This window comes from Arvicola amphibius, chromosome 5 (assembly GCF_903992535.2).
Source record: "Arvicola amphibius chromosome 5, mArvAmp1.2, whole genome shotgun sequence".
Taxonomy (NCBI): domain Eukaryota; kingdom Metazoa; phylum Chordata; class Mammalia; order Rodentia; family Cricetidae; genus Arvicola; species Arvicola amphibius.
Genome location: NC_052051.1, coordinates 19,513,144 through 19,629,626, shown reverse-complemented (window position 1 = coordinate 19,629,626; position 116,483 = coordinate 19,513,144). Strand labels below are relative to the sequence as shown.

Here is a 116,483-nt window from a genome sequence, read left to right as displayed (position 1 = left end):
GAAAACACCAACCTGGGAACTAGGAAACCTGAGATCAAGTTCTCATCTGTCACCCCAGTACATAGGAGGTTGAGGGAGGATTGCTATCCTGGACCATGTGGTTCAAGACCATCCTGGGCAACATAGTGAGTTCCAGCTAGGGCTTCACAGTGATACTTGGTCTCAAACACAACACACACACACACACACACACACACACACATGCACAGTCCCTCATTGATTCTGACCCAGTCTTTTTAACTTCCATGAACCTATATTACAATATTAGGTTAGATGTTGATTAAAATTTCCAGCTTCAAGAGTGTGATGTAACAGTTTGGGCACTCCCAATCTGTTGTCTCTTTTTAAATAGGAAGGTTTCTTTGAAAGTCATAATAAAACATAGACAAGGAAATAAAGCTGACCTTGGTGGCGCACACCTTGGTCCTAGCTACTTCAGACGGCTGGGGCAGGAGGCTTGCTTGAGTTCCAAACTTGAAAAGCAGTATTTTTTTTTAAAATATTTTAAGTTTATGAAATACTTTATTCAATTTTATTGTGTTATGTGACTTGTGTATGCACACATGTACCACATGTAGGTATATGTGTATATAGATCAGAAGACAGGTTTGTGGAGTCAGCCAACTTCTTTCACCTTGACGTGGGTTCTGGGGATCAAATTTAGGTTGTTAGGAATACATGGCAAGAATCTTCAATTCCCAAAGATAGTTCATCCTCCCAGCCTTTTAAAAAAAAAAGAAACAGCCCCCCCCCCAGGCAGGGGATAGGAAAAACATTTACAGATTGGCATTTTTCATGTATAAATATTATTTTATGTATAATGAAAAGATAAAAAAGAAGAATTGGTGTTGAGATTACAGCTCAATGATATGAAATTCTGGGTTAGATTATAGCTCACTGGTATGAATTTCTGGGTTAGATTGCCAATATTGCTATAATAATTTAGAAACATGGTATTTAAAATATGTACTTGCTCAATAGTTGCATTGAGCAATTGGCAATACAAATATAAAAAGTATGATATAATTCTGTCAGGTGGTGGTGGCACATGCCTTTAATCCCAGCACTCGGGAAGCAGAGGCAGGCAGATCTTTGTGAGTTTGAGGCCAGACTGGCCTACAGAGCTAGTTCCAGGACAGGCTCCAAAGCTGCAGAGAAACCCTGTCTCGAAAAACAAAAACAAAAACAAACAAACAAAAAATCTGTCTCCAAGAAATTCTCAGCATTGGACTGAGGAGTTGGTTCAGCGGTTAAGAGCATTGGCTGCTCTTCCAGAGGATCCAGGTTTGATTCCCAGCACCCAGTTGGTGGCTCACACTCTGTAACTCCAGTTCCAGGGGATTCAACACCCCCTTCTGGCCTCCGTGGGCACAGACACACAGTTGGTACAGAGACAAGCAGCAAAATCCATATACATAAAATAATTTTAAAAATACAGAAGTTCCCAGCATGATAATCGAGGCAGAGTAATTTTAGTACAACAACACAAATCTTATGCTGAAAGTATGGGCTTGTAAGTCCTAAGTCCACAGGGGGAACATTTGGAAGTGAACACACAAGGGTCTTAGTGATGCTCCTTCAAGGATGTGAAGGTCTTAAGCCATAGATGGAGAATTCTCCACTGAAGGATTAGCATGTGTTGAATTTTATTGAGGAAACAAAGCAAATCTGAAAAAATGAGGTAAACTTAGACTTCCTTCACTTGGTGTATTTGCTCATGGAGTTGAGCCAGTGAGAGCTAATATGGACCTGGTGCCTGCAATGCCTTGCATTTTCTTAGATACTCTGTACTTCACCTCATTTAAGACTCCTTTGAAACTCATTTTACAACTGAGATTAAATGTCGGCCAGGAGCCATATGACGGTCAAGGTAAGGATTTTGAATCAGGGCTGCTTGCCTACTCCGGAGCTTTCCATAATTTGCCATTTCCCTCAAACAACAAAGCACATTTTCTTCAAAGCTCTAAAAATGTAGAGATTCTAAAGCCTCTTAATTTGTGGTTCCCTTATAAAATATTTACAGGTCAGCAATAATTAGCTACTCTTTGTTTAAAATGTATAATCTTTCCCAAGCTTGCTGCTGGGCCTGGGAATTTGGGAGCATCCTACAATGCATGTTACTGGGTTATGTCCCTGTAGACTGAGGGTTGGATGAGCAATTATAAACAAGCGTTTGATTCATGAACAGTCGACCTGGAGGGAACACTGGGTGAATGCCCCGGCCTGACTGATCTAATTTCCAGTCTTATCTTCCAACCCAATAAACTCCTCTGTTCCCATTTACCAACAATTCTCTTAGGACCAGAAGACGCCTGTTAACATTTCAGTTTTACTTGCTGATAATAAGCATCATTCTACTGCTTATACAGAGTTAATTCACTTTGAGTTCATCCCTGCTCTACCCCCGCCTGGGAAACAAACCACGGTCCCTGGGAACACAGAAATATGAACTGAGTCATTAGACGAAGGAGGCAGATACCATTATTATCTCTCCGTATGAAAATAGAGACTAAAAGGGACGCAGCTGCGACAGCGTGTAAATATGAGCATCCCTCCGTTCACCAGGGAAGCACTGCCTCCGTGCACACTCGGCTGCGTGAGTTCCCAGAAGTTAGTGCGAGCCCAGAGCACCTAAGCAGGATGGGATAGCCAACCTCCCGGGCAACATGGCCGAGCGGCGTCACGTGGGCCAAGGGGAGGAGCTGAAAGGACCGTCCTAAAGAAGCTGCGACACGTGGTCCAAAGTGGGCGGTGCCACTAGGGGCGTGGCTTTACCTTCCCAGGGACAGTAGTCTGCTCTCTGAGTCCGCTTGCGGGCCACGCCCCTCGAGCCCCGAGGGACTCGCGCGCGTTTAGCGGGGCGGAGTCTTCTTCGTGACCTTTCACCCCAGCATGGCTGCGCCCTTGGGACCTGTAAAGTTCTGGAAACCCGGTAAGGCACGAAAGGAAACCTGGGTAGATTCGGCGACTTGACTTTGGTTCTGGGGAGCGGCCGTGGGCCTGACCGGGGAGGGCTGGGTAGCATCCCCTTCGCGCGTGTGGATGACGCAGCCCACGGTGGTCCCGAGGAATTCAAGGCCTCCCCAACCCGGGCGGGAACTGCGGGTGACCTTGTTCGAGTGACGCGGAATCGCGAAGCGCCCACGCGTGTCTTGCTGCTGCCCTGGGGCTGCATTGGGACTCGGTAGGCGGTGCCGCTCACGGCCTTGGGAGCTCAGGTTGTGAAGTCAGAGTGCCGAGTTTCAAGTCTGCCTCTGCCTTGCAGCAGTAGCTGGAGGACCTTGAGCAAGCCTTCAGTCCCTCCGAGCTTTGGTCCCCTCAGCTGTGAAGTGGGCGGGTACGAGCACCTGTCCTGTGGGCGTGGAGTCAGGAGTACCGATCGGACTTATTGGCTCATTAAAAGGGAAAAAGTGTTCCAGTGTTTTAGCCAAGGTCCTGAATGTTTACCACAAAGTGAACGCCCTCTTTCCTAGTGCCTGTCACCTCTTTTTGTCTTGCAGGCTGCTAAGTTACCATCACAGCATCCTTTGATTTTGCATTTTCTCATGGGCCAGGTTTTTATTGAGTCCACATACCAGACCGTGCTCACGTAGGATACTTCCTTTTGTCCACGCCTCTTATAAAAACAACACACAAACAAACAACAGCGTCTTAACTGGTGTCAGCCCCCACCCTTACTTTTTCTAATATATATTTCTTTTTCTCCTCTACCTGCACCACAGATGGTCCGGAGGTATACACTATATTGTGACGAAAATGATATGAGACAGAAAAGGGAACAGGGAACAGCTCTTAAAGGGTGTCTTGGGTGGTCCCCAGAATTCTGACCTTGTGCTGATTGTCTAATAAGTAAAATACCATTTACTTATTAAAGAGTTTATCATGTGGTGCCAGGGTACCGTTTTGGTTAAAGAACCTGGGATTACTCTTAGAGTCTGTCCCATTGTTAGTTATCGAGGGGTCGAGCGCACACGCATGAGGCCCCGCTCTCAAGAGGTACTCTCACAACTGATTCTGAAGTTGCGTGCCATTTGGAAGAGACTCTAAGCAAGGCAGACGAGGTAAACAAGATGGGCTCAAGCGCTGGGTTGCAGCGCCTTCCCTGCATTTACCTGGTGACCTGCAGAGCCACGTGAGTGCTCCCATCTCAGTTTCCTTGTGGGTAGTGTGACATAGAGGATTGCTGTGAGGATTAAATGATTAAATGAGAGCAGTGCACAGAAAGCCTCTTGGCGCTAGACACACAGCCATCGTAATTGTAGAGAAGGAGAGGGAGGAAGGCCGAGGGTGGGGACTTGGCTGCGGCACGGAGATGGTCGTGTTTCTGGAATGGACTCTGAAGGGTGAGGAAAGCTTGCTGTGGTTTGTGTATGGTGAGGTAGGGAATGGCTCTCCAGGCCGTTGAAAGTAGGATTTGTCCCCAAGCCCCCAGTAATGGAATATCGTGATGGTGTTAATTGTGGCTGTATTTTGGGGAATGGCGGGAGAAGGTGCTGGAAAGGTAGGAAGGTACCTCAACTTGAAATGTCTTTGGTAAGTTAAAGGATTTGGGTTTCTGGGCCAGTGAGGCAGCGGTGCTCGCTGTGAGAGCCTGATGACTCCAGCTTGATCCGCGAAACTTATGCAAGGGTGGCTGGAGAGAACTGACTCCACAAAGTTGTCCTTTGGCTTCCATGCACATACCTTGACGTGCATGTCCTATGTGTGCGTAGACGCGAGTGTGCATGCGCGCAGGCACATAACACACTAAGCATACAAAATAAACAAACAAATGAATAAATAAATATTCAGACTCCTTGCTTCTAAGCAGGGAATTTCCCAGGTTTCCTTTGGAAAGTTGACTCTGGTAGTGGTGAAGAAGACCTCTCTTTAGAGTGCTTGCTACTGAAGTCTGGGATGAATATCAAGCCTCAGTTCTAGCCTGGGAGCTGACAGGAGGGGCCTTAGACATGTTAGAGGTAAAGGGAAGAGAAGGTGAAGACAGTACTAACTTCTTTGCGTTGTGGATGGAGTAATGGCCTAGGGTAAGTGGGTCCCAAATCTTGCTGTATAGTTGAATTATTTGGAGAACTAAAAAGCAAAGCAAACAGAAACAAAACCCCTCAGGTGTCCGTTCACTGTTGTCAAGAAATCAGGAACTGGGCAGCAGTATGTCTTAAACATTTTGGGGGGCTTCTAGCATGTATCAAAGTTGGGGACCCACTGGCCCAGGTATACTATTTTGATTTAGTGATATTTGAGCAGCCTGGTAGGTTCTGAGCTCTGATCCAGCCACTTTGACTTACAGCATCTTATCAACTAGTAACAACATCTCTCTGATGAGTTGATATTCTCACAGATGAGCAAACTCAAGCTCCAGATATAAAATGGATTGTGGAAAAGGCAGGTCAGGGAGGTGGTTGGAGCTGAGTATAAAGCTAGATCATGGAATCATGAGCTTGTCCTGTAGGCTCAGAGTCACAGGTTCAGATAGCTACAGGAGTTTTTTAGACAAACTACATAAGGGAAGAGTGTAATGGAATACTATGTGATGAGATTGGAGGTTTCTCCTGTGCAGTGGAGATGTGTGCACTGCAGTCTGCATATGTGGCACCACACTCCACCACAATCCACCTGATTGTTATATGGACTCAGATTTTCTTTTGTTTAAAGACAGGGTCTTCCTCAGTTGCCCAGCTAGTGTTGAATTCTCTCCTAGCCTAGACAGGCCTTAACCCTGTGATCCTCCTGCTGCAGCCTTCTGAGTAGCGAGGGTTACAGACCTGTGCCTAAGCTTGGCTCCCAAATGGGAAAATAATGGTTGATGTTTTAAGTGAAATATTTTCTGCATGTTTTAATACATGCCTGTAATTCCAGCACTTGGGAACCTGAGGCAGGAGGATTGAGTGCTCAAAGCTAGCTTGGGCTACAGAGTGAGTTTCAGGCTATCCTGAGCTACAGCTCAAGACTCCCATTTAATAAGACTAAACCGACAAGAAAGATTTTCTCCAGATCAGCAGCAACAATAATCATCTGAAACATTTCAGTGGCGGTGCGAGTGGAGCCCTTATATACTGTTTCTTCTCTCTATAGGCGAGTGCTGTACTAGCCTTGTGCGACCTGCCTGAGGTTTCCAGGAGAAAATGCTCACTTTATCTGGTGGCTCACATGTGTGGGTCAGAAGGGCCTGTCCATTTTCGTTTACTTCCTCAACAAGTACTTAATGGTGACTGACTTTGTGCCTTGCAAAAGCTTTATTGAGCTGCTTTGAGGATTTTTTTTTTTTATTACTTGATTCATGGTAAGAATTGTGTTGTAGGGCAGGAGAGATGGCTCAGTGGTTCAGAGATCATTCGCTGTTCTTGTGGAGTACCCAAGTTGTGTGGCTCACAACTGCTTAAGACTTTAGCTCCAACAACCTCTTCTGGCTTCCTAGGTTGAAGGGATTCTTAACTGGGTGCTGTTGTCAGCCTTGCTTTACTGATGGGGAAATGAAAGCATTAATGGCTTGTGAAAATTGCAAAAATGCCACTCCCTGCAGCATGGCACACACTCCCGATTTAAAAACAGTCATAAACAGAGTGGGCTGCAGGGCATGTATGGATGGAGAGCAGCCTTGAACTTCTTCTGCTGAATGAAGTCTTTTGTAGGGAGAAGAAAAGGCAGTGCGGATGACAGCAGCTGTTCTTGTAAAAGTTCCTGCCAGCTGTAAGGTTAGAGACAGAGGGACCAAGCCCCGAGGGGCTGTGAGCCAGCTGTGGTTCAGTGAACAGTGTTCAGATACTGCAGGCATATTGGCATGGTTTAGATGTTTTGGGAAGAGGGGCATTCTGAACAAAAACAGGGCAGAAGAGGATACAGTACTCTCTGCTGTAGTTTTCTTGTCTAAGAGTTCAGAAGTCAGGGCATAGCAATAGTAAGTGGAGGACTGGAAACCTGCTTCCCCAACCCAGGCTTTGGTCCAGGCCCTGCTCTGTCTTTTTTCTCATCAAAAGTACGGTTAGCCTTTTGGCAGAAGATTAGCAGGCAGCTGTGCCCCACTTACCTGCTGTTTGGCAGCTGTGTTCCTGGAAGAACCTGGAACAGGGCTGCAGATGAAGCTGCTGGAGCTCTGAGGTTGGTTCCAGGAATCTGCAGACCTGGAGGTCCTGTTCAGATGTATTGTGTTCTCTCCGGTTTCCTTCAGGAGGGGAGTTCATGGCCTTCATCCCATCTGGAGCCCTTCAGAAATGGAGAATTTAGCTGGGTGTGGTAGCACATGCCTGTTAGCCCCAAAACTTGGTGCTGATGCAGGATTGGGAGGTCAAAGCCAGCCTTGGCCCTGTCTCCAAAAACTAAAGTGTCAGCGTAAATAAAATGGAGTCGCTGCTTTAACCTTACCACAAAGCTCCCATTTTTTCAGTGGCTTTGCAGGTTCTGAGACCAGAAGACTTGGAAGTCGCTGTTTCGGGTGATTATCTTTGAGATGCCCCCAGTAGGGGCTGTGCAACCTTCTGAACTTAGGAAGCTTTTCCTGATTCATAAGGCAGCACACTCTGTGGCTGGACAGCTCTGACATTTAGATTTGTCTTCCTTATGTTGAGCTGAATTTTCTCATTTAATTCATATCTATTTATTTTAAAAAGATATATTTTTATTTTAGATGTTTGAGTGTGTGCGTACGTGTATTTTGTGCACTGGGCACGTTCTAGTTCTCATGGAGCCGGAAGAGACCATTAGAGCTCTGGAACTGGAGTTGATGGATGGTTGATTGTGAGTCACCTGACCCAGGTCCCCTGCAAGAGGAACAACTGCTTTAACCACCGAACCATCTCTCCAGCCCCTTCCTGTTGTTTTATTTAGTTTTATTTTTATGTGTGTGAGTTTTGACTGTATGTATATCTGTGCACCTTGTGCATGCCTGGCGTCAGGTCCTGTGGAACTGGAGTTATGGATGGTTGTGAGCCACTGTGTGTGTGCTAGGAATTGAACCTGGGTCCTCTGCAAGAGCAGCAAGTGCTCTTAACCACTGAGCTGTCTCTCCAGCCTTACTTGTATCTTAACCTACTTCTGCCCTTGGCTCACACAGACAAGTTGGCAATGAAAGCAACAGAAACTGATCATATGAAGCCCATACTTCTCCGTGGGGTCTGCCTTCTCCATTTGTCATGTTCTGAGCTAGATGCTTTGGCTGTCTGCTTTTTAATCTGCCCTGCGGTGTTTCTGGGATGGTCATTTCCATGTAACTACCCTAGGTCATGTGCAGTTGCTCTCGCTGTGGTAGGTGGATCGTGTTAGGCCTTCTTCCTAAGGGGGAAGCGAGTCCTGCATGGTCCAGTATAAAGAACCCCCCTCACTGCCCTATTCATCGTACACTTGGTCCTGGAAGTCCCTTCCCTTTCACTACATGGCACGTCCCTGTCATTCTTGTACTAAGGTACATTCTCCTGGGAGGCAGCATGTGAGAGGCAGTGAGTCCGTGAGGGTCAGCCTGCACCCGTGCTCCCCAGGGCTGGGTTCTAGTGCTTAGAGCAGTGCCCACTGTGAAGCATTAGCACAGGCTGTCTTATGCCTGGGAGCTTGGATAATTGGCAGTCAGCTGTGGGTGGAGCTCTGGGCCATCAGCAGCCTGTGGAGATATCACCCCCAGCTGGAGGGTTGTCAAGAGGTGCAGAGGTGAGGGAGGGGACAGCCATGGCAGCCTGAGCCCCTGGTTCCTATTGTCTCTGAGTCTTGCTGTCTGTCGGGACCAGGCTTTGGCCTTGGCCTTGGCAGATTCCCACTGGGTTCCTTTCTCTTCTGTTCAGAATTTTGCAGGACTGCCATCTTCCTTGTTCTAGACTCTGCACTGAAACTTTCAGGGACTTTTTTGGTGTTCTGACAGGCACCTCTCTAGCTGCTGCTGCTGCTGTTGCTCCTTCTTCCTCCTCCTCTTCTTTTTAACTTTTTGAAACCACAAAGTTTAATACTTTTTAGTAGTTTGAAATCAAAAACATTGTTTCTTTTGTATATCTGTCTTTTACACATCCGTTTTTGTTTACTACATCAGAATCTGAAAAAAAACATTTCTGCTGCAGGTACAGAGGGGCCAGGTGTCAGCATCTCTGAAGAGAGACAAAGTGTCGCTGAGAACTCTGGGACGACCATCATTTACAATCCCTATGCTGCCCTCTCCATAGAGCAGCAACGGCAGAAATTGCCTGTGTTCAAGGTACGGTATGTCTGTGGCCCGTACTGTGAGCTTGTCACTGGAGGAACTGGACTGCCACTGAATGGTTCTATAAGACACAGTGAGGCAGAGGAACCAGTGTGTGTTTGTGCATGTGCATACATGTGTGCAAGCATGGGAATGTTTGTGTGTGTTTGCATTTGGGGGAGTCAGAGGGCGAGAGAACACACACCCTTTAAGACTGGGAAGTCCTTAAGATTTTTCTTTTAGCTCTTGCATATTAGGAAACAGGAAATTGCTTTCAGTTATGAACAACTTTAGATACAGAAAATGACACAGTAACACAGTGAACTTCTGGGAATCCAGAGTCAACCTGTTATTAACATATGGCCAAATTTTTGCTTTCTTTTAAAAGACATATTTAACACAGTTAATTGGTAATTTGAGAGTCTCCCTTTGGGAGAGATCAGCTAGTGCTGGCAGTCCTTAATGAGACAGTGCTGGGATTTTGGTGAGGCTATCAGACACTCAGCTTTATGAGTGCATATGACATGGCGGATACTCAGCTTGCAAGAGACCAAAGTATAAACTTGAGTACACTCAAACCTCCTTGTTTGTGGTGACCGAAGTTCTTTAGTACCATGGACACTGTTGATGGGTCTGTTGGCAGCTCCACGTGGGAAATCCCTTGCAGTCAGAAAGTAGACTCAGAGGTGAGCTGAGTGTCGTTGGTGAATACTGGTCTCAGCCTCCGATGAAGATGCTGAGGTTTGAGTTTTGCCTGCTTCATGTGGTGTCTCTGGAATGGCTTGGATAGGCATGATCAGCAGCGTGCATGCCTGTCTCTCTGCTGGACAGAGCTGGGTGGAAGATGACATGGCTTATTTGTTTTTTGTTTGTTTTTCTTTTTTCTTTTTTTTTTTTTTTTTTGCTGAGTATTTAATCCAAGATGTGCCAGGCAGGTGTTCAACCCCTGAACTGTGTCATATCCCCAACCCTTTTAGTTTTTGTTTTGAGACAGGGTCCTGCTAAATAGCCTAGCCTGGTCTTGGACTCACTCTGTAATCCAGGCTGGCTTTGAATTTGGGATTCTCTTGCCTCAGGCTCCTGAGTTGCTGGGATGACAGGTGTGTGCCACCAGCCCTACTAAGACAGTGAGTTCTTAGACTTAGACACTGCTGTTATTTCCCTTCCATGATGTGTTCTTTCTCCACATGTGGAACAGCAGCCTTTGTAATCTAGCTAAGTTGCCTTGCTTGGCATTTTAGGTGACCTTAAACATTTTAGTCTTTCTGATAGAGTCTGAGCTTTTTCCTCAGTTGACATTATCCATTGTGTATGATTGGGATATGTGGGTGGGACCCTCAGGACGTGAGATAAGCTTACCATTGCTTTCTCACCACTGAAGGGCACCTTATTTATTTATTTATTTATTTATTTATGTTTTTCAAGACAAGGTTTCTCTATGTAACATTCCTGGCCGTCTTGGAACTCACTCTATAGACCAAGCTGGCCTCAAACTCCTGTCTGGAAGGGAACTGTTTTGAGCCATGAGGAAGTGGATTCTGGAGTAGACTTCAGGGTCCCACCCTGTTACACCATTTGCGAGGTCACCTTGCTTCACCATTGTAAGCTTCCATTTCCTTATCTGTGCTATGTGTTAATAGCACCTTCTTGTGGGATTGCTGTCGGGATGTCCGAGGTCACCTGTGGCGTTTATAAGGTACCTGACACAGTAACTGCCCAAGAATAAGGAAGTGGCTGTTTACTGAGTATTTATGTTGACCTTTCTTGACTGCTCATCATTTTCTAATTGTCATATAAGTGAAATGAAACCTTAATAAAAACAAGTTGAGCCGGTTGAGGGATGGAGAGAAGTGTCCTTTGCGATAAAAGGCAGAGCAGAGCCTAAGAGCTGTTGGACTCTGGGAGATGCTGAAGACCCATCTAGGAGGTGAAAAGACGGTGTTGCTTCTTCAGCTTCTCTCCTGTTCAGATCAAACGTAAAGGTAGCTTTATGAAGTTTGTGGTGGAGTCAGGCTGAGCGAGGTGAGCTCCCGGCCTTGATCCCAGCACTGCCACAGCCACAGTGGACAGCTGACCGGAGCAGGCTCCGGTCTCTCCCCAGCCCGTTTCCAAGGCAGCCTCCCCTTGACTTCCCTCTGTAGCTGTCGTTCTCTCTGAGGTATGGGCACTGCTTTGAGAGGTGTCTATGCCTGCCAGCTTCCTTGTCTGAAGTTCACGCCTGTCTTCACTGGCTTCCCAGTTTCACTAAGCCTGACGACAGTACTTCCCTGTCTCTTCCTGTCTCCATAGTAGCCATCTTTTCGTGTCTGTCCACGCTAGGCTAAAGCACACGAAGTTGGAGTCACTGCCCTTGGTTCCTTCCTGCCCAGGGCAGTCCTGTGTGCTGCTGTCTGGTTTTCTACAGATGTAGCCTCCTCCTGTGCCTCCTAGACCAGCCTCTAGCTTTGCATCCAAGGGCACTCACACTGAAGGGCTTGTTTGTCTTTGAACTCAGTGTTAAACCACACCTGGACCAATGGGCCTCCCTCCCAAGTGTTGGGATTACAGGTGTGTGCCATCACACCTGGATGCATGGGGTCTTCATAGGTGTTGTCCAGTAGAGCGTATATTCATTCATTCATCCATTCATTCATCCATTCATTCTTTCTTCCCTCCCTCCCTCCTTTCTTCTATCTATCCCTCTCTCCTTCCCTCCTTCTTTTCTTACTTCCTGTCTCTTTTCTCTCTCTTTCTCTCTTTATTTATTTATTTATTTATTTATTTATTTATTTATTTATTTTTGAGACATTGTTTCTCTGTAGCCTTGGCTATTCTGGAACTTGTTCTGTAGACCAGGCTGGCTTTGAACTTAGAAATCTACCAGGCTCTGCCTCCCTAGTGCTGTGATTAAAGATGTGTACCATCACATGAAGCTCTCTTTTCTTCCTTCTCCTTTTTTTTTAAATTATTGTATTTTCTTTATTTATTTGTGTGTGGGCTTGTGTATAAATGCAGGTTCGTGGGTTCTGCCTGGCTCCACTGTTTAGAAACCTCACGGTAGAACTGGTAATCTTCAATTTTAACATTCTCCCAGAAGACTTTCCCATTAGGGCCTGAGGACTCATATCTACATATTCAGAAGCCCCAGGACCTTGTTTACTAGATGGAACCTGTCAGCACCCCACCTTGTATGCCCACTAAACACCTCAGCCATGTGGCAATAGATGAGCTGAACCCTGATCAGAGTGAGTCCCAGACCGGTTTCCTTCCAAATGAGGCACAGTGGAACTTCTGTAATCAACCATGAGTTCAGAAATGTCTTCTCAAGTTAAGCACACAGGACACTAGGATTTTCTGGTGCTTTTTAGTGGGTAAACCTGCTCCCGCTGAGTGGTCATAGGAGGCTCAGTTACCTGTGGATTGTTTTATTGTGTACTTTGGTTTTGCTATTTTTCTATGCTAATAAATAAAATATAATTTTTAATTAGGTAATGCATAAGTGATGTATAAAACCCAAGTTCTTCACATCCCTTTCCTCACCTTTTTACCCTCTCTGGATGCAGCACTGTTACCTCCTTTCTTTAAAATATAAGTACTCGGGTACCAGGAGATGCTCAGTGGGAAGAAGCTCTTGCTGTGGAAGCATGAGGACTTGAGTTTGGATCCTGGCATCCGCAGAACAAGTTGTGCATGGTCATGGCTGCACTGGTAACTGAAGTGTCATGGGGTATATGGTAGAGACAGGAGGATGGGGCCTTGCTTGTTGCCAGCCTTGTTCTAAGACCAGTGAGAGACCCTGTCTCAAGGGGATAAGGTACAGAGTGACATCCAGTGTCCTTCTGCACATGTGAACTGTTGTGCACAGCCCTACATACATGTGCATACACTGTGCACAGACATGTACACCATTCACACTAGTCTGTTTCATAACTGATTTAACCACACACCTGTTGTGATGAACATTTAGGTTGTTACAAGTTTTGGCTGTAGTAGACAGTTCTGGAGCAAATATGGTTTATATACTTTTTTTGTTGTTGTTGTGATTTTGAGCCAGGGTCTCATATAGCCTTGCTTGGCCTTGAATTTGTGGTGTAGCTGAAAATGATCTTGAACTCCTGATCCTTCTGTCTCTTCTTTGTAAGTTCTGAGATCACAGGTGTGTCCCACCATGCTTGGTTTTACTACCTTGTGTGTGTGTATGTGTGTGTGTGTTCATGTATTCATATACCTGCAGTATTACTTCGTACAGGTGACAGTCTTTAATTGGAGAGTCAAGAGTGTTAGCACGCACTACAAGTGTTACGTCCACACCTTGGCTCATGCTGACACCAGTGGCCTCTGAGAGCTGGAGCCACATTTTGATAGTTCTTAAAATTCATCTTCCTCGGAAACAGTTTATTTCACAGAGTTGAAGTTTGTTTGCTTGGGTCTTTTGAGACAAAGCACGGTTGCTTACAATGTCTTTTTACTCTCTCCCAGCTTAGGAACCACATTTTGTACTTGGTAGAAAATTATCAGACCGTGGTGATTGTTGGAGAAACGGGATGTGGGAAGAGCACCCAGATTCCGCAGGTGAGTACTCATTATTATCCTTCCGTGAAGATTTTAGCTGGGAGTACTCTGTAACTTGGGGATGCTCTTTCCTGTCATTCTACCACACTCATGGTCTGCTTTCAAGAGACACTCTTCTCAGATATTTTGCTAAGCTAAACTTAGGATTTTTAATTTATAATAAAGTTAATAATTGTTTCCAATTTATTATACTCCCAAAATCGTAAGAGTGGCCATTTTCTGAAAGGAACAGTAGGGACTCGTTCTGAGATGTGCAGTATGTAGTTCTGTCCATGGTGAATCCCAGTGGAATACTGCTGTAGCAGTAACGTTGGCCGTTATCACATATCGCTGTGGAAGGAGCTTGTCTTATTGGAAAAATGTCTGCTGTGGCACTCGGGTGGAGAAGAGTGCTATGAGGTAAGAAAGGCCCTTGACTTGACAGGTGAAGAATGACAGTTAAGTGACCAGGATCAGGAGCCTGCAGGCATTTCTTCCCCGTGTACTGAAGTATAAAATGGACACAGGAAAGTGTGTATATCCTGATTGCGTAGTATGCAGCACTTTTACAAGGGGTGGCATTTGTTACTAGCACTCAGTTGAAGACACACAGCAGAACTCCAGAAGCCTCTGTGGCCCATTTAGTCTCTGCTTGCTGCTCACACACAGGCAAGGGTAACTCCATTCCAGCTTCTAACACCAATCATTAGTAATTACATTATTATAATGTGTTTATCATACTATATTTTATAGACCACGTAAGTGAACACTATAAGTATGTATATATTTTTGCTTTTTTGAGACAGGATCTCTGTAGCCTTGCTATCCAGGAGCTTGCTATGTAGACCGTGCCGGCCTTGAACTTGCAGAGATCCTTTTTACCTTGCCTCCATTTGAAATCTAAACCTAAATTGCATAGCTTATTGAGATGACTAGGTTCACGATCAGGTTATTTTCATGGAAACCATGTGTCATTCACATAGCACGGCTGCTGAGAGACACCTTGTGTGTCTGTGCTTTCAGATTGTAGAGTTTCAGATCATGTTCAAGGCTTTGGTTTGCTGGCCTTGAACTCCAGCTCTTGGGTTTTTATCGTTTCCTCAGACAAGTTTCTGACCTCCTTATTCCATCATCTGAATGCTGTTGATGCTGCTGGCTTCCTTGCAGAGTTAGGCATGTGGGAATGTACATAGGCATTCATGGAACTTTAGCTGTGTACTTGTAATTTGTTGTGTACCTGTAATTTAGCTGTGTACCTGTATTTGTTGGTTGGGGTGGTTGACAGTATTTTGTGCTATGTGACTACTATAAGACACTACAGTTTCGACAGTGAAAACCATTTTGTACAGCACTTTGTTCTTCACTGTCATTTTTTTAAATATTTTTTATTTATTATGTACACAATATTCTGTCTGTGTGTATGCCTGCAGGCCAGAAGAGGGCAGCAGACCTCAGTACAGATGGTTGTGAGCCACCATGTGGTTGCTGGGAATTGAACTCAGGACCTTTGGAAGAGCAGGCAGTGCTCTTAACCACTAAGCCATCTCTCCAGCCCCTTCACTGTCATTTTTAAACTTGACTTTTAACTAGCTTTAGATTAGGAGTGAAGTCATCACACTAATGTAGTGCCTTCTGCTCCCCATGCTGCTTGCGGCACAGTCAGATGGCAGGCGTTAGCAGCGGGCAGCAGCGCTAAACCTAAGGCTGTGTTTAACCCTCGTCAGTTCTGTCACAGGTTTCTTTTTCAGTTCCAGGGTCCTACACGCCATTCAGTCGCTGTTTCTGTCTAGTCTCCTCAGCTAGTGGGAGGGCCTCCTTCCCTCATCTCCCGTGTCCGTCACACTTTCCTAGAGTATTTCTCATTTGTGTATTAAACGGCTCTCAGTCTTGGTCTCCTTCTCCTGTTAGAAGAAGCCTGTGCAATTTTTGCAAGAATACATTAGAAATGGTGGTGTGCATCGTATCCGAGCTTTGTGATGTCTTGTCAGTGCCTATTCTGACTTTGGGCTCTCAGTTAAGGTGCCAGATGTCACCTCTAACACTATTTTCTGTGCCTTCTCAACTGATAAATATCTTGGGAGGAGGAATGTCAGGGTGCAAAGCTCCTTCTCTTTAAATTTTGACCTGATTTTAGTCTCTCCTATAGGCCCTGTCTGTAGCTATAACATGTCCCTCTTTCTCTGTACCTCTATCAGAGGGAATCTACTTTGAGAAGCACCGTTCGTCTCTCTCCTATTTACATATTTGATTATTGACATGTAGTTGTATGGTTCATGTATAGCTGTGTTTTCACAGTGTGAAATCCAGTACCATGTTTATTTTACTGCTTAAATGGTTCCACATCTGGCTGTGAGAAGCTCTTTCTTTTGCATCCACCTTCTGTCTAAAAGTTTTCATCGCTTTTGACCAGTACTGAGCCTTCTAGATCCACAAGATGTGGTTCATCTTCTATGGTCTGTGTATGAACTTTGTTTCCTTTCATTAGAGAAGTCAGGATCCCACTGCAAGGGTGCTTGCTGCTGCTGAGGTGTCGTCACTGCCTCACAACAGGATGACTTTGGATATTAACCCTCCCCCCCCCCCCCGAAGCTCTTGTCTCCCTGCATTTATCACTCTTGAATCAAGATCAATCACTATGGGCTTGTTTATGTGTTTGTTGGATTCTAATACACATAACATAGTTAAGGAGTCGCTATCTCCTATCCCCGTCTGGATTAATCATTTCTGAGGATGTTTCTGTCCAGCTCTTTAGCATTGGTGAGGATACCACTCTCTAGTGTCACTCAGTCTGGTCAGTGAGGGTGCCACTCTCTGTCATCACTCAACTTAGTCAGTGAGGGTACCATTCTCCATCATCAGTCAGCCTGCTCAGTGAGGATACCACTCTCCACCTGTGTTTCTGGGTTTGTGTTATCATTTGTGCATAGGGTCATATGTTAGTGTTTGTTTTTCTTTCTGTTTTCTTCCAGTTCTTGACTGGTTTTGGCTGTTGGGTTTTTGAAGAGCACATGTAACACAGTGGGTTCTGTGTCAGAGATGACCCATCCAGAGCTCTTATGCCCTCTCATCCCTGTCTCCCCCTGTGAACTGCTCCTTTCCCCTATCTCTTTGCTACCTAACCCCTATAGACAGCAATTCTCTTTAATTTCTATATTACCTTTTAAACTTTTTGTTTTTCATTTCTTTTTTGAGATAGGGTTTCTTTGTGTTGTCCTGGCTGTCCTAGAACCTGCTCTATAGACCAGGCTGGCCTTGAACTCACAGATTTGTCTGCCTTTGCTTCCTGAGTGCTGGGATTGAAGGTGTGTACCACCACACCCAGCTATTACCTTTATTTTTAGATCAATGAATTTATGAAATTCCAGTTTTAATCTTTTCTGTTATAGAAGTAATGTATCCATTGTTTTATAAAAAGAAAATTAAGTCTGATAACCAATTGTACATGTTGAGCTTTAATTGATTAAAATCAGATATAGACACAGAAAACATATTTAATCAAGTTGTATCTAATATATTCTAATGGCATATTTTATGTATAGCTGTGAACAATTGTTCTTATTTAGCTTCACTAAGATGTGCTGTATAGTTGGTACTTCATGTTTAGCTGTCTCTGTGTACTTTAGAATTCTCTGTTCTGTAGACTGAGTGCTGTTCTCATAACTAATAGTTTCTTTCGCCTGGTGCAGCCAGAACACAGAAACACTGTAGGACCAGGGAGTCTTTATGCTGAATCTGTCTCTTGGTTCTTCTATCAGCTTTGGTGTGAATGGGACTTGCTAACATTAACAAGCCTGAATTCTGTCATCTGTCACACTGCCATGTGGCATTTCTTAGTGACTTAGCACAGAGCAGGGTCACCTGGAGGAAGGGTTGTCTAGGAGATGCTAATCCATCCGTGGTTCTCCTTGCAGTACCTGGCAGAAGCTGGCTGGACAGCCGAAGGACGAGTGGTTGGAGTGACCCAGCCACGAAGAGTGGCCGCTGTGACAGTGAGTTTCTCTCTGCTATGACTGTGCCTTCCCCTTCTGTTTCCCCATCACTTCCTTTCTTACTCTGAAAAAATACAAATGAGTAGAAGTTACTCCTTAAGAATTTAGCTTAAAGAGAGCTTTGATTGGAAATTTTGCAGAATTGATACCTGTATGTTATGAACCAATTAGTAATAAAGAGTTTAGATATAAAAATAAATATTTTTGTTTAAAGCCCGACTTAGCAGGAGAAGCACTGAAAACAGGTGAGTGTTCTCTCCAGGATAAGGAGGGATGGGTGGTTGGGTAAGTGGCTGCAAGCTGGATAGATACACTTTTGTAAGTGTGAGATTTATGTGTATTAAATATAACAAAAGAGGAAACTGAAATAGTAAAATGGGGCAGCTTCGAACTATAGGTAAACATTTTCTCACCGCAAAATAATTTGCTAAAGCTTGAGAACAAAAAAATCACACACACAAAAAAAATCTTGCTTAATGTTTTCATAGTAATTTTTCCCTTTTCTCTTATTTTCTTTTTGAGGCAGAGTCTCATGAAGCTGATGCTAGCCTAGAACTTTAAGCAATCCTTCTGCCTAAGTATCTTGAATACTAGGAGTGGTGTTGTACACCTTTAATCCCAGCACTCAGGAGGCAGAGGCAGGGGGATCTCTATGATTTTAGGGTCTCTAGCAATATGGTCCACTCTGGTTGGTCAGTCAGTTTGTCTGTCTATATACATAGTGATACCTTGTGTCAAAAAACAAAAAACTAACCATCATCTAAACAAATGTGAGATGCTGTACCTGGCCTATTTTTCAAATGTATGTATGAGGGAGGAGGAGATGGACTCTCTCCCTTCCTTCATTGATGCAGCACTGTGATTTTTATTTTAAGATTTACATAACTACTTTATTATCTTTTGTGTATGGGTGTTTCACATTCATATTCATGTACCATATTTATGCAGTGCTCATGAAGACCGGAAGAGGGCATCAGACCCTCTGGGAATAGACTTAAAGATGTTGTGAGCCACCATGTGGGTGCTGGGAATTGAACCCAGGCCCTCTGGTTGAACAGCTAGTGCTCTTGACCACTGAGCCATCTTTCCAGTTCAACATTTAGCAATTTTCTAAAAAACATGTTTGAGAATATGTGATGTGGTCTTAGTATACTTTTCTTTATCCGCGCTGCACCCCTCTCCCCCTTGTTTCTGTGCTGGAGACAGAGCCCAGGACCTGCTAGGCAAGCATTCTGCCACTGAGCTACATACTCAGTATGAAATTCTTGATTTACACTTTTGTTTCCTCAGACTTTGCTCTTCTGTTTTCTGGTGCTGAGGTCCACTAGGTGCCCCTCACCTTCCTGGCTACTTTGTCTCCTTGAATGGGTTCCTTTTCAGAATAGTGTGGGTTGTTTTCCTCCAGGTATGGATAAATGCTTAAACTCCTTGCTCAGCTCTCTATGTTCTATTAGGGTATGTTGTTATGTTCTAATAGTTTTGTGTCTTTTCTAAGGACACAGTGCAAATGTATCTGTCTCTTTGGTCTGTTTTGAGTGTTAATCAATGTCCCCAGAGCCATGTGCTCTTCTCTAGGATTTCCTGTAACCCTGCACAGAGCGGGTAGTTTTGTGTCTCAGTGCTGTTGGTTGAACACAGAGCTTGGTGCTGCGGGCCAGTGCTGTATTACCCCTGGATCCCACCCCCAGCCTGTTGCTGTTTTTAGTCATGTTTATCCCATTTGATTCCTTTTCATCTGTACCTGTATCTTGAGTCTTTTCAGTGCACCAGAGAATATTTACAATGAGAGATTATGCAATGTTACAAATACTAAAAACAGGTAATGCCATAAACATGAAAAACATCCAGAGAAATAGCATGTTTTTATCAGTTAAATCTGCCTGACAGACACATTTGTATAAACTTTCCTCCCTGAGTTTGGCTGCCTTCCACTAATGACCTGTGCACACAGCAGTGATTTTCTGTTATTTCCTGTGGGGAAAGAACAGCATCTGAGTCTTTCTTCTCTGTGGCATATTCACTGTGTGCACATTTAGTGTGTGTGTGCGCGTGCACATGTGTGTGCACATGTACGTTTGTGTGTGTGAGTGAATGTGTGCACATATGTTTGGTGTATGTGTGTGTGTTTGTTTTTTGAGAATGGATTTCTCTATGTAGTCCTGACTGTCCTAGAACTCACTCTGTATACCAGGCTGGCTTCAAACTTTGTTGTTATCTTTTGAGACAGGGCTTTATGTAACTCAGGCTGGCCTCAGTGCTCTTGGTCTTCTTGCTTCTACTTTTGGAGTACCAGGGGTACACGGTGGGGAGAGAATGAGAACGGAGAGAGAGAATAAGAGGGGATTTAAGAGAGAGAATGTGTTGTCTGGAATTTGCAGTGATTTAACTTTTTATGTCACTGAAAGATGACTCAGCTAAAAATTGGAGCAGTTTGCCCTGTGTGTTGTTTGAAATCCCAGCTCTTAATCAGTTTGCATTTTAGCTGCACGTTTGTAGCTACTGATAACATCCTGAGCAACTGCAAGCTTTCTCCTGACAGAACAAAGAACGCTTAAATTAACCGTGAGTGGTGATGGGCCGCCATGTTTAGGATGGCATATCTCAGAGGTGCTGTGTGCACAGACTGAGCCCAAGAACAAACTGCAGAAGTTGTGCTGGATCTCTGTGAGAGGCACTTGGTAAGCAGGGCCACTGGTCTCACGAGTCCAAATTTAGCCTCCAGACCAGAACTTCTTAAGAGGGGAGCCATGGAACATGTATGTTTGCAGGCTTGAGAGAATGCCCTGCTGTATCTTAGCTACTATGCTTCATGAGAACGCAGGTCTAACTTGCTATGTAGCAGTCGTTCAGTGATTGGGATTTGTTGAATCTGATGGAGTTATGGAGAACACAATGTAAACAGTAGAGGTGCAAATCTATTAAAAAGCCAGTAGAGGGTTGGCTCAGCCGCTTGGCGCTTGCTGCCAAGCCTTAGGATCTGGGTTTGGTTGCCACATGGTGGAAGGCGAGAACTGTCCCCCACAAGTTGCCCTCTGACTGCCCTAGGCACACTGTGGCACAGGCACCTACACATCTACACATAAGAAACACATAAATGGGGAGCTGGAGAGATGGCTCAGTGGTTAGGAGCATTGCCTGCTCTTCCAAAGGTCCTGAGTTCAATTCCCAGCAACCACATGGTGGCTCACAACCATCTGTAATGAGGTCTGGTGCCCTCTTCTGGCCTGCAGACATACACACAGACAGAATATTATATGCATAATAAATAAATTAAAAAAAGAAACACATAAATGAAGCCAACAGACTACAATCCTGGGTGATTATAAATGGTAAGTCTTATGTCCATAGCTTATATATCTGTGTATTTATTTGAAGGTGAGGACTTGTGCCCATAGCCTAGCCTGGCTGGAACTGGCAAACCTCCTGCTTCAGCCTCCTGGGAGTTGGTATTATAGATGTATGTCATTACATTTAGTTAAAACACTAAGAAAAAATTTATTATTTTTTATTGTGTATATTTATGTATGCATGTGTGGCTGCTGGTGCCCAAAGAGATCAGAGGCTTTTGTCCCCTTGAAGCTAGAATTAGAGGCAGTTGTGAGTCACTGAACATTGGTGCTTGGAACTGAACTTGGGTCCTCTGCAAGAATAGTACATGCTCTTAACCACCAAGCCATCTCTCCAGCCCAAACACACATGCACACATGCATGCACGCACACTTTTAAAATGTATGTTTATGCAAATAGTGAACTAGTAAGAACAGGAGCGTTGAATTTCACTTTTACACCCACAAAATGACTGTTTTCTGAAGAGGTTGGCTTATTTGTGCTCATTCTTCCTAGCTGTTTCCCCTGCAGCTTCCCAGAATCTCTACACAGCTTGTCTGTGCCTTTTTCTGAGATGTGGATGATTAGCTCGGAACAACCATGATAACTAAGCCTCCTGGGAAACGCGCCCTCCAGAGGCAGCGCCAAACAGGGTGCACCTCTGGTTTCATAAGATGTTTTGAAAGACTGCGTGGTGTGGACCGCCTGCCTGATGATTGATTCGCAGTGGGTCTTATCAGCTCTGTGATTTCAAGTCGCTGGGCGAGGCTGCTTCTGATCTCCATCTGCTTGTCGCTTTCTTGTGCACGTTGATGGCGGGCATGGCTGAGTGCAGGGAGTCTCTGTGGTCTGGAGTCTGGGCTGCCTCAGGACCCTTCCTGGAGCAACTGCACTCCAAGCTCAGACTAGCGATTATGGGGTTTGGGGCTGCCTGGCCTGGAAGGAGGGTGACACACAGCTGCTTTCTCTGGTTGGGTGCGCGAGGCCATGGACCTCATGGCTTAGCTTTGTTCTTTCAGTTGTGTTTAGATAGCAGATGTGAAACTCTCTTTCAAACAACAACTAGAAACTGTGATTGCCACTTTATGCCTGTTCGTTTTTTTGAGATGGTGGGAGAGACTTCCGAAGTTGTCCCTGCTGGGCTTGCGCTTGAGTCTTCTCATCTCCGAGTAGCTGGGTTTACAGGCGTGAGCCACTGCCTGGCTTTCATTTCAGATATTTCCTATTAGTAAACTTCGAATGGTCTTTTTGAGACAGTTAGGGATCTGGCTAGATGGATTTTTTTTTTTTTAAATTTCCTTACATTCACACCTGTGTGTGTGTGTGTGTGTGTGTGTGTGTGTGTGTTTGTGTGTTCACTTGTGCACAGACCCGTGTGTGTGCATATGTGGGTGTAGAGGCTAGAAAACAACCTCAGGTGTCATTCCTCAGGTCCTAACTACCTTGTCTTTTGGAGACAGGGTCCTTCCTTGACCTGGAGTTCAGTGGGAGGCTAGCTTGCTGGCTGCTGAGCCTTAGGAGTCCACCCGCCTCCCCTGCTGGGGTTAGAATACTCCACTCCAGGCTCTGTGTGAGGGTGTTGGGGTAAACTCAGGTCCTGTCCCTATGCTTGCATGGAAAGCCCAGGCTGTCTCCTCGGCACCCCCTCCCCGCTTTTGAGATAGAGCCGTGCTGTGTATGCCAGGCTGACTGAAATTTTTATTCTCTTGCCTCTGCTTCCTAAGGGCTGAGGTTATCGGCATACGCTATAGTCCTTCCTATACTGCCCTTTAATTTGTGCTATATCCAGGGTAGTCCTTGTACTGCAGGTTTTGTTTTCTCATTTTATGTAATGGTCATGTGGATCTTTCATTACTCCTTTCAGACACTAGCCTGTCTGTTTTATCTTCATTGACTTTCAGGAGTGCTGGTAGCTGGAGTAATGTTGAAAATTGTGTTAGGCATCTGACCTTTGGAACACGCTTGCCTCTGAAGAGAAGATGAACTTGGCCCACTCCTGTGTTCAGTCATCCTGCTCCCCTGCTCCCCCTCATCCCCCAAGACCTCAGGCCTTATGCAAGTGTGCCACTGCCAAATAGCTCTTTAGCTTGGATCTCTGGTTTAGATCTTTCGGGTTTTACATGTAATTTCTTTGGTTTTCTTTTTTTCCTTTTCCTTCTTTCCTCTGGTGCTGGTCATTTAACCCTGGGGCCTTCCACACACTGATAGGGGCACCACACCCACAGCTCAGTTTCCTCAATACTGATCTGTAAAATCATTGTGTGATTTTCCTTTTATTTTGTATGCTCTCTGCTTTGTCTTTTGAAACAGGGTCTCACTGTGTACCTCTGACTGGCCTAGGACTGCTGTGTAGATCAGGCTGGGCTCAAATTCACAGAGATCCTCTGCCTCCACTTCCTAGTGGTGGGTTTAAAGGCTGTGCAACCATGCCCAGCCCTTGTATACTGTTTGAAGTTGTCTCAAGGCTGTGACAGACTGAGAGCTCTATCAGCTGATCATCAGTGTTCACTCCTCTCCAGAGACCTGTCCCTTTCTCCTCATTGTTCACTTGCTGTGTGATATGACCTTTACGTTCCCTGTAGCGTGTGCCCTGTGCAGTAATCACCGTGTCTCTATTTTCAGCATGATCTTTCTTCTCAAAGGTTGCAGGGAGAGTAGCTGACGAAAGGGGCGCAGTGCTGGGCCACGAGGTGGGCTACTGCATCCGCTTTGATGACTGCACCGACCCGCTGGCAACCAGAATCAAGGTGAAGTGCTTACAGTGACTTCCGGTGTGAACAGGGAGAGGATTCCCTGGGGAGTTAAAGCTTGTGCAGGCCAGGGCAGCAAGGTCTCCAGGGGATATTCATCTTCTGTGAAGACCAGAGCAGTTTGAAAGAGTCCTTGAATCTTAGCCCAGAAAAGAACACAGGAGTAAGATTTATCCCTGTTCTGTAGCTGACAATGCTGAGGCCTGGAGGCCAGTGCTCATCTGTATGTGTTCGCTGGTGACAGTGTAAGGATGCAGCGTCCCCTTTCCTACACATGCTGGGCTTTTTCTACTGACTCATGCTGAGAAACAAAACTGTACAGACAAACACGGGGTGAACTGGTGTAAACTGGTACAGCTTGGAATTCACAATGGTTGGCTAGTTAGAACTGTCTAATGGACTGTCTCAGTGGTAGCTGACAAAATAATAAAGTAATTAGCATAATGGTAATTGGTGGTAATCAGTTCATCACTGTACTAGAACCAGTGCTGAATAGTCTTGTAGAGCTGTGAGCAAGGTGCTCGATGAAATGAAGCTGGGTCCTTAGACACAGGTGCCTTGCATCCTGGAACACAACTGTTCAGATGAGCCAAGTGAACACTGTAGCCATTTGTAAGAAAACGGATCTTGATTAGTTAGGATTTCTACTGCTGTGATAAAACACCACGGCCAGAAAGCAACTTGGAGAGGAATGGGTTTATTTCAATTTTACAACTTAAGAGTCCACCATCCAGGGAAATCATGGCAGGAGCTAAAGGCAGGAACTAAAGCACAGGCCATGGAGGAGTGCTGATTACTTGTAATTGGAATTTTCTTTGGACCACCAACCAGCTCCCAATAAAGATGCGGAGACTTATTATTAGTTATGAATGCTTGGCTTTAGCTTAGGCTTATCCCACTAGCACTTCTAACCTAGTTTAACCTTTTTCTATTCCTCTACTTTTTGCTTCGGGGCTTTTTACCTTTCTTTCACTCTGCATGTCCTACTTTCCTCATTCCGCTGTGTCTGTCTGTCTGGCCCTGGTGTCTCCCTGGCATCTCTTTATCTTTCTTTCTTCAAGTCTAAATTCCTCCTCCTACTTACTCTCCCAGCCTGGAAGTCCCACCTACACTTCTTCCCTTACCATTGGATGGTCAGCTTTTTATTAGACCAATCAGGTACCTTAGGCAGGCAAGGTAAAATAGCAGCACATCTTTACATAATTAAACAAATGCAGCATATTTTCATATATTTAAACAAATGCAGCACATCTTTGCATAGTTAAACAAATATTCTGCAGCACTTACTGCCTTGCTCCTCCTGGCTTGCTCAGCCTGCTTTCTTATACACCCAGGACTACCAGGGGTGGCACTGCCCAGAGTGACATCAATCTTCAGTCAAGAAAATGTCCACAGACTTGCCCACTGGCCAACGTGGTAAAGGAATTTTCTCAGTTGAGGTTCCTCTTCCTACATGACTCTAACATGTGCCAGACTGACATAAAGCTAGCCAATACAGACTTTGTTTTCCAAATTTTTGATACCCATGTTGTCAGGTAAAGGGAATTTGTGTTGTGCTTATGACTTCAATTATGTGTGAACCAGTTAACATTGGGTGAATGTTGTAATCATGTGACTCTTTTTTTGGGTCCATGAGCAGCTTTGCTAAGACTTAGTGGTAGAACTTTCCACTTGCTTCTGTGTGTGTGTTGGGGGTGGGGGACGGCGGTGACAGCTGGAACCAGGGCCAAGCAAACTGTGTTAGAAACACATCCCATTTTTAAAGTCTGAGTGAAACGAGACTGTAGGAGAGCTTAGCCTTGCTCATCATCAACCTTGTTTGGGGTGAGGTAATGGCACCCACTTGTTACTGCTCATTTCTAAAGCATTTTATTAGTGTTTACTAATCCTACTTAGTCTTCAGTAACTTGGTGAAATTGTTATATTACCTCATTTGACACGGGAGGAAAGAGACTCCGATGCTAAGCACTTGGCCTGGGTATTTACAGCAGGTAAAAGCAGAGCTGGGCTCTGAATTCAGGCAGGTGACTGCGGAGCCCACGCTCTAAACGCGGCTCTGTCAGTGGAGGCCGCGGTTGAGAACATGCTGAGGAGCTATCCCACTTGGTGCATTCACATAGTAAATAATGGCAAGTGGGAGACTCGCTTGATTGTACACGGATTGCTGTTGATGCTAATTGGCATTAGGAACTAGGCCAGGTGAGCAGAGATGGTGTTGAAAGGTCTGCAGCCCAGTGTGGGAACTTTTTTTTTCAAACTTTGCTGAATGAATAAAGCTACTAAGGTGTTGTCTTTACTGTGCTGTGTGGATTGTTCTTGCATGGGAACAGAGCTTATACCTGAACTTAAATCATCACTGTAAATAAATTTCTCTTTCTTTGTATTTTTACTTTTTAGTTCCTTACAGATGGGATGCTGGTCAGGGAAATGATGGTTGATCCATTGTTAACAAAATATAGGTAAATGCGATTTCCTGTGATACCTTCCTAATGTTTCCAAAGCTCATTGTACACTGGGAAGCAGTCAGCTTAGCAGCTAAGATTCAGGTCTGGTCAGCTGCTCTCATCTGTCCTCTTTCCTGATGGTGGCTCTTCCTGCTCTTGCTAGTTTTTCAGATTTGATAGTGGTGCCTCTTACAGGCAGCAACAACGAGTACATAATGCAGACAAACAAAAACATGAGCAAAAGCAGGCCCACGGACATCTGTCACTAGTCTGCCTGTTGGCTTGTTTCTGTTTATCTTCCCTGTGACACACTCCGGGAATTGGGGTAACTACAGAACCATAGCCCAGCAGAGAAGTGACTAGCCAGTTGCTGGGCTGGAACTCAGGGCCTGCACATGGTAGGCAAGCGTTCCACTTCTCCCTCTAGACCGTGTTCTGTTGAATTTGTACACAAAGTGCAGCTGAGGGCTTAGCTCTTTCTCCCTCTCTGAGTATCTTGGGCATCTCTGGGAGCACCAGTGCTGCCCTGCAGCTTTGGTGTGTGAGGGATTCCGTCCCGCTCCCTCCCTGGCACTCGTGTTTCACCGCTGCCGTCCCTCTTTGGCTGCTCTCATGGCTCAGCATCGTTGAGGTAGCTGGGCTTTGTTACTGCATGTGCTCTGTGGGGTTAGAGGTCATGCATACCAGTTAGACCCAGCTATTAAGTTCTGGTGGAATACAGGGTGGGTGACGTTCTTTGCAAATAGTGTGTCATCATTATTTTCACTAAGATTGTTGAAGTCATGTTTCTAGTCTAGGAATGACCTCACTGGCCGAGAATGACGTGGGCTTTCTCTTGATTTGATAGCATTACATGAGTGATGAGTACCCAGAGGTCTCTTTGGTGGGTGGGGTGGGATTTTGTGGCCTTTGTCTCAATGCTTACTGAGAATGCCCCTCTAATTCTTAGTGTCATCATGCTGGACGAAGCCCACGAGAGGACCTTGTATACAGACATTGCCATTGGCTTGCTGAAGAAGGTAGACTCTACTGCCTGTATTTTGCTTTCTGTGTTTTCTTTTTATATTGTTGCCTGGTTAGGAAAGTAATGACAACAATTTGGAAAATCGAACAAATACAAAGGGAAAATTATCCCATCATCCTATCCATTCAGAGAAAAACACTAGCCGAATGTTGATGTGCTTTTCTTTTCTGTCTGTGCCTTCCCGCCTCTGTATATGTTTTGACACAGTGGGATTGGACAATGTGTGTAATTTGTATCTTGCACATTTAGTATTATATCAAGACTATTTGTCTTCATCGTGAAGTAGTCTTTGAAGACATTATTGTTATTATTTTAAAGATTTTGTATTTGTGTTATGAGTATGTGTGCGCCTGTATGTATGTCTGTGTACATATGTGTACAGGTGCCTGCAGAGGTCAGAAGAGGGCACCAGATCCCCAAGAACTGGAGTTACAGGTGATTGTGAGCTGTCTGATGTGCGTGCTGGGAACAGAACCTCTGCAAGAACAGCAGTGCTGTTAACCACTAAGCCACTTCCACGCCCCCGAAGACAGTGTTTTCGATGGCTGCACAAGGCTGCTGGGGTCTGCCACATTCTTCCTGTACTGTTACACACGTGTGATCTGCCACATTCTTCCTGTACTGTTACACACGTGTGTGCTTAAGTATATGGTCTTAATGGTAGTGAGCTCCCTGAAATGAAATTTGAATTATTTGAAAGAGGATTACAATAGCAGTTTAATCTTTCCATCAGGCTAGTGTATTCCAAAGGCTCTTCATAGCCACTTGTGGCTGGTGGCCACTGCCCGGACAAGGGCAGACTAGGAACCGCTTCATAGGGAAGTCTGCTGGGCAGGCCTGCTGGACATCGTGATTGGTCATGAGGCTTAAATAAGACAACACAGTCTTAAGATGACACCATACATTTACCTTTGTGCAAGTAAGAAAAGGATGCCTCTCCATGGCTGTCCACAGTGAGCTGAGGGGAAGGTGGGTTACGGTTAGACGCTTGCCACCTCCTCAGCCTTGTATCTTTGTGTAGCCTGTACCGCATGACTCCATATGTGCCCTGAGGTGACTGGCACACAGCTCGGAATATATACACCACTTTTGTTGTTATTTTATTAGTTTATCTTTTGGCTGATGACCAGACTTTCTGATGTGTATGAGGAATTTTCTCACTAGCTTATTCCCACCTAGGGAGAGTGTAATAGAGGGCAGTTCTATGCAAGCTTTGCCAGTACTGAGGAGCCTCGTGTGGTCGCTCCTGAGTGCGGCAGATGTGCTATATGCCCAGTGACCACATTTCTTTGGATAACTATTAATGTCCAGATTGATATCTTGGTGTCAAGATTTGTTATTTCTTGGTTGTAATGTACTTTTTCATACTTCAGAGTTTGAATATATGTCTTTACACTACCCTAAAACTCACATGTAAGGAAAAGCATTTATTTTTAATAATTTTAAATTCAGTCCTTAAATTTAGGGTTAGAGTTAGACAGTGGGTAGGGCTAAGACCAAAGTTTTAAATTTCCTTTGTATTTTGTATAAAATTTTTACTGGGTCATAATTAGAAAATTTTGTACATTTTCATAATCAGGAAGCGTGGTCTACGTCACAGTGATTTGTGATATCAGCAGCCAGTTGTTTGTAGCATTCTTGTCTCACTGATAAGCCTCCGCTTTGTTTTTGACAGGGTCTTGCTGTCTAGCCCAGGCTGGTCCTAAACTGACCCTCCTGCCCTGGCCTCCTGCTTGCTGGAATTTACAGGCCCGAGTCACCATGTCTGGTTAGGAATTGTACGTTGTTCCACTGTCACCATTATTTCCTGATGCCTTCTTTTCCAGATTCAGAAAAAGCGAGGGGATCTTCGCTTGATTGTGGCCTCAGCCACTCTGGACGCGGAGGTAAGGGCATCTCTCTCCAACCCCCTTCTGTGTAAACACTGGAACTGTCAGACATCGTTGGGAGCAAGCCTCCAGGCAAGGCATGCCTTTGGCAGAGTGACCTGCCTCTTTTGGACCCATCTGGTGCCCTGGATGTCCCATGATGTTCCTTTTCAACTGCGAATAGAAATTAGCCTGTAATTAAGCAAGGGAGTTGATGACCGCCCTCTCGCCTCGTCTCTGTCTCTGCTGTCTTTCTCCTCACATGGGCAGCTTCTTTTTAGTTACTTTTCAGTGTGAGGCCATATTTCTTGAGTTTATTTATGAAAATTGTACACTTATTTTAACGTTTTTGATGCAGTTGAAGCTTTTCCTGAAATGTAGTAGTTTCCACATTGTTTTTTTTCTTTTTTTATTTAAATTTTTTTTTGGTATGTGTGGTGGGGGCACACAGGCCATGGTGGAGATCAGAATAACTTGTTTCAATCAACTCTGTCCTACCGTGTGGGCCCCAGGGATCAAGGTTATCAGGCTCAGCAGTAGGCATCTTTACCAACCGAGCCATCTCTTTGGTCCTATGTTTTTATATGGCTGATTTACTCTCTTGATGACTAATATTTTATTTTAAAACAGTTCAGTTCATCTCTTTCTTTTGACCACTTGCTGTTTATATGGGCTATATGCTAAGGCTCCTGCTAGCTACAGGTGATCCATGCATCCCCCGAGTCCAGGGAAGGCGGTGCATGAATAGGTGTTCAGTGTGTTAAGGTGACTTAGAAGGCTGCTCTTCAGTCCAGCCAGCTGGGAGCGTCAAGAACTTTTCACTAAGAAGGTGGCATTTTAGCAGGGTTTGAGTCCAGGAGACCCTCACCTCCTCAGAGAGGCCTCCCCTGAGGCCTCCCCCCTGCTGCTCTGTCTTCTTGTACTGCTTTGTGTGTGTTTCAGTTGCACTGACTTGAGGTGCTTGTTCAGGAATTGCTTGAATCCTTGAGGATTTGGGGTTCTGTCTTACTCATGATTTTACCCTCTTGCGTTACACTGTAGGACAGTGATTTGCCTGTATTTGGGACTCAGGAAGATGATTCTCGTGTTGTGTAGAGACATAGGGAGTAGTTACAGAGATGTCTTCCAGGTTAAATGTGAGGGTCTGGCCCCTGACTTGTTCCTCTGTGTCCCTGAGAGGAAGAATGCAGACTGACTTGGTGAGAGGAGCCTGCTGGTGTATCCAGGCCAGTTTGTTTACAAGGTGTTGGAGCTCTTGGCTTCAGGCTGCCCGTGATCACCTCTGGGTTTAAACTGTTTATTGTCCTCTTGCATTAGCTGTCATCTCTGTCACCATGATGTATGCTGGAATGTTCTACACAAGTATTTTAATTTCATTTCTGATGCTGTGATAACACACCTTGACAACAAGCAGCCTAGGAATGAAAGTGTTTGCTCTCAGAGAGTAATAAATGCATGCATGCTTACTTCAGCTCACCTTTCACTCTTTGAACCATTTACTAGAAATGGTTACTTTCATGCATATGGGTGTTTTGCCTGCATGTATGTCTGTGCACAATGTGTGTTCAGTACCCATGGAAACCGAGAGAGAGCATTGGATTCCCTGGGACTGGAGTTACAGCTGGCTGTGAGTTGCCATACTGGTGCTGGGAATTGAACCCTGGTCCTCTTAATACAGGTAAATGAGTTCTCTTAATCGGTGAGCCATTTCTCTGGCCCCAGCTTTTTCCCACTTGTAGTACAGTTAGAATGGTGCCCGGGATGGACTTGAGTGCTCTCACATCAGTTAATACAAGCAGGGCACTCCCTGCCCTCCTGACAGACATGTCCACAGGCTGGCCTGATCTAGACGGTCACTCATCGTGTGAATCTTTCTTCCCAGGTGACTGTAGAGTGTGTAAGGTAACCATTGTAGGAGGAGTCTGACTTGCCTCTGGTTCTCTCCCTTGTGGGCCAGTGCACAGATCATCTTTGTTGTCTTTTCCTTCCTTCTTTCTCTCTTAAAAATTATAAACTGAAAAATTGACCTAAACAGGTTTAGTTGTAGTGAAAAGTATAATCCCCCCGCCCGGTACTCCCTGATAACCGGCAGCTGTGAACTGCTCATTGCTACTTTGCATTGTCTTTCGTTTCTTTCTGATATTATAGTATACTTACACCATTCCCACCCCCCTTTCTTTCTCTTAACTCTCCCATTTACTTTCCTTGCTCTCTTCTAAATTCATGACCCTTTTTTCATTGTTATATGCATCTGTGTATATTCACATGTATTCTTTAGTATAATCTGTTTAGTCTGTATTAATTCTTAAAAATTTTTATGTAGTGTTTGAGGGAGTCAGATCCATTGGAGCAGAACTTGAGTTACTGATAGTTGTGAGCTGCCATGTGGTTTCTGGGAATTGAACCAAGGTCCTCTGGAAGAGCAACCAGTGCTTTTAACCACTGAACCATCTCTCCAGCACCCATATGTGTATTCTTAAGTGAGAGGAAGAGGATGTTATTGGGCTAAGGAGGCCTGGTGTGAGGACCACTTTGTGGAGTGAGCAGCATAGGGTGTGGCTTACCTAGCATTTTCATCTGGAGGCCCAAGGATGCCCAAGTTGCTACGTCTATAGGGGACACAACCTTAATGTCAAGCTGTCTAGATGTATAATGCTGCCTACAGGTCACCTGCTCAGGTTTCACTTCGGTGGGTGGCTCAGCCTGTAGATGAGACACTGATGTCTGCAACAGGGAAGTGGCAGGGAGGCTGGAGGCTGATCAGGTAGTTGCCTTGATTGGTTTAGCTGCGCTGTTTGTAGAAGCTTGATTAGGGGAGCTGTTACATCCATAGCGGGTGTGGTTGCAAAGTTTTCCTTTTCCCCTTATCGCATTCTTCTACTTGAGCCCGTCCACACAGCAGTAGCTAGGCTGGCGGACAGTTACCCTGTCTTGTTGTTTCTTCAGAGGTCTGATCACTTGTAGAGAGATTAATTTCTCTCTTCCATCTGTTCTGGTGAGGGATTCTGAGTCCTCTGAGGTCAGATTCCCACATTGGACCAGTTTGCAGAGACTGATCTTGTTAGCTTGGGTGGGGATTGGGGAGGGCATGGATGGATGCTGGGAGCTATCTAGTGTGGGCCAGGTGAGAGCAGCTCGCAGGACAGCAAGCCGAAGTGAGCTGGCAGGTGGCCCAGCAAAGGGCTCCATCATCTCCATTTACTCTCACAGACTGTCCCCTTCCTCTCCATCATGTCGTTGTGACCCCACCTCTTGAACCTCACTCAAGTTTTCCAGGTGAGGGGCTTGCTTTACTTCTGTCTCCTTGATTCTGCCTCAGGGATTCATGTGCTCTTGAGAAATAGGTTATTGGCCTTTTAAGGAGAAAATTTGTTATTACTGTTTGTTTTATGTATATGGGCATTTTATCTGCATTTATATATAATGTTGTGGACCACCATGTGGGTACTGGGAATTGAACCTGGGTCCTCTGGAAGAGCGGCCAGTACTCTTAACCACTGAGCCTTCTCTCTAGCCTGAGTTTTGGGGAGTTATCTGTACATTCCTAGTGAAGGTACCAGATAAAAATCTTAAGGACACACTTTGCGTCTTTCAGTACATGGGATGTGTTTTTTTTTTAAAAGAGTAGCTCCTGGTCACCAATTCCAGTAGCTGGGACCAGCCATCCACACCATCCAGTGAAGTTGTCAGTGCCCTTACCTCTCTCACTGTTCAGTGTGTCCTGGTGGTGTCTGTGTCCAGCAAGCCCTTCTTAAAGTCCCCTCCTATAGTTCTGGGCCCTGCTGCCCCCAGTCTTCCTCACTCACTTCCTCCTTGGGGTATCGAATCTCCCCTCTTTCCTCAAGGCTGTCCACTCCTTCCCTGGCCCCCGGTCAGCTGACACGGGTGTTGGTGATAGTCTTGACTGTGTTGCTTATGTCCACCTTTGCTGTCTCTGAGCTGTCTGGAATGTTTAAACCTGGCCCTAGCGATTCTGTCCAGTACTGTCCCAACTTCTTTCATAGTCATAGTAATTGAGCCCAAGATATCCATTGGTGAAGATGTTTCTTCATTGATTAAGAAGTCAGCATGCATGTGCACACGATTGGAGAAGACACTGTTCATGCTATCAGATGGCCTGGAATCTATTGGGAAGTTATAGTAAATATGTATCAGAGACACACCTATTGTGCAAGAGGGAACCCTTTATGAATTGACAACCTTGTGCCAGCAAATGTGTGCTCTCCAGATTAGGGCTATCCAACAGTCTGGTTTAACCTGTACCAAACTGAGTCATACCTCATTTTTAGCTAAATAAAATACAGAGGGTGAGAATAAAGTAATACCACAGCTACATGGCAGCTTAGGGTCATTAAATTTTAACCCTTATTTTTTTTTTTTTTTTTTTTTTTTTTTTTTTTTTTTTTTTTTGGTTTTTCGAGACAGGGTTTCTCTGCAGCTTTTTTTAGAGCCTGTCCTGGAACTAGCTCTTGTAGACCAGGCTGGCCTCGAACTCACAGAGATCCTCCTGCCTCTGCCTCCCGAGTGCTGGGATTAAAGGCGTGCGCCACCACCGCCCGGCTTTATTTTAATCAGACCTTTAGAATCTCATTGAAATTTTCCCTGCAATTTCAATAAGAGAAAAATAAATTTTAGTGGATGTGATGAAACACACCTGTAATTTCAGCATTCAGGAGCCAGAGGCAAGAGGATCCTGATTTTGAGTCCAGCCTGGTCTGCATAGAGTTTCAGATCTGTCTGAACTGAGTATCAAGACCCTGTCTCCACAAAGCTGGCCTTTGGGAAGATGGCCTGGTGGAGTTGTAAAAGAAAAGAAAGAAAATTGTGACTTCAGAAAACCGCTTTGTGTGATGTGGTGGCACACATATAATCCGCTCAAGAAGTGGAGGCAGGGGGGTCCGGAGTTAAAGGCCAGCCTCAGCTATGTAGTGAGTTTGAGGCTAGCCGAGCTACATGGGGTCCTGTCTCTGAAATAAAATAAGCTGTTCTGCCACATGTAGTCTTCATTCTACTATCCCAGTTTTCTCTGCCAGTTTTATATTTTCTTTCTGTGGATTACTGTGACCAATCTTTGAGATAAATGTCGATAATATTTCTGTATATATTTATTTTTAGAAATTTCGAGATTTCTTTAACCAGAATGAAACCAGTGACCCAGCCAGGGATACCTGTGTGACCCTGACAGTGGAAGGGCGGACATTTCCAGTGGATATCTTTTACCTACAAAGGTCTGGTAATGCTTGATTCTTGGTGATGATGATATGGGACCTTGTCTGTCATGCAGAAGAATAGGGAGTGTCATCAGCCTGCAGCTTGGCAAGGGGTATTGTGCAGTGCCTGTTATCCATAGAATGCTCTGGAAGCTGGACCAGCATTACTGCTGAATTTAGTCTTGACTCTCCTGTGCAAATTTACATGCATCTGTGGCCATTAGCTCAGTTGGAGAGAGTTAAGTAGTAGGCTAAGGGGAGGTGGTTTGGCAGTCTTCTGAGTGGGGAGTTCCCAGGGTGCCATCAGTAAGGGAGGCACTGCTCAGTTGCCTTTTGGTTGTCTTCATCCTTAGCAAGGTCATCTTATTAGCAAGGGGCCATCTTAATTGCTGTGCCTAGTTTCTGGGCCTGGTCCAGTGCCTGATAAATCCAGAGAGTTGTAAACTTCGTCTTTGAGTCCTTCCAGCTGGAGGGAATGTCTGCTATTTCTGTTCACTTAGCCCTTGGGTTCTGGCCAGGGGAAGATGGATGTGCTGTGCTGACTGGTTTATGTCAGCTTGACACAAACTAAGGTCATCAGAGGGGGTTAGCCTCAGTAGAGAAAATGCCTTCCTAAACTTGGGTTGTAGAAAAGCCTCTAGGTGGTTTCTTAATTAGTGATTGATGGGGGAGGGCCCAGGTGAGGCCACCCATGGGTTGGTGGTCCTGGGTTCTCCATAAGGAGAAGTAAGTAAGCTATATTCCTCCATGGCCTCTGCATCAGCTCCTGCCTCCAGATTCCTACCCTGTTTGAGTTCCTGTCCTGATTTCCTTCCTTGATGAACAATGCTGTGGAAGTATAAGCCAGATAAACCCTTTCCTCCCCAACTTGCTTTTTGTCATGTTTCATCATGGCAAGAGAAACCCTAACTTGGACAGGGGCCTGGGCTGGCCCAATTTCCAGAACATTCTTCCAGACTGTTCTTTATTTCTTAGCAAATATAGCTGAAACCATTGTCTGCATGTAATTATGTATAGAAGTGCTGCATTTAATACTCTTTTTTTCTTTCTTGTGCTGGGGATTGAACCTAGGACCTTACATACGTTAGGCAAATGCTGTACTATTGAGATACACCCTCAGTTCTTGATTGCTGCACTTGTTAAAAAAAAAGGAGTGAACATTTATTTTACTTATCCATATGCTAATTACCTGCTGGGATGGCCCAATCTAACCCTGATGAGGTTTGGCTGCCAAGTTATTAGGGTAATTGTAGCTGTGAGTAATGAATGCGCTTGTTCCAGTGATGAGCTTTTTCCTCATCTATTTTTTCCAGTCCTGTTCCAGATTATATCAAGGCAACTGTGGACACGGTGGTGAGAATCCACCAGACAGAGGGAGATGGAGATATACTAGCCTTCCTTACTGGCCAGGTAACTCTACCCAGTCTCTCTGAGTAGACATGTTAAGGCAGTGCCAGAATTAACACGGAACCCTGTTCTTGCTCTCTGCGTAGACATGTTAAGTCAGTATCAGAGTTAACGGAGCCCTCTTCTTAGCCATTTGTTTCTTTTCTTCTCTTTCTTGTTAAATTATTCACAGGTGTTTTGCCTGCATTCTTGGTGCTTGAGGTGGTCAGAAAATGGTGTTAGATACTCTGGAACTGGAGTTACTGATGGTTGTGAGCTGCCCTATGAGTGCTGGGAATTAAGCCTAGGTCCTCTGGAAAAGCAGCCCATGTTTTTAGTTACTAAGCCATCTCTGCAGCTCCTTGTGTCATGTTTAATTGCATTTTGTAGTGGCTAAACTTCATAAAAAATTTGATGTCATTGTCTACCATCTAGATTTGTCAGGAGGTCATTAGCTCCTCTCTATTCTGTTCATATAGGGTTAATTGCATTTTTAAATTTAAATTTTATTTTACGTGTATGTGTGTGAGCCTTTGTGTATGTATATATGTACCATGTGGGTACATGTGCCCATGGAGGACACAAGGGTTCAGATCTATTGGAATTGGAGTTACAGGTGATTGTGTTCTGCCTGTGGTGGTAACTGAACTCAGGTCCTCTAAAAGAGCAGCAAGTGCTCTTAATCTCTGAACCATCTTGCACCGATGTTTTAAATGTATTAGCTGATTTCAGAATAAATCAGGTTTTACATCATAGGGGCTGTTTTGTTTGCCAGTATTGGATGTTGCACTAGGTACATTGTGCATTTTGCAATCCCAACCTGTGGTCAAAAAGTTGGGCACCCTTTCCTAAGTGACCTAACATTAGGAGTGGGTCCTTTAATTTGGACATCTTTCCAGCTCATTCTGCTCTCAGTTAGTGACCACATAGTGGAAAACAGCCGAATAAGCCAGAACACTCTTACGGTTGTAGTTCTGCTCAGAACTAGCTCCAGCCTCAGCCTTCTCCACTGCCAGACATTTCCCATAGTTAGTAATCTTTGCTCAGGAATGCTTACCATGACTTCATAGGCTGCAGCTTGTCCGGCTGCACAGAATGTTCAGCATGTCCGTGCACATGGAATGCTCTGTTTGCCTTAGTCCATAAAAGCTGTGTATGAATAGTCATTTAAGAATTATGTGTATATCTATGTGTAGTGAGTGCAGATGCCTATGTGGAGGCCTGAAGAGGGCATTGGATGCCCTGGAGCTGGAGTCAGAGGCAGAGTGAGCTGCCTCACATGGGTGGGTGATGGGGACCGAAATCCGGTCCTCTGCAAGAGCTGTACAGGCTTTACCACTGAGCCAGCTCTCCAGTTCCTTATTGTTTCTATTTATAGGAACTTGTCTATTAACTACAGAAGGTTTAGTCTTATTAATTGTACAGTTACAGGGTTTCATTCCTTTGATACTGTTATTTGGTAGCATTGGGTTTAATGTCATCCTGAGCGGGCCATGACAGCACAGCAGGTGACAGAGTTAAAGCCTGTATGCCAGCATTTGTTCTTATAGTGTGCTAGCATGACCAGCTTCTTTGGTTTCTGGTTCCATGTTTAGGAAGAAGTAGAATCTGTTGTATCCATGCTGATCGAGCAGGCGCGGGCGCTGGCTCGCACTGGGATGAAGAAACACCTCCGGGTTCTCCCCATGTATGCAGGACTGCCTTCTTTTGAGCAGATGAAGGTGTTCGAAAGGGTGTCACACAGCGTCAGAAAGGTGAGACTCCTGTTGATCAGTGGTGCTTGCAGCCATTTGTAATCACACTGACTCCCCTTTGTCATGTCCTGCTAAGATGCTTTTAGTATATGTATGTATTAGTGTGTGTTCATGTGTGTGAGCATTCATGTGTGTAAGCGTGGACGTGTGCCACAGTGCATATGTTGAGATCAGAGGACAGCCTTGATTGAGACAGGGTCTTTTGCTTGCTGCTATGTCTGCCAGACTAGGTGGCCCACAGATGCTGGGGTTTTCCTCCCTCTACCTCCTCTCACTGTGTTAGTTCTGGGATGACAGGCACATGCTACCCTTCCTGGTTTTGTGTGGGTTCTGGAGACTTAGGGCCTCACGCTGGCACAGCTGGCATTTTACCCTCTGAGCCATCTCCCCAGACCATTTTATTTTTATTTTATTTTATTTTTATAGTTTATTTTTATTTTGTGTGCATTGGTGTTTTGCCTGCATGTGTGGCTGTGGGAGGGTGTCAGATCTTTGAGTTATAGACAGCTGTGAACTGCCATGTGGGTGCTGGAAATTGAACCTGGGTCCTTTGGAAGAGCAGTCAGTGCTCTTAACTGCTGAGCCATCTCTCCAGCTCCCCACCTGTTTTATTTTTTCAGTTGAAGTGAACTTTTCTAGAAAGGACTTGTCTTTCAAATCTGAGGTCCATGTTTCTATACAGTAGGTCTAAAAGTCCATAGTAGGTAGTGTGGTGTGAGGTTTCTAACCCTGCTCAGAGAAGTTTCCGCCCTCTGATGGTAATTACCAGAGCAGCTTACTTCTGGGAGCTTTCCTTTGTCTGTCTCAACACATCATTACCTTAGCCTCAGAGACTGTCATGGTGGATTGTGGTCAGTCAGAACAAGGTAAAGTTACTACAGCAGTTCCTAATCCAGTTTGCCTTTAGAACCAAGTTTAAATCAGTTAAAAGTTCAGCCCTGAAATTAGGTTGAGGATGGGTGAGGTGGCAAGAAGCGTTGGATGGGAGGAACCAGGAGCCTGATTTCTGCCCCTCCTCCTTTCTTTCTCCTTCCCTAGGTGTGGAGGTCATGGCAGGTGGCTCAGAGTGAAGTAGGTGGGGACGGTGTGGTCTGAGGACCCACTCCCAGCCAGCTTCAGATGTTGTGGTCTGAGGACCCACTCCCAGCCAGCTTCAGATGTTGTGGTCTGAGGACCCACTCCCAGCCAGCTTCAGATGTTGTGGTCTGAGGACCCACTCCCAGCCAGCTTCAGATGTTGTGGTCTGAGGACCCACTCCCAGCCAGCTTCAGATGTTGTGGTCTGAGGACCCACTCCCAGCCAGCTTCAGATGTTTTGGTCTGAGGACCCACTCCCAGCCAGCTTCAGATGTTTTGGCATGGAACAGTCTGAGCCTGCCCGGTCATGCACGAACTGCACTCTGCCAGTCCACAGGCTGGGGTTTCACCCTTGAGTTGCTTTATGCCTTGCCCTAAGTTATTTAGCTTCAGATCTCAGATTTCCTAGCTGTAAAACATGTAATTAAACATTTTTATTACATTTATTTATGTGGTGTGGGGCAGGGCACATACGTGTCATGCACATAAGGACGTCAAAGTATACTTATGGTAGTCAATTGTTTTCTCTTACTATGTCGGTTCCAGGGATTGAACTCAGGTCCTCAGGTTTGACAGTAGGTACCCTTATCCACTGCACCATCTTCCCTGCCTCAGCAATAGCTTATACTATAAGCTATACAATAGTTTATACCATAAGTATAAGCTTATACTATAAAATTGGTTAGTATAAAATTGTAACCCTCTACTATATAAAAGTAGGAATATTTTCATAAAATGGTTTTATAAAATGTGAAGTGCTTGAAAAAGGTTGTGTGTGTTTTATATACCTGTTTCCAGGTGCATCAAACCCGGCAGGGAGAGCTGGCCGGTATGCACAGTAGCCAGAGACTGCTGCACTGCACTATAACAGAGATACCCCCCCCCCAGTCCCGTTGCCCACGCTCCTTGCACAGTGGCTGTGTTGGCACTATCTCCTTTTTGTGGCACTTCTCTCTGGTCCCTGTAGGGTTGACCAGTTCTGTTAGTAGGTCTCAGCTCACGTTCATCTTTCTGGGATGTTTTCTCTGGACAGCAATGTGAAGGGGAAACTTCGTTACACTATATAATGTATAATATATACTATGTAGCACATAATGGCACAGCATATACTATTACCAGGCTGTGCTTTCTCCCCAGTACCTGCTGCTTTCTGAAGTTAATTGCCTGATAGAGGTGCTTCTGCTGTAGACACACTGGAGCTTGAACTCTGGAGAGCAGGGCTTTCTCTCCTCCATCGTATATTCCTTAATCGGTGCTTGGTCAAATGCGGAGCCTTAGAGATAGTTGCGTGAACAAGTAGATGATGTTTCTATATAGTGGCTGTGAAAGTCCAAGGTTGTGTGCTTGTGAGGCTTTGTACAAGATGGCTGTTTGGTTGCATAAAAGAGAAAACAGACATTAAGAACTTACCATGTGCTCAGCGTTAGGGTCTAATCTCTTTCTGTTTGCATCTTCTCCCCTCGACAACCCTGGGGGAGACGGTGGCCACACTGTGTAGATGAGGAAGGAGAGCTTGGGAGCTTGAGGGAGCTGTGTATGGTTATAAAACTAGAACATTTCTACCTGGCGTTGTGACTCCTTAACTCCCCCCTCACAGCATAATGTTTGAAATATCAATATATCTTAGGGTTTTAAGTTTATTTAAACTGGAAAGAACCAACCAGCTGTCTTTCTCTTTTTGGTAGGTGATTGTGGCCACCAATGTGGCAGAAACTTCCATCACAATCAGTGGCATTGTGTATGTGATTGACTGTGGCTTTATGAAGCTTCGAGCCTACAACCCCAGGACAGCTATTGAATGCTTGGTGGTAGTACCAGTCTCTCAGGCGTCAGCCAACCAGAGGGCAGGACGTGGTGGGCGCAACCGCTCCGGAAAGTGCTACCGTCTCTATACAGGTGTGGATGGTGTTTCTTATCAACTTTGGATTTTCTGATAGTAGCCTGGGCTTTGGAGCTCAGGGCAGACATTTGTCCCTCAGCAGAACTTACCATAAAATCCAGCTCTCCCTCTCGGCGTCCCCACCGCTTCTTTCCGAGGCTGGCTCATTGACCCCGCACCTGCCTGCCTCCTCTGTTCTGACCTGGTGTTGGGCCCCTGTCAGAACCCAGCACAGGATTTGTACTTCAAGCGCTGTCTTCCCCACTCCCCTCTGTTTAATGTGCTGCGCTCTTACCGAGACTCCTGAATCCAGTGGCACCTCACGTCAATCCCCGTTTGTCTTTGCTGAGTTGCTCTGAGAGTCATTCACAGACAACAGATCATTGGCTCACTCTCATCGTGAGCCGTGCTAGGTTCTGAGGGTGCAGAGTGGAATTCTGGTAGACAGGCCTGCCTGGCCCTTAAGCAGCTTTCCTTTCAGCCCGCTGACACTGGGAAGCACAGGTACCGTGATGCTCCAGAGCTGCTGGTCTCTATGTCTCTTTCACTGGGAGTGGTACTGAGACCCCACCCCACGCCTTGCCTCTGCACACACCTTCCGAGCGTCTAGATGGAATTTTCAGGTCATTAATTCCTGCCTCTATCTGGTATCCACCTACAGTTTGCTTAAGAATCTGAGGGCTAAGGACTGCCATGTGTTTCTTTCTCTTCCTGTTACCATCATCCTTATACATTGATGTATAGCTGCCCCCCTTTCTTCTGTGGGGTATGGAACTGAGGACCTCACTACCCTTGAGCCTCACACCTGGGCCTCCTTTATTTCAGCATGTCATCAGGGCCTGGGGACCTAGAGCTCAGTAAGCCATGGACTGTGGCTACATTGTGGGTGGTATAGTGGTAGAGGCAGACCTAGGAAAAGATCACCATGCTCTGGTGTGGTAAGTGGCTGTAGAGGAAAGGGAGCCACTGAAGCTGAGAGGGTGCATTCTCCCCTGCGGGGAGCTGGGAAGCAGGGCCTATTTCACAGCCCAGGCAGTGTTTGAGCCTGGTCTTATTGGCAGCCCATGCTGTCCAAGTGGAGCCGGTGGGGCACTGGAGACTGGTTTCAGAACACCAGGGAGAGGGAATGGGACAACTGAGTCCTTTCATCATTTACGCTGTTTCTCTTAGGCTAAGGGTTAGTGGTGCTGGGTATAAATGTGCGTGGATGTGAGACAAGCAGAGAAACCTTTAATTCTTTGAGGAATTGCACAGTTATGGGTATTAGGAATTATGTGTTTAACTTTTAAAGGAACTCAAGTTGTTTTATTTATTTATTTTTGAGGCAGGGTCTCTCTGTGTAACCCAGGCTGGCCTCAGACTTGGAGATCTCCCTACCTTTGCCTCACAAGTGTTGGGACTTAAAGATTAAATGGTGTACCATCATTCCCAACAACTAAAGTTATTACTTTTTGTTTTATATAATTCTTTTGCTTGCATGTATGTCTGTTCACCACATGTGTGCCTGATATCTGAGGAGGTCAGAAGAAGGCGTTGCATGTCCTAGAATTGGAATTACAGATGATTCTGACCTGCCATGTGGGTGCTGGGGAGCTGAACCTGGGTCCTTTGCAAATGCCGTCAGTGCTCATAACCACTGAGCCATTTCTCCAGCTGCAACTCAAACAATGTTTAAAGTTGAGATGGCTACGAGCATCTCACGTGTCAAGGAAATCATGTGCTAGGACATGGACTAAAGCTGGACGGGTGGATTTGGGTGAAAGGTCACTGAATCCTCAGCCCTAGCTGCCGTGCATGGGTATGGTTGGGAAGGGCCCTGAGCAGTACCCAGTGTGTTAGTGCCCAGCCTTCACATTCTTGGCTGAGTTTTCAGATGGTGCAGCTGTGCCTTACTCAGATCACTTAGTTTTCCAGAACCTTCAAGGACTTTTCTTCAGCTCCCTTGTTCTCATTTACATTCTAGCGTGTAGTGATGAGCTGCAGGCAGGCCTGCTTTTCATCTCGCCCAGCTCCCGGCCGCGAAGTGGTGCCTTACCGGGAAGATTCTAGCATATGTCCATCTTGGGCCAGAGCTTCATCGCGTCTGGCTCACTGAGGAGAGTCATGGCGAGTCCCAGAGAGGAGAGGCGGGGCAATTGTCTGAGCCATCTACCTCACTTCCTTTTTCCTGTTCTGTCTACTCCACCTATCTAAATCCTGCCCTATCAAAAAGCCAAGGCAGTTTGTTTATTAGCCAATGAGAGTCCTCCATCACTAGCGGGTTCTCAGCTGCACTCGGTTCTTAGACATGCCCTCTGTTTCCCACTTCACCACCACTCACACCTTCCATGCCTTGGGCTTGTCTGCCTTTGCCCAGCAGATCCTCCCGATGCTCATGGCAGCCCTGGTGGAACTTTCCCCAGTCTCTGCTTCCCTCCGTCCTGAGCCTCCATGGTCCATGGGAGGAGCACCTGCTCCTTGTGGGGCTTGTTTTCTGGTCTTGATCCAGGTCCTTCCTACCTCTGGCCCTCCTGGGGCAGTGCCTGTGGCTTGGGCCTTTGCAGCTTCTGAGTGCCATCACACCTTCATCTCTGAGCATCTTCTCAGTAGGGCCAGCCTCTCAGCTTGTTTCTGCCTTGGTCAGTGGTGCTCTTGGGGAATGTGGTTGTCCTGGTGAGAGTACTGTATCCACAATGTTCTTAAAACTAAAGAACTTCCTTTTCTTCTATTGTCCGCCATCTAGAACCTTCCAGCTAGACCCGTGTCTAGCATTTATGTCACACAGTCCAGAATATCGGTTGTCTGTTTTCTCAGAGGAAACATTCTGAAGTTCTATTGGTAGTAGTGTTTCTCGAGGAGACTTTGTAGTTTATTTCCTCTCTAGTTAGCTAAAGGTTCTGGTCTAAACGGAGGCTGGCCATGCTAGTGTTTAGGAAGGGTATGCATCTGTACAGTGTTGGCTTGTGCGGGAGGATTTGGTGTATGTAGTCCATGGCCTTTCTGAATGTACACAAAAATGATTTTATGCCTTCCTTTCTCACCACCCTTTGGTCTGGTTTTCATAAAGTCTTCCTCTGACTCCCTGTCCTCTCCCCTCCACCCCATCTCTCTGCCTTGGGGTACTTTCTCCTGTTTGAGGTCACCTTTTGTTCCTGTGGGACAAGCAAGTACAGGATCCTGGGTGTGATGCTGCATTTGGCTGCTTGATTTAAAAGCTAGGTTTGTACAATTTCTGCTCTTTGTAATTAGGTCCTTTGTCAGATTCTGGTGGCAGTTTTGGTGATTTATTTTTACATTGTTCTTTGCTTATTTGTGCTGTTCTTGCTTTCTTGACATACTCTACCCTAAGTAGAGTTGATAGTAACTGGGCCTGATAGTGATTATCCAGATGCTTGCTGTTTTGGTTTAGTGCTTCACTGATTAAAAAAGACATTTGAAAAGTATCATTCTGTTATTCTGAAGTAAAGTAATGTGTCCTTTTATTGTTGTTGTTGTTGTTGTTTTGTTTTTCAAGATCGGTTTCTCCGTGTAGCCCTGGCTGTCTTGGAACTCACTCTGTAGACCAGAGATCCATGTGCCTCTGCCTCCTGAGTGCTGGGATTAAAGGTATGTGCCACCACTGCCCAGCCAAGTAACATGCTTTTTAAAGGGGTATATTTTCAAATATAAATATATAAGTATACACACACATATATAAAGAGATATGTATTCAATTTTTTTTGCAATATGTTTTTGATTAGAACGATCCTTCCTAGACGTAAAATCAACTTTGTGCCTTAGTGTTGTGCGTCTGGCCCCAGAACCACAGGGCTCTCGCTCGAGGCAGAGGAGGAAGACTGCTGGCATATGGGGGCATCTGGGTGTCCTTTGATCCATTTCTGATTTCCTGTTCTTAGAGGAGGCCTTTGACCAGCTACCTCAGTCCACCGTTCCTGAGATGCAGCGCAGCAATTTGGCCCCTGTCATCCTGCAGCTGAAAGCCCTAGGGATCGACAATGTCCTCAGGTTCCACTTCATGTCTGTAAGTCCTGCTTCTGGCTGCAGAGCTCATGTGGCTATGGTCTGAAGACACTGGTTGGGCACGCCATCGTCTTTCTTCCCCACTCAGCTAAAACACCACGTGCCACTTGGTCCTGTGCCTGGTGTGGGGCAAACCTGGCAGCCTGGAGAGCCAGAGAAATCCAGAGTTCCTCTTCCTCTGTTGCTCCTGTCCTTTCTTCTGGGGGAGAGACAAGTCAGTGACAGTCACAAGGCAGCTTGACTAGTGCTCAGGGAGACAATGGAAGGGGCCTCCAGCCCTGTTCCTTCTGTATGAGCTATCACCAGGCCCAGAGGGTATGAATGGGCCTGGCTGCCGAGTACCACGGCTGAGGGAGCTCAAGGCTTTGGGAGAGACTCTGGCTCATGGTATCTCTGGTGATTTCCCCAGGAAGGTATCGGAGTGGAATTGTTGGCCTTCTGTGGACTCCTGATGCATGGCTGCCTGGCTCTGGTAGGGTCTCAGCAGCATGTGCAGCCTGACTGGGTGCTCGCTTTTCACCACTGTTCTCTCTTGGTGCACGGATGTAGTGGTGGCTGAGTGGGAAAGGTGTTATATCCATCCTTCTTGTTGTTTCTCATGTGGGAGATTTTTTTTTAACTTTATTGATCACTTTATTTTTTATCCTTTCTATTTTTTAATTTTTAAAACAATCTTATTTTACATACCAATCTTAGTTCCCTCTTTTCCTCCCATCTTCCCACTCCCCTCACTTTATTGGTCACTGTATATTTCATATAATTTTTGAAGCTTAGTTATCTCTTATGTTTGTTAGTATTTTCCATGAGTATTTGTCAGCTGCCGACTTCTTTGTAGAGTGTGACAGTCGTGGAGTATTGTGTAGTGACCCCAAGTAATTACCCTGGAGCTTCTGCGAGTGTAAGAGCCGGAGAACACAGGCCCCGAGATGCACTAACGTGCTGCTTTGCTGTTCTGCTTTCTCACAGTAGATCTCCAGATACACGAGCCCTCCACTGAGCTAGTGTGTACATTGCCTCTCTGAAGAATGCAGTGGTAGCGGAGGGAAGCTTGGTTCACCAACTGCATGACTTGCACAGTGATTACAGTGATTCCTTGGCTCCCCTGGATATAACCAGTCAGGTGTAGGTCCCCACCGTAAAGGTGATATAGTCGGTCACTAGATCTAGACTAGGCTTGACTTTGTTCTCTGGCGAGCAGCAACGAAAAGGCCTCAGTTTAGCTTCTGACCCTGCATCGAGAGCTGCGAAGCCTTGCTCAGATGTCCTTTTTTCATTGTTACTGTTCTGACCCTGCATCGAGAGCTGCGAAGCCTTGCTCAGATGTCCTTTTTTCATTGTTACTTTCCTCATCTGAAATTGAGTTAAGTCACTCCGGTGCTTAAAGTGCATTTGTTGCTCTGCAGATTCAGAGGAGAGGCAGTGCAGTCGGGAATGGTACTGATCTTGTTAGCTGGCTTACTAGGAACCGAGTCCCTAGAAGGGACCCCTGATGCATGGCACCCGAAGTGCTCAGAGAAGATTTTAGAAGGAAGGGCAGAGGTGGCAGAGGTGTTAGGAGGAAATAGGTGTTGAAGGGCACAGTGTGAGATGAGCCTTGTTGCACTCTGCAGCATCAGCGTTCTCTGCATTTTCAGCAATTTGAACATGCTACTAACTCACCATTGGCGAGGCCTGGGCAGTAGAAGGTAGTACTCGCCCTGTGCTGCAGGGTTTGCAGCTCCCAGTGCGTGAGAAAGCTGAGGGGAGCTTAGGGTAGTGACGGTGGTTTAAAGTAGGGACTGTCTCCACTGATGGAGCGGGGATGAGGGAGGGCAGCTTGAAAAGCTGAAGTCGTGAAGAAAGTACTGCTGAGGGTGCTGCAAAAGTGGGGGGCCCATTTTAGAAGATACCAGCAGCATGGAGATGGGGTGGATAGGGTGTGATAGAGAGAGTGAGCCAGAGTGATCACAATTTTCAGTTCCTTGTCGAAGAGACTAATCTTGATGTGTTTTGTAGCCCCCGCCAGCACAATCGATGGTTCAAGCCCTGGAGTTACTCTATGCTCTCGGAGGTATGCCTATTTCTCATGTGTTCTCTTATATTATAATAGGTATGTTGTTGGTTCTTTTTTTGGTGGGGGGGGGCACCAACCAGCTCTGGAATAATCACGCAGAGGCAGATTCTTTGTTATAAATGCCCAGCCTTAGCTTAGCTTGTTTCTAGCCAGCTTATCTTAACTTAAATTATCCTGTCTACCTTTTGTCTCTGGGTTTTTACCTTTCTCTGTTTCTGTATACCTTTCTTTACTTCTTACTCTGTGACTTGCTGTGTAGCTGGGTGACTGGTCCCTAATGTCCTCTTCTCCTCCTCTTCTTGCTTGCTCTTTTATCATCTCTTGCCAGATTTCTCCTATTTAATCTCTCTGCCTGCTAACCCCACATATTTCTCTCTCCTGCCTAGCTATTGGCCGTTCAACTTTTTATTAGACCAATCATATATTTAGACAGACAAAGTAACACTGCTTCACAGAGTTAAACAAATGCAACATAAAAGAATGTAACACGTTTTTGCGTCATTAAACAAATATTTCACAGCATAAACAAATATAGCTCATCTTCAACTTATATTCCACAACATAGGTGATTGGATTCACATTAGGATTTTTAGAGTCTTTAGGAATGGGATTGGCCCTCCCCATGTGAATAAACTCTTTAGTGATATTTACTCCATTGAAATAGAAATTAGATAAAAGTAACTTATGGCCAATATGATAATTTATAAAGTGTGGCAGGAACTGTGGATAACCGATGAAAGGATTGGTATTGGCTCAAGTTCTCAGCACAGAGGAGATTTATTTGCCCCAAAGACCCGGGATAAGACACAAAGATGGGAGATAGAGGGTGAGGGAGAAAGGGAAGGGAACAAGGCAGAGGAGTAAGGGGTGTGTGTCTCAGAGGGACAAAGGACTGTGTCTGGATGACAGGGAGACAGATGTGGCCCATTGGTAAATAGTGGTTCATATCAGTAAGACAGGAAACCCTGTGTTATGATGAGGTGTTTCATTTTAATTGGGCATGTTAATTAGGTGAGCTGAAGGGGGCTTTTGATTGCTGGACTTTAATACCTTGATAGCTGTACTTGGTAGTCAACCTCAAGAGGAGGAAGTGGCCAAAGGAATAGACCTTGGAGGCTTGCTTCAGGAATGTAATCTAATGATCATTAGCAAGGTGGAGGGAATAGGGAGAAGCTTTTGGAGCAGTCATTTTGATGGCTAAAATGGTCATCTGTGTTTGGAATCCTGTGCCTGGTACTGGGGATTGGTAGAGAGGCCTGAGGGGAAGGCGGTAGAGGTGGTAGGAGTGGAGGATGGAGGAGTCTCTGGTTCAGGCCAGGGAGGGTCAGGGCCAGCTAGCCTTGTGACTGCTCGTGTGGTCTGAGCGGAGCAGGATTTTGAGGCACTGTCTTAGGATATTTGTGGCACGTCAGGTCTTAGCCATGGACTAAGATCCAGAAGGCGAGAGAGTGGGGCCCGTGTCATGGGGACCGTGGAGAGTAGTGAGGGGCAGTGGCTGCTGGAGGAGGACAGAGGCCATGTTTGCACTCCAGCTGTCAGTTCTCTCCGAGGGCGGTTTCTGCGGAATGTCCTGTGGGGTGGAGAGAGGGGACACGAGGAAGTGCAGGGTGCTGCCTGTAATGAAGTGCTTGAATAGAGTTCGTTAGAAGCAGCAGCTTTTAAAGCTGGGCGTTGAGCTCAGTGTGACTCTTCTCTTTGATGTAACGGTGCTGTGTTGGGCTGGGTCAGTGGTAGTGAGTCATCTTCCATCTCACAGCGCTGTTCCTCCTCCAGCACAGTGGTCCCTGCCTTCTGACTCTGTTCTTCTGACAGGCCTGGACAAAGACTGTCGTCTGACAGAGCCGCTCGGCATGAGAATCGCGGAGTTCCCTCTGAACCCCATGTTTGCCAAGATGCTGTTGGAATCAGGTGACTTTATTTTGATTTCCAGAGAACTCGTTTCCCTGAATTCTGTGCATCAAAGGAAGAGGGACCAATTATGGTTTAAAAAGTGACAACAGCAATAAAGTATTTATTTTTTTACTAATGATGAACTGTGTGTTTATAAAACACAGTGTAATGTTTGATGCTTGCATAGGGGAAAGCTTGTGTCCAGGTAACTAGCCCGTCATTACATTATGGAGTTCTCGTAGCAATTTGACCTGTACATCATAATGTGGTTACCATAGATCACTGCAGCTCGCTCCTCCAGCCTGTACCTGTAGCCTTTCCGCAACATCTCCAGTCTTGATCACAGCTCCCCCTCTCACCAGCCTCTCGCAGCTCCTGTCTGCTCTGTTCCCATAGTAACTGAAGTGTACAGTGTTCACTTGAACTAACAGATTCCACTGCCTTCCGCATTGTCCTGGGTGACAGAATTTACTTTTTAAATATTGTGCAATAAGTGTTCTCTCACTGTGTGTATCATGTTGTCTTCATCCTGTAGTGGACACCAGAGTGTGCTTTTCCTTCCACATACCAATTTCAGTTCCTTTGGGTGTATGTGGAAGCAGGCCTGCTGGATCATGTGACCATTCTGTTTTAGATTTCTGAGGAGCATCCTTGAATTTTCCAAAATACTGTGCTAGCTTCAGTTGTCTGAGAAATGATCACACTTTGTGCCACATTGACTGTGTGACTTTATGTCACGCAACATACCAAGTTAGTTCTAGTTTCTCTGCAGATTTTTGTGATGTGAGTTAGGGCAAGGTCTGTTTCTTTAGTTACAAACATCTTGGTAGTATAGGAGCTGTCCCCACAATCCCCCCCCGGAATGGTCCTGTTTGTATTTTATGCCTTTGTTATATCAGGTGGCAGTTTATGAAGGCATGTTTCAAAGGTAGCGTTGTAGAAGTTAGCTGTGAGAATCTCACTTTCCCTGAGAAGCAGATCCTAAGTGCAGCAGGAGTGGACTGACTCCGTTATGTTTCAGGCAGGGAGCAGTGGAGACCCAGACAGGAGTGCAGTTTGCTCTGTGTAGTGTCCTGGTTGGTGAGCTGCTGCAGAATCTGTTCTCAAGATGCCGTCTCCATTGCCTTGCGCCGTAGGCTTGTGCCCAGCGCAGAGGAGTACTTAGGAGAGGCAGGCCACTCCACAGCTGGGCCGGGAGTGGAAGGACACTAAGACCAACACAGCCCTACACACTCTTCCCTTTCCCTCTGTGCTTTTACCTGGACTCTAGCCGTCCACATAGAGGGCAGGGAGCAGGCAGGCCACTGAACTACCCTTGGTGACAGGCCAGTGTGGCCTCACCCTGGCTGGCATCAAGAGCCCCTCAGCCTTAGTGCTGCAGGGAAGAATCCTCAGTTGGGACACATGGAGCCATTCATGGCATGGTAAGTACTTATATGCTAGGGAGTTGAAAAAAGAACTATAAGATATGATCTTATTTTACATTTTACAGCCCAGTAGAAGGAAAACATTGGGAAATGCCCTTCACTCATTGCTACGTCGTCCATTTGTAGACACATCTTTTGTGTTCTGGGTAACTTCGGCTGTTCTCAGGATGTCCTGAGCATTGCTGCTGTGTTTGTAAACACGCCTTTTGTGTTCTAGGGAACTTTGGCTGTTCTCAGGATGTCCTGAGCATTGCTGCCGTGTTTGTAAACACGCCTTTTGTATTCTAGGGAACTTTGGCTGTTCTCAGGAGGTCCTGAGCATCGCCGCCATGATGCAGATCCAGAATGTCTTTGTGTTCCCCTCAAACCAGAAGTCTCAGGCAGTAAGTCCAGCTTCTCCCAAGCTCCTCTCACTGTTCTCTTGTGCAGTTTTGTCAAATCTTGCCTAGAAAGTACTGCAGACAGTTGTATAAAGATTCTAGATTGCAACTGAGTGAGTATGCTGTATGCAATGGGAAGATTGCACGGGCACGATTACACTCCTCCTGTATACTGTGGAGGCGAGTCTGTCACTCACTCCCAGTGGTTTTCTCTGTTGTCCCTTTAGTTAACCTTTTAAGACCCTGCCTCTCATGCAGGTGACTCAGAAAAAATATAAAACCCTTTGTCTAACATGGCAGTGTCCCCTTTTGCAGCCCTTCCCTGCCCTGCCATGTTTCAGATTCGTCTTTTTTTAATTTTTATTTATTTTTTTTTAGTGTAATGTCTTTCTTCCACCACTGTTTGTTCATTATTTATCCAGATGCTTAGAACAGGGCTTGGTTGACAGTGGTACTTTGTGGGGAAGGAAGGAAGGAGGCAGGGAGGCATTTTGATTATGTGGCATTTGGTTCAAGGATAAAGTTCTGAAGTAAATGATTTGTGTCTTTGCCATATGTATTGTATCTGCTGCCTCTCAACCCCAGGAAACAAGTGGCATTATTCAGGATCTTTGCCACAGAAAGAAGAACTCAAGAATGGGATCTAAAGGAAACCAAAGAGGAGGTAGTGAACAGTGTAGGACATAGGGATGTCTGTCAACCCTTCTCGAGTAGACCATGTCCACCAGTTCAAGAGGCTCATGGACGTCCTCTTCTAAATGGAATTTTACCCTTTACAGACGCGAGTGCACCGGAAATTTGCTGTGGAGGAGGGTGATCATCTCACCATGCTCAATGTGTACGAAGCATTTATCAAAGTAAGCATGGCTACACTGGAGGATCACACACATGCGCACACGTACACACACACACATACACATGCACACACACACTCTGATGCCCTAGCAGCAAGGTCAGAAGTTACAGTTCATAAACCCCTGGCCAGGAGACCCCTCCGCATTCAGTTAGTTAGACTGCCAGCCTCTCTCTGGAGAGACTGGTGCTGCTGGAAAGGCTAAGGGTGTTTCCTTTTCTTTGTCTGGTTATGTATGACACTTGAGGCTGGCCGACAGCTTGACCTCCCAGTGTCCCACATGCACTGTATAAGGAAAGAAGGACATGTGATTGGGAAGTTCTTCCAGAACGGACCGAGAAGCACGATTGTGTGGATTGAATCTTGAAAGGCAGCCCAGAGAGCATGTTCACTGAGCCTTGCTTAGATCCACATATCCTCTTCCTGGTTAGCCATGGGCAGTGCTAATTTCCATTCTGAGTATTCTGTGGAACTGAGAGCAATTAATAGAACTTAAAATTCCCATTTAAAAGCTAAACAATGATACAAAGCTTTAAAAGGTAATATAAAGGAAAAGGAATAATAGTTCATAATTTTAGTAATTTAGGATAATTTAAAAAGAGAAATACCAGAGTTTTGTTTTTACCAGAGATCTGGGAATGATTGCTCAGTAGGTGAGTTTAAGTTAGCTAAAGTTCACGATCCAGCTTTACCACAGAAGAGTGCATCTGTAGATCGGCATTGGACCATTCTCTGGTTGTCTTTTGAAAAAAAAGTCCTGTGTAAGTTACATTTAAAAATGTTATCATGTTAAAATTTTACTTGAAAGCTTTCTTCCCTGGCTAAAGGTTAAATTTTGGAGCTCTGTTCCCTCTGCTGAAACTCAGCACGATGTAATGTCTGACTCAAGAGTATGGAAATTAGGCACTGTGGTGGAAAAGTCCCCTTGAGGGCAGATAAGGATTTGCAAATGGTTTCTGCACATGCTCACAGCTAACAGACTTACCAAGAGCCATAGGGAGCGGAGCTGACCTCCTTTAGATTGACTTGTGCTTGTCCGTCAGTTCCCCTTGGCTTGCTAGTGTGAAGAGTGGGGCTGGGGGACAGCAGGTAGCGTGTTTGGTTGTTACCCTCTGCTTTAGAGATGGGGTCAGGCAAGTGGGGAAGAGAAAGTAACCTGTTGACGGTATTGCGTCAGCCAAGCTGTCTGACCTGGTGACCGTCTCCTCTGCGTGGCCCCTCTGCAGCACAACAAGAGCTCCCAGTGGTGTCAGGAACATTTCCTGAATTACAAGGGTCTTGTCAGAGCTGCCACCGTGAGAGAACAGTTGAAAAAGCTCCTCGTCAAGTTCCAGGTGCCCAAGATATCCAGTGAAGGTGGGTATGGCTTGTCCCTGCCTGTGGCTGTCCCTCTCTGCTCCACACAGTTAGATTCTCCAGTTCTCATGCTGGGCTGATGTGAGGCCGTGTACCTGCAGCCAGCTTACATCCCGAGCTTCCCACACCCATTCAGTGGTAATGTAAGGCTGGGCGTCTTTATGGAGAGATCCATTTTTCATTCCTGTTGGCTGTTACTCCCTCCCCCAAATTGCTAAAGCTTGTGAAAATGCTTAAGGATTATTAACTTCCACATCATTGCACATATCATCAATATAGTGATGGTTGTTGCAAAAATTTACATTTTTTGACAATGTCTCATATAGCATGTGCTGACCTCAGCCTTACTATAGCTGAGAATGACCTTGAACTTCTGATCCTCCTGCCTCCATATGTGCTAGGATTGTGTGTGTGTGTGTGTGTGTGTGTGTGTGTTGGGTGGGCACATGAGTTGAACCTTTCCTCTACTGGGTTTTGAACTCAGGTCTTAAGGCTGTCTGTAAGAGCCTTTGCCCGCTGAGCCATCTTAACATCCCCCAAATGTTAACTTCTAAATGAATGAAATTCATAGGTATTACATGAAAACTGCCTGTTCTTCTCACATGCAAGGGTTATTAAAGTAGATGCCGTGTGTTTAGCTTAGGCATTCACCAAGGGTAAGGCTATACCAGACGTCCTGTAGCAATGACTGAGGTGCCATTTGTGGCATTCACTGTAGGTTGCACCATGCCAGGGTCTCCACATTCTCTCTCTGTCTCCCACTGTATGGTGTGCAATTGATGGTGTCTTTAGTTTACAGAGGAACCAGGAGGACCTGGGAGGAGCCACATGACCTTCAGGATTGCATAGCTTGTAGCCTGCCAAGCCAAAGACCTAGCATCTAACTTCTAGGAAGTGGCACACTTGAGCTCATTTGGCCGTTTTGAAGCCTGCTGTGCAACAAGCACCTCTGACATTTCCTGAGACGCTGAGTGTGCTGTGTGTCAGCTCACACCATCTGAGTGTGCTGTGTGTCAGCTCACACCATCTGAGTGTGCTGTATGTCAGCTCACATCATGCTGTTTGCACTCTGGGAGACGTGTGTGCTAGGCCGGGCAGCAGTCTGAGTGTTGTGTGTTAACTTACATCATGCTCTCAGCGCCCTGGGAGACTTGGGCTGCTTTTATCCCATGTGTAGAAGGAAAATAATGCGGCCAGTAGGCTAAGGGAACCTGTTAGAGCCAGGACCCCGGAAGTGCTGTTTGCTTTTCTACTAATAAAAGGTGATTGGCTATGACAACAGCTTGGTTCACTGAGAGACCAGCGCAGTGAAGAGAGGTATCATGGAGACACATAGACTGTCATGTTAGGCTATAGGGTCTTGTAGAAGTGACAGTGTAGACACTTCAGTAACAGTGGGTGACAGTGGCAAGTAGCAGAAATAAGTGGAGGGAAGGAGAAAACCGCCAGAGCTTGTGCAGGACACTTGTAAGGGTTGCCAGCTGGAGAACATCTGCCCAGAGTCCTGTCGCCTGGCAGATAAATGACAGCCTCCCTCTGCATCTGTCTTCACCTGTCATCCCACTGCCAGCGGGAGGGGTATGTTGAATTAAAATTCTCCCTAATAAGAGGAGTGGGGTTTCGAGGGTCACAAACCGTTAATTGCATGCATTTCTACCCTCTCTGAAACAACCCATGAGAACAAAGCATGCTGTGTATGGGGATTCTGACCAGCTGGAGGGAGGGGCTGCATCTGGATGGGCGGTGGACAGAATGCAGGCTTGAGGTTTAGCGTCTCTGCTGGGAACAGTCACGACAGTCAGACAGGACAAGCAATTGCATGTAAATTACAGTGCATCTAGGAGTTAGAGAGCAGTAAAATGTATTCCAACGGTTATGCAGTTAAAAACCAAGTTTATTATAGACTGACTTTCTTGAGCCTGTTGGATAGGTAAACAAATGATTAGAATATAAAATTCACCAAGAAGAAATAAAAACACACAAGTAGTAATTTAATTTTTAAAAAATAAAAGAATGTAGTGTAGCCTCCCCTTTCCCTGCCAAAACCTGCTGTAAAGAATTCAGTAAAATGATTTTTGAGAGCCCTGTAAGGCTCCCACCTGTAGCAACCTGTTTGCCCATGTACTGTGCTTCATCAGAGCTAAGATATGTATCCATCGTTATTTTATATATTACTAAGAGTGACTGCCACTGTAATTGTGTCTTGACTTAAGTGAGTTAAAATGGCTTAGAATTGATGAAATAGAGTATATCTTCAGCCATTAAAACATGATTATCCCCTGCATGGTAATTTAGAATTCATCTCATGGCTATGAGCTAGTGCATGGAGATGCTTTATTCATGAAAGATGTGTTTGCTGTAGCAATAGAAATGTCAGTTAAAAAGGAACAGAATGTTTGGAAGTGGTGGAGAATTGCAAACTAGCTGGCAGTCAGAGATAGGGCGGTGTGCTTTCGCAGTTTGTGTCTCCACAGTGCTTTGAGCTTACTGGGCGGTTTGTGGAGCCGCTGTCTTGCATCCAGGCCTCTGTGCCTGGGCTTGGTTGGAGAGCCCTATTTATGGGGGCAGTCCTGCCTTGTTCTTACAGTTATTGGGGGAGGATGCGTCCTCAGACGCTGAGCGGTTGTCAGACATGGGAGCGCAGGGTCGAGTGTGCTCAGAGATGGTTCAGGTGGCCAGGTCAACTGGGGAGGAGCATGTGGAACGCAGTGCCAGGGTGCTGGGTCTCACCAGCCTTCTGTTGCTGCCTTGTGCAGGTGATCCGGATCCCGTCCTGAAGTGCATCGTGTCGGGCTTCTTTGCAAATGCTGCGCGGCTTCACTCCTCTGGAGCATATAGGTACGAGGCCATAGTTCATGGTGCAGAGGTCAGAGTCGAGCGGCTTCTAATTGACATCAGGTCTCCTAAAACCGAGTGAGGTTGGCTGTCAAGCTTCCAGCAGACTGTCTTTGCTGTCTGGGAGAGTCCTAATGCCCAGTGCAGCTATACACAGTGACACGTGTTTAGGATCTCAGTGACATATCTACATTTCAGTATGGGAGGAACCATTAGCAGTATGGTCTAGAGAAGACTTTTCCCAGTGGGCTGTTCGTTGTGTCCCAGTTCTATAGGACACAGCCTGGCATGTGGGGCGGCATTTTGTCTTGGGAGCCTTCAGGTTTTTCTTCACTGAGTCCAGTGCCTCCTGCCGTAGCCTCTCGTCCGAGTTTCACTGCAGTAGGGAGTCTGTGGGGCCTCAGTTTCTGTTGGGAAGGGATCGTTTTGAGAGGGGATAGACACGATTATTATTGTGGATTAACATTCTCTTCCTGTGTGGTTTGTTCTGAGTGTCCACAGTGCGCCCCCTCCCCTGCTGGGCTTGCTTGGCAAGCACTGAGCTGCTGAGCTAACCTCAGACCTTTATATTTTAGAAAGAGAAGGGTCTTGCCAGTTGTCCAGGTTGCTCCCCCCATCCTTCTGACTCAGAATTGCGGATAGCTGGGGTTACAGTTGTTACTGCAGCTGTCCTTCACCATGCCCAGCCCTCTTCTCGCCTGATTTATTCTTGGTTCCTAGGCGGTAGTGTTGGTGGAGGTGTGTCTAGAGAGTAGCATCTCATCTGTGTGAAGTCCAATGTACATGCACCTGGTGGTTAATACTAACACATTTGTAGAAAGGACTTGCATATGTAAAGTGTTCCAGGTTCTTATAGTAAGTGCATGCAATGTGCTTCACACAGAATTCTCATGTCTCATAGGACAATCCGTGATGATCATGAGCTGCACATCCACCCTGCCTCCGTCCTCTATGCAGAGAAGCCACCCCGCTGGTAAGCCCCTCCTGCTGCTGAACTTGACCCTGCATGTTCTCTGGGTGGGCTGGCACTACAGGTGCTCTATTCCTTGTCTTGACTTGGGTGTGCTGGGTTGCCAGGATTTCTGCTTTATCAGGGAACCCCTAAAGGTAGACAGCACTCCAGTTACTACCCAGCTACCATACACTGTACTCAATAAAATATTCTTAAAAAAAAAAAAACTTAAGCAAAGGGATGGAACACATGTACCAGCAGCACCGCCTGGAACCATGTTGGAAATGCAGGTTCTTGGCTCCACCCAGCCTTCCCGAATCAGAACCTGGGACGATGCCCATTGTTTAAGTCCTGGCAGTGTTTCTGATGAGCATTCTTTGTGGCTAGCTGGAGAGCCCTGGAAATCATGCAGGATGTAGAGATTGCATCTGTGGAACACAGTGACTTAGCACTCGGTCGGGAGGCTGAGTGAGCTGCCGCGGTGCCTGTGTGTAGAGCCGTACCCAGACAGCGTGCAGCTGCTGTGCTGAGAGCAGCGGTGAGTCAGCGTGTCTTTCCATCCATTCTTTGTTTCAGGGTTATCTACAATGAAGTTATACAGACCTCCAAGTATTACATGCGAGACGTGACTGCCATAGAATCTGCTTGGCTGCTGGAGCTGGCTCCACACTTTTATCAACAAGGAACGGTAGGACTGGAGGGAACCTGGCCCCAGGCAAACAGCAGCCTCTTCATAGTGTTGTCTGTGTGTGTTTTCCATCTCAGTACCTAGAGCATTCCCAGCCACCCCCACTGACACACACGCACGCACGCACACTCACACAGTACACAGGTGAGACCGTTACTACTTGCACTTCGGAAAACAGATATATGATTTCTTCATTTTTGCAAAAATAAATGGTTCATTCATTGACCCCCAAGTCCATGCATCCTTCTAATATAACTTAGTTGAGAGATGGTTGATCATGTTTGGAAGACTGGCAGGTGCACTGGGTCCACAGGCTTTCTGGCTGGTGAGGGCACAGACTGTTCAGTCTGCACTGTGCTCTAAGTGTGTGGTAAGTTAGTGTAATTACTAGTGTGAATGTGCGTGCATGCGTGAGTGTGTGTGTGTGAATGTGTATGTGTTGCTGGAAATTGAGCTGAGTGATTGTTTTCAAGCACGCTACCTTGAAATGATTCCCTGTTAGTCCATTTTAGTCATTGTTTTTATTTTTAAAACTTACTTTACTGCTTTTCAATTAATGTTTTTTTAGTATTGTATTTTATTTCTTTGAGGCCTTTTCCACCCTGGGCTCCTCCTTATGGCTGATCTTGAATTAATATCATACTGCTTAGCTATAATGTAAGAAACTTACACCGGGATCTTGCTTTGTTACCAAGTATCCTTTGTGCTGCTGGTCAGTAATTTATTTCTGCACGTCTCTGCTCGGTAATACGTTATGATCACTTTTAAGCAGTTAGTTGTATCTTCACCAGATTGACTAGCAGAGCATCTCTATTTCCCGCTGTCACTGTGGGATCCCTGCCTGAGGAACGTCCTTCTGTGCGTCTTCAGCGCCATCTTGTGCTGGAACACCCTCTTGTTTATTTGCAAGTGTACTGCTTCGTTTTTATTTTGGAAGGATAGTTTTCCTCTGTGTAATTCTACCTTGGATGAATTTTGTTTTGTTTTTCATCTTAACCCTTTAAAGAGTTCTGTTGCCGTGTGCAGTGTCTCTGAGAGGCCAGCGGCCATCCTCGGGCCTCCCTGTGTGTGCAGAGGGTCTTGTTTCGCCCCTTTGAGGTTGCAGTCAGCAGGGGTAGAGCAGTAGCTGCCTGCCCTTGGTGACCCTTTTGAGATGCCACAGACCTGCTCCGTGTGTTTGTTCACGTGTTTTGCTCTTGAAGAGTGATCCCTCCTCTGTGAAGCTGAGGAAGTTGCCCTCTGAACCCTTGCATCATTTAATTCTTAGGTCAAAGAGCATGGCTCAAACCATTGCAGTTCTTCACATGTCCTGACACGGGTATTTCAGCTGGGAACCAGACGGACTGTGGGTGCACGGCGTGTCTCGGCTCTGTTGGGTTGAACAGAACTTACCTGGAGTAGAAGAAAGCCTCTTCCGTCTAATCGGCTGGAAACAGCAGCCTTCAGGGGCCGAAGCCATAGTTAGAAAGGCAGGCAGGGTGCGGAGAGTGGGCGTGCTGTGGAGGGCCTGTTCCAGGAGCAGGGCGCTGCCCTTCGGGAGGCAGCCCAGCACTGGAGAGAACTGGCTGACAAGCTGAGTGTTTTTCCTTCTCAGCTCAAAGTTAGTTTCTGTAGGTCAGACCCACAAAGTTAAGGGGTATATTGCTTCAGTGTGTTGAAGAAAATGACAAGGTTAGCATTCTGTGTTTATCTCTTCTCTCAGAATTTCTGCTTTCGGCCCTCACCTGCACCATGAGGAGAGGGTTGTTGAGAGCCGGCCCTTTAGAAACCACCCAGGACATCTTCACTATATGGCAGAGCTTCCCAGAACTCTTTTGTGGCAGCTTGATATCTTTTCGTGTTGAGGTCCAAAGGTGGAGCCATTTCTTCAGGGACTCTTCAGGTTTCCAGGGGCTGCCGTGTAGGGCGGGTCTGCTGCCTTGGACACAGCGCAGAGCCTCTGGGCCGTGTGCAGCCCTCAGTTGTTGGCATGCTCTTCCTGGCGCCTCCCGTGGCTTTCCATCATTTGTCTTTCAAAGTTGCTTTCTCTCTGTAGAGGCTCAAAGTCAGCTTTGTTTATACTCGGCGTTCCTTCCAGTAAAGACACCAGAAGTGGCTCACAGGCTGGTGGTGCCATTGCCTCTGCCTGGGTGAGGCCACACGCGTCCAGAATTAGTTTAGGGTCATGTCTGGTGAGGAACAGAGAGGGAAGAATTCAGAGAAGCAGCAAGCCCACCGAGATTTGCCTCAGAGAGACCCTTGGGATCTAGGAGAGCATCTGGCCTCACTGTTTGAGGATCTGTGCTCTCCTCTCAGGCACAAGTGTGTAGAAAGCCTGGAATCCGCCTATGTTCTTAGGCCTGGGGCCTGCTGGTCTGTCAGCTCACGTTGTTGTTGGTAGTGTGCTGTCTCTTCATGGCTGCAGTTCTCTTGGGTTCTATGTGGTCGGTCATGTTGGATGTGCTAGGACATGGGGTTTGGGCACTAGCAGTTGGGGGTGCAGCATCCTCTTGGGAAGAACTTCTGGGTGCTAGCCTGGCTTAGCTGAGGGTCTGTGCCTCATTGGCTTACGTTATTGACGGGATGTCAGCTCCCCCTCCTTTGGTGAGGAGAGATCCCTGATTAGAAGCTTATGTTCATCCATTCTGCCTCAGATACATATTTGAGAATTTGTAGGAGTTTGGATTTGCCATAAAGTGTGTTTTCTCCCTTAGTGCTCAGTTGTGCCCGTGGCGATGTAAGGAAGCTTCTTGTTATTTATAGCTGGCCTCCTGCAGACAGCTTCCCAAGAGCACAACATTCCTGGGGACCGTGTGGGCTAGGTGGAGGATCTGACTGGAGTCGGCTTGAGTCTGCTTTCTCAGTCTCACCATCTCCATTAATGTTTCCTCTTCTCTTGCAGCACCTGTCCCTGAAAGCCAAAAAGGCCAAGGTCCAGGACCAATGAGTGGAGCTCAGCACGTGGCTGCAGGGATGGCTTGACATCCTCCCTCCGTGTTTCTGGTACAAGCTCAGGTGGCACAGGCAGTCGCTCAGGTGTGGACTGCACCCTGCACATTAGCTCCCTCTTCCTGCTCCCCTCAGCATTTGTTATCCTCGCTGGGACCCAACAGGAGTCTGAGCATGCCCAGTGTCCTGCTGCACTGCTCCTAGACCAAGCAGGAGTTGGCTCGGCTGTGCTCTGGCCTCCAGTCCTCCCTCTCGGTAGCCAGCACACTACTCCATCAGGCACCGTCCTGGTCCCGCTCTGTGGCAGGCGAGGAGGGGAGTGAGCCGCTGGAGGCTGAAGGCTGTGTAGACAGGGCTCTCTCGCTGCCTGTGTTGGCCTGTTGTGCCCATGGTTGTTGACTACTGCGGTCCACTGCTGCTCTGTGCAGCAAGTACAGAAGGAAATGAGGGCACGGGGCCCCAAACCAATCAGCTTCTTCCTTTCCTCTGCCCATGTCCTGGCTTGTCTGCAGCGGGAGACTTAGTGCCATGATGGTGGGCCATGAGGAACTCACAGGCCCTGTCTTTGTTAGCCAGTGGGCTTAGCTTTCTCTCAGAGCACGATGCCACATTCTGGTGCCAGCGTCTGGGCGCCAGGGAAAGTTCATCAGCCTCGACCCCACAGGACTCCTCTTCAGCAGGAATCCACCACAGTTTAGACACCCTAAACTCGTGTAGCTCAGGAATATAACTCTTGTATATTTATCTTTGTTCGTTTGCTTGCATTTTCGCAAGAACACGGGCAGCTCCCCCGGGCCCTGCTCATACCCACCAGGGCTGCTTTGCTGTGACGGTGGTGGCACTCCAGCACACGACAAGACAGACTTCTCCCTACTGTCTCAGCGGTGTTTATTTTAAAAGCGTAGCTTAAAAGTTTATTTTTGTACTGGTTTGAGTTTGGACGTGCCACTTTGGCGCCAGACCTCTGCCATTTTTATTTCCCTTTTATAAATGTGTAATAGTGGTGCGTTGTTAATCACAATAAATCTTTCTATCTGAGGGGACGTGTGTCTCCTGTCTGTGAGATGGTCCGGTTCATTATTCCAGGTGAGGCCTGGCAGTGGCTAAGATACCCGATGCTGTCATGTACAGCAGCTGGGGTGGGGCGCACATCGACACAGAGCCCCATAGTACACATTATGTGCCCGGATGCTCTCAGACCTTGGTGGAGCAGAGCGTGGGGCGTTGTTTCAAGGGAGATCTGAAGAGGCTCTCACTCTTGTCAGCTGCGGGCTCCCTACTGTTTCACCAGTGTTTTTGTGGGTGCGTACGGGCAAACCATAGTGTGCATGTGGTCACCTCTGGAAGCCAGAGGTTTCCTCAGGTGGCATTTCCCAGATACAGCCCACCTTATTTTTGAGACAAGGTCTGTCACTGGGGCCTAGGGTTCTCCCTCTCAGTTAGGCTGGCTGCCCGTGAGCTCCAGGGCTCCCCCTCTGCCTCCTTAGGGTCAGGATTATAAGCGTGCACCGCCACTCCTAGCTCTTTACATGGCTTCATGGAATCCCACTCAGGTTCTGTGCTTGTGTGCGAGCACCTGATCAATGGAGCCATCTGCCCAGCTGCCTTCTGTTGTTTGTTAGTTTTAAAGACGTTTTAATTGTATTTTTATCTCATGTGTTTTCCCTGTGTGTGTTATCTGCACATGGGCATGCCTGGTGACTAGATACAATGGAATGGATTGTGAGCTAGCTGCCACGCGGGTGCTGGGAACTGGACTTGGGTCCTCTGCAAGAGCAGCAAGTATTCTCTCTCTCTCTCTCTCTCTCTCTCTCTCTCTCTCTCTCTCTCTCTCTCTCTCTCTCTCTCTCTCTCTCTCTCTTAAAGGTTGTGTTGTAGTGGAAGGGAAAGGGGCTAGAGGAACCATATCCTTAAATTTGAGGTCGCAGATCTAAAATGGGAAGCTGTGCATGTACTCCAGAGTGGCGCAGATGGGAGCAAGCCAGCTTCTCTTGCTGCTTCTGTCTTTGCACGTGTGGTCTGAGTATGTAGTCATCTCTGTAGCTCCCCATCTAGACAGCTGCCTTCCGACTCTATCTCTTGTGCTACACTGCATTATAGCCTTTCTGGGTAGAGGTGGACTCTCACCATCCAGAAAGTCTGCACGAGACTGTGGCCCAGGGCATCCTTCATGCATTTCCATGTGTTCCACAGGTGATTTGTTTTGGATTGGAACCCAGGCTCTGGCCTGCTTTGTGGGTCAGCCTGCACATGTTGCTTGAGCCCTTGGACTGTGTACATGGTGTGGGTATGAGAGGGGCAATGCTTGTCAGCCAAAGGCTGGAGAGTGGACCGGGAGGGAGGGGGAATGATGTTATTGGGTGGTGATTTATTTCTTTTATTATTATTATTTTATAATGTTCTTGGGGGAAAAACAAATGCCAACAATCTTACATCAGCCAACCAATTAAAAACCAATAAAAAATGTAAACAAAAACACAGTGAAATCCCAGAGCCCGGAAACTGTTGGGTGTGGGCTGTGTGGACTGTGGGCCAGCTGGCATCAACATTGAGCCCTGCCAGTCCTGGAATGTAGTCCCAGTGCTGATGCTCTAAGGTGGTTTTGAACATGTTGAGGCCAGCTTTGTTCTTGCCTGCTTACGTGGCTCCCAGTGCAGAGGTCCCCTAAGCCTTCTGCTTCTGCAGATACACTCTGCTGCTTGCGGTGTCTTCTGCAGGGAATAGGGATGTGGGAGACTGGAGCAGTGCTTGATCCTGAGAGTCTCCACAGTCAGGTGAAGACCCAGTTCTGGCGAGGCCTGGTCTGCCAATAATGCCGCAGTCGCAGGCTTCGAATACAAAGGTCCCTGTTCTTTGTTGGTGTCAGCTTGGTGGGTGAGCTCCTGTCTATGTTCTGACCACTCATGTGGCCCCTGCATCGGGACACCAGGGACTCTTAAGAGCAGTATTGGCTGATAGGAACTTAGCAGCCCGCCTTCTGCCTACTTTAGCCTTTTTCTTGATTGCTCCCTCACCCCATTTTAATCTGGTTCTTCTCTCTCTCTCTCTCTCTCTCTCTCTCTCTCTCTCTCTCTCTCTCTCTCTTCTCCCTCCCCCACCCCTCTCTCTCTCTGTCTGTGTGTATGTGTGTGTGTGTGTGTGTGTATACTGAGGCACATGCAGAGGGTAGCTAGGTATTGGTCTTTACCTCACCTGCTGATGTGTCTGCCAGACCAGCTGGCCCTCAGGCCTCTGGGGAGCCTTCTGTCCCCACACTTATCTCCCTGTAGGAGCACTGGGATTACAGATGCATGCTACTGTCCAGCTTTCTGTGGGCTCTGGGGATCTGAACTCAAGTCCTCGCACTTCCAGGGCAATGGTGTTACCTGCTGAGCCGTCTTCCCAGCCCTCATTACTCTATTCTAAGGCACAGTCTTAGGTTCATGTAGTGTTTGCTCTGCCCCTCGGCTGCTGTTTTGACTTGTGCAGGACTGGGCCCCTTTGCTCCCTACCCTGACTTCTGGGTTGTGTCCCCATATCATGAAGTTCTTGATAAAAGAACATGGGTTATTTTATATATTTTATGCTGTTTTGACGAATATTTTTCCTTAACATTTATTTTAGTTTGCTGATCTTTTTTATATTCGTTTGTTTCATTTGAATAACAGTTTACCTCCCATTTCTCTTTTCTTTGCTTGTCTCCTTCTGTCTTAGCTGAGTTTGCTTTGGGAGCTGTCAGGGGCCTGAATGGGAGCTGGGAGCTGGGAGCTGGCATCGCAGTGGGGGTGACACCAGCGAAGGGTGAGGTGTCAGGGGCACACAAAGTGGCCCCCAAGTCATCAGTGAAAGACTAATTACCTCAGTAGGAACCCGGGCAAAGGGGTGAAAGAGAGGCTCATGCAGACAGACCCGGAGGTCCAGCAAACCAACCAAGAGAGTCAGGGCCCCACCAGAGAAAGGCGCTAAGACCGCAATTACACGACCCTTTGCACAGCCCACGAGCGGACCGCGGGTAGCAACAGTGTGGGCCGAGTGGAGGCCATTGTACTGGAATCAGGTGCTAGTCGGCTCATCACAAGGACATGCCCCACAGCATGTGATTGGTGGGAGGGTGTGCGGGGGCCAGTATGGAGGATGACACCGAGGTGTGTTGTAAAGTCCAGCACCTTCACGCCTCATACAGTCACCGACATGGATGTCAGTAAGCGGGGGGTGGGGGGGAGTGAGAAATATGTGGCTGTCTTTTACAGAGACGGACGCAGGCCCATCACGGGCGGTGCTGGGATTGTAGAAGCGTGGACAGAGAGAATTGAGTCTGGTGATTGGAATGCTAAGACCAAAGATGTGTGAAGCAAGGGGTCTCTGGGCGCTGTAGAGTTTGCTCACTGGATAAGCACCTGAGTTTAGAGTCCAGCACACATAAAAAGCTAGGCATGACTGCACTTGTGCCTGTAACCCCAGTGCTGTGTGGGGTGGAGACAGGAGGATTGCTAGTGTGTACTGTCTGGAGCTTCCTTCTCTGACCTGTGCTCATACAGCTATACATGTGGGCACCATACACACACTTGTCCACAAACACGGGTACAGACAAAGGAGGAGCTTCCCCCCACCAACCCGTGCTCATCTGGAAGTCGATCGGCATTTCGGGACACAATCCTAGCCTAACCAGGCCTTCAGGTGTGTTTATCGGTGGCTCCTGCGGGTCACGGGATTGGTCTCAGTGGTCTGCTCGTGAGCTGCAGCGTAGCTTGACAGAGTTGCATCTCCCGTGGATGAAGGAGCTTCCAGTGTTTACAGGAACAGGGTGGGGTTAGTTTCCACCTGCAGTTGGAAAGCCAGCCAGTCACAGCAGCCGGGCTGGCACTACCCCTGGGTAGGAATGAGCTCACGGGAAAAGTCCTGTCCGTGTTCATGGATAAACAGTGCTGACACCAATGGGAGCTTGTGTGGTTTCCGTGGACCCAGCTTCTCCATATTTCCAACATAGGAGGCAGTCAAATGAATGGCAGCTTCAAGATGGAAACGATGCTTTCAACCTGTGTAGACGCACCCCGCCTTCTGTCTAGCTGGCTCCAGGTCCCAAGTTTAATGAAGGATAAATTACATGTAATGAGCACTCATTTTGTTGGTTTTGACATAGTGTACTGTCACTGGTCGTAAGCATCGGATACCAGCGTGGGCACCGGAACGTTCCCTGGTGATCCTCTATAGTCAGGGTTCCCTGTTTCCTTCTGGTTTTGGTCCTGTGCATTTGTTTTTTTTTTTTTCCTAGGATTTCCTAATAAATGGAATATGACTGTTCCATGTCTGGGTTGGTTATCTTCATGGTCAGCTTGACTAGATTGAGGTCACTGAGGAGACATGCCTTATGGCTTCGAGATCATTTCCAGAAGGGTATAGTGAGGACACACCCTGAAGGAGGGTGGCACCGTCCCAGGGACTGGGGTTCCAGACTGAATGAAAAGGAGAAAGGGCGCTGAGTGCAAATGTTCCTCTCCACTTCCTGCCAGGATGTGCCTCGCTCCCACTGGCGTTCCTTCACCATGGGCTGTGCCTACGTTGCTTTGGTTTGGTTTTTATCACAGCCAGGAGCGTAGCAGTGTTTACAAGTCTGAGGGGTCAGGCCCACCCAGACAGTCACTTTGTGAACCGTGGCTCCACAGTTATCTTTGGATCGGATTTCTTTGTCAAGCAAGGATGACAGCTTGGGATAAATTACCCCCTTCGTTTGCACTAGTGCTGGATTGAGTTTCAGAAGCCCTGGCTCTAAGATGGTTCAGTGGGCAAGACTCCTGCTATCTCTAAGTCCAACTATATCCTAGAAGACACCCCTGCCCCTCCCCCATCACCAATGTGGACTCCCTGGTGCCAGGATGTATGGGTCTCCTCTAAGGAGGGCTTTGAATGATGGAGATACAACATCCAGGAAAGCATCAGATGCAACGATGGGCCATCTAAATGGGCTGAAGCTAGAGGTAGCCAGGGCTATGTCTAGGAGGGATTCTCAGGGGCCCAGAGTGGGGCCCCCTGGTCCTGGCGATTGGGACACCAGATTTTTTGTGGGGAGCACATCCAGGTGGGGCTGCTGGCTACCCCAGGCAAGTGGTAGCTTCAGGATGGATCCTCTCCTAAACATACAGTACTCTAAGTCCCCAGGAACAAGCCTGGTATATAGATACCCTCAAACCTTATCTGGTCAGACACATGGATATTTATCATTCCTAGTGCCTCATGTCTGGGCTATCAGTGCGCGCACCCCTTTCCCCCCCATTCATTTCAACATTCAGATAAAATGGCCTAAGATACAACAGTCAACATGATACAGTTTCCGCCCTCATGGCCCTCAGGTGCTAGATCAGCCCACCCTTACCAGGGATGTGGAGGTTCTGACCCACGGCAACTCCCATCCAGTCGGGTCCACTGGTGCTTCTGATGCTGCAGAGTAGCACTGTGCTGCCCTCTGCTGGCCAATAGGAGTCCTCGCGTCTTGACCGATGAGTTTTGGTCACTTTTCTGCCAATCTGGCAGAGCAGATATGTAGGGACAGAGGCAGCTGAGGAATGATTTCCCCTTATTCCATTCATGCCCTTGACGCCCCTCCCTTGCCTGTAAGTGCTTGGATCTAGAAGTGGGAGCTTTGTCAGTATAAGGACTAGAGTCCATTCCCAGAACCTGTGTGAGCGTGCTGGGTGTGGTGGCACGTGGGTCGTAATCCCAGATGTGGGGAAACATCCAGGCTCACTGGCTAGCCAATTCTGAGCTCCAGGAGAGAACACCAGGGCTTGGATGTGGGAACTGAACACAAGTTCCAGGAGCCATCTTGTTCAGCTGGTGCCTAAGCATGTTCTTTTATTTGTTTGTTTTTGTTTTTCTAGACAGGGTTTCTTTGTGTAGGACAGCCAGGGAACTCACTCTGTAGACCAGACTGGGCTCAAACTCTGAGATCGACCTGCCTTCCAAGTGCTGGGGTTAAAAGTGTGTGTCCCTACTGCCAGGCCACATGCAGTGTTTTGAGACTCCCCAATGTTCTTCCCACGAAGAGGTAGAGTCTGTCCATCACCCTTCTCTGGGATTTGTATGCCTGGGTGCCTGTTTTTATTCATGGAAGAATGTGAGGTGATGCTGTGTGCAGCTGGGCCACAAAAGGTCATTTCCGGGACACTGAGCTGCCTCTGAGCCAGTAGGATAATGCCAGAATGTTGGCAAGACCAAGGACTGGTCAGGCAAAAGTCCCGGAAGATCCCTTACCTTATTCATACCTTCCTGCCTAGGAGCTAGAGTGCCACTGTGGAGGTGGGTCCTTTCAAATCCAGCCTGATTGACCATCAGCAGGCAGAGCAGAGGCAAAGTCATCCTATTGTGCCGTCTAGGTTCCTGACCATCTGTGGCTATGATAAAACGTGTCATGCCTCCAAGTTTTGCGACGCAGTGTGAGGCAGCAATAGTGAGAGGGGCATTGTGCTGATGTAGGACACTGGACCTGGCTACAGTGACCCAGAGGGCCTTTGCAGCCAGGCCTGGAACTACAGGCTACCTGGAGAGCTCTGCTGCTCTGGGGAGGTGCAGCCTCCTGGGTGATCCCTAGGCTTGTTTTGAGATGTCAGTCTGCACAAGTCAAGTTCATGCTGATGTGAAAGCAAGAGTTTGCGTAACCTCTGAAGGCTCTTCCGCGTCAGAACGGTACAATGGCATCCAGAGTTGCAGGAAATGTCCGTGGGGCTGGGGGTGCAGGTGTAGTAGGGATGGTGAGGGAGAGTCCCAGCCAGGTTTGGTCCCTGTTGGGGGTACTGAGGCTCAGACAACTCAAGACAGGGGCAGCTCCTGTCAAGGCTGTCTAAACCTATGGGTAAGCCTGCACAACTGCGTTCCCTGTGCGGGGCAGGATCAGATCCTTATTATAGAGTCTAGGCTCTCTGTGCAAGATGTGCAAGCTCAAGAGTCTGGCCTGTTTGCAACATAGAAGAGGTGGCTGGATGCTTGGGACGCGTGCTGCACCCAGAGGCCAGCAGGGGTCGCTGGCGTTTCGTGTTTGTGCACCCGGGATAGCGCAGTCTAGAAGCCAGACTTGGTTAAGGCCTACTCTGGTCTGGATGCGTCCTCGAGTGAGGAGTCACATTGCCCACGAACTTTACCGGTCAGGCCCTTGATCTTCAGCGCCTCCAAAAGGAATGCGTACATCCCCTCATTTCACACCCCAGTTTGTGATAATCACGGCAGGACTCTAAGACTGCCAGCAAGCACTTACAGAGTTACCAGCTGGGCCTGCCCCAGTACAAGGAGAAGCAGGTGGGTTGTGGAAATCTGAGGAGTCAGTGGGATGCTAAAACCATTCCAGGTCTAGCTAGTGTTTCTGTCTGCTGCAGACGTTCCTCCTGTAGCCCCAAGGAGCAGGGAATCTGGGGCGTGGCCTCAGCAACAGGAGGCAGGGGAACCTGCTTAGAGCTGTGATTGGAGACTGGAGAGATGGGTCAGCGGTTAAGAGCATGCATTGCTCTTCCAGAGGACCAGCTTCCATTCCCAGCATCCACATCAAGTGAGTCACAGCTGCCTGTAACTCCAGGTCTAGACCAGAGCCTCCGTGGGTATCTGCACTCACGTGCACATACTTACACATAACTAAGAATATTTTTTAAAAATCTTGAACAAGTAAGATTAGAGCTATAGCCTGATCCCGGGCCTCCCCTCTGTGTGGAGGCCACGAGGCTGCAGGCACAGCTTAGGACACTTGATATTCGCTCCACCTGTCAACGTGCCTGTTGCCTTGCTCTCCAACATTATGGTACATTTTTTTAAAAACCGCCTTTTATTTATTTTTTTAATCTTTTGGTTTTTCCAGACAAGGTTTCTCTGTGTAGCCCTGGCTATCCTGGAACTCACTCTGTAGACCAGGCTGATCTCAAACTCGGAGATCTGCCTATCTCTGCCTCTCAAGTGCTGGGATTAAAGGCATGAGCCACCACACCTAGCTTGAGCAGCCTCTTGAAGTGGTTGCTAGGATGAAGTGGTCAAACCAGAGGGCTTGGTGGTGGTACACGCTAAACAAGGAGTAGCCAAGGTCCCAACTGCCCCTCCCAGTCCATCTGCAGCTAGGGGTGCAGCCATTACCGCTGCCTCCTCCCTTGGGAAAAGTCCTGACCTCAAGCAGGGGACAGCCAGAGGTGGAGGGTAGCCAGGAATGACACAGCAATGATGCTCAGGACTGAGAGGGGACCCCTGCCTCTGTGACCTTTGACTGTAGGTACTAGATTTTTGACCAGGGATGTCTTTCAAACCCCTAATAATTTCCCAGTTCAAGTGGGTCAGGGGTGGCAATGCCTACGAGTAATTACAACTGGGGCTACCGCTGTCCTACAGTGAGTTGGGCCCTGTGCAGGAGGCATCTTGCACAGCAATTCTCAACTTCTTTTATGCTCTTAAAATTGAGGGAGTGTATTAGTCATGGTTCGCTAGGGGAACAGAACTGATAGGGAACACACACACACACACATATATATATATATATATATATATATATATATATATATATATATGATATATTCTATTCATCAATATATATGTATGATATAATCTATCTATCTATCTATCTATCTATCTATCTATCTATCATCTATCTATTTATCATCTATCTATCTATCTATCTATCTATCATCTATCTATCTATCATCTATCTATCTATCTATCTATCTATCTATCTATCTAATTTATTAGACTGGCTTGCAGGCTGTGGGACAGCTAGTCCAACAACAGTTGTCTATCAACAGAAGGTCCAAGAATCTCGTAACTCTTCAGTCCGCAAGGCTGGATCACTCAGCTGGTCTTCAGTATACATTGGAATCCCGAAGGAGTAAGCTCTAATGCCAGTGAAGGAATGGACTTGCCAGCGAGAGCAAGAACAAGCAGGCAAAGAGAACAAGCGTCCTTCTTCCTTGTCCTTGATATAGGCTGCCAGCAGAAGGTGTGGCCCAGATTAAAGGTGGCTCTTCCCACCTCGAACAAATCAGATTGAAATCGAGTCTTCCCACTTCAAATTATTTGAAGGTAAGGTTAAGAAAAAACCAAATCCCTCACAGGTGTACCCAACTGTTTGGGTTTAAATTAATTGCAGACATAGTCAAATTGGTGACTGAGAATAGCCCTCACAGGTGGTCAAAGAAAAAGCTTAGTTAGTGTGCTGGCTAGTTTTATGCCAGCTTGACACAAGCTAAAGTCATTTGGGAAGAAGGAACTTTGAGAAGATGCTCCCGCTAGATTGGCCTGTGGACAAGTCTGTAGTACATTTTCTTGATTGAGGATTGGAGTGGGAGGGCCCAGTTCACTGTGGGAAGTAGCCCTCCTGGGCTGGGGGTACTGGCTGCTATAGGAAAGCAGGCTGGGCAAGCCATGGGGAGCACCACTCCTCCACGGCCTCCATATCAGCCCCTCCCTCCCAGTCCTGCCCAGACTTCCTTCAGCCATGGACAGTGATTTGGCGCTGAAAGCTGAAATGAGCCCTTTCCTCATCAAGCTGCTTTTGGTCATGATATTTTTCACAGAAACAGAAACCTATCTGAGACTGGAACATGACCTGAGTTTGGGTCCCACCACCTATACAAAAAGCTGGGAGAGTTGGGACACGCTCATAATCCCAGCCTGAGGAGTCAGAAACAGATCCCTAGAACTTGCTGACGGGGTGGTTTGGGGTGGTTTAGCTCAATTGACAAGTCCTAGATCCCAAGAGGAGATGCAGTCCTGAAAAAAAAAAAAAAAGAAAGCCCGGCGGTGGTGGCGCACGCCTTTAATCCCAGCACTTGGGAGGCAGAGGCAGACGGATCTCTGTGAGTTCGAGGCCAGCCTGGTCTACAAGAGCTAGTTCCAGGACAGGCTCCAAAGCCACAGAGAAACCCTGTCTCGAAAAACCAAAAAAAAAAAAAAAAAAAAAAAACCAAGGCGAACGGTTCTGTGAAATGACAGCCAAGTTTGATCCCGGGCATCCACACTGGAATGCATACAGGAGCTCAGGCATCTGTACACACGTGTGTCTGCCTGTGCTTGCACAATCCCCACACAATTAAGGACCTCAATGGGCTTCTGTGAGTGCAGTCTGTATCTCTCACTATTTACTGTTTTAGGAATTAAGACAGAAAGTTTAATGATCCTCGTTTATAATTTATTTAAAAGAGCAATAATAAATGCATACGAGCGCAAATAACATTTTTACGATGTGCCTATATTTTTCCACACACAAAATGCAGGAGGAAGTGTGGCTGCACCACACAGTTGCAGAAGGCAGCCGGGCTCTCATATCTGCCTCTGCAGCTGAAGGGGGGCGCTCTCATGTGCTCCTAGGACAGCCCACTGAGAGTTCAAAGGTTTTGGTTTGAGAGAGAGAGAGAGAGAGAGAGAGAGAGAGAGAGAGAGAGAGAGAGAGAGAGAGAGAGAGAGAGGGAGGTCTGGAAAGATCTCTGCCCCCCCCCCCCCCCAGGGTCACCCAGAACAGGTTTTGGGAACTTCTGCCTTATGTACAAGCTGGGTAGATTCTTTTATTTACTATTTTTTTATTACTGTTTTATTTTGTTTTGTTTTCTCACCACGTAGCCCTGGCTGGCTCAGAGCTCAGAGATCCCCTTGCCTCTGCTTTCCGAGTGCTGGAATTAAAGATGTGTGCTACCATGCCTAACCTTTCCAATGTTTTTTAAATTTATTTTGGGGGTGGTAGGTGATGTGTGCAATGTTGTGCTTGTGGAGGTCTAAGGATAACTTGTGGGAGTCGGTTCTCAACTTCCACCATGGGAGTACTGGGGATTGAATTCAAATCATTAGGTTTCAGAGAGGGGATCTACCCAAGGAGTCTTCTTACTGGCTCAAGATGCATGGATTCTTACATTGTCCCAGGTTTACATGTGGGGGACTAAAGTAGTGTTAGGGTAACTTGTCCAAGGTCATGAAGCTGGGTGTCCCGGACAGAATGGGAACAGCCACTGGGAAAGACTTTGATTGGCACCCAGCCTTATACAGAGCCCTGGGGAGAGGGTGGAATTGTACTTAGCTGGAAGCTTAAGCCCAGGCAATGCTGTGGAATCTGGGCCTGCAGTGAGGGGCGGGGGACTTAGGAGGGACCCAGGGATCAGTTAGTCACCAAGTGGTCCCTGTGACAGGGCTGGAGATGGCAGCTGGCGGCAGAGGCAGCCTCGGACTGGAAAATCAATAGGTGATCAGCGGTCCAGGGGCATGCTGTTCATCAGGTACGGAGGGGAGGCAGGGCAGGGCAGGGGGAGCCCGGGAGGAAATATCACTGACCCCCAGCAGGATTGATCAAACAGCCAGACACCCAAGGCCAAACTCACTAATAAAGTGAGACATTCGGCTCAGCCCGGCGGCTGCTGGCTGAAGGTCTTAAAAAAAACAGCTTAGCTGGGGAGTTCCTTGCTAAACTGTCTTTGTTTCTAGAGGCAGTTGGGAGGGAGGGCTGATAATGGCGGGGGTGGGGTGGGGGTGGGGGTGGTGGCTGGGCCACTGCCGCCTTCCCTCTTTCAGTGTGACAGAGACTTGGAAAGCAAGGCACGGTGCACAAATGGCATAGGTGTGTGAGGGGTTCTGCCCACAATAAAGCATGTGAACTTACACGTGTGTGCTTTTATGTACAAACACATGATACCGCGTGTGTGCAAAGATGGCATCTGCACATGACACAAGTGCACAGCCAAACCTGTGCTGCAGCACACTCGTGGGTACAAATGTTCCCGGTATGTGTGCATTTGTTCACATGCCTCCACATGACATTTGTATTTGAGGAAGGAGCATTTTGGTTTCTGGGGGGATTCCTCATGATTTCAAGATGATCTCCCTACTTCTTCTGCTCGGGGACCCAGGGATGCAACATGGATTTGAGAGTCTAGATAATTATACCTTGGGAGGATGGGTGGAAAAGTAGGTACCTGGAAACTATCTAAAAGGCCAAGCTGTTCCATAGAGAGAGAAATGATGTGAACTTGGGAAGGAGGAAGGGGAGGAAGTTAAGGGCCTGCGTGGTGGGGTGGAAGATTGCTTTTGTGCATATGTGCATAGCGTACCACACTCCATGCGTGCGCGCGCGCGCGCACGCGCACACACACACACACACACACACACACACACACACACACACACAGAGAGAGAGAGAGAGAGAGAGAGAGAGAGAGAGAGAGAGAGAGAGAGAGAGAGAGAGAGAGAGAAACACTTTGGGCAAGGAGCAAAGAGAGAGGAAGGGGGAGGCTTGGGTAGTTGTGGGGTACTGAGATATTAAAATGTGTGACATCCTTAGAAGGATCCCATAAAGGACAGAATCACTTCTGGGAATTCCCTGCTCATTCGGCTGGGTTTGGTTCAGTGTGCCACTGTACTTTGGCACTGGGCTGTAGGCACATTGAATTTGTTTAGATGGAATAATAGAATTATTTATATCAAGAGCTAAATTTCTTATGTGAAATGGCATGATGATGCCTTCCCGTGATCCCAGCACTTGGGAGATAGAGATGAGAGGATCAGAAGTTTGAGGTCATCTTTGGCTACATGGTGAATTTGAGGCCAGCCTGGCCTACATGAGACCCTGTCCATTTCTCTTTTTCTTTCTTTCTTTCTTTCTTTCTTTCTTTCTTTCTTTCTTTCTTTCTTTCTTTCTTTCTTTCTTTCTTTCTTTCGTCCTTCCTTCCTTCCTTCCTTCCTTCCTTCCTTCCTTCCTTCCTTCCTTCCTTTCTTTTTCTTTCTTTCTTTTTGAGATAGAATATCTCTGTTTAGTCCCAGCTATCCTGGAACTCACTCTGTAGACCAGGCTGGCCTTGAACTCAGAGATCCGCCTGCCTCTGCCTCCTGAGTGCTAAAATCAAAGGCGTGCACCACCACCTCTAGAACTTTTTTTTTTCTGACAGAATAAATTCTGGATAGAAGATTTTACAAAGTGTTTCCCATGTGTCATCTTCTCTAACCATAGGTATCGCGATTGTTTGTATCCATTTTTTGGGACAGTTTTATTGGAACTCAGAGCTTTGATCGCTTGCAGAGTCAGGTGACCAATGAGAAACAGAGGCAAGACTTGAACCAGCCTTCTGACCTCCAGATCCCAGGGCTGCCCTGTCATTTCAGAGCCGTCTAGGCATGCAGGGTAGGTAAGTGGGCCATGGCTGCATCTGGGGAGGCCTCTCTCACCACCTTCCTTCTCCTGAGGTAGGAGCCTAGAACCCTGGTATTGGGGCAAAGTGTTCAGTTTATCTCCATTCTGACCCTTCACTCACCAGCAGTTCCAGACCGGCTTGTCACCCCTTATCTCAGGGGATGACTGAGCTCCGTCTGCTTTAGTGATTGCTGAGGATCGCACGGATACATGGGAAAGAGCTGGGAGGACCTGACATGCTCTAGTAGCTGACTTTAAGGCATGTAGATCTTAAATCCTTGGGGTTTTATAAAAACATGGAGCAGACTCGCTGAGCACGCTTGAGGATCTGAACCATACAAGAAATGTAAAACTGTATTTTCTTCCCATGTGGTCCCTGGACTACCAGAGGCCCAAAGATAGGCAGAAGTCTGACCTAGTCCCATATCTACTGAACCAGACTCTTTGAGACTGGGCCCAAAGGCTCTGCATCTAATAAGGCCTCGAGTAATTCCTCCCCACATTCTAACTGGTACCGTTGCACCCCTGCCGCAGGTCTGGTGTGACCTCTGGCGTGTAGATCTTTATGTAGCTCACATTTCTTTTACTTTGGTCTGTGTTCTGATGTCACTTCCTGCCACCCCTAAAACAGCACCCCTTGCCTTCCAACCCCCTTGCTCTGCATTGTCTTATTTTGACTGTGTGGATACTAACTAGATGCATGCAAATCTAGGTATATAGTATTGTAATCTGTATTATATTTGATAAATGAGTATGGTATACACCATACGCTATAACCCATGCCACAGACGGCATGATCTATACACGTCAGTGTGCTTTTGTGTGCTCCTTTTGGCCCTTAGCAGAGCATATCTATGGGTGCAGGGCTTGTCTATCCTGTTCACTGCTGTACCAGTGGCCAGAACCTGGCCTGGAAGAGGCAGATGGGGGGGATGGGGGGGGGGGGAGAAGTGCTCAGTGCGTTCTACACGTGTGCCAAGGTCATGCACCCATGGGTGTGGCAGACCCTCCCCACCTATCTCTCTACTCCGAGAACCAGGGAAACTATCTTGAGGTATCCAACCAGGTCTCAGAGATACAGCAGGTGACCAGCGGCTCTGCCAGGGTGCACATTTGGGGCTTTTTAGATGCCAGGCACCAGTGAGGGCCAGAAGACTCAAGCCGGTTTCTCCCTGGTCTCAGCCAATTCTGAGAACATCCATCTGGGAGGGGCACAACCAGATCCAAGTTTGGTCAACTCATTGTCTGACCAGTGGCCAACCAGATTCTCCCTCTGGAGGACTAGATGGCAGACCTGGAGGTCAGCAGATAGATGACATTTGTATAGGAAGCAGACTGTAAACAGGCTCTAGGGGTTCTGGGATATGGATTTCTTCTGCCCTAGAAACTGCAGTGAGCCTGGCACAGTGGAGGCCCCGGGGGAAGCCTTAGAACAAACTCATTTGTTTAGTGAACCTTAGGGACACCAAATATGAAGAGGACAGGGAGGCACAGGTGTGGGTGCCAGGGCTGTGGGGTCCCCTGTGCCTTTCTAGCTGGCTTTAGCACCTGCTTCTCTTTATGAATGAACTTCCTTGGATCTCTTTCCCCAACTGGTAACAGCCTAGTCAAAGCATGAGAGCAACTATGGCCCAGAAAGGAGCAAAAGACCTGAAAAGGGCAGAGGTATTGGATGGGGAAGAGATAGGGAGTCTTTGTGCACGACCTCTAAGCCCAAGAGAGGAAGAGAGACTGGGGAGAGCTCCTAACATGGATGCTCAAGTTGGCCAGAATTATCCTTCAGACAAGGGAACTGGGATGGCCGAAACCTCACTCCATTCGAAGGTAGAGCAATGAGGGCTTAACTCTGCTCTGAGCCTATTTCCTTCCTGGTGCTGCTCCCAGGAGCTCAGGAAGATTCAATGGAGAGTGTTTTACATCTGCAGTTGGCATTTGGCAAGTGTCCAAATGCCATTTTGGTAGAAAAGCTGGAGCAGTGCCCACTGGTGTGGGATCAATCAGGCAGGCCATGCCAGCACTGTGGGAGACAGAATGGGCTCAACATTCTGTGAGGAATGGAGGCAGGCCTGAGGCCATTCTGTTGCCAGAACATATTACATTGCGGGGTGTTCTGACTTGAATGACAGTGCCCCTAAAGACGTGTCCACTGAGAACATGTGATTGTGGGACTGGAGAGATGGGTCAGTTGGTAAAGTGCTTGTTTTGTAAGTGTGAAAACTTACTGAACTTTGACCCCCAGAACCCGTATTAAAAACATGTAGGGCATGATGCCAAGGGAGCGTGGGGGCATGCGTTTGCAATCCCAGCACTGGGTAGGCAGAGACTAGTAGATCCCCGTGACTTACTGGCCAGTCAGTCTGGTCAGCTTAGTTCCAGGTCAAGGGGAAACCCTGTCTCCAAAGAAGTAGGTAGGCAACTCCTGAGGAAATCTAAAGTTGACCTCTAATCTCTACACACATCAGCACATACCTGTTCCTGCACATACATGAACTTGTGCACGCATGCACACTCACAGAGCAGAACTTGTGGCCATGAATCTTCCTTGGAAAAAGGGTCTTTGCAATGTCGTTAGACTGAAGAGCCTAAGCTGAGCTGTGGGGTGCTGGGAGTGGTTCTAAATCCAGGGCAGCATCTGTTGGAAGAGGGACAAAGATGCGGTGGGGGCACAGAGGAGCAGGTGATGGACGCAGTGACAAGCCTGACACCGCGAGGACCAGAGAGAGGGCACAGTTGATCCCTCCTTAGGTGCTTCAGAAGAACACCTTCCTGCTGGCACCTTAATTTGGCACAGGGTTGTATGGGAAGATGTGTCACTTTCAGCCACCAAGTTTGTGGCAATTCATTCTAGCAGCCTTGGAAAACAAAACCAGGCATCAGAATTTCTGTCTTGGATGAACCTCGAAGACCACCCCACAACACCCTCCTCCTGCATTCTTCTGATGGAGTCTTTTCCATTATGTTGCCTTGGATGCGATGCTCACCACCCACCAAGGCCCAACATCCCTCAATAAGCCAGTGGTGCCCCAGCCAAGAGCCCACTGTTCTGAATTGGTTAAAATCAGTTTCCTAGTCTCTTCTGGTTTCTGTGCCAAGAGCCGGTGTGGACAGAATCCATCACATCACTGTGTGGTGACCATAACTGATTATCCAGCTGGAACAAAGGGAACTTAGTTGTTTTTTTTTTCAAGTGTATCTTTCATATTGGCCATGCATCTTGGTGCGGGTACGGGGAATGGTACACTGATGTGTTCATTAAGGAAGCGCAAATTGGTACAAGCCTCGAGGAGAGCAATTTGGAAGCGACACAAGATACAAAATGTGTGTGGTCATTTAGGGCTTTTTACAACTCAGGTGGACAAGGCACTGAAGTTTTTGTTTTTCCGTAATTGAGTTTGATTTATGTCTCTTTCCCCACTTAAAGACACACAGCCTCTACCAGAAGGTAGAAAAAGAATCTACCTAGCCCAAGATCTACTTGGCCCAGAAGGGGGTCCTCAGTCAAGTAAATCTCTCTCTCTCTCCTTTATCTTCTTGATGAAGGTGTTGTAGTTGAGAGCGGAGGTCAAAATGGGAAGCGTTTGCTAGTTCATGACCCCTCAATGACATGATAGTGCTGGTAAAGGTGTCTGTGGGTCATCACTGGATTTGCCTGGGTACTTGCTCAGTGAGACCCCTTTCTATGCCCTTTCTCAGCTCGTTCCTGATGCCCAGATCCACCCCTGCTCAGTGTTACTCTGCGGCTGCCCTCGGCTGTTCCTCTCTCCCTGTCATCTCCATCAGGATTGCAGATAGGAAAAGAGACCCAAGCCACCGTTACTTTTTGATGCCCCAAATTATCTGAGGTACCACTTTTTTCCACCTCAAATTTAGTGCTCTATCTGAGCCAGCTGGCTCGTGTGGGGATACTCTGGTCAATTCATCCCTTTGCTCCAACCCTTCTCTTCCCACGGCTTCAGAATGTTTGCTGTGTTTTAATTGCTGTTACGGTTTGAATATTTTGTCAGGTCATCTTTGTTAACTTGACAGTAATTAGAGCTGCCTGGGAGGAGAGAGCCTCACGTGCAGAACTGCCTTCATCAGGGTGGCCTGTGGGCACATCTGTGAGGAGTTCTTTTGATTGGTGACTGATGTGAGAGGGTCTAGCCCACTGTGGGTGACACTATATCTCTCAGCCAGTGGGCCTGGGTGGTATAGAAAAGTGGGCTGAGCAAGTCAGGGAGAATAGGTCAGCAAGTAGCATTTCTCCATGGTTCCTAGTTCAGTTCCCGCCTCTAGGCTCCTGCCTTGATCTCCTTCCTTGGTTTCCCTAGACAATAGACTTTAACACTGGGCTTTTGGTGAGACATTCACTAAAACTACAGCAAATGGTACCTAACCTATAGCACTATTATTTGAATGTATTAGCCGTTCATCACTGTGACAAAACGCGGTGTAGAATCAATGTAGGACAGTGAATATATATTTTCACCATGATTGCAGACGGTTCAGTGAGTGCTTGATTGGTCTTGGCAGCTTCAGAGAACATAGTGACTGTGTGATTGTGTGTGGAAGGTAGTTCCCACCCTGTCGCAGTCAGGAAAAGGAGAGAGGGAAACAGAAAGGGGCCAGGACTTGTCCCAGTGACTTATTTCTGACAACAGATCCCCACCTCTGCTTTTTACCACCTCCCAATAATGTTATCAAATTAAAGATTCATCAAGGTGTTAATCCATTGATAAGGCCAGAGACCTTGGGTTGTGACCACTTTCCTGAAGCCCATCAGTTGAAAGCCAAACCCACAATAGACTAAGTGATGGGGACCATTTTGTATCAAAACCATCACGAATTTAAATGAAGTAATGGACCCATGATTAGAGCAGTGCTCGGCACTGAGTTCTACATGGGAATCAGGTGTACCCTTACCTTGCAGTGTGTCAATATTTACACGCATTATAGAAAGTTCTAGAAATAGCTAGCAGTACTACTTTAAGGGAGTAAATTTAGGTGTGCAGAAGAGATTTGCACATTTCACTTTACATATTTTTGCATTATTGCAGAAGGTACAAACAAGCACTTGTGTTTAGAAATTACCCCCCCCCCCCCGAATTGTCTTAGAAAATGCCACATCTTTAGAAGAAAATCAAAAGTTTTGGAGGGGAGCCTTAAGCTTTGCAAAACTTAATGCAGAATACAAGATATGATAGGTGCTCACTGAGGCACAGGTAATGAGTCAACCTGGGTCTGGGTCTGGATAAACCCAGTCCCTTAAACTCCTGCTGGACCTAGTAGAGGGACAAGCCCTGGTTGTGGTCCTTCAAGTCCCCCTGCCCACAGCACCTGCCCTGGTTGCCTGGGAAACAGCTCTTTATTGAGTGTAGCCATCCCTAGCCCAGCCCAGCAATTTGTCCTTGTCTAATTATTATCACTCTTTGCATTTCCTTTCAGATGAGTAATGGGGGAGGGCCGGGGGGGAGGGTGCAGGGCTGAGGGGTGGTGATTTGTGGGGTGGGCAACTCATCTTTGAAAGGACGACATTCATCTTCCTTGAAGCTCAAAACACCCCAATGAAGACAAATTTGGCAGCTGTCACGTGGATCTGTCTGCGTGCTCACACTGATCTGCAGTCTGCGGACTTGGAATGTGTGTTCGTGTGGGGCTCGGGGAGGAAGAGTGGATGCACCGTACATGCAGAGTGAGCAGGACTCTGAGAGTCTGTGTCCAGAGCCACGAGCCTGTGGGCATCTATGGTTATGTCCTCATTGGACATGGCTCCTAACACTACGCACATCTCTGTATGACAGATTCTAGCCTAGGTGTGTCTGCTTATGTGCTTTGTGACATGGTATATGCAAGGGAACCCTGGGTGTGTGTTTAGGATGGCCGCATAGTGATGGCAGTATGTCTGTCTGTGTGAGATAGTGTGTCTCTACCCAGTAAGCCCCGGCACTTGGCTTGTCCTTGTAAACCTGGGAACATGTGTGTTTGTGGATCTGACCTCTGAGCACATCTGCATGTTATTACATTATGGAATAAAAAATAGATCCTGAAACTGGGGTGCTGCCATGAGCTAGAGACCACCGAGTTGAACACAGAGGGTGGATAACAGCTAGAAAGTTTGTACACATGACTTGGTAGCTAGGTAGCCTGAAAAGATATCTTCTCCTTTTTGTTCCCATTGAATCCATGAGCTTTGGACATGGCTTTGTCTTTTATCCCAATGGAAGGTGGATCCATTTTGGCCTCATCACAAGAGTGCAGCCAAGACCAGTGAGCAGCCCCACCTGACCAGCAGTTCACCAGGCACCCAAAGGAGTCAGTATCCCATAGACTGTAAAGAGTAACTGGCTCTGCGTCTCTGGGTATCAGCTTGATTGTGTATGTGTGTGTGTGTGTGTGCATGTGTGTGTTTCTCTACATGTGTCACTGTGTGCATATGTGTGGGTGTGAGTGTGTATGTGCTTCTATATGTGTGTGATTATGTGTGTTGCTGTGTGTGTATGCATGTGTGTATGTGTGTCTCTCTGTGTGTGTCTGTATGTGCACTTGTATGTGTGAGCGTGTGTGTCTGTATGCGTGTAAGTTTGTGTACTTGTGTATGTGCGTTTCTGTATGTGTATGTGTGTGTTTCTGTGTGTCTCTGTGTGTGTGTGTATGTGTGTGTGTGTGTATGTGTGTATGCGTGCGTACTGTTGTTGTTGCTTTCCCTCAGGTTGTTTCTCAGGAGCTGCCCACCCTGTTTTTTAAGACAGGATCTCCCACTGGGATGTGGGACTTGCTGACTCAATCAGGCCTGGTAGCCAAAGGGTTTTCGCCTTTCTCTGCCCCCCTAACTCTGGGATTGCAAGCACATATGCCCATCTTATTTGCTTGCTTCCTTACTGAGAGACAGTGCTTTACTGTGTACCTCTGCCTAACCAAGGAACCACCACGTAGACAGGCTGGCCTTGAACTCACAGAGATCTACCTGCTTCTGCCCTCCAGGTATGGAGATTAAAGTCATGTGTGCATCACCACATCTGCCCAGTTTTATATGTAGCTGCTGGGATCACATTTGAGTCCTTTTGCTTGTGTGGCCAGCACGTCGCTGGCTGAGCTGACTCCCAGCCCACTGGACTGATTTTCGTGTGGTGTCATTGTGATAATTTGTGGAGGACAATAACTAAACCTAGAGCCTAGTTCAGCCCACACTTGCGAGAGAGTGCACCAGGTACGAATCTGAGGGAATGTGGTCACCAAGGCTGTCTCAGAGGGCACCTAACACACACGTGCACACACACTCACACACATGTATACACACAAACACGAACACTCATCCTCAGATGGGCTGACTATAAAAGATCAGCTTTGCTCATGGCTATGACTTCCAGTCTTGGTCATTAACCTGACCACATCTGAAACAAACTAAAACCCAGGCAGTTGGCCACACCTGTGAGGGATTTTCTTTATTGGATCATTTGAGGTGTGAAGACCCATCCTAAGTCTGAGCACACCTCCTGGTGCCAGCCCACATGGAAGAAGAGAGCTTTTGCTTTTTGCCTGCTTGCCCTCACCCTCACTGGCAAATTTACCTATGCTGTTACTGAAGTGTTCCTTTGCTGGTATTACAACCCATAATCTTTGAGATTCCGATATAGGCTGAAGACTAACTAGCTCCTCTCTAGGAATCCTCCTGGACTCCAGCGCCAGATTGGGACACCTGAGACATCTAGCTTCATGGACTGAATAATTACCAGACCTTGCTCTGTTGGAGCACAGTCATTGTTGGACTCCCTGGACCATAGTCTGTGAGCCACTCTAATAAATCTCACATAAATGAATATATTCATTTATAATATATATGTGTATATATTCATTCATATATGTGTGCCTGTATGAATATATATTCTGTCAATTCTGTTCCTTTAGAACAGAAGTTCTCAACCTGTGGGTCATGACCCCTTTGGGAGGTCAAACATCCCTTCCAGAGGGATTATCTGTAACCATCTGCATATCATATATTTACATTACAATTCATAATAGTAGCAAAACTATAGTTATGGAGTAGCAATGAAAATAATTTTATGAGTGGTGGTCACCACAGCATGAGGAACTGTATTAAAGGGTCACAGCATTAGGAAGGCTTAGAGCCACTGTGTTAGAGGACCCTGGCTTGAAGACACTGGTGTGTGAGAGCAGGTTCTGAGGGCTCCGAAGACCCAAGGGGCTCTGTTCTTGGGTCCTGATGCTGGAGCCAAGGCTCCTTTGCCTAAGCAGAAGGTTCTTTCTGATGCATGCAGAGTCCTTAATCCTAGCCTCTCTACTAAGGTTCTGGTGGCAGACCCTGAAGCTCAAGGAGGAAGAGGAGGAACTCTTGGTGTCCCAGCATGCTTTCTGTTGCTGTGATAACACATTCACTAAAAACAGTCTGGGAGGAGAGCGTTGACTGGGCTTCCATGTTACAGTCCACTACCGAGGGAAGCCAAGGCAGGAACCTGGAGGCTGTTATGAGAGTGGAGACCATGGATCCCCCCCAGGGACTGCAGAGGCCCTGGTCATTGCAGTGTGACCTGCTGACCATGGCAACTTGCCCAACTGCCTTGATGGGAGCTGCTCAGGGGGTCTCAGGGCAAACTCAGGTCAAGGTTGGAGTCAGGTTTCTCACTACAGAGATAGAGAACTGGTGGTCCACACACATGTATATCCAGGGACACGCACACATACACACGAAATAAAAAAATCATTTCTTTTGAGGCAGAGTCTCACACTAAGTAGCTAGCCCTGGTAGGCCTGGAATTTACTATTGTAGATCAGGCTAGTCTCAAACTTACAGAGATCTACTGTCTTAGTTAGGGTTTCTATTGCTGTGATGAAACACCGTGACCAAGTCAACCTGGGGAGGAAAGGTTTTTTTTTTTTTTTTTTGTTTGTTTGTTTGTTTGTTTGTCTTACATACCCTCATGGTTTGTAGAGGGAAGCCAAGACATCAACTCAAACAGGTCAGGAACCTGAAGGCAGGAGCTGATGTAGAACCAGCAGAAGTGCTGCTAACTGGCTTGTTTCTCCTGGCTTGCTCAACCAGTTTTCTTATGGAACCCAGGACCACCAACCTAGGGATAGCACCACCGCAATGGGCTGCCCCTCCCCAACCAATCAGATTCTGCACAGGCTTGCCTGTAGCCTGATCTTAATGAGGTATTTTCTTAATTGTGGTTCCCTCCTCTCAAATAACTTTAGCTTGTGTCAAGCCAACCTAAGACTATTCAGCGTATCTACCTACCTCTGCCTCCTGAGTGCTAGAATTAAAAGCCCATGCCACTACCCCATGTCAAATCAATATATTTTAAAGTGATTATCATAGTTCCTGGATAGGTCATCTGTGACCTTCTGGAAGGCCAGGTCAGAGGATTGGGCTGAACAGAGGGCTGATGGGACAGCTAGTGGGGCCACTCCTCTGCAGGCTGTTCCCGTCCCTGGCTTCCGGTCTCAGACTTCAGGGTCATGCCCTATCCTCACCTCACCCATCAAGCCAGGACACGTGATTCCTACCGGTGCAGATCCCATGGTGCCTCTCATTCTGCTGGTGTCTTCGGTCCTGCCACACCCCAGATCCTGAGGTCTGGCTCTTCAGAACCACGGTGAGCCAGGCTGAGAGCAACTTCCTGCAGGATCCATGTTATGGTTTCAGAGCAGTGTTTGAGGCCTCCCTTGGTCCCACAGGAACACTGTGCAACCTGTGTGCTGGGGGCCTCACTCAGTCCAGGGGGTGATCCTGTGCCAAGCTACCCCTTCATCAGAAGAATTTGGGCAGTAGCTGAGGCAGTGAGGTAAGGTGAAGTTTCTCTGCCTCACCTGAGAGGTGGGGCTAATGATGTCTTCTCTGAGGCTACTGTAGGCAGTGTTCTTCTGCCTCGCAATGTGCTTTGTCTCTGGGGAGAAATAAGATTTGCTCATTCATTCATTTATTCATTCACTCATTCATTTGTTTGTTCGTTCGTTCATTCATTAGGGACCCTCTAACTGCACATTGTTTTAGACTCTGAATCTGGCCACTAGTATTCAGGTCAGAAGCCATGTTCTGTTCTTCCTCCTACCTTCAGCCTAAGAATTTAAGGGGGAAAAACAACCCAAGACTTTTCTGAGATATACTTTACATTAAAGCCTTTCTTTAAATATGTTTTAGGCTAGTGGGATAATGACTTTGGGCAAACGCTTGCTCCTGTGCTATAGCCCCCCAGTGAGATACAGATATGTCCATGATCCAGGAAGTTTCCCAGGTTCCCTTTCACTCATTAGTCACCCACCCCCACAATTAGTGACCACTGACTCAATTTATCTGGTTAAGCTGCATTTTTAAAAATTGTAATGCTATCAATACTCAAATAAAACATTAAATTTTCTGCCATCTACATCCTTTAAGCATTGCTGACAGTGACCAGGTTCAACACACATGTGCATATACACACACACACACAAGCATGTACACATATGCACATGCACTCACACATACATGCACATTCATACACACATGCATGCACAAACAAACATGTACACACATACATGCACACGAGCATCATTTTGGTCCTCTGTTCTCCTGTCAGAGTGAGAGCAAGAAGACAAAAATCAGAATTCTTGCCCTGTCTCAAAAGTAAAAGGGACAGATTAGCTTCTTGCCAGCGCACTGCAATAAATACATTGTCGTTTTTATCCCCCGGTGAATCATGGTCTCCATTTCTCCCGTAACTATTATGCAGTCTGCTGGCATTAGATCATTTTTTGGTAATTTTATTTTCACCAATTGTTTTATGAAATTTTTGAGTTTTATGGACACTAAAACAAATCTAGCCTGCGAGTGTTATAGCCCCTTAAATCATCCACAAGAAATCTCAAGGTTCCTTCAAACTCGGGTGGAAGGAAGCGTTAGGGAAGAAAGATTGCTCCAAGCTTATAAACTGAGCAAAACCCAGAGATAAGTTTGTAAAGGGGACATAGATCACCATGGGTGAAGACCCCCGTGTAAAGCATCTCCCTGCTCAGCTCCTGAAGAATAAAAGCGGACTTTTATTTAGCAGAAGCACTCCAGCAGCTGGGGGCAGAGTGTGCCGTTCTTGCTGACTGCCTCTGCCACCGTGCCTGTTTACTTCAAGTGTCCTGCAGCACCAGTTCCCTGGCTGACAGAGTCAGGGTTGACTCATGAAAGTCCAGCATCCCCAGGATGTCGTCACAAAACTCACGCTTGCGGTAACAAGCGTAAAAGGATACCACAGAGAATCAACACATGTTAACAAACAACAACAAAACAAAACAAAACAAAAAACCAAGAGCAACAACAAAACCAGCCCAAGATGAGGATAACTAAGTGGATTCAGAAAAAGGTTTGCCTCGCCAAGCCTTTCTTTAAATGCGTGATAAAGCTACAATAGTAAAACCAGTATGTTTGAGGCACAACGCTGGATAGACAAATCAATGGGATGAGATAGATCGTCCTGAATGAGGCTCAGTCCACGGAAAGCCAAGGGTCGCATATCAGTGGAAGAAGGATGGATTATTCAGTAAACGCTGTCTGTAAATCTGGTTATTTGGAAAGCAGTTAATTCAGATCTCTATTTTATTCTAGAGTCTAAAAAAATAAAAACCACATGGGTGGAAGTAAAAGATAAACCAATAAAAGGCTAGAAAAAAAGTATTAACAGGAGAAGCGTTTGCTCTCAGGAAAAGAGGGTTTTCTCTACAGCCTTGGATAGAACTGCAAAGTTAAACATGGACAGATTTGGTCTCTAAAAACTATTGACAGTTCAGGACACTTCAGCGGATAAAGGCACTTGCTGCTAAGCTTGCTCCCCTCTGATGGACCTCTGGGTTCTGCACAGTGGAAGGAGAGAACCTACTGCAGGCATCAGGGCAGGCATATGCTCACACAGATAGACACAGAACAAGTAAACAAACAAACAAAAATAAATATAAAAAATATGGAGATACTACTTGATCTCAGTTTCCCAAGGAAAGACCTGAATCAAAGGAACAGTTCTTTTAGACACATATGACAGCCAAAAGCATGTCTAGTAGCTGAGTAAGAATATCATCAGTGCTTTTAGAATGGGCAAAGGGCAAACCTTTATTTTAAAACGTTTAGAGTTTTTTTTTTTTTTGCGTTTCCAACTGTTTTGCTTACATATATGTGTGTATGTATTATGTGCATGCCTGGTGCCTGTAGAAGCCTGGAAAGGGTGTTGGATTTCCTGAAACTGGAGTTATGGATGATTGTGAGCCACCATGTAGGTGTTGAGAATTGATCCAGGTCCTCTGGGAGAGCAGCCAGGGCTCTAATCTGCAGAGCTCAGAAAAACTATCTAATTCGTATGATAACTGCAAACATCTTCATCTCCACCCATCCTTGTGATGGTTAATTTTCCGTGTCAGCGTGAAGGGGCACAGCGTGTGTGGTGAGCAACGGCATTCTCTTGGTGGGTGAGAGTTTTTCTGGGAGAGACTAACATTTGAATGCGTGCACTGAGCGAGGCAGATGGCCTCCGTGTGGGTGGGCCTCACCCAGTCGGTTAAAGACCAGATGAGCAGATGTGCAGGGACCTCCTGTGGGTGAGGGGCACTCCTCTGGCTGGGATGTCACTTGTTTTGGTCCTACTTTTAGACTTGAACTAAACAGAACCAGTAGTTTCGCCTGCTGGCATTGGGGTGGACCTGACCACCTTGGGCTGTAGTTTGCTGACTGCAGATCTTAGGGCTTGGTGAACTCCGTAGAGTGTAGTGAGACAGGTCCTCATGCCAAGTCTCTCTCTCTCTCTCTCTCTCTCTCTCTCTCTCTCTCTCTCTCTGTGTGTGTGTGTGTGTGTTTCTCCAGGAACTCTGACCAATACAACAGTCACCAAAGAAAGACAAATTCAAATCCCTTGGTATGACATTTTTCCAAATACCTCTTGATATGCTGAGGATTCTCTTGGACCCATCCCTCAACATCCTGGCAGATCTTCCTAACTTGAAGAACATCTTTGTTCTCACAACTCCCTCAAACACTAGCTTCTCTTGTCCCTGTCACAGCAGTGCCTTGAAAGTGCCTTCAAGGTGTGCCTTTCCCTCCCTGGCTACTACCTGTCTTCCCTGCCAGCCTTTGCCCACTGATTCCCACCCTTGACTGCAGTGGATGGTTATTTTAGTTGCTTTTTTCATTGCTGTTGACAAAATACTTTACTAAAGCATTTTAAGGACGGGAGAGTGATGGCGAGGGCAGCTCTAGCTGTGGAGGTGGGATGAACAGTCTGGAAGCTGAGGGAGATGGGTGATGGGTACCTCTGGCTTCCCCCATTCTGATTTTTATTCAGTCTGGGCCCTCACTCTGACTGTATTCCAGGTAGGTCTCCATGCCTCCTCAGTTCAACCTCTCTGGAAACTCCCTCACAAACATCCCTAGAAGTGTGTCTCCTAGGTTATTCCATAGCCCGTCAAGTGACTCAGTCCCTGTCTACCCTCCAGGGGGCGCAATTCACAAAACTTTGCATGAATGTGGCCCTTGATGGACAATACTGTCTCCTGATGGAAATCCACAGGGCCTACAGCCCTGTCTGTAGTAAATTCAAATGCCCTTGACTGAAAACAGGGTGCAGATGATTCCCCAGAGAGAGACAGGAAGAGGGCCCAAGACAAAGAACTCCTGGCAGGGGTACCATCCAGCATTCCTGCCCCACAGTTGGAAGGAAAAAGGATGCAGGCTCAGCTAGACCCTGGCTGACTGCCTCAGGCAGGGAAATCCAGCTCTAGAGACTCAGGTGCTCTGCTTTTGATTTAATGTTGTGAGTGCTATCCAGTTCATATCTTCACATGTGGTGTTGCTATCCAGTTCACACCTTCACAGGGGCTGCTATCCAGTTCACACCTTTACATGTGGTGCTCTTCAGTTCACACCTTCACGTGTGGTGCTCTTCAGTTCACATCTTGCAAACCTGAGCAGTGCAGCTTCTTCTTTTCCTCCAGTTCACCTTATTGTTATTATGCAAACCACAGCATCTGCATATAAAGGAGGAACAGGACCTACCATCTGAGCCCAGGTCACCTGGTGTCAAGATCTGACATTTGCGCCGCAGATATGGGTTATTTCAAGCCTGTTCCCACCCAGCATCCAGAAGGAACATTCTGTTTCTAGCAGAGGCCATGGTGTGGGACAGCAGGCAGGAAGCTCAGTCGGGCAGGGATCAGCAGTAACTGGGTACGGGGGGGGGGGCGTGTGTGTCTGCAGAGACTATTTCGGTTCTTAGGTGATGCTTTTGAGTGCCAGCATCTACTGGGATCACCTGGGGATCTTGCTAAGATGCAGATTGGGAAGCTGCTGCCAAGGCAGGCCCCCCTGGGATTAGGAGTTCTCAATTCTTGGGATGCTGACACTGCTGGAAATCTTCAGGAAAAACTCACTGCATGTTGGGGTAGCCTGGGTTCAAGGACCTACCTGCACATTCTGTTGTAATTGCCCTGGGACATGGGCAAACACACACACACACACATACACACACACGCACGCATGCACATGCACACTGAGAACCCCTTATGGCACAACATCTTATTTTGTATATAATTGGGACAAAGCAGGTGCTTTACCGGTCCTTGTTAGTGTCCCTTTTAGGAAGAACACTGCATTTTTACTTCAGAAAAAAGTCCTGCCACAATCTTGCCTGGGTCACAGTGGTCTAGAAGAGGGACAAACTCTTCCTTGAGGACAAAGCAGATGAGGGGCCACCTCCTGCCCTCCTCAGAGAGAAGAGGAGCATGGGAACGGTGATGAGCTGATGCGTCCCCAGCATGAAGGCAGGCAGGCCCCTGTCCCTCCCTTTGTATGGTGAATTACGTGGAAAAGATGGAATTTGTTTTAAAAGACACCAAGAGACCAATAGTTCTGTAGTTTATCTGCCTTTACACCATTCGGGGCTCTATAAAAACTTCCAAATTTAACTGGATGTGGTGGTTCATGCCCAGAGTTCCAACAGCTTCGAGGCTAAGGTGGGGTTGTTGTGAGTCCGAGGCCAGCCTGGGTTACATAGTGAGTTTCAGGTCACTCTGAGTTACAGAGTGATACCCTGTCTAAAACAACCAAACAAAAAAACCACCACCACCAACAACAACAACAAAACAAATAAAATGCAAAGAACCAAAACCACATAAATCTGTGTTCCTTTCTGAAGGTTCAAAATCGCCCAAGGCACTGACAATACAGTATGGAGACCTGACCTCAAGCCTCACAGAGGCCTGTCTGCCTCCCAAGTGCTGGGATTAAGGTGTGCGTCCTGCCATGCTCAGCTGTCCTCTGCAGCTTTGAAGCCAGCGTCTATATGACTCTCATGGAGTTGATTCCAAGGTGTGGGTGGGACTTTATTCCTGCTGGAGGCGTTAAGGCAGAATCTGTGCCTTGCCTTTTCGAGCATCTAGAACATTCCTCATCGTTTATTTTAAACCCGTATCTCTGTCGGGTCACACCTTTGGCCCATGTGGTGGCCTGAATGAGAATGTCCCCACAGGCTCAGTCATGTGAATACTTGGTTCCTAGCTGGTGGTGCCGCGTGGGGAGCTGGTGCAGTCCTGCTAGGGAAAGACTACGGGGAGGGTTCCTGAGGGTTCTTAGCCTCATTCTACTCCCAGTTTGCTCTCCTCGCTTTGTGTTCGTGGTTGAAGATGTGACTTCTCGGCTTCCCGCTCCTGCTGCCAGGTCTGGGGCTTCCTTCCGTGCCTCCCTGCCATGTCGAACCCCAGCCCTCTGGAACCCTCAGTCCCAATCAGCTCTTTCTTCTGTAAATTGCTTTTGGTCATGGCGTTTTATCACACAACAGAAAAGGAGCTGATACAGCCCACAGGGACTACTTCTGAGGGAGTCAGGCCCCTCTAGGGGATCCCTGGAGAGCTTGGCTAAGAATAACTAGAGGGTTTTGCAAGGCTGATTGGATAGTAGCTGTTACCTGGAAGGGATGGGTGAGAAGCATTCTTGACCGGGTTAGGTAAGGATACGGCCATGGGAGGGAGTGGAGGTCACTGAGATGAAAGAGGTAGGACCCTTAGCAGCAGGGTGATGGGTGAGTGGTCTAGTGGAAGGGGCTTTACTTAGACTAATGACAGCTTCAAGGGAACTAGGGACCAAACTGAAGACAGAGGGTGATGCTGAGCTGACTTCATGACTGTTTCTTGTCCTGTCTCAGAGCCCATTTGCTCAGAAATGCCCTGAGATCTTGGTCTTGAATTTCCCAGGAATTTTAGGTTTTGAATCTGTGTTAAGCAAAGTTTGAAAGGACAGTGGTGGAAGGAACTACGGTCCTGGAGCCTCTGTCCACACAGTTTTGCCTCGATCCTGGGACTTGGGTCCCAGCCTCAGGCACACTTTCAAATGGGGCAGTTGAGGGCACATCAATGAGAGCATCATCTGCACAGTTGACAGCAGGGTGAGGGGGCACAGGATGGCCAGGTGACTGAGGTGGCTACTGAGGCTAGCTCCACCTACAAGGGAAAGTAGCAAGGACAGAGGAAGCAGCTGACCCACCATTCCCCTTAGTGCCTAAGATGGAGCATTGGACGGCTTCCAATCGCCTCCTCCCTCTGTCAGGTTTGTCTGTGCCTTCCACAGGCTGAATCTAGATAGAATGCAGAGGCTACGCTCCCTACCGACGACCTCCTTGGTCACTTATCTGGGTAAAAGGATGGTGAGTGGATCTGGGGAGGTGACTGGCCGAGGCGAGAACCTGGACCAGTCAGGTTGGGGGAGCCCTGCGGAGCCTGTGTGGTTCTCGGTGATGCGAGATCAGTAGAGTCTGGGGAGGGTTGGTGGGTCCTCTAAAGTTTGGTGGGGTTCTCTTTCTCCTACAGACCTTTCCTGCCCAGGTTGGACTGGTTGGTGTAGAGGGCCCTTGGAAACTATTGTGAGTCTGTCCTGTGGGACCCGGAGAAATCCCAGCCCTCTCCCTCTCTCAGACTGCTTTGGCTAGCCTTGGAGAGTCGGGTGGAGGAAGCGTCCTCTCTCACTTGGCTGGGGCCAGCAACAGCTCTGTCTCCTGCTGTCAGGGCCGCCAGGATGTGACAAGCAGCAGATGGGCCTCTGATCAATGGACCCCGTCCCTCGGCAAGGACGTGGGGCCAGGGCAGGATGGGGAGCGTTGGCTAATGGATGGGCCTGGGAGCTGTGATGGATGGGCAGGAAGGAGCTGCCATTTGTCTTGGGAAGTGAGTGACTTCGAGAGTGGGAGAAGGGAGGGCGTGGGTAGCTGGGAGGGTGGAGGGGGAGCAGCAAAGCTCACACAGCAGGGCTGGGGAGGTGAGGGCGAGGGCGTCCTGGCTGGGGGGGGGGCAAGAGGAAGTGTTCCTGCCTGAGTTGGAGCTTCCCAGCCCTGGACCAGAGGATGTTGATGGTCAGGTAGGCTCTCAGCAGTGTGTTCAGAGGAAACGAAAGGCAGATCCTACCCTATCCTCACTCTCATTCAGAGTAGCACCGTCTTGGTGTGATCTTCCTAAGCTCCTCTCCGTGGGCCTTATTACCTCCTCCTTGGCATTTCTGATCTCACCTCTGCTCCATGTGTCAGTGTGCCTGCCACAGTATGTCAGTATGTGTGTAGAAGTTAGAAGACAACCTTGTGTGTCTGTCTTTGCTTCTATTTTGTTTGAGCTAGGGTTCCTTTGTTGGTCACTGCTGCATACGTGCACCAGGCTAGCTGGCCCATTGATGGAGGAGGGTCATCTGTCTATGTGTTACTGTTATTGGCTAATAAAGAAAACTGCCTTGGCCCTTTAATAGGACAGAAAATTAGGTAGGCGGAGTAGACAGATCAGAATTGTGGGAGAAAGAGAGCAGAGTCAGGCAGATGCCTCAAGCAGATGCCAGCCATAGCTCTCCTCTCTGAGATGGACGCAGGCTAAGATCCTTCCCGGTAAGACACCACCTCGTGGTGCTACACAGATTACTAAATATGGGTTAAAGCATGATATGAGAATTAGCCAATAAGAGGCTACAGATAACGGGCCAGGCAGTGTTTAAGTGAATACAGTTTCCGTGTAATTATTTCGGGTAAAACTAGCCGGATGGCGGGAAGCGGCCCGCCGCTTCTATCCGTCAACAGCCCATGATCTCACATGTCCTCTGTCTTCCACCTTTTGTTTGCATGCTACCTCATCTGGACTTTACATGGATTCTGGGGATCAGAACTCAGATCCTCGAGTTTATGTAGCAAACGCACTGAGCCATCTCCTTCACCCTTATTATGCTTCATCTCATTATAATGGAATAAAGCATCTTGGGAGATGGGGGAGAGAATGCACTTTGAATGGGAGTGGAGGAAACTGTAGCCCCAAAGGAGACTCTGATTAACTAGAAACCAGGGCTGTGATATCTGCATTCCATCCTGTGGAGAAATAGTTTTGTTTTCTCTTGCTTTCCTGTCTGAGCCTATCATGACTTGGGAATTCTGGCGAGTTCTATAAGGGACTGAGAGGCTAAAGACAACCCACATGGCCAACGGGGGATGGTCCACTATGTAGGTGGAGCCCAGTGTTGTGAACCCAGGCTAGGCCTGGCTCACCTGACAGAAACAGGTGGAAACAGCGTCAGGACAAACAAGTTACTGACAGAACCTTCAAGTAAGATACCATTAAATTGTAAGCTTGTGAAGCAACGGTATAAATTTCCCTAGGGATTTACAGGTGTGGCTGCTCTCTTGGGGTGTTTGTGCTCACACGTGTTGCATGCATGTACGTGTGTAAGATGATGAGAATAACAGAAGAGAAAGAGCTGGTGAGAAACACACTAACTTGGAAACAGGGTTGCTTTCTTAGGCAATTCTGAGAAATCTTTTTGAGCTGGGGGCTCACTATGCAGCCCAGGGTGGTCTTGAACTCACAATCCTCCTGCCCCCACCTCCTGAGTGCTAAAGCTACTGGCATGCGCCGTTGGGCCTGGCTTATGTATCTCCATTTATTTAATGGTGAGAATATATCCATGCATTATATATTTTAAAATGTTGGAAACAAGCCGCCAGGCACTGAGATGGGAAAGGGACAGTTCACAGCAGGCCTTGCCTCCCCTCAGTAGATCTGTGCGCCCTGCTCCCCGCCAAGCCTTCCAGGTCTCCTTTTCCACGGCGCATGCTCAGAACCCTGGTGCTCGCACCCTGCTCTTGTGACCTGCGTGTGGGTGACGTGGCTCTTCACTTTGCCTAACCCTGGGGAGAATTCTGGCTGCAAGGTCTAGACGGTAGCTCAGGGAATGAGTAAGTTCTTAAGTCCGATTTTCCAGTTGGCTTTTAGCCCCCCCACCCCCATCTTCTGGGGCCATCTTGGGGTCCTAGTTTGCTTCCTCCCCTAGAGTCCTTCCTGCTGCCTCTGCCTGAGTCAGGGAGGGACAGACACATCAGTCTGGCATTTGTGTTTAGCCTCAAAGAGGTCTCAGGTTTAAAATGCAGGAGCATCTGGGCTGGGCAGGGGAGGACCCATGCCCTCCCTACTCTGTAATTCCCATCTCCCTCCCCCTCTTGTCACGGGAACCCATTTCTACCCACAGTGGTGATGGTTTTATTACAGTGTACTTCCTGCTGCGAGTAAATAAGTTTGTCTCCTTTAAATTCCCCGGGCAATTAGGGGGAGGAGGACCATTTCTGGATTAACATTTATTTCCTCAGACCGTTTATATGAGGCCATTTTCCCGCTGACAAATCGCGGGCCAAATTGTTCTCCAGAAAGTCTGTCTGAGGCAAAGGCGCTGTGATTAAGCGGCCCGTGTAAATTTGGGGTCGTAAATCCTTTTCCCGGGTGGCTAGGATTTATTCCTAGCACCTGCCATCAGGGGCTCAAAGAGATACTAATAAAAAGGGCCTGATACGTGCACCTGTTCCTGGGTCCTTAATGCACAACTACAGAGGAAAGAGGGAAAGGAGATGGCTTTTACCAACTGCCTGGCTCCTGGTCTGGGAGCCGTCTGCTGGGTCAGGTCAGTGGCCAGCCAGTGTCAGGACCCAGAGGTGGGAGTTGGGTGGAAGGGTCCAGAGTGAGAGCAGGGGCCAGAGCCTGGCCTGCGGCTCAGCAGCTGCAGGAAGGAGGATCCTCTTGGGTAGGGACCAGAGGTGAGCAGGGCGCTCATGAATCTCAGGTGTGGCCTGCTGGACAGATGTCACTGGTGACAAGTGAGACAGCAGTTGGAGAGCTGGGAGTACTGAGGGTGTGGCCAGAGCCCTGTGGCTCAGGATGGGGCCAGGCTCTCAGGGCAAGAGGACCAGGCCACTGCCTTCTTCCTCCTTCCTCCTCCTCACTGTCCTCCCCTCCCTCTTTTTCCTCCTCACCATCCTTTCCTCTCTCCTTAGGAAGCTGAAGTTGTCCTAAATGGAGGTCAAAGGGTAAACTCACTTGCTATGCCTTCAGACACCCTCAGCCAAGTATAAAGGTGGTGACAATTCTTCCAAGACATCCCGGAGTGGCTCAGTCTTTCTAGACACACATCTGAGCTCCTCCTAGGTAGAGGAGGTCTGAAGGCATTCAGGAAATAGTCCGCCCCTTCCTGCCTTGGCACCCCTGCCAACCATTTTGCCCCTATGAATGGATAACCTGCCCCTTTCCCTAGTCCCAGTGCAGCAGCATGGGGCTTTGACTCAATCCTTGGGTCTCACTCTATGCCTCAAGTGTCATGACTAGGGGACACACCCTAGAGACTCTTCTCTAAGCCATGCTCAGGTAGAAGGGATTTGGAGTGACATGAGCTGCGCTTTGTCCTGCCTGGTTCCTCTCTTATCCCTTTTCCAGCCCCTGCAGGCAGTCCCTGGACAACTGAGGTCTCTAGCCCCATTCCCCCTGTATTGTAGGAAAGCACTCTGTTCCAGCAAGAGCCTCTCACCACACCTTGAAAAGCAGTGTTCATGTGATCAGAGGCTCAGCCCCTGGGCCTGAATGCCTGGGTTAAATACCAGCTTGCTTAGTCCTAGCCGTGGGGGCCTGGTCAAATCCTGTGCCTCTCTTGCTCTTGGTTTCCTGTTCTATGACAGGAAGGAGATGGAGGTACCCTGCAGCCTGTTTTCTTTCTGCCTTGTTCCAGTGGGAGTGAGAGGGGCTTTATGCATTTGCCTGGGGAGAAGAAGAAAGCAAAGCAAGGGTGTGTCTTACCTTTGACACCTTATTGGTGAAGTCTTAACCCAGGGATGGAACCAATGTGAGGTAAAGGGAAAGACAGGAGAAAGTCCCAAGAGAGCCATTTTGGTCTCAGGGAGTCTGATCCTTGGGACAAGACAAAGCAAGGTGTTTGGGTCAAAGCTTTTGGACTTAACTCCCTGTAGGACAGCCCCAGTTCACTGCTGGGGTGATGATGGTGGATGGGGGGTAGGCAGTGGATAATACATTTGCCTGCCATGCTCCTCAATCTTGGGCTCTTGTTGGCCAGGGTTACTCTCACAGGAGCTGCAAGAATTCAGTCTCTCAGTTCAAGTGTCATTTGGGTTATTTCCTTCTGAGGAAGCAGGGAAGACCCTGCTTTAGTCTCTCCCCTTGGCTGGTGGGCAGCCATCTCCTCTCTTTCCCATGACGTCTTCTCCATCTGTCTGTATCTGTGTTCACATGTCTTCCCATAAAGACGGAGATCATCATGGATGAAAGTGCAGACAATGGCTTCCTTTAAGTGGAGCACCTCTATAAAGATTCTGACAAGGACTAAGGTCGAATGTGGAGATGGGTAGGGTGAGGGATTCAACCTGTGAACTTTGGGGTATGAAGTCAGCCTCTCAAACCTCCTGAGAAACCTATGAAAGACAGGAGGGAATGCCATCCTTGCGAAGAGTGTAAGGCTGAGAGAGGTCAAACCGGGCCTAGTGGAGCTGGCTAGGAACAGAAAGCCTTGGTCTTTAGTTGAGCCAGGCTCCAGCTGGACTCCTAGTCATTGCAGAGGTAGAGAGCTGACTCTTGCAGAGGTCTTCTCCTGCACGGCTTCTCCCCTGAATTTGCTTAAGGTCAGGCTACCTTCTGTGGCAGGTGGGAGCCCCGAGGAGACAGGAGAGCCTACATTCTGGAGCTTCACTTTCTAGGGCCTTTGTCTCTCCGTGTGTCGGTCGCCACGAGTCTCTGTCTTATTACCCAGTCTAGGTAGATTTTTGCTTGGCTGAGCTGAGATCAAAAAGTAATTTTTCTTTTTGAAACAGCCAATTAGAAATTCATTTATTTTCACATTACAGACATTTGGCAAAAATTTCTTTAGCAATTTAGATCCATTTATATAGTCTGCATAAAGGGAGACAGTAAGGCTGAGGGAAAAAAAAAAACCTATAAGGGCCCCAGGCAAAAATTAAATGCAGAATCATGTATTAGAAATGAGATGTATTTACTATTGTTTTTGAAAATTAATGGTGCATTTTTAGCTTTTATAATGTAATTTAATGATGCAATTCATCTAATAATAAAAAAAGGGAACACATTTGCACTCAGTCACAGAGGCCTTCTGGGGCACAGTGCGGAACACCTTGTCTTGGATAGGGGTTGGGATGGAGTGCTTGGGGCCTTTCTCTGTTAGACAAAACCAAAAAATAATCTGTGTGCATTTTCACGCGTGTGTGTATACTGTGTGTGGGTTCTCTTCAGGCGTATCAGTAGGAATCTAATAAAAAGGACATCTCCGTTTCCATATTGATGTCACCGTACAGGAGCAGCCATTGCTTCTGGAATATTCCAGAGTGTTGACATTCTTACCCGGCTGAGCTGGGTTCTGAGACCTTGAATCAGAACTGGGCTTAGAGCTGTCTGTGGGTGCGTCCCTCCTGGGCTCTGGTGGCAGGTGGAGATGGGATGTGGGGAAGAGGGTAGTACTGTCTGGCAGGGGCATGCCTCGTATTGATTTGAAGGAGGCAGGCAGCCATGCTTGCTGTGTTCAGGGCTCCAGTGGCCTCCTGGCTCCAAACACTCTTCATATTCATGCCACAGTGCCTAATTTCCACATGCTGTCGGTCTCATTGGTAGGTTATGGCTAGGCAGGGTCCAGGGAGAGAAGCAGGGAAGGAAGACACTGACAAGCAGGGGTTAGACAGACTCTAACCCAATCCCTGGGGTGGGGCAGACTCTGTAGGGGATGCTTGTTGTGTGTGCTGTCGGCACCAGAACCTAAGCTCTCAAGATGGGCTACATTCTGTCTTCATGGTACGTTTCCAGCCATACAATGTCATAGACACTCACTAGATAATTAAAAAATATATGTTTGCAGCACTGGGGATAGAATCCCAGGCGGTACAAACCAGGCAAGCCTCTCTCCCTGAGTTGCATCCCAGCAACATTTTTTGGCTGGTAGACTGACTGATGTGTTCTATATCAACACTCTTAAGTGTTGATCTCAGCTTCGCTCCCATTCAGTGAGACCTAGGTACTGTGACCATCACTCTGTTACATAGGAGGGCTTGCTGGCTCAAGTTCATTAGTGCAGAGAACAGCAGACACCTGTCTCACCCGTGAGTACTCGCTCTTAACCATACCAGCATATTCGGTGAGTGAATGGCGGAAACACATGGATGGATGTGCGGAAGAATGAATAAACAGGAGAATAAATGGATGGATTAATGAGAAAATGAATAGATTGATGGAAGAATGGGTGGAGGGATGGAGGCCTGATTGTCAGGAGGGATGACCCTTCTTAGGGTTACCTGGCAAAGAGTCAAGCCCTGAACTCAGATTTTCTGATTTCAAGTTGAGAATTTCTTTACCATGACCCCCAACTCTCCTCAATAGGAAGCTGTGGACAGAAGTTTCAACTGTGATTGTGGGGTGGGGGTAAGTGAGGGTCATCAGGGCAGAGGCGGCCAATCAACACGCAGACCCAGGTATCCTCTGGTTGCTAAGGATTCTGGGGTAGGTGAAGATGAATGGGCGCAGAGTTATCCCAGGGGCTCAGTCACGGCTGTGTTCCCTTAAACATCTACCATGAGCTCCATGGAGCCTATTTCCTCACCTGTGAAGTCAGGCTGGTCCCTCAATGTGTCTCAACAGGAGTGTGGCTTGTGGTTTGAGCGGAACAACCCATTCCTTGGCCTGGCAGGTACTTCCCCACTCCTACTCCTCAGGGTTTTCCAATCACAGTGAGGTCCCAGATGCTCCGACACACCCTTCATCAGCTGGAGACAGTAGATGTATTGGGATGCTGGGAAGGTAAAATAGGATGCTCTTTATAAGAGCACCTTAAACAGAGCCTGGTGCCCGTGGGGCTTTCACGTCTCCCTCAACCTTTTCTCTAACAGCATTTCTGGATGTGGCTGTTGCTGGTTGGTTACTGGCTGTAGGTCAGTCCTCTGCCCCTACCTCTACTACTCTCTCACCCTATCCTTGCAGGCCCGCATTGTCCTGAACCCAGGTCTCACTCTGTAGTTATTTTCCTCCTTCCTAGAGGGGATGCCATCCTTCTAGGTGTCTGTCCCTGCATGGTCCTCAACCTCAGATATTCACACTTGGCATTTTGGTGCCCCTAGATGACAGGCCTCTATCCTGTACACTAGACACTAGCTTCCCACAACTGATGGGCATCTGAAATACAAAGTTCACCTGAGCTCACTCCTCTCCGAGTCACAGAAGGGGCTTTGAGGAGTTAAAAGACAACCCCTTTCTCCTCCTGGGTCCAAGGATCTTGGTGGAGCCCTTTTCTGCCTCCGATGCCCAGCTGGGGATCTAGAGTCAGGATAAAAGGTGAAGAGTGTGTGATACAACCTGCGTTTCCTTGGTGCTTTTCTTGGCTTAGATTCCTGGGTACAGCTTGGTCAGCTCTGCCCCGCCACCACAGGTCGTGTGGGAGTCTGGCACCTATTGCCATGTCACAGAATGAATAGAGGATGTTAGTTCTACAGAGGAAGTTTAGCAGAGGCCTTGAAAGGAGGTGCCAGGCACAATTTAAACCACACCTGTGGCTCCAGCTGGCAACAACTAGAGTCAAATGTTTTTTTTCTTTCAGGGCTGGGCCACAACCTCAGACACTCGCACCAGGGACCTCCCACAATGGGCAGCATGCTGTAGGTTTGTGTGCCTGAGCCCACTGTACCCATTCAGCACCTCTGTTCAGAAAGGCTGTACCTATCCTCACTCTGCAGAGGCCAGAGATGTCACACAAATCACTCAGGGTCACACCCTAGACAGAAGGCAAAACTAATAGTGCTTCCTTAGGCTAGAACTCAGTTGTTCAACGCTGTGACCTTTCTGCCTCTATGAACACATATGTAAAGACCCACATCATGAAGATATGAAAATAGTTGGATACACATATGAGCATGCACTGAAAATCAGAGGCCTGCGCAAAGAAGCAGATATGTGTTACACACACAACATTCACAAGGCTCCTCTGACATACGTACATCTATACATGCTTACATGCTTTTACACCCATGCATACACCTCATGATACATATATACAGGTGTATGTGTAGGTTCATCCACATGGACCACCATAATCCTCACTTGCCTCCACACCCACCTTCACACTAACTTCCACTCCCCCGCTCACTCCCACACCCTCTCTCACTCCCACACCCCACTCATCTCTACACACCTCCACATTCATTTCCACACCCCTCCCACTCACTGCCATATCCCCCACACCTCTTTATACCCCTTCATGCCAGGGCAACCACGCAGATACTGTAACACGTGGCTGTTGGACATAATGGTATGCACGGATGAACACATGCACATGTTTGCACCCAGACCTGCACACAAGGAGGCAGAGTTGAACATTCCCTACCCCTATCCCCAATTAAACATGGAGATGACGCATACTTAGGTGGACACTTACACCTTCGCAGCAGAGGACACTCTCCTAAGACAGCCCCAGGTATATAGAACCCCCACACCACAGCTCCACACGCCTAGACTCTCACTCAAACACCATGATCCAATTTAAACAGAAAAGGAAAAACCAAGTTGAAAATTGGAGGGGAAAAAAAGGCTTCAGAAAGCGAAGCTAATAAGCTGGAAGTGGCGCCCGTGCTTTGCGATATCAATAACTCAGTATTGGGTTTCCAAAAAGACATCACATAATTTTTCAATGAGAAATCCATGAGTCCAAAGATGCTGTTATGGTGTGAATTACAATGCGTGCGACTTGTCAGCCATCCCTGTCAGCATTTTCTGGGCGCCTTTGAGGGTGGGAAATGCTGCGGCGGCAGCGGGGATAGTTATTGTTATTATTTTCTCCCTTTGGAGCTTCAAATTAAGAGCACAGGAACGGGTGGGTCCTGGCCGCCTCCTGCCCTCCCCAGGTGCACCCAAATCCAGACCTGTGCAGCCTGATGGATTCCCGAGTGCGGCTCTTTGGCTTGTGGCTCCCCCCTGCAGTCTTGAGGCCTGTTCTGAGACACACTGGCTTTTGGGAACCAGGACCAAGGTGTGTGGGTGGGGATGCTGTCTCTGGTACAGCTCAGTTGTATTTGAGAAGTCCTCTAGCACTCTGGGAATCTTCGTGTTCTTTGCACATCTGTCACCTGAGGGTTTGCAGAGCAGAGTTGGTGATTGTGTCTTCTCAGGCCACCTGAGAGCCGTTTTCAGCTCAGGAAGTAGGGGATGGAGCCATCTGGGCATAGAACTCTTTACTGAACCCGCTTAGGAGGAATTTGGGAGGCCAAGAGGAGGGAGGGGCCTTGGTGACTAGACATGGTGCTGGGATGGATTGTGGGAAACAGATTTTTTTTTAAAATTTTTTTTCCAACTCTCTGGTGCATCTTCCATTTGCTACGGAAGCAGGATTCTCCAAGTAGTCACTGGTGCCCGAGTGTGAGCCACCGACAACAGAAGAAAGTAGCCTGTGTTCCACGGCAGAGGAAGCCCTGTTGACTGAACACTGCTGAGCTATTGGGGGTGCCTGTTGCACAGCGTTGTTGAAGCAGAAATCTGACAAATGCAGGCTCCTGTTTTCTATACTTCTCCAACTTCCTGGGCTCAGACTATCACTAGATGGAGGTGAATGGCCCAAAGGAGAAGCATATTGTGGAAGTGGTGAGGGTCGGGAAGACAGGCTGAAAAGAGTCACGTGGCTCTAGAAACTACTGACAGAGGAGAATCCACGATGTGTGAAGAAGTACACAGACCCTTGGCTTACATGTCAGCTGTCCTTTGTGTAGCCTCACCTACTCAAATCACAGGGCATGGTGCAGAAATACAGGCAAGGAAGGAGAGAGTTTCAGTAAAGAATTGAATTTAATATCCTGTGGTCCTTTTGGTCCTGTGGGGCATCTCCCTTCTTTCATGGTAGCTTCTGGTGATTTCTTACCTGTCTCTTCAAGGGTCCATGGGGCAAAGGTGAGCAGAATGGGCTTGGATATGCTGATGGTACCCAGACATTTGCCCTGTGGAGCTGGGGACACAAGCTTAGGAGGGAAACAGGGGGCTGGTGCAGGTTCGGTGATGCTCTAGGTTCCTGTCTTGTGCCTAGGACAAGCGAGGTTATCTCTTGATGCCCGAGCCATCTACCTCTGCAGAGACCCAACTCAGACTGTGAGGATGTGTGGCATTGCTAGTACTCTGGTGTATAGGCATCCAGGCTGTGGGTCATAGTCACTCTGTACACATGGTGTCCTTTCTTTCTCATTCTTAGAGACTTTGAAGCAGGTTTTGCCAAGTCCCACTTTGATGGATACATCACTGTCTTTGTGTATTGGAATTCAAGAAAGTTTTGTCTTGGGGGAAAGGCTAGACAGTTCCCCGTTTACACCATGCTTTCAATTTGTCTTGGAGCATCCATTTGTCTGGCCCAGGCAGATTTTAGTCTTGTTCAGGGTGGCCAAATATAGTAGTTACACAGGCTGTCCCCTGCATGGCCTCCCTAGGCACCCTTTCTAGGGCAGGTGATCTGAATTGCATCAAGAGATGTGGAGCATGATGATCCTGTGTTCTGAATGAGTAGTGAGTGCAAAGGCCCTGAGGCAGGAAAGAATCGTGAGTTCGGGGAGCTATGGGAATGTTACTGTGACTGGGGGGTGCTTCAGAAAGCACCTGGAAGAACCTCTTTTTAGGTGGCTGCAGGTCAAGACAGATCCCTGTGGGCTAGTGCCTTGATCATCCTACTGTGGAATTAGCTGGCTTCCTCTTCCAACTGTTTCTGCCATAGCCTTCCTAATTACTGCTAAGCCCCTTGCTCAAAATTTCCCAGAGAAAGGAGGGCGGGGGAGAAAAGAATCACTCAGACTTAGGGCAAGGCAAGGCTTGGGCTTCTAACTTGAGTCCTTTCTCACAGGGTGAGCTTGGGCAGGCCACAGACTTCCTTGAATTATCCTTTGGAGCCCGTGTTGTTGTTTTTTTTTTTTCTCTCTAGAGTCATCAGGGAAGAGGGAATCTCAATGAGAAAAAAAAGGCTGACATCAGATTGGCCTTTGGGAGAGTCTGTAAGCCTCTTTCTTTCTTTCTTTCTTTCTTTCTTTCTTTCTTTCTTTCTTTCTTTCTCTCTCTCTCTCTCTCTCTCTCTCTCTCTCTCTCTCTCTCTCCTCCTCTTCCTCTTCTTCCTCCTCCTCCTCCTTCTTCCCCCCCACCTCCCACATTCTCTCTTCCTTTCCTTTTCTTTTTTCCGAAGACAGGGTTTCTCTCTATAACAGGAGCTTACTTTGTAGACCAGGCTGGCCTTGAATTCACCAAGATCTGCCTGCCTCTGCCTCCCGAGTGCTGGGAATAAAGCCATGCACCACCACTGCCCAGCTTATTTTCTTAATTAATGATTGCTGTGGGAAGCTTAGTCCACTGTGGGCGGTGTCATCTTTGGGCTGGTGGTCTGGAGTGGAATCTGAAAACAGGCTGAACAAGTCATGGAAAGCAAGTCAGTTAGTGGCACCTCCCCATGGTTCTTGCCTTCAGTTCTGTCCTGACTCCCCTTCATGATGAACCATGAGCTGTAAGCTGATGACCTTTCTCCTCCAAGTTCTTTCAGTCATGGTGTTCATCTCAGCAGAAGGAAAAGACTAAGGTAGAGCCCTGTCCTCAGCGGGGCTGGAGTGTGCCAGCCCCTCCTCAAGGTTCCTCAGCGGGGCTGGAGTGTGCCAGCCACTCCTCAGGGGAGGATGCTTTACTTGGTGCTCTCATTGCTGCTGGCTTCAGAGTTGTGCCAAGGTGTGGGGGTTAGGCTTTGCTGAGGGGAAACTCCCTCCCAGGTTGCAATTCAGCTTTCCCTCAACTGTTCCAGGAGGGTAGGACACCAGCTTGCTTTCAGCAGAAGCAAAACCCATAGAAACTGAGAGCTGAGCGGCTGGCAGGTTAAGGGAATGCTGTTCAGAGGCGTGTTGTGTTTGCCAGAGTGCTGGGGGCTGAAGACTGGCTTGTAGTTTCCACGGTAGTGTTTCAGGAGGGTTCCTGGCAGCTGAGGGGAGGTGGGATTGCTCTGACTTTCTGGCTTGGCACAGGTGTAAAGCCTCCTATCTTGGGCACCCTTGCCCAGCCAGTACCTATGCCTACAGGAGGCATTCCATCTTATTCAGGGTGCAGAGAGTGGCTGCAGGTGGTGTGGGGGTGGGGGAGGGGCGGTGGGCGGTCGCTCTCCTGTCTTCTGTGGAGACCCTTGAAATCACTGTCACCACCTGGGGGATTACATCCCTTCTCCCTCAGTCTACCCTTCCCAGCATCATTTAGGCTCCCTTTCCTGTCTTGTTTCTTTTTGTTTCTGGGCATCAGCACTGAGTGGCAGGTGTGTTAACTCCCGAGACAGTGCTGTGCCTGCTACAGCTCTGGAAAGAACGTGTCTGCACAGAGAGAATCAGGAGTTAGGTAAGCACAGAGTTGATGGGAAGAAAGTGTTGGGAGAAGGCAGGTGGGAGGGGTGAGGGTGTCATGCAGCCCTGCTTCTGTAGGCAGGAGGGCTGCCTCCGTGCTAGGGTGGGGGAAGGGGAAGCCCCCTAAAGTCATTGAGAGGCAGGGCCTTGCTTCCCTCCCTCCCATTCCCCCCAGTGACATCTCCACTTCTCCTTTGCGTCTCTCCATCTCTCCCTCTCTTTACACCCTTCTCACCATCACGAAGGATTTGCAGGCTCTCTGCAGTCTCCCAGGCTGGAGGCAGCTAGCTGCAGGAATACAGACAACACCCTGGTTTCTGACACCTGTGCCCCTAGTAGGAGCCAGGTGGATGGACTGTGACCACCCTGCCAGGTAATTCTTCTGTCTGAGTGGGGTCTCATTGGGATCCTGGCTATGCCTACTGTGGACAGAAAGCTCTGGAAGAGCAGAGGACATCTTCCTGGGCCAGCGTGGAGAGGGAATCCTGGGTAGGGGACCCAAATAGCTAGTACAGAGGCAAAAGGACAGGTCTAAGGGAAGCATTGAGGGCCAGAGGGAGAGCAGCTTCGGGATTTGCCCACCGAGTCCTCGCCCTGCAGGCATGCGTGCTTGGGGACTGCACATTGACCTGATTTATCAATCAACAGGTACTCATTAAGCCCTAGTGTGGTGTAGCTATTTCCTCTGGATTCAGCCCTTCCGGAGTGGGGGAGGAGCTCCCGAGACTCCAAGGAGTGCTATTTCCAAGGCTGAGGAAGCTCAGGAAGTCACGAGATTCACAGGGCTCCTCTGGGGGTGGAAAAGCAGTGAACACTTGCTGGTGGAGGGGGCTAGGGTGGGGCTGTAGGCAAGTTGTGCAAGGAGCCGGAGGGATGCTGAGCTGTCACTCGTGTGGGGTGGGCTTTTCTGAGACTGCTGCCTGAGAGGCACTTATGTTCCTCCTGAAAGCAGCATAAATCCAGCGGCTCATGGAGCTAGGCCGGAACCGTTCCTATGGTCTGTCATGGGGACCGTATGGGGCATGAATAGATGTTTATCCATGTTTTCCCCAGGAAAAGTCACACAACACCCTGTGACATGCCAATCACTAGGAGTTCAGTGGAGGACAAAGAGGTTTTCTCTCCACGATGCTGGCCCTCTAAGAATTCTTGGTCCTAGGTTCCTGTCTCTGTCCCTTGCTCTGTCAGATGACTTGTAACCATCCAGCGTTTCTGGCCCTCAGAGATGATGGTGCTTGGGGTACCGTTTTGGGAAGAGAATTGTGAGGTATCTAGACCTGAGATGTGATCTACTGAGGGCAGTGTGGAGGTGCAGAGGAGCCAGTGGGCGAGTGGGGAGTGAGCCCACAGATCTCAGGCTGGCAGTCTGAGTGTCCCATAGCAGCCATTAGCAAGTCCTCATATGACCTTGGGGTAAGAGATGTGCAGGCAGTTCCCCCTAAAATTGGGGTTGTACAGATTTGTCCACTCATGGGGTTCAGTGCAGAGGAGAAGTCTTCAGAGAGGTGGGGCCCATATAGGAGGCTCTTGGAAACTCCCCTAGACTGTTAAGAGAAGACAGAGGAGTGAAGGAGGGGGAGGAGGGGCAGAGAGGGAGCGGTTGGAAGAAGAGGGAAAAGAAGGGAGGAGAAGAAGGGAAGGGGAGAAAGAGAGAGACATGGGGCAGGGAGGAGGAAGAGGGAGGAAGAGGAAAAAGAAAGAAGAAAAGAAGGAAGAAGATGGGAAAGCAGAGGAGGAGGGGCAGGAGCAAGGAGGAGGGGTAGAACTGAGGAGATAGGGGAATTCTCTAAGTGCTAAGTGCAACCCTCCTCCGCCGAATATGGACTCTGACTCTTCTCCCCCTGGGTTTCCAGCATGAAGGCACTGGGACTCTGCTTTGCGGGAGGCCACCTGGCCTTCCATCTCTGTGTCTTTTTCTCAGCGCTGGGGACCGGCTTGCTAAAGTACTTTGTTCAAACAACTCTCCGTGTTTCAGACCAGAGTCTGTGAGAATCTGCAGGCTCCTCCCTCTCTTCTTTCTTTCATTCTACTTTGCCTCAATTCCTGTTTCTTTAGGATGGTGAACTGGGCTCTTCTGAGGGAGCTGGCACCTGGACACAGCTTTATTCTCTGAATAAGAACAAGGATCCTAGGAGCCAAGAATAGTGTATTAGTGGAGATGGTGTCTTTGGTCATCACATAGGCTGGCCACACGATGGCGCAATGGGACCATCAAGCACATGGCCAGCTTCTCCAACGCGCCTCTGCTTTACCCTGGTGGCATTTCTGCCCTATAAATGGTCAATTGACACCAAAAGTTCTCTGCTTTGTTTGGTCACTGTCACCCTCCTCATTGCTATCCACAAGTGCACACCAGACATGCATAACCACATGTACACACATACACCACTACACACAAAACACACAGATGCAACCATATAGTCATAGACCACACACACACACTCCAAACAGACTGTACATACAACTACACACATACACAGATCACACACATATAACTACAAAATATGCACCACATATATCGAACAGACTGCACACATGCAATTACACATACACACACACCACACAGCATGCTACACATACCATCCCCACACCCCACATTCCAGAGGGACTCGGGGGAGGGAGTGAGAGAGCTCCCCTATTTTTCCCCTTCCTCCTCCTTCCCTGCCTCCCTCAGTGCCTCCGCCTACCTCCTCTTCCTCCTCCCCACACCTCCACATCTCCGCTCTTTCTTTAATATACCTGGGCAGCTGACTTGTGTCTCTTGGTCTGTTTGAGCAGATGGACCCCAATTGTCCACCTGAAGTTCCATATAGATCTTTCCTCCTGGAAGCTCAAGGGCCAAAGATGACAGGGGGGAAAAGTTGCCTCAGCTTCCAGACCCCTAAAAAGGAACAAGAGCTCAGAGCTCTAGCCAGACATGGCACTGACCACTGAGCAGTGGTGCCATTTTCATGGACATAGTTTGGAAACTCATGGGAACACCAACCAGGCCAGGAGAGAATGGCTTAGTGTGGCACTGGCTGGGTGTGGTCACCACAGTGAGTTCCAGGAGTGCTCAGAGAACAGCGTTGAACTAGAATTATAACAACGGCGGCAGATGGCAAGGGGAAGCGCCATCTTGCCAAGTACACATCTACTTAACGTGCCGGGCACCTTCAGGCTCTGTCTCTTTCTTTGATTACCTGATAGAGAAGGTGGGGGGTGATTTACAGTGTAAACTAAGCCAAGATTGGAGACAGACTGTGCTTTAAGGCAACGACAAAGCCCAGCACACAGGCTAGCGGGGCGGAGAGAAAACCTTCTCGGTTCACCTACGGCTTCTCTGGGGCCCTGGTTGCCGCTCATTTTATTTCTCACCATTGTTTTCCTGTTGGGAGAATTGTCCTGCAGCTGACGTCAGATCCTGATTTAATGAAGCAATAACCAGGGAAATGACTTCCAATTGATTATTAAGCATTTGTTTATTAGAGAGCGCTATCTCTGACCCCAATAGCTGCTAAGTAGTCATTAAATATCAACGAAGATGTTTCTGTTTATATATTTTGTTTATTTACCGTCATGAAAACATCATTGCGTCAATTAAATGTCGATTAGGGGGCCTGTGATTTGAATTAAATTATATACACAGTGTCAAATCATTTTCATGTTTCTGTGATATAATCTATGTTTGTTTTAATATTCAATAAGATTCTATCTGAGTGTTAGGGGCTGAGACTGGCTGGGGTGATGCCTGGCTTTCTGCCCTTTCCAATTGATTGTTCCTTCTTGACTGCAGCCTGGGACAGCATGAAGGGGATTCATTCAACAGTGGTCATTCTTGGAGGGGCTGACTAGTTTGCCAGCCATTTTTTTATTTGTCATTATTTTTGCTCCTTCCTGCCTAACTTTCTCCCCTCCATCTCCTCCTTTCTCTTTCTTTCTGTAGGATGTGATGCATATCTGACTGCATGCTTGTGGGTAGGCATATGTGACTACATGCTTGTCTGTGTGGGCATGCCTGTGTGACTGCATGCTTGCCTGTGTGTGCATGCATATATGACTACATGCTTGTCTGTGAGGGCATGCATGCATGACTGCATGCTTGTCTTTGTGTGAATGCGTATGCAACTGCATGCTTGTCTGTGTGGGTAGACCCGAAGTTAATGACAGGTATCTTCCTTGATTACTCCAACTTTTTTTTAGTAGGACAGAGTCTCTTGATGAGCCTGGTGTTAGCTGAACTATGCAGCTTGCCCCAGGGATCCTGTCTCTGCCTTCTAAGGCCTGAGATCACAGGAGGTTTCCATGTCTGTCTGTCTGTCTGTCTGTCTGTTTTTTTTTTTTTTTAAATAACAAAAACCATGAGTGCTAGGGACCTGAACTCAGGTCCTCACACTTGCAGGACAAAAACTTTATCCACAGAAACATTTCTCCAGCCATAAGCTGATTTCTTAAAAGCAAAGCTACAGCAACCCCAGCCCTCATCACAGAACCCTTAGATGTTTATCTCCAACGCTGTTGAATTGAGTTGCAGAAATGAAATTCAGCTCTGAAACCAGTAGCGTTGAGATTGGGAATGGTGCCTTTCCTTATCCCAACTGAGAATGGTATTGACACACAGATTCTGATATCTTAAAGCAATGGCTTAAAAGAAAGTGTAGAGAATACTAATTTTGAGAAAATAAATACAAATGTTTGTTATAAAAATTTATGACATTATTATGAAATTGTGAGAAACCCCCACAAATAAATTTTGGCTTATAAAAATTAATTTTGAAGTGATGAATGCAAATAGTACATTGTTTATCATGCATATGATTTTTACAATATGTGTATATGGTAAAATGGTTAATGAGCTTCCTGGCTTTTTGTGTCTTTTGTTTGAAGCAAGGCAAGCTTATACCTCTGAGTCATGTGTCCAACACTTCCTCCTTGTCTTTAATGGCAGAGGAGAAGGGACCAATAGTGTGATACTGGCTCAGTTGGATCCCATCAGACTGAGTAGGGAGTGTCCTGTCTCCAGATTCCTCCTTCCCCTGCATACACCAGGCTGGTGAGAATAAGACCTCTCCTGGGAATGGGGAGATCAAGTGTTTTGGTGGGGAATGCTGTGGGACAATGGTCTTATACCCTGTCACTTATATTGTATTGTTTTAATAAAATGCTGATTGGCCATTAGTCAGGCAGAAAGTATAGGCTGGGTGGCCAGAACAGGAGAATTCTGGAAAGAGGAAAGGTGCAATCTGCAGTCATCATCCAGACACAGAGGAAGCAAGATGAGAATGTCTCACTGATAAAAGGTACCAAGCCACATGGCTGACACAGACAAGAATTATGGGCTAATTTAAGATGTAAGAATTAGTTAACAAGAAACCTAAGCTAATAGGCCAACCAGTTTACAATTAATGTAAGCCTCTGTGTGTTTCTTTGAGACTGAATGGCTGTGGGACCATGCGGGACAGAAACCTCAGTCAACAGGGGAGGAACAGAGGTGAAGCTAACTACTCTTTCTTCCTTCTCCCACCCCCAAGTCAGCCCAGAGAGATGCAGAGGAGGACTGCTGCAGCATGTTGGGTTGGATCAACCCTCCAAGGGTCGTGCACAGGATAGAGGGGGAATGAAGACTCAACAGAGGGGCAATCCAGGATCTGGTTCATTCCACTCAACAGTCACACAGTAGGGGAAGTCTTCCGATTCAGGCCATGGTTTTTTCGGGGTAGAGAAGAAACATAATGGTCTGAGTAGAGAAAAGAACAGTGAAGTAGGGACAGGTTCAGGTCAGTCATTGTCTGGTTGAGACATTCCCTGACACCAATCTCTTCTCACATGACTGTTTTTTATTGGATGACTAACCAGCCCTTTCTACCGAGTGGTATCTTCATGCATGAACCCAACACGGGACAACTTTAAACACAGTTGAAGTGTTTGGTGGCAAAGGTATGGTGCATTTCACCTGTCCCTTGTCCAGCCACCTGGAGGCTCCTGGAGTTATCTCTGCAGGAATCATACATAGCGCTACGTGAACAAGTGTTCACACTCTGAAACCTACCACCTTAGTGTCTAGCCAACCCCACCCTCAAAAGCCAGTCCCCAGCTGGCCTAGTGCTCTCAAAATCCCAGGCTCACCTGCGGATATTCAGGTTCTTTAAGCCTGAATTTCACCCAAGAATACACTTTAGACAAGACCCCTTGGAATTCTGTTCAGCAGGCGAGCCAGGATTAGTTTAGGGTGATGAGAAGTTCAGGGACTGATACATAAGGAAGAGCACTACACTGGTTACTTAGGCATTGTCATGACATGATACCAAACACAGACAACTTGATGAAAGGGTTTTCTTGGTTCATGGTTTCTGAAGGGTTCATCCATGGCTGTTTGGCCCCGTATGCTTGGGCAGAACTTCATGGTGGCCTGGGTGTGCTGTAGAGAAGGCTGCTTACTTCATGGTGGACATGAAACAGAAGAGAAGAAAGTGGTCTAAGCACAGGTTCCATGCTTCTTTCAACTAGGTCTCGTGTCCTAAGAGACAAGAACAGCCCCATCAGCAGGGGACCAAGTGTTCAGCACATGAGTGTGTGTGGCTATTTCTTACTGAAACTCCATCAGCTTGCTCTCAGAGCTGGTCCAGCGCTTGTGGGAACTGGAGAGTAATGCTTTCTGGCTCTCAATGACTTTACCCTATCCTGCCATCAGTAGTGATCACTGGCCATGCTTTGGGTATGGGAGCATCTCCTCAAGGGACTCAGTGATGCCCATTCACATGGTATTCACACCACCCTTCTCCAGAACCTTTCAACTTGTAGCAACCATTGTTCTGTTTGCTATCCCTGTGGACTTGCCCTGTGTAAGCATCTCCTATAAGGGGAGTCACATGGTGATTGTACTGCAGCGTCTCACTTAGCACAGTGTTCTGAAGGCTCCTTGCCTTAGTTAGGTTTTACATTGCTGTGAAGAGACACCATGACCACAGCAACTCTTCTAGAGAAAAAAATTGAGGATGGCTTGCTTACAGTTTCAGAGGTTCAGTCCATTATTATCATGAAGGGGAGCATGGCAGAGAGCAGGCAGATGTGGTGCTGGCGCTGAGAGTACTCCATTTTGCAGGCAACAGGAAGTCAACTGATTGCCACACTGAGTGAAGCTTGAGACAAGAGACCTCAAAACCCGCCCCCACAGTGACACACTTCCTCTAGCCGGGCCACACCTCCTCATAGTGCCACTCCCTTTGGGGGCCATTTTCTCTCAAACCACCACACTCTTCCATGTTGTAGTCTGTGTCAGAGTTCCCTTACAGGCTGTGTAATATTCCATGGCATGTGCGCGTATATACACACCATGATTTGCCCATTCATTCATCTGTTGATGAGCATTTAGATCGCTTCTGTATTTTGGTTACTGGGAATAATGGTGTAGTGAATGTAGGTGGATCTTTGGGACCCTGCTTTCCATTCTTTTGGGCACATGCCTAGAAGTCGAGTTGCTGGATCACACGATGATTCTATTTTTAATTTTTTTATGAGAAACTTGTTTCCCACGGGCTGTACCAATGTCCCTGCCAACATTTATTTAGTTTTTGATCATACCCATGAATGTGACGTGATCTCAATGCCTATTAAATAAAGACAATATCAGTTTTGCTGCATAAAAGCTATTCTAAAAGCGCTAGGTCGAAACAATTACCATCCGCCTAACTTATCATCCTCTGGGTCAGTAATATGGACTGAGCTCAGGTTGGTGGTTCTGGCCTTGCCACGACTCGGGTGTCTAAGGTTGACTGTGGGTTGGCTGGGATTCCTCCAGCTGGGCTAGCTCACGGGTGTCTTCTGTCATCTCTCATCCCACAGCCTGTCCCAGTTGGTTTACAGGAAGGCTGGGCAGGGCTCCTGAAGAATGAACTGAAGCTTGTTCAGAAGTGGAAAGCCATAACTTCCTCCAGATTTTGTTGGCCAAAGTGTACCAGGAGGACGACTCAGACTCAGAGAAAGAGGGGAAAAATCTTACCATGTCATGGGCAAGGCTGCAAAGGGTTATGAATACGGTGCAGTGAATAACAACAGTTACTACTACAACTTTTCATCATCATCATCATCATCATCATCACCACCACCACCACCACCACCACCACCACCACCACCATCATCGTCATCATCATGGTTACTTTGCAAGCAATCTAGAATAATGTTTCAACAGTGTTTCAAAGAAGACCGCCCTAGGAACTTTTGTGGTTTGCTCTGATGGACTCACCTGATTCGTGAGTTTCGGAGGCGCTGGTTCACACCTGCAAAATGAGACTATTCTGAGAATTATAGAATCAAGGCCGTCAGCACAATGACTTCACATTGGAAAACCTTCCCACCCCCTCCTGGAATTCATGAATATTTCCAAAGAAATAATTCTTTCACACATGAGCCATAGAGGTCCAGGCTTTAAGCCCCCATTCGTTTGCCATCCACGGTGGACACCAGGCTAGCTCTGTTCACAGAGCCCTGTACTCTTATTAGGATCCATGGTCCATTTGCTTTTTCTGTCACTTTTAACAGAGGCCGGTCCTAACTGGGCCTGACCCTCCCTCAAAGCCCCAGGGGCCAAGAAGCCTCCACCAAGCTTCATAGTCTGTACAGCTACTCAGAAAGTTAAAGCCAACTGGAAACTAAAGCTTCCAGAGTGCAGAGCTTTTCTGCCTGGCCCGACACAGTGTTTGGCTAGATCCAAACAGACAGCATGAGAGGAGCATGGGAGGGAGGAATGCAAGCAGACTTCTGAGATGGTAAGTTGACTCCTGGCACCCAGCTTGGGGGCTTGGAGAAAGTTTACTACTTTATTATTTTGATTGTAGTTAAAATAATGCTACGTAACAAAGCACCCCAAAGCCATGGTCAAGGGCTAGAAGAATCGTGTGTCTTTTCTTCTGTGTCTAGGGGCGACTGGGGGCTCAATTAACCTTGGCTCAGCCGTGCCTGATTCCAGAAAATGGACTAAGTCCATGCCTTAATCAGCTTTAACTGTCAACTTGACACAGCCTAGAGTCACCTGAGAAGGGAGTCTCAGCTGATGGTTTGCCCAAATAAGACTGGCCTGTCAGTATGTCTGTGGGGGGGTTGTCTGGATTGTTAATTGATGTTGGGGGCCCCAGTCCACTTTGGGTGTCACCATCTCTAGGCAAGTGTGTTGTATAGGTTGCATAGGAGAGCTGTTGAGCATAATCCAGAGAGTGAACCAGCAAGCAGCAACCCCCATAGTTTCTGCTCCAAGTTCCTGCTTAAATTCCTGCCCTCAATGATGGACCTGTGAGTGGAATTAAACCTTTTCCTCCCCTGTGTTGCCTTTGCTTAGAGTGTTTCCATCACAGTAACCGAGAAGACAAGAACAGCTCAGCTCTGTTGCACAAAACCTGGGGTGCCTAAACTCTCTGCATTGGTGTTCTACTTAAAAGGGTGGCCGGTCTGTTGTAGACCAGCCTGATCATAGGAGAGAACTCAGGGTAGGTGAGGACACAGATTCACAGGTGTGCTCTTGGGATGGGGTGAAGGAGGCAGTCTCTCACCAGAGATCTAAAGGAAGAGCTTGATGACTGGGGCTGGGGCCCGGGGAGAGATGGAGAGATGATTGACAGAAAAGCTTGAACAGAGATGGCATGGCGCTTCTGGCTTGATGTGCTTGGAACCTAGGGGAAGCGGAGGCTGAGAGAGGGGCCATGGGATAGTGCTGGCTGCAAGCTGGGGTTGCTGGCTCTCAGGAAGTAGATAGTGATAGCCGTTGGGGGGGTGGGTAGGCTCTGCTGGCTGCTCAGGGCATGCATGCATTTCCTTCTCAATTCCTCTTAGGCCTGGGTTGCATTTGCATTTTTACAGATTTAAAAATGCATGCAGTCGCAAAGGGATGGCATTAAGAGAGGTAGAGATGTTCTAGAAAGCGACTCAAGTGTGTCTGTCACCCACTCGGGGTGCTGGGAGTGGGTTCTGGACTAACCTCATGAACAGAGGCTCCCTGTGCTCTGTGTTTTGGACATGCCTCAACCCTGGATGATCCACATTCAGTTTTCCCCTGGTGTCACCTGCTATGACGGCTTCAGGTCCAGTCCTTCTTCCTGTTGCTGCTTGTGAAACCTGCGTCCTCTTACCCTTCTCTTATAATGTCAGTGTGCTCGGAAAAGCAGCAATCTTAAAAATCTCCATGACACGTGGCAGTTACACTTCCACGATTAGTGTGAGGCCAGAACACCATCCATTACCCTTAGCACTCAGCATAGACTTGCTAGGAACCACCAGGTCCAGACACAACCTCAGAATCCTGATCAACACAGGCTCAGGTGTCGAGGAAGAGCGTTCAGCCTGTACTTCCCACACACACTCAGCCCCATTCCTCTGTCAGCCAGAGCTTTCTCAACTCTGCCTTTGACCTGGGATTTAATGCAATGCAACGAATGTTCCTTGAGAATCCGCAATGTTTCAAGGAGCAGAGATCAATCCACAGTTTGTAGGCCCGAAGGAGCTCACATGGTGATGAGCGAAGTTATTGACCTCAGCATCCCCTGAAGAGTCAGCGCTGCTATTGACTCAGTCTTTCCCACTTGAGATGGGGCCATACCTGGGTGTGGCTGTGCAGCTAAGACCTTAGCATCGCAGCCTAGTGGAACGGCTGCAGCTCGAGGCAAGGAATAAATCAGGCTTTTGTTAAGCTGTGATCAGAGAGTTCCGGTTTGAGAAACGGGTACAGTGTAAGGTCTCTGGAATGTTCTAATAGGGTAGTACGTTTTGGGACTCTGGCCACCCATGGTCTCTAGACACAGTTGAGAAATAAACCTCTCTCTGGCAAAGAGTTAAACTCTCAGAGGCTCAATCCTCAAAGCAAGAACAGAAGAGGGAAACTAAGGCAGGAGGGCCTGACTCGGCAGGGTGGTATGGATATATCGGGACTTCTGGGATTCACCAGGTTTTGAAAAGACACCATCTGCAGGAAAGTTGTGGCTGAGTTTTCTGACCTACTCTACACCAACTGGTGCTAGCCAGGTCCCAGGTCAGGTCTAGGCATGGGAGTCACTTAGTGTGGCAGGTTTGTTCTCTCGGAAAAGAGCCTAGCCCTGCAGCCAAGCCACAGAGCTGTCCCCATGCAAGGGCTGGCAGTCACATTATTCCCCAAAGGGACATGCCTGAGAGAGCTCACCCTTCTATGGAGATTTCTAGAACTTACTAAATAGATGCCATAAATATAGAGTGTGTGGTGTGTGTGTGCATGCGTGAGTGTGAGTGTTCCAGTCACTCCACAAACAGCACATGTGTGCACTGCTTCACCGGGATCAGTTTGCAAACTTCATTTCCTTAGGATAAAGAGAAAGGAAAATTATTATTAACATATCAATGGCAAGATTACTCTGAGCACACCCAGACACCCAGGGAGGGTCCGACCGCATTTTAGATGTGCCCCCGTCCTCGCAGCGCTTTCTTCCCCACCCCACCTCCACTCCCGTTTTATTTTACTTTATTTTCTTTTTTCATTCCTCTAAGCTTATTTCTCTTGAAATTTCCACCTTGTGGTTGTGTACTGCTGACTTCACATTTGCTGCAGTGTGAACTCCACATCTGTGAACGGATGACAGGAAAGATTAATGGCCCTGCTCCCTTCTCCTTGACTGTGGGCCCAGCTAATGAATAAATAAATAAATAAACAAACAGAGCTCCAATCCCCTAAATAGAGACCCAGAGCCGGGGAGAAAACAGCATTTTGCTGAATCCATTCTTTGAGGAAAAACCCAACCTCTAATGATCCCTGATTTACATAGTCGGCAGTTTTTCACTAAACATTTTACAAAGACAGGAAAGTTTGGGGTGGGGGTAGTACCCCCATGCTCATGCCAGACAGAGGCAGGGGGCTGAGAAGCCCTCAGCCTGATGGGGCTGCTATGGAGCAGAGCTGGTCATGAGTGAGCGAATTTCCCACCCACACGGTCTTAGCCCAGGGAGCCTCTCGCAGTTTGACGGTAAAAGGGGCTTCTCAGTGGCCTGAGCAGTGGCTTCTTGGGAGGAAGGGCTGTTGATCGTCTGTCAGCTTTAAAGGTCTATGGCTTTGAGCAGAGGGAGCTAATTCCTTCCATTCCTGTGAAAGAGAGTTCCACATCAGAGCATCTTAAACTTGAGGGCATGCCCAGGTGACTCAGGGGTCTTGCTAGGACGCAGAATTCTCTGTCAGTAGGCTCTGGAAGGGCTGTATTCATTAGCAGCAACAAGTTCCCAGGTGAAGTGGATGGTCCAGGGACCATGCTTAGGACAGTAGGAGCCGAGGCGGCCAGTGCAGCATCAGTTACAAACACTCCTCAGGGGCTCCTGTGGGAAGCTCCCTGCTGGAAGTGTTTTCCTACCAGCCCCAGCTAATGACATGGTCCCTCAGCCCAGCACAGCATGCTTTTCAGGTCAGACTTGGGGAGTTTGTGCTTTTACTGACTGCTTCGAAAGCTACCTTTCCCCTAGCCACCGCTTCTTTAACAATGCCCACTTTTTGGGTAGAAAGATGCTTGAGTGGCAAGGCCTGGTTGTTCAAGGGTCAGGGTTCAGTTCAGCAAGTTCAGGGTCAGCAAAAAGGTCTGCAGGCCACAGATAGGCTACCAAAGTCTGGGGTTCAAGAAGCATCTTCTGGAGGCACCCCATGACTTGGGCTTCTCTGTAGACCCAGGGCCTTGGAGGCCAGATGGCAAACAGCACTTGTCAGTCTGAGCCTTCCTGTGTCTGGTACCCAGAAGCTCACTTCACTTTCATTGATGATGAAGCAGAGGTTAGACTAGTCCAGCCTAAACCAGGGCAGGGAGTTCCCCAGTGCTGGACATCCCCCCTGTAACTGTGAACCCACAGACTCAGGCAGATTTGGCTCAAGGAAGTCAAGTTATGTTCAGGTAGGCAGACTCAGATTTAGTCGTTTGGGGATGAAGGAACATATATATCAGGGACCCCGCCCTGGCTGTCTGCCCTCTGCAACCACTCAGGCAGCATG

General features: G+C 47.5%; 1 protein-coding gene across 2 annotated transcripts; it reads left to right on the top strand.

Moving 5' to 3' along the window:
• Positions 1-2,801: 2,801 nt before the first annotated feature.
• Dhx35 (DEAH-box helicase 35) lies at positions 2,802-60,815 on the top strand. 2 transcript variants are annotated; one of them, XM_038329896.1, is made up of 22 exons: positions 2,802-2,932; positions 9,036-9,169; positions 13,613-13,705; positions 17,596-17,673; positions 23,643-23,747; positions 26,148-26,209; positions 27,144-27,213; positions 29,045-29,104; positions 34,202-34,314; positions 35,610-35,706; positions 37,278-37,436; positions 40,198-40,408; positions 44,267-44,391; positions 46,386-46,440; positions 48,256-48,351; positions 50,049-50,143; positions 50,920-50,997; positions 52,220-52,349; positions 55,106-55,187; positions 56,086-56,157; positions 56,713-56,824; positions 59,706-60,815. In XM_038329896.1, exons 1-22 carry the CDS (start codon positions 2,893-2,895, stop codon positions 59,748-59,750), a joined length of 2,112 nt encoding a protein of 703 aa, XP_038185824.1. In that variant the 5' UTR covers positions 2,802-2,892; the 3' UTR covers positions 59,751-60,815. The 2 variants fall into 2 exon arrangements, with proteins under 2 accessions (XP_038185824.1, XP_038185825.1); XM_038329897.1 differs by lacking the exons at positions 2,802-2,932; positions 9,036-9,169; positions 13,613-13,705; positions 17,596-17,673; positions 23,643-23,747 and adding an exon at positions 25,118-25,166.
• Positions 60,816-116,483: the final 55,668 nt, after the last annotated feature.

Excerpts from the sequence above, each read along its gene's own strand:
- Dhx35 (XM_038329896.1), top strand. The coding sequence starts at position 2,893 with ATGGCTGCGCCCTTGGGACCTGTAAAGTTCTGGAAACCCG. Across the intron at positions 46,441-48,255 it reads GTTACTCTATGCTCTCGGAG|GCCTGGACAAAGACTGTCGT; the intron begins GTATGCCTATTT and ends TTCTTCTGACAG. Across the intron at positions 52,350-55,105 it reads GCCCAAGATATCCAGTGAAG|GTGATCCGGATCCCGTCCTG; the intron begins GTGGGTATGGCT and ends TGCCTTGTGCAG.